General features: G+C 32.7%; 9 protein-coding genes and 1 non-coding gene across 15 annotated transcripts; 3 read left to right on the forward strand and 7 right to left on the reverse strand.

Annotated features, from left to right (window-relative positions):
* Nucleotides 1-5,212: 5,212 nt before the first annotated feature.
* Nucleotides 5,213-24,805, reverse strand: LOC113867080 (ubiquitin carboxyl-terminal hydrolase MINDY-3-like). Of its 2 annotated transcripts, none has more exons than XM_027502053.1 (7): nucleotides 23,908-24,805; nucleotides 22,235-22,313; nucleotides 13,435-13,583; nucleotides 9,454-9,577; nucleotides 9,121-9,306; nucleotides 6,526-6,597; nucleotides 5,213-6,402 (listed from the first exon to the last, which is right to left on the reverse strand). In XM_027502053.1, exons 1-7 carry the CDS (start codon nucleotides 24,294-24,296, stop codon nucleotides 5,578-5,580), a joined length of 1,824 nt encoding a protein of 607 aa, XP_027357854.1. In that variant the 5' UTR covers nucleotides 24,297-24,805; the 3' UTR covers nucleotides 5,213-5,577. The 2 variants fall into 2 exon arrangements, with proteins under 2 accessions (XP_027357854.1, XP_027357855.1); XM_027502054.1 differs by having other exon boundaries at nucleotides 5,286-6,402; nucleotides 9,121-9,293; nucleotides 9,450-9,577; nucleotides 23,908-24,790.
* Nucleotides 24,806-35,830: 11,025 nt separating this feature from the next.
* LOC113868163 (fructose-1,6-bisphosphatase, cytosolic-like) lies at nucleotides 35,831-40,036 on the forward strand. Of its 4 annotated transcripts, XM_027503746.1 has the most exons (12): nucleotides 35,841-36,072; nucleotides 36,178-36,225; nucleotides 36,338-36,412; nucleotides 36,621-36,682; nucleotides 36,946-37,012; nucleotides 37,417-37,530; nucleotides 37,861-37,947; nucleotides 38,533-38,603; nucleotides 38,693-38,758; nucleotides 39,233-39,319; nucleotides 39,449-39,524; nucleotides 39,632-40,036. In XM_027503746.1, the coding sequence occupies exons 1-12, from the start codon at nucleotides 35,914-35,916 to the stop codon at nucleotides 39,743-39,745; spliced, it is 1,026 nt and encodes a 341-aa protein (XP_027359547.1). In that variant the 5' UTR covers nucleotides 35,841-35,913; the 3' UTR covers nucleotides 39,746-40,036. The 4 variants fall into 4 exon arrangements, with proteins under 4 accessions (XP_027359546.1, XP_027359549.1, XP_027359548.1 ...); XM_027503745.1 differs by having other exon boundaries at nucleotides 35,831-36,225; nucleotides 39,632-39,959; XM_027503748.1 differs by lacking the exon at nucleotides 37,861-37,947 and having other exon boundaries at nucleotides 35,832-36,072; nucleotides 39,632-39,772.
* A 9,469-nt stretch (nucleotides 40,037-49,505) lies between these two features.
* Nucleotides 49,506-70,042, reverse strand: LOC113868165 (sm-like protein LSM3A). 2 transcript variants are annotated; one of them, XM_027503750.1, is made up of 4 exons: nucleotides 70,032-70,042; nucleotides 52,479-52,625; nucleotides 50,699-50,794; nucleotides 49,628-50,045 (listed from the first exon to the last, which is right to left on the reverse strand). In XM_027503750.1, the coding sequence occupies exons 2-4, from the start codon at nucleotides 52,593-52,595 to the stop codon at nucleotides 49,965-49,967; spliced, it is 294 nt and encodes a 97-aa protein (XP_027359551.1). In that variant the 5' UTR covers nucleotides 52,596-52,625; nucleotides 70,032-70,042; the 3' UTR covers nucleotides 49,628-49,964. The 2 variants fall into 2 exon arrangements, with proteins under 2 accessions (XP_027359550.1, XP_027359551.1); XM_027503749.1 differs by lacking the exon at nucleotides 70,032-70,042 and having other exon boundaries at nucleotides 49,506-50,045; nucleotides 52,479-52,681.
* Nucleotides 70,043-76,003: 5,961 nt separating this feature from the next.
* LOC113867231 (general transcription and DNA repair factor IIH helicase subunit XPD) lies at nucleotides 76,004-83,917 on the reverse strand. Its single transcript, XM_027502394.1, has 12 exons — nucleotides 83,174-83,917; nucleotides 82,271-82,551; nucleotides 81,931-82,013; nucleotides 81,448-81,851; nucleotides 81,115-81,308; nucleotides 80,800-80,980; nucleotides 80,586-80,710; nucleotides 77,772-77,861; nucleotides 77,586-77,664; nucleotides 77,429-77,505; nucleotides 76,704-76,812; nucleotides 76,004-76,294 (listed from the first exon to the last, which is right to left on the reverse strand). The coding sequence occupies exons 1-12, from the start codon at nucleotides 83,705-83,707 to the stop codon at nucleotides 76,175-76,177; spliced, it is 2,277 nt and encodes a 758-aa protein (XP_027358195.1). The 5' UTR covers nucleotides 83,708-83,917; the 3' UTR covers nucleotides 76,004-76,174.
* A 26,583-nt stretch (nucleotides 83,918-110,500) lies between these two features.
* LOC113866844 lies at nucleotides 110,501-112,635 on the reverse strand. The gene is made up of 2 exons (XM_027501643.1): nucleotides 111,242-112,635; nucleotides 110,501-111,134 (listed from the first exon to the last, which is right to left on the reverse strand). The coding sequence occupies exons 1-2, from the start codon at nucleotides 112,633-112,635 to the stop codon at nucleotides 110,501-110,503; spliced, it is 2,028 nt and encodes a 675-aa protein (XP_027357444.1).
* A 1,064-nt stretch (nucleotides 112,636-113,699) lies between these two features.
* LOC113867803 lies at nucleotides 113,700-117,265 on the forward strand. The gene is made up of 2 exons (XM_027503287.1): nucleotides 113,700-115,689; nucleotides 117,188-117,265. The coding sequence occupies exon 1, from the start codon at nucleotides 114,310-114,312 to the stop codon at nucleotides 115,642-115,644; it is 1,335 nt and encodes a 444-aa protein (XP_027359088.1). The 5' UTR covers nucleotides 113,700-114,309; the 3' UTR covers nucleotides 115,645-115,689; nucleotides 117,188-117,265.
* Nucleotides 117,266-129,513: 12,248 nt separating this feature from the next.
* On the reverse strand, nucleotides 129,514-130,556 carry LOC113866845. Its single transcript, XM_027501644.1, has 2 exons — nucleotides 130,509-130,556; nucleotides 129,514-130,155 (listed from the first exon to the last, which is right to left on the reverse strand). The coding sequence occupies exons 1-2, from the start codon at nucleotides 130,554-130,556 to the stop codon at nucleotides 129,514-129,516; spliced, it is 690 nt and encodes a 229-aa protein (XP_027357445.1).
* A 659-nt stretch (nucleotides 130,557-131,215) lies between these two features.
* On the reverse strand, nucleotides 131,216-132,400 carry LOC113866846. The gene is made up of 3 exons (XM_027501645.1): nucleotides 132,167-132,400; nucleotides 131,940-132,083; nucleotides 131,216-131,476 (listed from the first exon to the last, which is right to left on the reverse strand). The coding sequence occupies exons 1-3, from the start codon at nucleotides 132,398-132,400 to the stop codon at nucleotides 131,216-131,218; spliced, it is 639 nt and encodes a 212-aa protein (XP_027357446.1).
* Nucleotides 132,401-132,412: 12 nt separating this feature from the next.
* LOC113866848 lies at nucleotides 132,413-137,425 on the reverse strand. The gene is made up of 4 exons (XM_027501646.1): nucleotides 137,324-137,425; nucleotides 136,929-137,177; nucleotides 133,537-133,617; nucleotides 132,413-133,135 (listed from the first exon to the last, which is right to left on the reverse strand). Exons 1-4 carry the CDS (start codon nucleotides 137,423-137,425, stop codon nucleotides 132,413-132,415), a joined length of 1,155 nt encoding a protein of 384 aa, XP_027357447.1.
* On the forward strand, nucleotides 136,963-137,069 carry LOC113868250. Its single transcript, XR_003505271.1, has one exon. It is a non-coding gene; the product is annotated as a small nucleolar RNA R71 (small nucleolar RNA).
* Nucleotides 137,426-144,179: the final 6,754 nt, after the last annotated feature.

A 144,179-nucleotide genomic window follows, 5' to 3' on the forward strand; every position in this document is an offset into this window, starting at 1 on the left:
AAGACCCCTTAGGTTTTTGAAAGGGCTATACTCAAGCTCTAATCATTCCCAGTCCAAAAGGACTTCATCACAAGATCTGACTCTTTCAGAGGGCCAATTAAATGCTTCATGTGTGGAGGGCCACACATGTTGAGAGATTGCCCACACCCACGGACTAACTGTGGTAATTGTGGGAAGTTGGGGCACACTGCTAATGTGTGTTACGCTACTAAGAGGAGTGGCAGTGCGAGCATGAATCAACGACCTGAGTTAAGAAGGAGCACGGGGCCGAGTACGGGGCCAAAGCTGAGCATTCCTAGGAGAGCCTTTGCTATGAGTGGAGCAGAGGCTTCCCAATCTGAAGAGTTGATCTAAGGTAAATGTGTAATTAAAGCCATAATTGCTTGATGTGGTTTATTAATATAAATATATGTGGATTGCTATATGTTATTATGTTTGATTTATATGATGATGATGTGAATATGTGTGTAGAAATATATATGGATAATTTCGTGAGTATAAGTGTATATGTTGGTTTGTGATTGAATTGAAATTGTTTATGATTAGAATTAGAGAAGAGAGGGTGGTGGTGACACCAACAGTGAGAGTAGGTGCAACACAGGTCACACACTCTCCTCTTGACTCGGCCTCATACTAACACCTTTGTTTGGAGGCTCAATACCACACACGTATTCGTGGAGTGGGAGCTATCCGGCGACCATCCATGATGTGAAACTGAGTAAGTCCCTGAAGTTGAGGCCATTGGAAATCTGTGATCACAGTGCCACAATGAGCATGGCTACGTACAGTGAGTGCACGTTGTGTAAATTGATTAGAGGTGCAGTGAGCGCACCCGTGTGTAAATAGATGTGATTTACTTCCATGTACAGTGAGCGTACGTGTATGAATGATTGATATATGCTTTGAGGTGCGTGTGATTCCGATAAATGACTTATATTATGTAATGTTTTCAACATGCAAAGTGAGTCTCTGTGCTTGTATGTGATAGTGTAGAGTACTCACCCTTATAATTATTTTCTCAAGTGACCAAGACAATCAGCACCAAGCTCAGTGAAGGGTTGGATGATACTGCGAATATTTATTTTTGGAACTAAAATGTATTAATCATGTCCTATAGCAATGATTGATTCAAATTTGTAATCCATCTTATTTTGAAATACTTTAATGAACTATGTATTAGGAACCGTTTGAATGAAAATTTTTATTATTCCCATTTTACGAAATTTATTTATTTGAAAATTAAATTAAGGTGTTACACTAGGAATGTTTACTACTCCAAGCATGGTTATCCTCCTGCCATCCATGCTGCCCCAGGCACCTATGTTTCACAATTATGACTCCTCTATTAACAATGTTACCCGTGCAGCAACAATTGAAGCACCTCTTGCTTTCATGGAGGGTTCATCCAGCAGTGGACTGGGTTTAAATCTAACCTAGGGCCAATATCAAAGCTTCATGAGTCTTCTCTAACATCAAACCCTTGAAGCTGGTGGAGCAGGTTCTGTCCAGCCCAAACAGGCCAATCTCACTCATGCCACCACAAATGGCCCAACTTAATTTACTGATTTCAATATTAGTACCTTTTTTGCTCTTTGCACCACCTCACACACGACACAAGTCATGATCTTTTTTTTTTCCAACGGCCAATATGCTGCACACAGACACAAAAATGTTCCTTGGATAATTGACTCAAGGGCTATAGACCACATTGCCTCCTCCTTAAATTATTTTCTCAACTATTCTAAAATCAAACTTGTCCCAATAAATTTACCTAATGGTGTCATTGTCTTTCCTTCTTTTTCAGGAACTATCCAACCCCAAATTTCATAATTTATGATGTGCATTATGTGCCTAATTTTAAATTCAATTTACTCTCAATTTTTAAACTCTTATCTTCCCTCAATTATTTTCTCACTTTTTCTGATTTTCATTGTCACATACAGGAAATGAAGTCCTTGAGGATGATTGGTTTGGCCAAATTGAAGCAAGATCTTTATCACTTGGTCTTCAACAAGGATTCTAAAGTCTTCTCCATCTACCTAAAGTCTTCTCCATCAATAATTTCTCCACTTCACCTGTGACCAACACGAACCTTTGACATTTTAGATTAGGACACCTTTCAAAAAATTGTTTAAATGTTCTTAAAATGAATTTTCTTTTTATTTCAAAGCATGTTGATGAGAATTGTGATATTTGCCATTTGGCAAAACAAAGAAAATTGTCTTATACTCCAAGTGTTAGTAAAGCTTCAAGTACTTTTGATTTAATTCATATGGATATTTGGGGACCTTTTTCACATCCTTCAGTTCATGGTCATAAATATTTCCTAACAATTGTTGATAATTTTAGTCGTTATACTTGGTTGTTTTACTTAAATCAAAGGGTGAAGTTAAAGCACATGTTCAAAACTTTGTTAGCCTTAAATCAATTCAACTATACCATTAAATGTATCCATTCTAATAATGGTCCGAAATTTCTTCAAAAAGAATATTTTTCTTCAAAAGATATTTTAATTTGATATATCATTTGTGAATTTTAGATTTCAGTTTTGGAAGTTATAAGCATTTAAAGTTGATGTTGAATTGTTATCAGAAAATGATCACTTTTGGTGCAAAAAGGAAACACTCCAGAGCCTGTTTTGAAGAATGTAGCTGTGCGTGGTCACTCTCAAGACTAATAGTGAGTGTTCTAGAACCATTTTTAGGGAGCAGGATACGTGTTATTACTTTAAGTGTTCATAGTGATAACACACACTACGCATGGCTATTATCTCCATCCATAGTGAACACTCCAAACAGGAACACTACAGGAGGTTCTTTACGTTGTCACTTTCACCACTCATAGTGACAACATCAGGAAAGCGTTAAATTTATTATAAATAGACCTCCAATTAGAAAGAAGGGACCTTTTTTCCATTTACTTGTACTTTTTCATTTCTAAGCTTTTACAAGATTAGGGTAGGAGTTCTGGGGTGGCTCCCAAGAACTCAACTTTAGGGTTTTATTTCTTTCCCTTTTCTCACTCTATTTGTTTGGTTTTCTAAACATTGATTGTTTGTAATGTTGGATTCCATCTTTATAGAAGGCTAAATTTTGAGAATAAATTTGTAGTATAGTTCATCTATTGACGCTGACATAGAGCACTCGCTTCTACTCTTTGTGAGCTCCAATAGCTCTCTTTTTTGCTCAAAGACTTAAGGATTCATTGCTCTAACCATGTTGTTCTCTATTGTGATAGCCAAAGCACTCTATATATAGACACAAATCCTATTTTTCATGAATAGATGAAACACTTAGAAATTGATTGTCATATCGTTTGGGAAAAGTTATTGACTAGCCTTATGCATCTATTGCCAGTTTCTTCTTCACATCAACTCACAGACATCTTCACCAAAGCACTCCCTCCAAGATTGTTCAACTCTAATTTATCCAAGCTAGAGCTTCTTGACATCTTTGAACCTCCAGCTTATGGAGGGCTAAAAGAAGAAGAATCTAACTTTGCATGAAGCCCATATTGCTCAGCCCAATTTGTGTAGACAATATAGCCTATTTGTATAGAATTGTTTCTTTTTTTTTTTTCTTGCATTGCAAGTTGTATATAATTAGTAAACTCTAGAACATTCTAGAAGAGGTTGAGTTGTATTCTCTAAGGTGTAATTTTCTGTTATTCTTTGTTCTTATCCTTTTAGGTCATTGTCAATACATACATTGTATTCATGGATTTCATCAATACCAATCATCATTTCAATCATTTATCTCAAAGCCCCTCTTGTCATTCTTTTCTTTTATCTTCCTCATCAAATTCATAATCCTTAGGATACAATGAACAATAAAACAAAAAAAAACAATCTTTGAAACAACTTGTGGTCAAGCTTCTTTCCTAGGATCAAGTTGACAACTTCAGGTGAAGCTAGCTTGTTGAAAACAACATCGATGAAGCAGAAAGGAATGCCCACCCACTACTGTTGCTGCCATGATCTTAAGAGTAAGTGATCAATGCAAGTAATGAATTGGTTACACTACAAAGGGTTGGTTCTAGATCAAGTGAACTTATGAGATTCTAAAGAAGGAATGGTAAGAATATGACTTGTGCTCTTCACTTTTCCTAGATCTGCATAACATGACGTAGTGATGGTATTTGGTTGAATGCTTTTTTATTAAAAAAAAAGTGTTATATGTTTGTTTTTCTTTTTAAAAACACTTTTTTCATTTTAAAAATAAAATATAATATAAAAAGAAAAACAAACATACTTTTAGCTTCTTAATTCTTCTTTCTTTCTATATTTTAATGATAAGTTCACACTTCATATAGAAGATGCGGCAAAAAATATTAGGAAGATCTAGTTGTCTATAGACACTCCATGCAAGTGCATAGTTGTATATGCTTTTATATATATATATTAAAAAATTGCATGCTAGTTTCACTATTTTTGGTTATGTGGACTTATGATTGACCTCCCCTCTTCACACGACATCCCACACATTAATAAAACTTAACAAATTATTAATAATTAAATCAACTAAATATTATTTTATTTTGTATTATTTAAAAAGAGTTTTGATATATTCTCCTAATAATCTTTCTAATATTTTATAAAATAAGTATTAAATAAAAATATTCATTTATTATTATATTAAAAATATAAACAGAAGTTGATCCAAGTAGCAAGCGACTCAGTGTCACTTAAGTAAAATTTTATGTTGGAGTCTTTACGTATGTAAAGAATCTTCAGTAATAATTTTACCCATTACACCCACGTACGCGACTTAAGTCTAATTCAAATTAAATTAGATGGGAAACCAAAAAAAAAAAAAAACATAAAACATATTAAATACTTTTTTCATTTAGTAATTAGGAGAATTTATAAGAATAAAGAGTAGGAGTTTAGAATTATAATGTTGAGTATTAAAAGTTAATTATAATAACAGTAAAACAGATGTTTAGGTTTAATTGTCCATATTAAAACATATATCAAAGCATTGTGCTTTGCCGAGCCACTCTTTTAAGCCTTTATCTTAATCTATTTGTTGGTTCTTTGCAACTTTATTCAGGTGTTCACCGTAGTCTTGATTCATTGACCATCAATGGTGAATTCTATCAATGATTGTCAAGTCCTTACTACATTCTTCCAAATGAAAATATTGGTGACACTTGTTTCGGCTCAACTCAAGCTAAAGCAGTTTGATTTTCGAAAGAAATAAAGTAAGCAATGGCTAGAACTGGAAATTATTAACATTGCTGCATAAATTTCAGTATTTTTTGTCTTACGACAATCATACAAGTTCACTATTAGTACATTGAAGTGGATTTTACAAGTTCGTTTGACGTCAAGGTATAACATCCCTCTTCTTCGTAATCTTTTGAAAAACATGACAAAATCGAAGAGAATGTTGAAAGATACATTACCCCATACTATAAAACGGCTATGCACATATTGGAGAAAATTTGGATATTTGAACCCCATTTATGTGCCCTGAAGAACATCAAAGTAAAACATGATAACTTCACTTTTTTCTTCCTTTTGGCAATGCTGAATTACACCCACAGAACCACAACAAATGACTCCCCATAAATATCTCAGACTATACTAGGAGGATCCCCTGACCAGCTGCAGACAGCACGGGGCCAGCGTGTCCTTATGCAATCTACTAAAGGAGCATGCTGAGAAGGCTCAGGTTTAATTACTGCATTGTCCTTCCCTGTAGATTCATTTGCACTAGATGCCGAGGAAACTGTCACATCTGCCATAAATTCCTCAGGCGTCCACCTTGGGGGGACGGAAACAGTCAATTTTGTGAGCCTAGGTCTTTGTAATGGAGTTTCACCCCTAGAGTTTACTTGACTGCCATTCAGATCTGATTTAGCAATCCCATTAAAATGGTAAAGATCAAAGATTTTTTTACCCATCAAACCTGATGAATCCTTCAAACCTCCTGAGCTCTTGTCCAGATCCAAAATGACCTGCCAAAACTCACTCCATACAATGAAACCTGTACTGCAAAGGTGCTCAAGCTTCTCTTGTGGAAGTTTGATATTTGTTTCTCTAAGAACTTGATGGAATCCATCCACACTAATGAAACCACCACCTCCACTCTGATCTTGTGCATCAAAAGCTTTGCGAATCTGTGATTCCCTCTCTTCCAGTTCATTCTCATTTTGAACACTAGTGTCAAGGGCAAACAGTACTGTGTAATGGGATTCACTGCCAACAACCCATATAGGCCACTTTGGGCATTTCAAAAACTGACCAACCTTACAAAAATTCAGAGACTCTAGCAACGTGAGAAATCCAACTTCCACATATTGGGATATACCTTTCAGAAACATTCCTCCACCTAAATCCATCCTCCCATCAAAGACATTAGGGACAGCTTGCCCACAGAGCAGTAAATTTACAATTTCCTGCAACATCATTCAGAAAAAAAAAAAAAAAAAAAAAAAAAACTTCTAATATGCTCTGATAGATTTTAAAATGTGTGGCAGTGAAAAGGACATCAGCATTTTAAATTACGCTAGTATATATACCTGAGAGGCATGCCCAAAAGGAGCAGTAACCAAAGGTAGGCTGGGATCATCCCTGTCATTTTGAACCGCGTCCTAAATGAAAGCAAGGAATTGCATGCATTAACATGATCCCATTTCATAAGAAATAACAACCAATCCAAATCAACAGTTACATGTTTGCATTGATGACACTTAACTGGCTATTGCATTAGGAAGTGAAGACTCGGTTCTTATTTAAGTCAAAAAAATAGAACACAACAATTTATTAAAGCATAAAGACAAAATTTAAACTTCCTCACTTTACACATCTTTGAACAAACAAAGCCATTCTCACAACATTAGCTCAAAATTTAAGAGGTCGTCATCTGGACACAAATTCTGGATTTATTCTCACTTTGAAGCTCACAAGCTAAATAGGGAGTGCAAGTAGCAGGAAAAGCCCCCTAAATTGAGCTTGTTTCTAAAGTGAATAAGGATGTATTCACCTTTAATTTAATTTAATCTACAATGTAGCATTACCTTAATCCATTAAATGGTTTTAGAGTGGATACAGCGACAGTGGCTCACTTACAGACAAGTTCACTTCAGAGGATCCTTTTACAAAAGACTGACTGCCTTTCAACTTGAAAAAAATACAAATTTAAGCTAACTCAGTAAGGAAATAAATAATAACTGAAAACAATAAGAAATGTTGTCGGCAATCTCAATCTTAGTCACCAACTCATATTTTGTGAGATCAACTGGGATTGTCACGCTTTATGGCAGGGTGTCTGGGATCAAAGAATCCCAACATGCTTGCTGAACCACCATTGACTCTGGAATATTAACTCATCTGAGAGAAAAAGAAAAGGGAGAAAAGTAAAAACTGACACACCACAAGTCCCGTTAACATAAAATCAGTAATTCCCACTTCAATCGTGTTGCTGTTTGACCTGTGCACTTTGAACTGGTTGTTGCTCCCCCACCCTGGTTGCTGATGGCTGGGTGACAGGGTGCTTCATCAGGTCCATTAGCCTAGCAGCTAGGTGTTTGCTTTTTCATCAAATGTTTCCCCAGGTGTTATAAGTGGTCACAGAAGAAAGGTGATACATTATATGCAAGTATTATATGTTTGAATATGATTTTTTTGGTTTAGGCAGGATCTTACAATCTTATAATTCATGATTCTAATCCTATGGGTAGGATCTCATTCTTGACAACGTTGACGTCAAATAACAAAAAGGCAACATCCCTCATCAGCATAAGCCAAGTGTTTCCTAAAACAAAAGATTGCAATAGGGACTCCCTGTTCAGACAGATCACAATCCCTCACTATAACCCTTTATTTTCTATTGTTTGGGTTGCTGTTATCAAACAACTTTCACATATGTTACAAAACTAATGCAGGACCCAAGAGGAGAACAAATAAAATGTGAGCTATAAGAGAAAGGAAACCCTGTCTTCCAGTTTATTTTTCTTTTCAAATTCCATAGATACACTGGCATTTTTCCCCGAGATACTGTTACTAACCCGGGAAAGAAAATCTATTTAATCAACAAAAAATAGGTGGAAGATTTCTGCTCCAAGGGTTTCCCCTTTCATACAAGCTTTCTAGTTCTCTGAATGAATCCTTCCAACCTTAGTGCTCATTTATCTAATTGAACCCCTATAACCAACTAACTGCTCTAACTGCCCCTAACTACTTTTCATTTCCCTTCAGTCCAAACAGATACTAGTGAGAGGTTGTAAATAGACATAGATTTTAGGTTTTCTTAAATCATCTAAGGTGTTTTGTTGGATTATGAATCTTGACATTATAGGGATGATCTAAATTCTTAAAAAATTTAAAAGAATCCTTATAAAATAAGTAGCTTAATGGTATCATGATCAGCCATGTCATGGCTTAAAGCCTGCAGGTAAGAAATACAAGCTATTATTTTGTTTAAATTTCCAAAGAATCTTCATAGAATAAGTAGCATAATGGTTTGGTAAACATATCATGACAGCCAGGTCATGGCTTAAGGCCTAAAGGTAAAAATGAAATACAAGCATTTATTTTGTTTAAATAATTGCCTATTCTTAAAAAGGACATTTACTTATCTTTTACAGATATACTCTTCCAGGAGAAATTAGAATTTGGCTCCTCTAAATGAATCTTCACTTTAGAGATAAAAATTAGAAAACTCAACCATTCATGAGAAAATCAATGCAGGGTTTATATTACATTTCATTCATAGTAATTCATGGATTTGTGAAATCTACTCCCTTGATTTTCTCATTCAGATGCCTCATTTTTTCATGTGAAGTAAATTACCCACTTTAAAGTAGCCAAATCCAAGCAATTATATGGTAGAAAAGTAAGAACACTTGATAATCCAGTTAGCCAAGTCATCTGGTTAGATTATTTTTCTCTTTTTGGCACAAAACATCTAGCTACATTCTAACATTGAGCAAAATAACATTCAAATTTCAAACCAATGCATATTGTGTCACAAACTCATACTTTGAAGGTAGAATGCCTACCATATTTTCAGAAAATAGGAAAGAAATATAGAAAAAAGAAAGACGCCACGCATCCCATACTTTAAAAAGGCACAGCAAACTCTTAAGACTGGCATTTGCAGTTAAAGAACATACCAGTCCTCGAGAAAGTAAAGCAGAGATCAGGAAAAGTAATGCCCCCATACGACTTTGGAATAAGGGAATCACTGCTTCAAGTCTTTTCAATGCACTTGGTTGCGATGTGTATGTTTCAACTCTAAGAACCTTTTGCAGATCCAAGGCTGATTCAATGGCAAGACCTTCAAGTGCTTTTGTAATAACCTATTCATTGGACAAGACTTGATTCAGGTAAATAAGAAAATCAATACAGAACCAGAGACTTTAATAACAAGATAAAAATTTCAATTCCATCTACTGCCAACAAGATGTCACAGAAATCACTAGTATCACTATCAATAAAACACTTACCTCATCCTTTGAAACTTCTTCAGAATGCTGAATGTCATCCACAAGAATGTTCAAGGTTGCAATCACAGCCCTTTCATTATTTCCACACATAAATAATATTTCACCCATGCTTTTTACAAGGGCACTGCCAAAAAATTATAAAAATATTAATAAACATAAGTCATAACAAAAGCATATGTGCAACTGGGAAAGAATATCCCTGCCAATATTAAAGTGCTACAAAGCATGAAGAACATTTGATATGCAAGACCAAAGTCAATCATCATAGTTAACAGATGAAAATGAACTAGACATATTAAGATGTCCCTGGCTAGGAATAGAGTCAAAATACTCTATATAAAGGTTAGGATAGTCCTTATCCTATGAGCTAATGTTTGGAAGAGAGTTAGGCCCAAGTTTCTTAACATGATATCAGAACCTATCTAGTTTCTTAATGTGACTGCTGTTAAATATTTTTATTTTTTTTTACCTATCACTTCTCACCTGCTTCTGAAGATAAACAGTGTTTCGTTCTTTTACGGTTTTACCTACTCTGTTTTCTGAACAAACAACAGAGCAATATTACAGTCCATTTAGTTCTTCTTATCTGTCTCTTATCTCCAACAACTATTGTTGCCTCCAGCAAGTCTCCTGTAAGTATTTCTGATTCTTGCTCTTCTCTCTTCCCTCAGATCAGCACATCTATTTTTTAATACAAAAACAGAGTATAACAGTGCCATCTATTTCACACCCCTATGCAATGCTCTTCCTCTAACAATCAGCTGTAGCAACCAATACTGACCCCAACAAGTCCCCAGCGTGCACTGTTGTCTTCGGCGAGTCTCCAGCGAGTACAGTAGACAACAACCACTGCTGCAGTTTTCTCCTTTTTTATTTTTCGTAGTATGGCAAGTGAAGAATCTTCAAATCCTTCAAGAGTTGGTGCTAAGATTGACCCCGGATGGAAATATTGTCATCCAGCCCAAGGAAATGACACCAATAGTTGTGTTTGCAATTTTTGTGGTAAGGTCAAAAAAGAAGGAATTATCAGAGTCAAAGAACACTTGATGGGAAAAAAAGGTAATGTTGCAGCTTGCACCAAATGTCCAAAGGAGGTCAGAGAAGAATTATGGGGATATTTGAAAGATAAGAAGAAGCAAGATAGTGAAGCATTTCAAAGGATGTGCAATGATCTTGATGAATTTGGTGATAGTGATGAAAAACGTGCTCTTGATGAAGGGTTTAGAGAAATAGTGTCTAATAATACTATTGGAAAGAAGAGTGCTTCTAAGGGCCCTATTGATCTTTATTTCAAAAGGCCTAAAACTGCAATTGAGAAAAAGAAGGATAAATTAAGGCAAGCAAGCATAAAGGAAGCATGTGACAAGGAGACTACTACAAGAGTTCATCAATACATTGCTCGATTTTGGTATCAAGCTGGCTTATCCTTCAACATGATTAAGTTGCAAAGTTTTCATGACATGCTTACAGCTATTGGAAGCTTTGGGCCAAATTTAAAGCCTCTTTCTTACCATGATATAAGAGTTCCACTCCTCAATAAAGAGTTGGCATACACTGAAGATTTGTTGAAAGGTCAAAAGGAGCAATGGAAAAAATTTGGGTGCTCTATCATGTCTGATGCATGGACAGATAGAAAACAGAGATCTTTAATAAACTTCTTAGTGAATTGTCCTTCAGGCACTATGTTCATTAAATCTATTGATGCGTGAGACATTGTGAAGACTGGTCAGAAAATATGACTTACTTGACTCTATTATTGAAGAAATTGGAGAAGAAAAGATTGTCCAAGTAATAACAGACAATGGAAGCAATTATGTTCTTGCTGGTAAGTTACTAGAAGAAAAAAGACCTCATTTATACTGGACTCCTTGTGCAGCCCATTGTATAGATTTGATGTTAGAAGACATTGGAAAGTTACCTATGATAAAGAAGACAATTCAAAAGGCGATATTTCTGGTTGGCTTCATCTATAGTCATATAAGTACCTTAAGCTTGTTGAGGTACTTTACCAATAAAAAAGAATTGGTGAGACATACAATTACTAGATTCGTTACATCTTTCCTCACATTAGAAAGGATTCATAAGGAGAAAGCAAATCTTAGAAAAATGTTTGTATCGGATGATTGGACAAATAACAAATTTTCCAAGGAGGCCAAAGGAAGAGAAGTAACAAAAATTGTACTCATGCCTACTTTTTGGAATAATGTTGTGTACACACTTAAGGTCATGGCTCCTCTTGTGCATGTGCTTCGCCTTGTTGATAGTGAGAAAAAACCAGCCATGGGTTATATTTATGAGACATTAGAAATGGCTAAAGAAACTATTATAAGATCTTTTGAGAATAATGAAAGCAAATATAAGGAGGTTTTTGAAATTATTGATAAGAGGTAGAGTTGCCAACTTTATCGCCCATTACATGCGGCTAGTTACTTCCTAAATCTAGAATTCTTCTACCACAATCCCTCAATTGAATTTGATTTTGAGGTGACAAATGGGTTGTATGCATGCATTGAAAGGTTTGGGCCTACTTTGGAAGTGAAACAAAAGATTTTTGAGGAGCTACTGGTTTACAAAGCTGCTGGTGGTATGTTTGAAAATAAACTTACAATTTCACAAAGAAACACAATTGCACCAGGTGAGAAACTTTATAAAGTTTTCTCTATTCTTCTAAATTGTAACCTTTATTACGTGCATTATTGCAAAATATTTATTTGGATTTGTAGCACAATGGTGGCGAATGTACGGACTATCAATTCCAAATTTACAGCAATTGGCTATAAAGATCTTGAGCTTGACATGTAGTGCATCAGGATGTGAACGCAGATGGAGTATGTTTGAGCAAGTAATTTACTAATTAACAATTTTCTTAGTAGATAATAGTTTCTATACTTAGTCACTTGGAGAATTTTGTTAATTTTTATTGAACTTATTGTTGCAGATACATTCTATGAAAAGGAATAGGCTTGAGCATAAAAGACTACATGACTTAGTGTATGTCAAATATAATCAAGCATTGCTTAGAAGATACAATTTTAGGGATGAGATTGACCCAATCTCACTCAATGATATAGATGAGTGTAATGAATGATTAGTTGGGAAGATGGATGGTGGTGAAGCTGATGCTAGGAATGAGAGGGTCTTTGAGGATGACAATGATAATGCCCTTATTTGAAAAGATGTTTATAGAGCTTCAGGAGTTGTTGGGGCTGCATCTAAGACAAAGAAAGGTTTGGCAAATGCATCTTCATCCAAAAATGGAAAAGAGTTTATTGTTGAAGTTGAAGATACTGCAGTCTTGGAAGAATCAGAAAAAGAATTAGAAGACAATCAAGATATTGATTTTGAAGATTTAGAAGAAGTTGAAGGATATGTCTCACTATCTGACAATGAGAATGATGATTATATAAGGGCAAAAAGGGATGAGAATGACTGAATGAATGAATTTGTTTTATCTTTGTTTAGTGTTTTCAGTATTTATTTTGAAGTTTGAACAATTGAACTTTTGACTTGAATCAATCCTATGTCACCTTTTTTGTTTACCATCTTTTAAATTTTATGTAGCTTATTTATTCATATATTGCATTACTACTTAATTTTTTATATTTCAACCGCTATGTAACTTCCACTATTTGTCCGCAACGCTATCCACTATATGTCATTGCAGTTTTTTGTTTTTTCGTAATTTTCTGCAATCCGCTATTGATAACACTGGTGGTCATCCCGCTATCCAGTATTGCGTTTTTGGGCCAGCCACTCCACGCTGCTATTTGGGATTGACTTCTATGTTCACGTAGACAGAAAGGGCATCTAGTTTAATCCATAGCAAACAAAAGGGCAATCAATATTCAAGTTCATGATTCACAGGAAAGAAGTTATAATGTTGAAGTGGGGAGAAAATGACATGATTAAGCACAAGAACTGGAACTCTAAGAACATAGTTACCCATCTAAACAGATGACTGATCAGGAAAAAGTTAATCACCTTACTTTTACACCTTCAGTGAGTGAAGAAAAATTATTTGATGGAAAAGATTGACTATTGAACAATGTGCTCGGTCCCTGGTTTAGTGGCAGGCTTAATACATCTTTCACCTCATCTCGAAAGAAAAGAATGTATTTGAGCACAAATGCCTGCAAAATTAAAGTAACAGCAACATAAACCCAAAATATGTTTGTAGAACTAATACTGAGTATCAGTAGAAGAAATAAATGAACAGAAAGGAAAACAAGAACAAATGTTTACATCTTAATACATGCTCATACACAAACAAGCATTCTACAAAATAATATTATTTCATTCATTGAAATAAAATCATATCCATCATTACTAGAGCCAAAAAGTTCAAAACAATGAATGAGTTAAGCGTCATAATTGAAGCCATCTGACTTCAGCTACAATATATACAAGGAAAAACCTGAAAAGAAGACATAAAATGCCAACAGAAAATATTTTATACTCTACGTCACAAATTTTAAATTATCAAGTTATCAACAGATCCCGACCCCCAACTGTTGACAGGAGGAAAGGAGGTTGAATGGGATTAAAGACATGTTTACAGACACAAACTGCAACATATATTTGCAATAAATAAACTGCCTGTGACCCTACAAATATAATGGTGGGAGCATTGCAAACTCTGCTTCAGAGACAACAGACCACTTATTTTTGTACAGCATTTTATTTTTAAATATCTTTTCAGGATTATCCAAGAGCACCAGGTCTATCTCCCTATTACAGTGAAATTCAGCTCTACCAATGTAAAGATCTTAGTAAAAACATGAAGATTAAGATTTTGAGGCAGTATGCACTATGCATTTTAGGCAGTTCTTGGTAGCATATGGTTAGAGGGAAAGGCCTACTGAAATGCACCAATTCTCACTTTCTTTCATCTTGCAGCCCCACCCTTATTTCTTCTCTACACTGACACAAGCCCCTCCCCTACTCAATTCATATCAATTCCATCAATGCAAACCGCTCTCTTCACACTTCCAACTCTCTCAATCCAGTTATTCTTACTTTCTCTCATTCTCCCATATGAGCATCCATTTTCTTGCTTTTATTTATCCTTTTCAGATTTTGCAAAGATCCTTGTGACCCATTTATTTTTCTCTTTGATATAGATAGTTTTGTGTGAAATTTTGAAGAGAGGGATAGCACTCTAAGGAGAATGAAGTGTCACCCATTGATAGAAGATGAGAACGTCAACTTCATCAACTACTACATACTGCAGGTCATTTCTTAAACCCCAAATTTTACTATTCCAATCTAAGTATTGAGTTTGATCCTAAAGTGACATATGGACTATACAAGTGCATTAAGAGATTGAATAGCTCTGAAGAAAAGGCGGATGGAATCTTTGGTTTGAATGCAGTTATAAGAAAAAGGCATACTTTGGCTCCTGGTTAGTTTAAATCAAAAGGTTGATTTCCTTTTAATGTTATTTGTTGTTTTTTAAATTAAATAATGTCAATTATTTTAATTGCATTACAGCTGAATGATGGAGGAATTATGGAAATCAAATTCCAAACTTGCAAAAGTTGGCCATTAAGGTGTTGAGCTTGACTTGTAGCCCATCGGTTTGTGAGAGAAATTGGAGTATTTTTTAACATATAAGTAACTAAATTCTAATTAATAGTTTTTTAAAAAATTTATATTAATTAGATTCACTCTAAGAAGAGAAACAAATTAGAGAGCCAAAAGTTGCAAGATTTTGTTTATATCAAGTATAACTATAAATAAAATTTGCTAGATCATTATAACAGTCATGATGTGATTAATCCAATTGTTGTGAATGATATTGACGATTGCAATGAGTGGTTGATTGAAGAAATGAGAAAAGAAGAAAATACGAAACCTGCTAAAAATGAGTTGGTCTTTGATGATAATAATTTAACTTGGGGAGTTGTTACTGAAGCTAATAGGGTTGATGAGCCTACTACTTAAACTAGACAATAAATAATATTGAAGAAGAAAGTTGCTACTACCTCTAGCTCTAGGAAAGGGAAGGATATTATGCAAGATGAAAAGCAAGAAATGAAAGTAGATGAAGAAATTGATGAAAAAGAAGAAGAACTCATCTACAAAAGTAGTAGTGCAACGAGTGACAATGAAAGGGAGGATTTTCTATCAAAGACAGAATCTAATTAGATAAGATTAGGGTTAAGGACGAATCACTTTTAAACTTTATCATATGAAAACATTTTTTGTTTAACAATACGCATGTTGTAGTGTTTTGCACTTTTACTTGAAATGATGCTCATGTGATTAATTTTAAAAATTTATGGTGCATTTATACAAAAATTGTGTACATAATATATTATATATGCATATTACAAATTTTTAAATAGTAGTCATCCTGCTATACGCTATTCCACTATAGCATTTTAGGGGTCAGCCACTATTTGCCGCCTTCCAAGATTAACTACTATGCTTAAAATTATGTGCTATGAGTAATTTTATAATTGTAAACTACTCGTGCATCATTTATTTTCATTTCTTATTCATTATAGTCATGTCTTCATTATAGACCTTTTGATTAACTAGATTTCTAAAAATTTGGTTATTAACCGAGCTCAATGTTGTTATGTAATCCATGTAGCTGACCGAACCTAATGAGATAAGGCTCGGTTATTGTTGTTGTTGTATAGTTATGTCTTCATTGAGTGTTATATGACTCACCCCCTATTATTTACTTACTATTTTCATATCATTAGATAGTAAAGTTGCATGCTAATTGGAACATCAACTCATTTCAGTAAAATATCCATCGGTAACCTCTCATTGTTTGGTGGCTTTATTTCTTTTGCTTTGGCTATATTTTGGATTTTTTGCAACTTCTAAGGAGGTAGGCATTAACTTGGTTATGTAATAGATGTTTTATTATTGATATTATAAAAATCTATAATTCTATCAGTCGTAGTTGAATTATAGATTGATTTTGACAGTTTATCATATTTTGAGATGATGAAAATTCAAAAGAAACTCTACCGAAATTTTGACAAATTTTTCATATTATTATTGGAAAAGTTTATTGTTTCATATGTTTGCTTCTTAAAAGGCTTCTTAGGTTTAAAAATGTTTTTAGATAACTTAATGTGTGCATCAATCACAGACCCAATTCCTAGACATGACACCTACATCTTTCTTTGCTATGAATTTGATCTGGGATAGTCACTTTTCAAAGTAGTGTTCTACTCATGGTGCTATAAGGATTTTTCTATCTCATATTTTTTCAGAGATCATGCATACTTAGTCATCTACCCTGCTTTTCTTGTGTTTTCTATTGAATGTAATATATTCGATCACTATAACATTCTAGGGTTCCAAAACACCCCAAAAATAAATAGACTCAAAAATTAAGCAATAGCAATGTTGTATCATTCTCAAACTTCATTGATGTTTAGAATGACAAATGTTGCATACTTGATAGATACTTGTTGATGCCAATGCCATCATAAAAATATCATAAAAAATGTTAGCAATACATTCTATAACATAATCTTTATTATTAGGTGAAATTCACAAAGGACTCGCTAAATAGAGTGAGACCCAAATCTACAACCAAAGCCAAACTAGTTTTAAAATCCAGATTTTTAATAAAACCAGATACGTAGGCCCACTTTATTTTTTGTCCATATTCGTTTTGAAATCCATTTAGATACTGGTCTCTTCTCTTCTTTGTCAGTTCAGGTGCAGTTGGACAGTAGGAAACCCATCATACTCATACCATTGTTCTGTTAACTGCTCCTGCTCCCTCTGCACTGCACCTTCAGTTCATTGCTAATAAACCCAGCAAGTCTAGGATCTACCATACTTAATATTTCAGAAAACTATTTTATTTTATTTTTAAAAAAACTTATTTGCTATCATTTTGATTATTTTAAATATATTAAAACAAGTTAAGCTCACCAAGTGGATTGATATGCACCCGTAATCCTAATATTGCATTTTGATATTGGTATGGCAGTAAGGGGAATCTGGAGTCTTTATAACACATGCAGCTCAATCTGGTGTGTTGTGGACCACATGATAAAATGCCACACTGGGTACATATTCATTTCTCTAAATTCTCTATACTATTATAGAACATGCATGTTTTATTCAATTTGTTCATATTCTGTAAATTAAATTCTGCTGAACTTGAGATTGCAAAATAGGATGCTATAAACATACTGCAGTATCAGAAGTAATGGAGTGATAAATTCTTTTGTAGGAGAGAAAACCGGTATTCTTTATGCTTATGTACAATTTGTATTTCTTTCTCCTTTCTCTAAGATGCAGGTTTTGCCTTAAAAAACCACATTGAAAACTAGAATTCAATTTGGTTTTGCCCTAAAAACTGGATTTAAAACTAGTTTTATTGGATTTAAAACTGGTTACAATCAAAACCATATTTAAAACAGTTTGAAGCAAAACTGGATTAAAAACTGGTTTTAAACCAAATCCAAATTTTTTAAACTAGTTTTGAAAAAAATAAAATGGATTGGTTTAAAATTCAGTCCATATAATTGGATTTAAAGTGGATTTGGATTGGTTTTATGTCAATTCAATCCATGGACAGCCCTATCCAAATCAATGGGTCCAACACAAATTTCACCTAATTGTAAAGAGGGTGTTAAAGAGAGTAAGTTGCCAACATTCTTCATGTTATATATTCTTACTACAAGAAATAAAAGACTGGTCTTTAATGAGGCTGACTACTGCACACAAACTAAAGCACTACTTCTTTAAACTTCTGAAACTATATTAGATACAACAACAACAATCAAGCTTTTTTTCATTGAATAGGGCTAGTTACATAGATCAAACCAGTGTTGTCAAATGGCCGTTATGGCGGCGCCATGGCGGTATGGCGTGGCGGAAATGACGGACGCCGTTACGAAGATGGCGTGGCGTGGCGGCGCCATGGCAGCCGTTACGAGCATGGCGGTAACGGCCGGCCATGGCAGAAATCGTGATAAATGGCGTTTTTTAAAAAAAAAATTGGATTTTCTGCACTTTTGGGCCAGATCCGACCCGACCCAGCTCAGAATCCAACTGCCTAAATCCAGGTTTTTTCTCTCTCTTCTCCTTACGATCTCACTCTCCCTCTCTTTGCAATCGCACTCTCTGCGATCTCACTCTCCACTCTGCTCATCTCTTTGAGCTCCCTCCATCTCTCTCTCTCTCTCTCTACGACCACTTCTCTCTCTCTCTCTCTGCGACCACTTCTCTCTCTCTCTCTGCGACTGCTTTCTCTGAGATCTCGTTGCTGAGATCTCATTTTCTTGGGCTCTTTGTGTTTCTGTTTTGGTGCATTTCGGTCTATATTTTCGGCGACTGCAGCTGCATCTCCGGCGACTGCACCATCTCCGGTGACTCCAACCTCCATTTCCGGCGACTGCACTTCCATCTCCGGCGACTCCATTTTTCTGGTAGCTATTTTTTTTCATTTTTCCTCTCAGTTTTTTCTTTATTTCCCCCATTTAAATTTTACCCTTTCCATCTTTCAATTTTTACCTCTCCCACATTTCTGTTTTTTCTCTGTTTTTTCTCTGATTTTCCTCAAAAAAAAATTCTATTTATTTCAGCTACTCTTAACATGGCTCAACATGAGTCTTCATCAAATTGTTCAAGAACTTCTAATCGTTCTGACCCGGGATGGAAATATGCTCATTCGGTGAAAGATGGAGATACAAACAACATTGTATGTAATTTTTGTGGAAAAGTTGAGTGCGGGAATCACTAGAGTGAAACAACATTTAATTGGAAAGAAGGGTAACGTGAAAGCTTGTCCCAAGTGTCCGAAAGAAGTTAGAAAAGAGATTGAGACATATCAAAAGGAAAAAAAGAATCAAAATAATTTTGAGATGCCAAATGTGAGAAGCTTTGAAGGTATAAGCTATGATGTAAGTGAGGATGAAGAGGATACCCAAACCCGTAGCGTTGCTATTGGAAATCAGAAAGGGCCAATGGACTTGTTCTGTAGAAAGCCTGAAAGTGCAATTGAGAAAAGAAAAAAGGAAAAATTGAGACAAACAAATATAAGAGAACGATGTGACAAAGAAGCCAAGGCAAGGGTCCATCAATACATAGCTCGATTTTGGTATCAAGCTGGCCTTTCCTTTAACCTCATTAAAATGAAGAGCTTTCAAGAAATGCTTACAGCTGTTGGTGCTTTCAGTCCAAATTTACCAGCTCCAAGTTATCATGATATTCGAGTTCCACTTCTAAAGAAAGAGCTAGAATATACCGATTCCCTCATGAAAGATCATAAAGAGCAATGGAGCAAACATGACTGTTCCATAATGTCAGATGCATGGACCGATCGAAAGCAAAGATGCTTGATTAATTTTTTGGTCAACTCTCCTGCTGGTACTATGTTTGTGAGGTCTATTGATGGATCTAATTTTGTGAAGACCGGTGAAAAATTATTTGAGATGCTTGATGCTCTTGTGGAAGAGATTGGAGAAGATAAAGTTGTGCAAGTGATAACGGATAATGGAAGCAATTATGTCTTGGCTGGTAAGATGTTAGAAGCGAAAAGACCACATCTTTATTGGACTCCTTGTGCAGCTCATTGCATAGATCTTATGCTTGAAGATATTGGAAAGCTTCCTTTGATAAAGAAGACAATTCAAAGGGGAATATCGGTTGTTGGCTTTATCTACAGTCATTCAAGTACCTTGAGTTTGTTGAGAAATTTTACAAACAAGAGGGAATTGGTAAGACATGCAGTTACTCGATTTGCAACTTCTTTTCTATCATTAGAAAGACTTCACCAAGAAAAAGCAAATCTTAGAAAGATGTTTACTTCTGAGGAATGGTGTAAAAACAAGTTATCAAAGGAAGCTAAAGGGAAGCAAGCAACAAAAATTCTATTAAATCCTGTATTTTGGAATAATGTGGTGTATACTTTGAAAATCATGGCTCCTCTTGTCCGGGTGTTACGTTTGTTTGATGGAGAAAGAAGACCAGCTATGGGGTATATTTATGAAGCAATGGAGAAAAGTAAAGAAGCTATCATGAAGTCATTCAAAAATAATGAAAGTAAATACAAAGATGTGTTTGCAATCATTGATAACAGATGGACTTGTCAGCTTCACCGTCCATTACATGCAGCTGGTCACATTTTAAACCCAGAATTTTACTATGACAACCCTCAAATTGAATTTGATTTGGAAGTTACAAATGGGTTGTATGATTGTATCAAGAGGTTGGTGCCAAGTCGGGATGTGCAACAAAGTATACTACTTGAATTACCAATTTACAAGAGTGGTGGTGGTCTCTTTGGATCCGACTTTGCAAAATCACAAAGAAAAAGCATTGCTCCCGGTAATTCATCAAATTCTTCAATATTTTAATTTTAAGGTTATACTTCATCTTCAGAGTTATAATTTGTCTTTCATTTTATAACTCAATGGTGGAGAATGTATGGACATTCAACTCCACATTTGCAGCAACTAGCTATCAAAATTTTGAGCTTGACATGTAGTGCATCCGGATGTGAACGCAACTGGAGTGTTTTTGAGCAAGTAATTTTTTATCTCTCGAGCCTACTATTTTCTTTTATAAATTAGAGAGAAACTGATTAATATTCTTATAATTAAACTCACGTTGCAGATTCATTCAAAGAAGAGAAATAGGCTTGATCACAAAAAATTACATGACTTGGTTTATGTGAAATACAACCAACAACTCAAAGAACGTTACAATCTTAAAGATGTAATTGATCCAATTACACTCAATGATATTGATGAGTGTAATGAGTGGTTGGTTGGAGAAATAGATGATGATGCTCTAGATGAGGATGCTGGAAATGACTTAGTTTTTTATGGTGATAACACTTTAAATTGGGCAACTGTTTATGAAGCTTCTGGAATTGGAGAGCCTACAACATATACTAGGCGTCATTCTAAGAAAAGAAAGAATCCATCAAGTGGTATCACTATCAAAGCTGCAAAAGTTTCCAAGATTAAGGCATGTTCAACAACAAAAGGAAAAGAGAAAATGGTTCTTGAAGATGATGATGAAGAATTAGAAGATGAAGAAATGTCGGAAGAAACAGAAGATGAATTAGAATTTAATCTTCCACAATCTGAAGGAGAAGAAGAGGAGGGATATGCTTTGGTGGATGAGAAAGAGGATGATTATGTTGGAGTTGAAGAAGAAGACTAAATTGATAATCTTTATTTTTATTGTTAACTTGACATTTGATAATTACATATTTTGTATTTAATTATACTTTAGATTGAAGGTTATGTTACATATATTTTTAGTTAATTATTTTCTATTATTTTCTGTGACCTATAGTATTTTTTTATATATTTTATTACATTCGCCATAAATCTGCCAAAACCTGCCATGGCGGCTGCCATAACTTTATGGCAGTTTTTTGAGTTTCCGCCATGAACCGCCATCCGCCATTAATAACATCGGATCAAACGGCACCATAATGTCATAAATCATGTCTACAAACAAACTATTCAATTCTACCCTTCTTAATTGTTTCACCAGTAGTTTTTCTCAGTCTCCCTCTGCTCTGATGACTATGCTACCCTTCAGTAATTTACTCTCGTATTGGGGCTTCTACAGGTCTTTCTCCACACATGCTCAAACCAACTAAGGCAAGATTCTAAAACTGGATTTCAAAATAAAATTTTAAATTCGTAACACTAGAAATTAAATAAAAGATTCAGCTTTCAATAAATAAAACATTGGATGTCAAAATATAAATATAATTCAAGATTGACAAACAGCTTCTACAAGTTAAAAAAGCACAGCTTTAAAATGGGACCATTACTTGTATAGCCGCCAAAACGCCACATGGTCCACCCTCATGCTGCACTAGGCCCAAGGATGTTTCTGGATCAGAGCTAAACCTATAGGAAAATTTTCATAACATTAGCAACTAAAAAGAACTAAATAAACGTATTAGAATTTAGAACAATCAAATAATTCAAAACCCTTACACAAAGGATAACAAGTGCAAAAGCATAACTTTCAGATGTGTACAAATGATTTCAAGAGTATTAATTAGTTCTATTATATAAACATTACTGCACGGGAAGCGCATGTCTGACCTTTTCCAGACCCCATAATGGTGGGAGTCCTGTGCCTTAGGCTGCTCCTTTTATTTTATAATAATACACTATCCTTCAAAAGATGCACACAACATTGGTTGCAAAGAAAGAAAGTTGGATAGCGAGTCTTGGATAAGATACAAGTTTACGCTAACCAATATTATCAGCTGCCTGCCATGACAGGGCTAGCACCTCAAATTGCCAGAGACACCTCAAAATGGAATAAGTGGCTTTGACCTCAAGAAAATTTTCCAAGAAATGACTCTAAATGCTCATTTAATCACTCTTTACCACCAAATGGGTATAAAAAAGGAAGACAAATAAACCCAGTGGTGTGTCTGTGGGGCGTGAGGACAGACAGCTGTCCATGAGTTTCAAAAGGTTGAATGTCTGATTCTTCTAGACAAAAGACAATAGCAATAGAAAACTCAACATCAACCGTTCATTACAACTACATGCACCAAGAGATTCAATCTCAACATATCAAAATGTCAAAACATCAAGCTTTCCTCACCCAAGTGTTATGACTTAAGCACATGAAAGGAGCCCAACCCAAAAGACTAGTCCAATAGGTGGGAAATTTCAAGGCTAGTACCATATTGAGCATCTTACTCTACTCAATGTGGGACTCATAACACCAAGCTCCTTAGAAACATAGCTCACTCAATGTAGATTCAAATTATGTGTATGATCAAGTCATTCAATTATTCAAACTCATCTCCTATTAGTTCTAACCAAAGATACCAAAGGAGCAAGCAACTTGAAATAAGTTTGACTACTTCATGTAAGGACATAATCATGACAAGATTTAAATTTTAAAATCACTGACTAACAGCCTGCTTAGAATCAATTGGACTCGGATTCCCTACAGTAATGGCAGCCTGCAGTTAGGCCATTTTTGCATTTTCACTTATGCGATAAATTTTAGCTTAAGCAAAAATGTAAAAAATGGCCTAAGGCAGCAGTTGGCACCAAAAAATAAGGGAATCCAGGTTCGAATCAATTCCTTCCAATGTTCACCCATTCCTTTGTAAAATCTATAGCTAAATTAATTTGAACACACAACTCAACAATTCAAAATCAATTCTATCCACTAGAAAACAAAAGAACACTAAATTGCTAGGTAAACCGCGTAACTTCCACATTGGATTTTTTTCACAGTTCATCGTTTACACCCACTTTGCAGCCTTTTATCCTTCTTTTTGTATCACATCACCGATCACTCGTATCTCTTTCTCTCTCTCTACTTTCCATCTCTCTTGGCCCAAAGGGTGTAAACTTCATTAGCATATGAAACTGAAAACATCATTTTTTGTGACAAAATAGCGACAGCTAAAACTACTAATAATCAAAAAATAACCAGAGAAACAAATAACAACAAAATGGAAAATACCTTATTCCCTGATTGCTCCACTGTGCTAGAATCCCCTTTGAGACCTCACTGCCAAACACCACCCCAAACAACTCATTCACTTCTTGCAGAGAAAGCTCCTTACTCATCCAGCTCCCACCATCGAAACGCTCCTCCTCCTTCATCTCTCTCCTCCCAACCTCTCCGCCACCTTTACCCGCCGACACTGCCGCCATCCGCTTCTCAGCAGCAGCAGCCATGAGCTCCCGCTGCAACCGCCGGGACTTCGCCTCCGGCGACTCCTCCGCTGACCCCGAAACGACACCGCCGGTAACGGAGTCCCTCGGTTTGCTCCGCTTCGGCTCCGGCATCGAGTGCTGCATGCTCATCCGAATCGCCATTTGCAAATCCTCGTCTTCACGATCCGCCATTGCAACACCAACGAAACTTCAAAATCCCCAAACGAACGAGAAACCCTAACTATCGAAACCGAAGGGCTTCGTTTTCCGTCGTAAGTGGAAAATCGGGGTTGCGCTTCGGTGGTGTGAATCAGAATTTATAGCCCCGGAGAGGGGCAATTATGGAAAACGATTTATGCGGGAGCTTAATGGAAAGTGGCGGTGCTCGGCTGCGCCGGTCGCCGGTGGCGGGTAGAGAGTGAGCGAAACGGTGTCGTGTAAGTGAGAATCCGCGGTTGATCCTTTTGTAGAAGGAAATCGTGGTGAATTGACTATGTGAACCCTGAGTTGAAACTTGAAAGGCGCGGTGTAGTGAGGTAAAGCGAGTGAATTAAGGAAGATGATGAGGGTGTTTTCGGGAATTCAGTGTTGTGTGTTTTGATTGTGCAGATTTTATGTCTGCCGCTACCGGAGATGATGTTTTTCCATCAATACAGAGTATCGTTTCTCTTTTCTGATTATGGAAATTTAAAATATGTTTTCAATTTCTCGTCAAAAATAATAGTTTTATCGCAGGTTTACTTTCCCTTGTGTTAGCGATATTTTAGTTGAAATTTTTCTCTTTCATGTATTTAATTTATTAACATGAGAATCAAAATAATTGTAAATCAAAATATTTAAAACATAGAATATGTTTAATTTTTTTTTTTTAAATAATTTTTAGTTTTTAAAAATAAAATATAATATAAAGACTAATCCTTCATTTTGATTTTTGACAGAAGTTTGCTTTCATTATTTTAGTCTTTAAAAGATTAAAAATATTACGTTAGTTTTTTATTTTTATTTTTGTTATTCATTTTAGTTTTTTTATTTTTATTTTTGTTATTCATTTTAGTTCTTAAACACAGACACTCAAATAGAAATAAAAAGTTGAGTTTAATTAACATTTATTTTGAAGGATTTCTTCTTTCTTCTATTATTGGTATTTTTTTTTTTCATTGTTAGGGTTCTTTCTTTTCTTCTACTAAGTCAACACACCAACTAGAACAAAAGTAGTGGTTCAATCTTTGTTGCAAGACAACATAAGATATCTACTATTCTTATAAACTTATGATAAAAATACAAAGTAACACAATGAAAACAAAAATAGAAAGAAATAAAATACTAACCCTTTGGAGGTAAAAGAGATAGACGTACATAATGTAACTCAACATGCATTGCTTTGACAGTAAATTGATGAGAAAAACAAGAAAGCCAACCTTTTAAAACTCTAGGCTCTCACATGTCACCTAAAGCCATTAACCAAACGATCGTGGTTACCCATGTATCATCTATAACTGCATTCTAAATCTTGACAACCCAGATCCTCAACCTAACCTAGATTCTAACCTATCCATGCTCACCTTCTAAACCTTACTCTCCCACATATTCGAATTTATATACCTAAAATCTTGTAACTTTGGCTTGCACATTTATCCTCACCCATTACCTTCTTCATACCCACCAAACCTTGGATTCTACCAAAGAAAACCTCTTTTCTTCAAAGGGTATCTCCAAGATCTGAGCTTGGTCAAAACAGTGTTGGATCAAACGAATAACACTCAAGAAACCACCATTTGCCAATGTCAAATCATAAATAGAATTGGAGAATTAAAACAAAAAGGGTCCTTTGGCGAGGGATGCAAAATGATATGTTGGACAATTAGGGCACTTTCAAATTTCTTAGAATGATATCCTGCCAATTAGGACCGATTTGCCGCGTACACTTCTTCAACCTTGCAAAAGGATATAGGTTGTGTCAATTGAACTTTTGACATGACGCTTAACGTGACATATCAACTTTATGTTACTATTAACAGAGTCTTCGTTTAAGGATTAAAATGAACGACAAATATGAAAGTTAACTAATGTGACATTTTTAATTTTTTAGGAAATAAAATGTCAGACACAAATTCTCTCTGGTACCAAAATGAGAGTTTAGCCGTAATACAAATTTGTATTACATTTTATTTTTAAAAATTAAAAATTAATTTTTAAAAAAATGTTTGATTTTATTTTTAAAATAATTTTTAGTTTTTAAAAATAAAATGTTGTACAAAAACTACTTTTAAAAATGAAATACTCTTATTTTTATTTATTTTTTGCTAAATTTAACAACTTACTTTGTAAGTTATAATTTTATATTTATTAATGAATAAATATTATTTGATTCAATTAAGGTAAGTATTAATTATTTTTTAAATAAAATATATTTATTAAAATATTATTTTTTATAATTTTTATAAAAAATATAATTTTATGAGCAAATTATATTCCTCTCATTTAAAATATACTTAAATTAGAATACTTTTTGTCTTTTTAATTTCATCTCTCCACCAAAAAAGTTAGAGTACTTTTCTATTCTTTCATTTTAAATTTAAATTTTTATCTCATAAAGAATAAATATAATATATATTACACTTTAATTTTTGTTAAAAATAAATCTATTTTACAGATATAATATTCTATCTTAATGTTCGTTTAACTTTCATTAATGGTTATTTTTGAATTTATTTACAAAATATTTTTATGTTATGACATAAAAATTTAAAATAAAGTTTGAATTTGATATTTAAAAGTTCATTATATAAATTCCTAAATTCAAAAAACATGTTAAAACTAGCTAAGTTACTACAAAAGTTGTTAAGAAAAAAGTTGTCAATAAAAGGTTCATATACAGTTGTTTATCTATGTAAATAAGTGCATTTAAATTAAAATTAATTATAATATAGTATATTTATGTCATGGAATAAGAGAATGTAATTTTCAAAATTATAAGTGAAAAAATTACAACTTAATCATTGTATATATTAACAAAGAATATAATTTATTTATTTTTTTTATAAAATATTAAAACGTTTCTAAACAAATTAATAAAAAAATATATTAGACTTAAGATAATTGAGAAAGGATTATAACTGCTAATATTTTTAAATCATTTTAATGATCAACATTTTATGTCTTAATTGAAACTATTAAGTGTGTTGTATTCACGTTTAAAATAAATAGTATTTAATAGTCTAATTGCTAAATACTCAAACTTATGCGAAAATACAAAATTTTTGTATTAAAAGTTTATTCAATCCTAGAAGTATACTAGTCAAAAGTCTCTTAAACATGGAAAAATTTGTTAATTCAAGAATTTGTTGTTGTAGTAAAATTATTCGGTATAAGTGAAATATCTTGTTAAGAGATCAAGAGTTAAAGATAATCAAAAGTTACAGGTAAACTAAGATAAACTTTGTGTGTTGATTTCCTATTTTTTAACTCTAATTACCAATAGATTCTTTAAATTGTGCAAATATATATATATCCCTCTTAAAAAGTTTTGTTTTCAAAATTTTGAACGATATTTTTTATTAATTTTTGAAGTTATGTGTAAAATTAAAAATCTTATTCTTATGTAAACAGTATTAACGAAGTTTAAACAAATATTCTAACAAGATACTCTTACAACATTTAAAACACAGTTCAACCTTAATTCTTTTTTTTTTTTCTTATCACTTTTTATATATTTCTAAAATTTATTTATCTAATAAAAAATATGATTCTAAAACTATTCTAATCATATTTTTTTTCTTTTTCAACTTTAACTTCTAAATGCAATGAAAAGAAATGTTAAATTCACAACATTCAAATCTATAAAAGAATTAATTAAGGAAACATATAATTATATAGAAAAAAAAAGTTATATAATGTTTATTACTTTTTTTAACTTGTACTAGAAAAATTGTCACATAATTTTAATTTTTAATTTTTTTCACAAATTGTTGAAAAATATTTTGTTAGAGTAACATTTTATAAATTGATTGAGATACATCTTTAAAGTAGTCTTGATGTAAATTGAAATTTAAATTAATAACAATTGGTAGGTTAATCTTGATTAATTATCAATAACTTACTAATAAAAATTAAAATAAGAACTTTTTAATTTGAATATTTTTATTTCAGAAAAAGCATGATCTTGAAATAAAAAATTAATTTGTTGAATATTTTGAATAATAATTTTTCTTTTAAGTAATAAGGGTATAAATTTGCAAGATCTCATTAACAAAATATGTCCAACTTCTCATGAGAAACTTTAGCTTTAAGAAAGCTTTAGAACTTAGTTTTGACATTATATAATCTTGTAATCAATGTATATTGTTAGATGTTATCGGTCAAGTGAATCATATCATAGTAAATAACAAAAATAAAAATAGTGTATCATTTTCATAGGAAGTAACAATGGTCACACATTCCTAATTCATATTTTTAAGTACTTAGTGAATTGAGTCACTTATTTAACTTAGGAGAATTTTATCAATTTTTCAATTATGAGAAACCTTTTATATCATGCATTTTAACAATGAAGCACTAAGCAAAAAAATACATAATAAAATTGAATCATGAAATCTAAACTAAGATTGAGTAAAATAAGGTTACTCAAGATTCAAATCAAGATTCAATCTTATTATAACCTAATAAATTTAGCAAAACATAGTAAATAAAGAAGAAAAGAGATAGAGAAAAAGATAAAAATGAAAGAAATTTTCATCAAGGCTTTAATCTCTACTTTTACATATTCTTGACCTCTAACTCAAAGAAAAATAAGAAAAAATAAAATCTCAAAATGAGAAAATAAAAAAAAATTGATAAAAGATTTCTAAAATTCAAACTAAGTATTCATTTTTGCAGACTTGATGTAAGGACACAAACAGTTGCATATCCCAACTGCATTCTTCTAGAATATCCACGAGGATTAATATAGGGATTCATATTTGAATATCCTAACTCGGGTCCTCTATGGTGCTTGAGAACTGGAATGTTTGGACATTAGAAATTGTATGTCCTATCTCGCATTTTTTTTAAGTTTTAAAGCAAAAAATTAGAGATATTAAAAACTGAATGTCCTGACGCACTATGTTAGAAATCAATTCTTCTTTTCTACTCTATCAATTTGCAACATCGTCTTTTTCACTTATTTGTTGTCATCTCTGCACTTGAAAACACATAATGAATCATGTATTATGTTGTTAAATATATAATTTTTCATCTTTTGCTTTCAAAAAGATTTTATGCAAAAACAAAAACAAAAAAAAAACAATTTTTGTTTATCTTAATGCATTTATCTTCTTAACCATTTCAAATTTCTGCACAATTAGTTATATAAATTCACTTAGAATGTGGATTTAACATATATACTAAGAAATATTATACTAAGAAATATTATACTTAAAACATGTAATTTACACGATAATTTTTTATTTAATTAAATGAGATATTTTAAATTATTATTTCTCATTGTATATATATGACATTATTATAATAGTAAATTTAACTTTATATAACATTAAGCAAATGAGTTAATCAAGATATTTAATTTAGTATCATTATTAAAATCTTTAGTCAAGTACTATTATTAGAATAATATATAACGACTAGACTAGTATACGAGTAAATTGATAATCAAATATATTAATTCATCGACATGAGATATTATGTCTTTAATAATTGCATATTAAGATTAATAATATATTAAAATTTTCAATCATAAAATAATATTACATATAACGATAATTTGTTAAAAGAAAAGAGATTGAGAAACCTACAGTAAAATTTGTGTGTTTAGTATATAACGAAATTATTTATTTATAATAATAAAGTAATGATTATAAAATATTTTATTATTTATTTATTATATTCTTCATATAGAAAATCTTTGCTTAAGGCTCCCTTAATGTATTTCACAAATGCAAACAACTACATCTCAATGTTCTTTACATAAAAAGTTAAGAATCTGACTTATTACAAATGATATATTAAGTCAAGTAATAGTGAGATGATTTAATTTACTAACCAATTGTTCAGTGGGTAAGCTTACCTATCGAAAAGTAATAAAAGATTTTAAAATAAGTCATAAAATTATCATATTGTTTTTCAATTATTAAGAATTTTCTGATTCAATTGTTTGAGCTTCAAAGGTATGAGAGTAAAACAAGAATTTATAAAATCAATTATAAAACCAAAAACAAGGAATACAATGCACGTCTTAGTTAAACTTATCGGAAAGAAACTTAGGACATATGAGTTTTCTCATTTAATTCTTTATGTTATTTTCTGTTTATTCTTAATTTGATTTCCTTGTGATTACTAATCATTCATACAATTACTATTAATACTCAATAGTCATGTAATATTAATATTCTTTTCTCTAAATTAACATCTCCAATGGTCATACAAGACATCAATTAGAGAAAACATAAAGCACCTATGAACTTGTTAATTTAATAACAATAATAATTAGAAGAGAAAAATTAGTTTGGTTCATCGAATCCTTTGTCTCATTTTATCCTATAGATCCATTAATTAACTGAGGTACGGTCGTCTGACGATATAATTATTTAGATTATTAAAGAAATACAATAGGATAAAAACTAATCACGAATGGAACCCAAATTTAAATTCAAATATCAAAATATCATAAACTCATAAACAAGTATTCTCATAACTTTAGTTATGAATTTAGTTACCCATGTTAAAGAAATGAACTGAAATAATAAAAAACAAAGACATAATCAAAAGAAATAGTAAATTAGAGATAAGATGAGTTCTCGATTTTCAAGTACAGTCACTCAAAGCTCTAAGTTCCACCAATAATATGCTAGGAGAAATCCAAAGCAAAGTGTAAAAACAAGGTGTAAAGTGTAAAATAGGATGATTAATTGCTGCCCCCAAGGTTCATTTAAATAGGTTTTGAAAACTCAAAAATTGTTTCATAGTTGGGTTTCTTACAGGTGAGCATGCTTAAATCTAATACATGGGTGTGTTGGTTAATATGCACGACTGTGTATGTATTCGAAGCACTCTAGTGCTTGATTACATGGTCTAGGCCAACTGACTGTTGCAAAGCTCTATTTTGCAACCAATTTGGATCCAAAACACATCTTAATCCCAGTTGTGGTTTTTTTATGCTAAACTGCACAACATACAAATAAATGCCAAACGTCAATATATAGTTTGTAAAAGATGGCCTAATTACAAACTTATCACCAATCATCTATATCTTTCTATATTTTCAAAGGACTTTCCCTAATTAGTTATAAGCTTAGTATTAGGATCCATAGAAGTATCAACAAACTTTGCATTCATCAATCATGTCTCTTCCAAAATGTCCATTGCATAACTCTTTTGAGAAATAAAATGTCATGTTTAGATAATGTCATCTCAATCTCCACAAAATATTTAAGTATGCTAAGATCCTTCTCTAAAAATGTTAATAAAGGTGTTGCTTCACTTGTGTGACTCCATAATGATCACTATATGAACTAACAATGTTATCTACATAAACAAATAAATGCTTTTGATGTAGGACTGACAATAGAAAAAAAAATGATCTAGTTTACTTTGACTCATACCAAATTATTGAATAATCGTACTAAATCTACTAAACTGTATGGGGAGATTATTTTATACCATATAAAATATTTTGTAGGCAAAAGACAAGTTTAGAACATTCCCCCTAAACAACTAAACTAAGAGGTTGCTCTTTGTAGAATTCTTTCAAGATTATTATGATGAAAATATTTTGGATGTTTAACTAAAAGAAGGGTTATAGTGAATGACAATCATGGACATGAGCAATTGTACAAAAGTCACCTTAGTGACAAGAGAAAATATTTTGCTAATATCAAAGTCATAGATTTGAGTATAACCTTCAACCATAAGGCAAGCTTTAAAGTGATCAACTAAGTTACCTAGATCAACCTTAATGGTAAAAACCTACCGATAGCTAATAATAGATTTTCCAAGAGAAAGAGAAACCATATCCCAAGTAATATTCTACTCTAATGTACACATTTCGTCAAACAATATTTGTCTCTAATCCGGATAAGTAAGAGCAACTCCTACCTTCTTAGGACTAGAAATAGAAGACAAAAAAGAGAAGAAATAATAATGAGAAGAAGATAAGTGATAATAACTTAATGTAACATAATGAGGAGAGGAATTTCAAGTACATAGAATACTTTTTTGAAGCAATAGAAATATCGCTAGTATAAGGTAGGGTTAGAGAAGATGACCAAGATGAAACTAATGGTGAGTTGAAAGTAGTTATAGTATTGGTTGGTGGAAGTAGAGATGATGATGTTGATCCTACTAAATCTGCAAAGGATGACCAAAGAGAAAATAAGGATGTTATAGTATTGGTTGGTGGAACGAATGATGTTGATCCTACTAAGTCTGAAGAAGAAGTAAATAAAGATTTAGATAAAAAAGAAAGGATCTAACTAAAAAATATAACATTAGAAGAAATAATATATTGATGAAGAGCAAGAGAGTAACATTTATACCTTTTTAAAATATAAAGATAACTAAGAAAGACACACTTGAAAGAATGGGCAAAGAGCTTGTCTAATCTTGGAATAAGATTATGAACAAAGTATGTAAACCCAATGACTTCAAGAGGAATAAGAAAAAAGAGAATTGGTAATAGAGAATTTGGTAAAGAGACTAGTTGTGTAAAATATAAGTTAACATCCTGATCACTTAAAAAATAATGAGAAACATGTGAGTGAATGAAGAGTATGAAGACACAAAGTTTGATGAAAAATGTCATAAGAGACCACCAAGGTAGGTCATTATGCATATAAGTATTCATATGCATTGTCATTTTGTAACTTACAAATTAAAATTTTAAATTGAGTCTTTATTTCATTAAATAAAGATTAGAAGCAAATAATATTAATTAGCAACCAAATTTAGCAGCTAAAAAATAATAAGTCACTAATTTGTGACGATGGATAATTATTATAACAATTATTAGTGATTGAATTAGTAACCCAATTTTTTTATCACAAAAATAAAATATGATTTAGTCACTAAATTGTAACAAGTTATTTAGTGACCAAATTAGTAATTAATTTTTTCAATTACAAAATAAAGTGTGAATGAGAACACTAATTTTATCGCTAAATAAATTTTGCAAAATTGAGACCCTTTGTTAGCTTAATATAATTGATTACAGTGAGTTTAAGTGATAGAAGTAGATTTTTCCTTCCATTTGATGACCGTACTCTCTTTCTCCTTAATGCTTCTTTCTTTCTCTCTCTCTCTAACTTCTCTTTTTGATCTTTCTCCTCTCTCTCAACCAAATAACATCCAAATTTTTCATCTCTTTTTTTTTTCTACGAATTTAACGAAATAGGTTTCAATGGAAATTCCTCCAAATGGCAAAACCATCTTAGACAACTTTGAAGTGCAAGAAACTAGTGACCATCGCTGCTGCATCACTAGTTGGAACTAGTTATATTACTACCTCTATACCTCACCTCTTGACCTGAAGCCACTGTTGTGCAACCATTGTCACTATAGTAAAGGCCTATGTTCAAGTTGTGGCTTTAGATCTTCTTTTCTCTTCGTCATGAATTTTTTCATGTTTCTCAAATTGGCTCAATAAGACACGTATCTTGCATTGTTTCAAAAGTTGTTTAAATATGAAAATTTTGACTACTTTCAAGTTTTCAAAAGTTATAATTTGTTGGAGTTCATGACCCAAAAAAAAAACAACATTATCTGAATTTGAGTTTATTCATTTTGAAATAAAGAAGACTCCTATTGAATTATAGAATACTTATAATCAATTACCATGTTTTTCATGTAGGTAGAATTTAAATGAGGCCCAATGTAATTGGTTATTGTAATTGTAATTGTAATTGATTACTAATAATTAGCCATCAAATAATCCACTCATCAATTTAAAAATTTAGCAACTAATTAAATATTTAGTCATTAAGATGCTTTATAACTAGTTTTATAGCAACCACTTCACTTAAGACGCTAATTAATTTAGCGACCAAATTTTAACTTATATTTACCAATTTTTTTATTTGCTAATTCACTTTTTTCTGGTTGTGACACAATATTTGTTACTATTACTGCTACTAACATTATTACATTGTTGTTGTCATTTTTGTTCATCCATCATAACTACTATTATTAATTAACATCTTTGTTTTTCTTTGTTTACTTTGACAATTTATAATTATCATTGTTACTATTACTACTACTAACATTATTGCATTATTGTTATCATTTTTGTTACATTCACCATGACTACCACCATTGATTAACATCTTTGTTTCTTCTTTGTTTACTTTGACAATTTATGATCATCATTGTCACTATTACTATTGAAACTATTGTTATTATCGTTGATATTACTTTTATTGTGACTATTATTCTTACTATTGTCACTATCAAAATTATCACCATTATAAATTATTACTATTATAGCCATTCACCACTATTATTGTTTTAATCATCATTGTTACTATTATTGTTAATCATTTTATTTCAAACAAACAAATCTAAATATGTAATGAGTGATTTGTAATTTTGAATTTAAAAATTAACATTAAAATTTTAAAGCTAAAGATTATAAAAAAAATTTAAACCAAAACTGTAACATTATTTTTAGATTTTAAAATTAAAAATTATTTCAAATGACCCCTAAATTATAAATTTCTAAAAAAATTACTAAACATATTTTTTTATTTTTTTTAATTTACTCCCTTTAATCTTATTTATAAGAAACAACTACCAATTTTTTTCTTATCTACACTATTTTTAAATAAGATTTAAATTAATAAAATATTCACCTATTGTCCATGTAAGTATATATTCATTTATTCAATACATAAGATATAAATTGATCCATTTTATCTTATAAATATTTTTAAAATAAAATATAAATTTATGACATACATTTTTTTTATCAATATTAATAAAATAAAAATTTATTTCTTATAAAATCAAAATTATTTATTTTTCAACTTATGTTAATATATCATATACTTTATAAAATAAAATATATTAAACAATTACTTATTAAATAATGAGACACTTAATAACTTTTATAAAATAAGATATTAATCAATTTAACTATTAAATTATTTTATATTATTTTTATAGTTATGTATATTAATTTTTATATAATTTAAATATTTATGTATTAACATCTAAATTGTAATATTTATTTAAAATTTTAAATATATTACACGTTAAATTAACTTAGTATGGAGAAATTAATATTAAGTGGTATAATATCTAAATTTAATCTTATATTTCAATGAATCTAAATCTTAAATTAATATACAAACACATCATATAACAAAACTTTTTAAAAAAATATATATTATTATCGGAAGAATAGCGGAAACCCATGACCGTCTTCCATGGCTCGAGAATCGAAATCGAAATGCATCGCATAGTCGCATACAGTATTGAGTAACGTAAAATGAGAGAAAGACGAAAATCGTTATCCGCCGCAACAGTTACGAAATGGGTATTTGATTCTCTAATCGCCACGTGTCACAATTGCCAGAAGATAGATCCATCCCTTTCCGCTTCTTCCCCGTCACCCAAACCTCGAACCCCTCACCCTCTTTCCTAGTGGACTGCACTGGTCCCCTCTCACCCATAACACCCACTATTTATATTATTATTATGATTATTATTATTATTATTGTTATTATTTTAATCAAACTAATTAATCAATTAATATCTCACTCCACCCATGTACTTTCTTAATTGGGTGCGGCTTGTTCGGTTCAGGTGAACAAGACTCGAAATAATGGACCACAGCGCGGAGGCACTACGCACGGACTTGATGACCATAACACGGTTCGTGTTGAACGAGCAATCCAAGCACCCTGAGTCACGCGGCGATTTCACCATCTTGCTCAATCACATTGTTCTCGGTTGCAAATTCGTTTGTTCTTCTGTTAACAAGGTTCGTTCGCTTCGTCATCTTTCACTCTCTCTCTCTCTCTCTCTCTCTCTCCACAGGTATTACTGCAAAATCGATATCAAAGTAATGAAACCTTTGTGCTTAAAGGCCGGTCTTGCTAAGCTTATTGGACTCGCTGGAGAGACCAATGTTCAGGCAAGTGCTTCCTGATGAATAAATCGATGTGTTTTTGTTATTATTGTTTGGTGTGGTTTTTATTTATTTGCTTTTCTTTTTCTGTTTCGTTTGTTTGTTGTTTGGAATGAAGGGCGAGGAACAGAAGAAACTTGATGTCCTTTCCAATGAGGTCTTCATGAAGGCTCTGATAAGCAGTGGCCGAACCGTAAGTGATCGAATATCTGATTGTTAACCTAAACTTTTAGAAATAAGTTTAAACGTACAAAAGTTTTATCAGAAAAAAATATATTTATTATATTTTTGTATGATTGTATCTCTATGGTAATAAATACTTTACAAAATCGTTTATTTATTTTGGCTGTGTCTTGAAGAACTGAAGCTGAGGGTTTGGTGATTTTATGATCTTTGAACAGTGCATTTTGGTTTCTGAAGAAGACGAGGATGCAATATTTGTGGAGCCTTCATTGCGTGGAAAGTTGTTCACTCTCTCTGTGGCTTAGTAATTTGTTCTGTACAGAAAGGTTTTAAATTGCAGCTGCGGCTATCAAGAGTAATTAAGGCAATTTTGACTTGAACAATTTGCGATCACAACCTGATTCCGTTGCCATGGCCATTGAGCCACCAAGATGTTGTGATTGTATCACGTGATGCTATCTGCAATTTAAAATCTTACAGACAAAGTTTTGGTTTTATTTATTGATTCTGATCAATCCAGTATGGATTTGTTTTATGATGCAGGTACTGTGTTGTTTTTGACCCGTTGGATGGCTCGTCTAACATTGATTGTGGGGTGTCCATTGGCACAGTATGATGCCTCCTCCTTCTTTCTTGCAAACTATGTTTATTATTGTTATTATTATTAGTTTTTCTAATATGTAGTGAAAACTTAAATATAATAAGTGATTAGGTTTTTATTAAAATCACACGATGTAATATACAATTTAAACATTACGCAGAATTACTTGTAGAAAAAGAAAATAAAAAATAAAATAACTAATATCCCTTTTTTATAATTTAAAATTAATTTATGCAGCTTATGTTTTGAAAAAGATAATTGAAAAAACTCATTTAAAATAGTAGAAGAACATAAGTTCATTTTAACTTATAGGAAAAATTTGATTTATTTTACTGTTTGATTTTTGTCTCCAATGAATACTTCTTGAGAAGTTAATCCAAACTTAACCATTGTCTGTGATAATTGTGTTGTAGATTTTTGGTATTTATGCGTTGAAAGATGCCCATGAACCAACCATAGAAGATGTCCTGCAACCTGGGAAGAACATGGTGGCAGCTGGTTATTGTATGTATGGAAGCTCTTGCACGGTATAATAAATCTACACTTTTTAAAATTGATTGGAATTTAGATGCCTGTATTTCTTGGGTGCACCTGTGTACCTTTTTGTCTTCATTTTCTCTTATATTTTCTTCGTCTTTAGGCGAAGTTTCATTCTGATTGCTGATCAATTTTAGTATATTAGTATAAATTAAATTGTCAATGTGAATTTTTGTTTTCACATATTTGGGTGGAAGAAGAAAACAATTTGATTCCTTTTTTTTCTGGTATATCTGGGGACTCAGACTTTCCTCTGTCTTCATTCTAAAATTACAATGCTTAATTTCTGTGTTACAATTTGAGATCTAATGGTTTTGCAGCTTGTGTTAAGCACTGGAGCTGGTGTTAATGGTTTCACCCTTGACCCATCTCTTGGTGAGTTCATCCTAACTCACCCTGACATTAAGGTATTTCTCAGCCCACTTACAGGTAACTGTTATAATTTACAAATTATCTCTCTCTCTGCAAATGCTAGTCTGGCTGCTCAGCTCTTATGAAAGTCAGCAAGTTTTTGATTTTTTATTTGTTCAAACTGTATCTGGTGCAAGCTACTTCTCTTGACCTTGAAATATGCCCATAGAAAAGATATTGGGTTAAAGTCGTAGCATTTTCGAATTATTAGATGGATGAGGCTTTACTAGGCCATACAAACTTCCAGTACTTATTCCAATCCTAGTTAAGATGACAGTTCAATCACTTCCCTTCTTTCGAAACAAATGTTTCATAATATTTATCAACTATTTAGATGATTGACCTGTTATGTTCTTCAATAATCTCTCTGTAGGAACACATTAATTTCTTTTTCTGATAAGATTTCGCTATTTAAAACTCTTTGGGATTAGGAAGACATTAGTTTCTGCGTTCTTTAATGGTATTTACCAGTGCGGAGAAAGTTAGTGTATCAATTCATAGAATATAAGGACATTTGTGCCCTTGCCATCTGTAGCATACTTGAAGCATATGTTAATCGTTTTATGAGTGGTTCTGCACAGATCCCCGAGAAAGGCAACATTTATTCAGTGAATGAAGGAAATGCCAAAAACTGGGACGGCCCTACTGCTACGTATGCATGAATTCAGTAGTTTATAATGTTTTCAGGAACTTCAGTGCAAATTTTGACAATCTTGTAATTCATTTTTTACTTCTGTTCAGTTACGTGGACAGATGCAAGTTTCCAAAAGATGGTTCATCACCAAAGTCTCTAAGATACATTGGAAGGTATCATAGATTCTCAACCTTGTTTTAGTCCTCCACAGAGTTGGTTAATTACCACCCTGAACCTTATTTTATTTTTAACTTCTTATTTTCTCACAGTTAATGCAAACAGCGATTTAATTATTGGCCAGACCATTAGACGCTATACAATCCATAGTTGCAATAGTTACATTGATATTTCAGTTAGTTTGTTCACACTCCAAAAAGATGATAATTCGGGTGTTCGGAAGAATGTGATGGATCAATAGTCTTTTATGTTCAGAACTGCATAGTATGTTATCATTGCACTGGAAGTAATCAACTAACAGAATTTGTAAATGGTTATTTTAGTAAGTTTAACTCAACAAACTTTCACATTATCCTCATCAACTACTGCACTTGACTGTAGCCACAGAATGAGAGTTTTATGTTCGCCTTTTCAAAAAAGTTGTTTCAATTATTTCTTTTCAACTTATAAACACTTCTATTCATTAACAGCATGGTAGCTGATGTCCATCGTACATTGCTTTATGGAGGAATCTTTTTGTACCCTGCAGATAAAAAAAGTCCAAATGGAAAGCTTCGGTATGCCATGTTCAACCTCTGCATTTATTCTTTTACTTGTGGCCCTCAGGAGCATATTCAAGCTTGATAAGACTTTCCCGTGTCAGAATCTTTTAAAATTTGACGACTTAATTTACTTTTCTTGTGCAGTGTCCTGTATGAAGTCTTCCCAATGTCATTCTTGATGGAACAAGCAGGAGGACAGGCTTTCACTGGCAAGCAACGGGTAATCTACATTTTCTTTACTGACCTTCCAATTTTTTGTTCTATTTTTTCCCTGTTTTACAGGGATCATTATTTGCCAATGAATTGATAAATCTTCTATGTCATCAGGCACTTGATTTAGTTCCAGAGAAGTTGCATGAGCGATCTCCCATATTCCTTGGTAGCTATGATGATGTTGAAGAAATCAAAGCTCTTTATGAGGCTGAGGGTGAAGAAGAATGAACCTGGACAGAATCCTTTATCTTTTGCTACTCACAGGCACTTGTTGTCCAATGTTTCTTGCTGGTGCTCGTAGCAAAACTTGTTATCTGGTCATGTATATGTTAATAAAACTGGTTAATATGCCTCTCATGGTTATAGAATTTATTTATGGATAAACAATATTTAGATTAAACAATTTAACATGTCCTGAAGATTGAAGAAGGATAACTGCTTGCTTTCCATCGAGATGCACACGTTGAACTCCATAGACATATTAGTTATTATAATGTCATTTATTTACAATTTTTATTCCATTATTTTCATTTTAAATAACAACATCGATGAGAACGACACACAAGCATAAACACTTCTAGGGATTTTTTATGTAAATAAAATAAATTTAAAAATTAATTACATAAATGTCCTTTTTTAGAAAAGTTTACAAATTTGTCCTAAAAATGTAATAGTTGAAGTTGATTAAAATCGACTTTAGTTAAAATTTGAAATTATTTTGAATCAGAAGTCAATATTAACTGATTTTCAATAATTTAAGATATACTAAGAAGTCAACTTTAATTGACTTATATGGATTTGGGTTAGGCCTAGTATAGAAGTCGATTTAAATCGACTTTCAATATGCGCAGAAGTTAATTTTAATATATTTCTCTTTAACATAGAGGTCGATTTTAATAGATTTTTCTTTTACCTAGAAGATTTTAATAGATTTCTCTTTTATACAGAAGTCAATTTTAATATATTTTTCTTTAACACAAAAGTCGATTTTAATGGATTTCTCTTCAACGTAGAAGTTGATTTTAATAGATTTCTCTTTTACATAGAAATCGATTTTAATAGATTTTAGTATTGACAACTGCTTTCAATTACCATTCCATTTGTTTTCGCTTATAAATAAACACAGCTTGCATCAAATTATTCAAAAAATCAACCAATTGAGTGCATTTTTAGTAAAATGGGAGAGAATGATATTCATGTGCTTATATATTATAATGGTAAGATTGTAAACACAATAGAGGGAGAGAAGTTTCGTAGCGACTATTAGACTTGGTTAGTTTTTTGTCCGTTCCCCAATTACTTTGTTACAATTGGAGAGCCGAATACTGGAGAAGTATGAGGAAAACAATATACAAGTTTCAAAGGTTTTCTACAGGATGTCAGTTGATATTAGGCCAACTGGTATTCGATATAAAAGGTGACGAATACGGAAAGATGAGCACATCGATCACATATTTAGTTATTTTAACTCATTTGCTAAAGCTCGTACAATAGAGCTTTTTTCTGAATTACAAGGTGATCATTTTAGCTCTAAAGGCTCAGTCTCAGATCCATCACCTTCTGTATCAAATGCAGGTCCATTAGTTGAGATGTCCCACCACATGCACAATTCACATGATAAGGTAGGTTCTCCAAGTTTTGAGCACTTTGTTAGAGACATTGAAAATCCATTATCTCTTAATCCACAGGAAATGAGACAAGGTAGCTTGGTTAGAGATTTTGATTTTGTTGTGGTACAACAGAATATTGAGAATGATGAAGAAGAGGACATTGACGATGATGAAGATGAACAGTTGTGTGATGTACAAAATTTGGATGAACATTTGATATTGCCATCTCAATTCCAATCCCAATCTCAAGCTTGACATCATCCTAGTCACTATTCAACAATTAGCTGTAATGCATTATAATGTGAATGAGTCTAGTTCAAGTTCGAGTATAGGGCGAGATAGTGATGTGTTAGTTAGTCAAGTATTTCACTATAAAAATAAAGTGATGTTTGCTGTTAAAAATTACAGCATCCGAAGAGGTGTTCAGTATAAAGTTTATGAATCTGATCACATAAAATTTTATTGCAAGTGTGTCAAGTTTGACATTAACTGTAATTGGAGTATACGTGTCACTTTCCGTAAAAAATTACAGTTATGGGAAGTGCGAAAATTGACAGGACCACACACGTGTCTTTCCAGAGTCTATGAATCAACATGCTCAAATGGATTATAATATTATTTGTGCCTATATATACCCTATGATCCAAGCAGATCCGACGATAAAAATCAAAGCCTTACAAGCATCAGTCGAGTCAGAGTTGAGGTTGAAGACAACATATAGAAAAGTGTGGCTCGCCAAACAAAAAGCTATTGCTACGATATATGGAGATTGGGAAGAATTGTATGATGAACTTCCAAGATGGTTGGGTGGCTTGCAGTCTTATATGCCATGTACTATTGTCCAAATGCAAACTGGACCATACTATATTGGTGATGTTGTAGATTATGGTTGCTTTATATTTCATCGTCTTTTCTGGACTTATCCACCATGCATAGAGGCATTCAAATATTGCAAAAAATTTATTTCAATTGATGGGACACACTTGTATGGCAAGTATAGTGGAACATTGTTGATGACAATTGCCCAAGATGACAACTCAAATATCTTGCCAGTAGCATTTGCAGTGGTGGAGAGGGAGACAAAAGAAACATGGTTTTTTTTTTCCTGAGAAATGTTCGTCAGCATGTGACACTACAAGAGGGCATACTTGTCATATTTGATAAGCATTATGCTATCAAAGCAACTCTAGAAGCAACAAATAATGAGTGACATCTTCCTTCAGCCTATCATGAATACTGTTTGCTACACATTGTATCAAATTTTGTAGTAAAGTTCAAGAACAAAGATACAAAGCGATTGTTGTTGAATGCAGCATATGCAAAGACTAAACAAGTTTTCTTGTACTGGTTTAGAGCATTGGGTGATGTAGATCCTGCGATATGTGCATGGAATAACAACATACCGCGTGCAAAGTGGGCTCAATATGTTGATGAGGGTCGTCGCTTTGGGCACATGACTACTAATCTATTAGAGTGTATGAATGCGGTCATGAAAGGTACTCGTAATCTTCCTATTATACCCATAGTTAAGTTAACATATTATCGTCTTATTGAATTGTTCATAAAAAAAGGAACAGAGGCAAAGATGCAACTTGCTAGTGGCAAAAAATTTTCACAGACATTGTTAAATGCAATTGAGGAGCATAGGAAACACTTTGGGAATATGAGTACCACTCGAGTGACCCGAGATGCGTTAGAATACTTGGTGTTTGAAAGAGATAACATGGGAAGCCGTGGTCAACGAAAACTCAGGGTACATTTAATAGAGCGATGGTGTGACTGTAGATAATTTTAAAAGTTACATTATCCGTGTCGTCATGCACTCGCTGCATGCTCTGACGCTCGAAGAGATTAGACTTCTTTTGTTCATGATGTTTACACCATTGAGTCCGTGTTCAATGTGTATAAAACACAATTCTCTTCAATTCCTAATGAAGATATCTGGCCACCATACAGTGACCTTTCTATGCGACTAAATCCTACACTTAAGCAAAGTAGTGAGGGTCGACCGCTTTCACAATGAAATTGATGAAAATGATTTGAGCCAGGGAAAGCGATGTGGATTGTGTAGAGGTACTAGTCACACTAGACGGACATGCTCACATGCTCCATCCTCTAGCCAAAATAATTGATTTATTGTGTTATGTTGTAAAAGAATTCTTGGTGTTAAGTTTAATGTGTTGCAATATATCTGTTGTTTATCGCCTTTTTTCCTAACGAATATATTTTTTTTATGGGCTTATTGTCTACCACAAATTGATTTATTTAACCAAGCTAAACTAATCATATATAAAAATGATAAATTTCAAACTACATTAAAACTTAAAGTAAGTTAAACATAAATGTCTTACACCACCATGCTTGAATAATAATAATAAAAAAAGACAAAGTGCATAATTAAAACGATACATATTGATCTGAAACACTATAAGCCATGCCTATTGCGTCTAGGGCCAGCAATGTGACTCCCTATTACACAGCGATGATATACAATCTATCGCACTGGTCTATGATGTACGATTTCTTCCTCCTGTGGCTCATCTTGGTCATCTGCTTCTTCTTCCAGGTCATCAAGCTCATCCTCTTCCTCCTGATACATTGGCGATGGTCGATAGAAATGATCCGGTGGTTGAATATCTTGAACTGGTGCACGTGTCTCAGATGAATGTAGCCATGTCGTAACCTCAACATCTGAAATGAAAGGTGGACTGAAAGATATATGTCATGCAATATCATCCTGGGTTAGACTTGTGACAAAATGCTGCGTAGGACTTAGAGTAAGAAAAGAATCAGACATGAACTAATGACTAAGACCTCTCATAAACTGCTGGCTGGGAGTCATATATGGTTGGCTAGGGCCCAGCATGAACTGGTGTTGAAAAGGGCCAGACATGTATTGTTGTTGGCTAGATCCTGACATGAAGTGCTGGCTGGAGTATATGGGTGTCGGGTGGTATATGTGGTGTAATGTAGGTTGTACAGTGGGATATGCATCAAGTTGTACATCATGTGCTGGGGGTTTGGCTGGTATATGCGCCTCATTGGGGTATTGACATCTACTAGTACGTGTACCTGCACGCAAACGACAGCTAAAAGAGCATCTATCTGGAACGTCATCAGGGTGTGTGATGTCAGGTACTAGGGGAGCATGTAGTGCTACACCATCAGGCAAGTCCCTAAGCTCTAATTTTTATGGGACTCCATCCAATGATAAAAATCTATTAGTGACTGACAAATACCACTAGAAATACTCGACAGAGGGACGATCATCATCAGTTAGAGGATATTGAACTTGTCGCTTCCTGTGCCTCCTATGTAGCGTGTCATGTTTAGTGATAATCAGGTCACCATACATCTAGGTCACCCCTCCCATCCTTAGCATTCAGGCTGATTGATATGTGTTGTGCTCCACCAAATTGTTGAACCGTGCGATCAATATGGTGCCACTCAATCATAGTAAACTGTATAAGAGCAGTCACAAATGCCCAAACATCAGCCTCATCATACACAAAAGGAGGTGTAATCATACTAATCTTATTGTTGTTGTAGGGCATTCACCTAAACTGAAATAATCAAAAACAAATATTAGACCCAAAATTAAAATTAAAAGTCAACAAAAGTTAGTAGCATACATCCTCTTTGAACTTACTCCATCAATGACAATTGAATCAATGATCCTCCTATATTGCAATAACTTATTTGTATCTAATCTCGTCGATGACCTAAAACTTTTCCACCTGAAATGAGCATAATTAGTTTTTAGGGTGCAAATTTAACATATATAAATAACAAAAATTAACATATTCAATAATAAATGTACCTCAATGTTAGTGGAAAAGTGAGAGGATGATGGTGCCTAGGGGCTAACTGAGGTATTCTGTACCATGTCCAAGACTGTAGAAGAGGTAAATAACCTGCAATTTCGGTGACATTGTATTTCACTGCACGACAAAGCTCACACGATAAAGGAATGCTAGAACAGCAGAATCTCAACTATAGTTTGAAATCTCAGTAAAATCAGATAAAAGAGGTAGTCACTTCATATGCACCCTAAATCCTTATTTATCTAGAAACAATACCCTACCAAATATAACCATTATGTACGCTCTAGTGTAACAAATAATAGTTTGTCCATCAGCATTATGAGGTAATGCTCCAAATATATCTATAAACTATTGTAAATTTATAGAAAATCCTTTTATATTTCTCTCATCAGGAACTACTCTAAGTAAATCTTCACATAATGCCCATATATTTTGATCATAAAAATTTTTCCACGCTCCAATGCAACCACTCACAGGGATTGCATTCACATGTAAGCCTAGCTGAAACACAACATCCTCCAAAGTGATCGTATATTCTCCATATGGAAAGTGAAATGTATGTGTCTCAGGCCTCTAACGTTCTACAAGTGCACTTATGAGTGTCATATCATAATCAAATACTAGAACCATCTATGCAACATGCCAAAAACCAGTCTGCCTAAGAAATGGTTCCATTCTTGAATCTGGAGGAACCATCATATTATAACGCATACTTTTTAAAATTCGAGCTTTCTGTAACAAAATAATATATACAAGATTTAAATAAAAATATTATATCAAAATTATTATAATTATAAATTACTATAATACAAAACTAAATTATCATAATAATTATAAATATATAATAAAATTTTATTTACATTCCTCAATATAATAATTGTAACAAACAATTATAATTAATTTAAAAGATAATAAGTATTAACATTTGCACATATTTCTACATATAATTACAGAATTAATAATACATTAAATTAAATACAAAAATAACTAATTATAAAATTAAATATATTTAAAAATTAATTTACCTGTGTTAACATCTTGCTTGCAATATGATCAACAAAATTAAGTCGATATAAATTGTTATCCATCTTTCGTCATCTCTGGTGTCTTCACTATCTCCACTATTCTCTGATTACTCTTTCTGGCCTCCTTTCTTTCTCTAGTCTCAGTTCTCTCTCTATTCAATTCACTCTCTTCTTGCTTCTTTCTGGTCTCGGGATATATGGTAGTCGTTTAAAATCGTCTCCAATAATGTCAAGAGAAGTCGATTTTAGCTGTTTTTATTGCAGTATGAAAGTCAATTACAGTTGATTTGTTTGGATCCAATTCAAAGTTGATTAAAATCGACTTCTTTGAAGAATGGAAGTCGATTGAATTTGACTTCTTCAAAGGCAAAATGGAATGTAAAAGTCGTATGTAATCGACTTCTGTACATATGTTTCTAGACATTTATGTAAAGGAAAAAAAAAGGGACACATGCATAATTTAACGTTAAAAAAGCTGCAAGCATGTAAAAAAGCCACACTTCTAGCTTTATTTGCTTAATTTGCGTAATAATTATTACAATTGTTTTAATGTGCTTAATGAAACTTAATAAAAACTTATATATAATAATTTCTTATGGAAAATCATAGAACACCACAAAATCTAATGCATTGATATCATTAAACTATACAACTTTTAATAAAATTTTATTATTTATTAATTTATTACTGTATACCATTAGCCAGATGTTATAAAGTTGTAACAAAGATACAGATATACCCTCTTATAACTGATCAATTATTAACCTACACTTTTTTTTCTATGTATTTTATTTTAAATTTTATTAGGCACTAATGTTTATGAACTTAAATTTTTCAGTCAAACTTAAGCCCATTTGAAATGGTTACAAGTTTTTAATTTATTTTTATATATAAAGTTAGAATCAAGAATTTTGTTTAAAATAGAGTTGAATTAGTTTTTTAACTAAATTTTAAGACAAACTTAATTCAATCTACAAAAGAATATCATTTTAATTTATAATTATAGAAATAGTTTATTCAATTTTTTCACTTTTCACAACCGATATACTTATAATTGTCACTATCATTATTATCACTATCATTGTTGACCACCACCCTATAGTTACTATGATTGTCACTATTAAAGAGCATTTTCTTGGTTACTGTCACTCTGTTACCACTATGTGTGTTGATCACTACTACCATCACAATCATTACTATTAGGACTACCTACCATCACAATCATCACAATCATTTCATTAATATCCTTTTATCACCCTCAATTATCTATCATTATCATTGTTGTTATTATCATTTTTATCAAAGTCGTCACCATCTATCATTGTCACTATGACCATCCACCAAAACTACTATTGCACTATTATTAATGCAGTTAACACCCCACTATTATTACTACCATAATTACCATTACAATTGATGACAATTGTAATTATAATTTTACTATCATGCCATTATTTTCATTATTAGTTCTCATTCACTCTAAACACCTACCACAATAGTTGTTATTACAATTATCATCTCTGAATAAAATTAAAATCATAAAATAAAAACTAATTTTTTTTAAGTTAAAGTCCAAACAACCATTAAATTGTAAATTTAGACAAAATTTTAACTTGATTTAGAAAGATTAGGAAGTCGACCTATAACTCATTTCTTATTATTTTAAGACAACTTACTGTATTTAGAAAAAAGCTTGTTGAGTTTGTAAAACAATTTGATAAATTGGAAAAAAAAAAAAGCTTGTAGTCTTGAAAAGATTTATCTGTGTTTAACTTTTTAAACTAAATACTATTATTATTATTATTATTATTATTATTATTATTATTATACTCTTCATTTAAAAAATAATTTACATTTCACACAATAAAATCTTTACATGTATATGTTAGTCTAATTTTATTTTTCTTTTTTTCATATTTTTTTTAACTTGCTCCATTGTCTCTTTTATCTAATGAAGTGAAATTTAATTTTTTGTATAATTATTTAATTAATCATAAATAAAATAAATGGTATCAAATTTTAATACTATATTAATATAATATTATAAATCTTTTTAAATCATTTATACAAATTAATTATTTTTACAACACTTTAATTCAATAAACTATTTATACAATTATAAACTTTTAACGATAAATTCATGATTTTCAACTAGCTTTATACTTAAAACTACAAATTTACAAATTTCTACAATTTTATCAAACAAAGCCTTAATATTATGTTATGTTTGTATTATGACTCCTGTATCCTTCAAAGACATGGATGGTGGTTTCTTTTTTTTATATTTTTTAATTTTTTGTAAAAAATAATTTCTTAAAATAATATTTTTAAAACATATTTTTTATCTAGAGATTTTTTTGCCACGTCAACACTTGTTTCGGCTATCATATAGACAAAATTAATTTATTTTAATTTTTTTATTTTGTTTCGTCTTTAGCAAAGATAAAATTATGCAAATGTATCATGTGTAACAAGTTTTGTCTACTACATGAACAAAACTCACATAATTTTATCACGTGTCATGCTGATCCAATTTTCAAAACTTAATTGAGAAGAGAGAGAATAAGTGCATATGAAAAATATAAGTATGATTAATTTTTTTCTTCTCTCCTTATCACCAATAACATTCATTTTTTTTATTAATACTGCTCTGGTAACTTATATGATTAGATTTAATTTTTCATAATTAAACTTAAAAACACGTCAAACAAAGCAAAATAGGTACATATGAAAAATGAATAAAAAATATTAATTATTTTTAAACAAATAAATTACTTTAATAATCTTAAATGCAGAAACGACTATTATTAATTAACATTAATTAAGATTTCCACATGCGTTCATTCTCTCTTTTAAATTAAGTTTTTAATGTTGAATTAGTATGACACATAATGCAATTTTATAAGTTTTATCTATATATAATAGACAAAACTTACACCTAACACAATTGTGTAATTTTATCTTTATTGAAGACAAAATTTAGTTAAAAAAGTTTAAAAAAATTAATTTTATTTATATGGTAGATAAAATAATTGCTGACGTAAAAAAAATGACCCAAACAAGAAACATATTTTTTAAAAAATATTATTTTAAAAAATTGTTTTTAAAAAACATTAAAAAAATAAAAAAAAAGCCCATGGATGGCAGATCGTGACAATGTCCTAATGTAGATAAACTTCTAAAAATTTCTTATAAGAAAAATATAAAAAATAAATAAAATTTATTTTATAAATTAAAAATAACTTATATTAATCTATTTAAAAAAATAAAAAATTCTCATTTTACTTCTTTAAAATTTGATAAGGTAAATTATTTTTAACTTAAAAAAATTTATTCATGTTTTAATTAATAATTTTTTGACTTCTGAGTTTACTCAATACACCAATGTTTTATTTCAAAGACAAAAATAAAGTTCTTTATTAATAGAAAAAAATGTTTATAAATTTTTATAATAATTATATAACATGTTTTCATGATTTTCACAAAAATTTTGTGCAAAATGATATTATAAATAAAATTAGATTTAATCAAATCTCAACCATTTTCATTTTCAATCCATGGGACTAAAACTTAACTCACTTTTCCCCTAAAGTGAATGTATTACTTTCTGCAATCGCCTCTTGGTAAAACGGCAAGATTAAAGCGACTACACCAAACTTACAAATCATCCCTCCTATTGTAACTAAAAGTAAACAAACACAACGAAAAGACACCGAATCAGGAATCATGGCCTACTCTTATGGAGTCACTTATATGTAAGTGGCTCATAAGTGGCTCCACACTTGCAGCCAAAATCGGTGTTCATGAGCAAGCCATGATTTTGTCATATGCTATAAAGATGATTGAAAACTGTCTGTCAAACAGAAATTTCTAGCACACATGCCAATTAAGGAACTAATCTAATCATAAGCAACGATACTCATGAAGGTGTAACATCTCATCAACAGACAATTGTCATTAAAATGATCACATAATTTGTAGGTCCATGTCATGCAGTCCTTAACGGTGGGGAAACCAATATCACCCCATCTCCCCTAACAAACAGGAAAGGAACTGTACGCCTTGTAGTCTGCAATCAGAAGAAAAACCAAAGATCATCCAAGGAAAAGCAAACTTAAAATAAATGTAGGATGCATTTTCCTTCTGTTAGACAACCAATTCAATGGTTGAAGCAGATTGAAGATTGTAACTATGCATTTGACACACCCTAGACATGAGCAAATTTCCAAAGGTGCTCCTCCCTTATCTGTGATACATAACTGTTAAAGAAAGACAACTTTTACTTTACTCCAACAGAAAGTCAGTCAAGCAAATGGCCCTATACAGATTTGTTAGCATCCAAATTCTGCAATAACAAGGCCAATAGTGGGAAAAAGCAGAAGGCCCATGGTTGCATTAAAAAATATCTGAAAATGTCTAGCTTTTTACTCTACATTACTCACTGATAAGCAGTTTATTTGGCCATAGTTATTTTCAAGTGACGTTCACACAACCAAACTTCATTAAACGATGTTTCTCCTTAACCTTTTAAGTTTTTAACTTCTAAGTATAACTGTCTCTTCCTAAACAGGAGCAGGTAATCATGGATGCTGCCACTCAACATGCTATTAACATAAATAAGCTTAAGTTATTATAATCCTCCAGCAACTATTCACAGTCCTATGACTTATTAGCCGAAAAAGAATACAAATGTAATTTTCTTTTCTGTTGATTATAACTTACCCTCACAATTTCTTCATAAGTCTCATCATCAATTTCCACAGTAGTAACAATTTCTTCAACATCACCAAGGATCATATTAAGATGCTGATCATAAGCCTGCAATTTCAAATTGAAATTGAAAACCCAGTACAAAATGAGAAAATGAAAAAAAACATATCAAGCCAATGAAACCTTAAAGATCAAAATAAACACCAAGGGACTGCATGAGAAGGGGAAAGAAAGGAAATGGAAGGAAGCAGATACAAAAATTCTAAGCAAATTCTCCCTCTACAAAATTTTACTTATGTAGCCTAAATATCAAGAAATGCATATTTTCTATATCATCCCATTTTAATTGGAAATAAAAGTTTATTTCCAAGAAGAATAATTTGATAAAATAGACTTGTATCAAATAGATGGCATTCCCCAGTTATGATGACAAATTATAAGCTATGTGGTAGATAAATAGTTGAGGGAAGAGAGAAAAGTCTTGCCCATGTAACAAATATGAATCCGTAAACCAATTTTTGGGGAAGGATATGCTGAGTGCTAATCAGATCCAAATTTAATTCATTTAAGGTCCTTTTTCTTCAAATAAAAATCCTACTCAGAGACTCCAAAATACTTAAACACAGAGTCTTATTTTAGCTGAAGTACAATGTTTTGACACATTTGATCCATCAGGTATCTCAGTACTTCCCAATCAAAGAATGCCTTTACACTTTGCACAGGAGATGGGAGAAGCAAAAAACCTTTAAGGTTCAGATCTGAAAGTTTAAAAGTTAAAAACTCACAAAGTTTAATAGTTTTTTAGTCATTAAATAGTTAAGTAAATTATACCATTTGTTAGATTATAAATAACAGTAGGCAACCAGTTGCAAGTCAGACAAATGAATTGCACTGGAGAGATGTAGAGGTTGCTTCCAGTTCAGCTATTTTGACATGGTGAAACAGATTATTTGACTGAAATTATTGCACATCGCGATCTCATCATTCATCACCCACTTTCATAACAAACTGAAATCTTAAACCTCTGCAGTTAAGATATTTTTCATAGTGAAATTTCTGTCAATCGAACAGGATCAATGACTGACATGTAACTTGTAAAAATCGTTCTGAACTCTGATTAGTTTCAAATAGGACCCTTCAGTAAACCAAACTACAAGCTCATTACAGTCTTATAGAAATGCAGGACCAATAAATAAACACATGCATTAAAAGCACCAACTCACCCTCGCAAAATGCACCAGATCATTGTCTTAGTTGAAAACATTAGTTATAGCCCTAAAAGAACCTTTACAAAAACACAATCATTTCAATACGTTACTCTCAGCTAACCATTCAAATTCCACTTAGTATAAACAATTTCGAAACCCCAAAAGTTCAAGTTACATCAATTGTCCGCATAAAGTTCTTCACCTACCCAAAACTAACAACTCATAGATATCATTTTTCGTTCCCAATCTTTCTTCTCTTTTTCAATTTTAGTTCAAAACACTGTCAATTTTTCCTTCTGTAACAAACAATTCCCTCCAAACACCAAATGTTGGAACCACAAAGATTCAATCCCTACAGGCAAGCAGTAACCAACCCATTATTCGTACAAACGGTATATGATTATGGCACTCAGAAAGGTACAAACTTTCCAACAACTATACAGAGCCCATATTTCAATTATCTTAAAACCAGGTGAGAAAAAGCATCCAAACCGCAATTACAAACCCTAAGCGTTAATGGGTAGTCACAAAAAGAGCGTAGAAGCTGAAAGAAACAGAGTAAAGGAGAATGAGTGAAAAAGTACATGAAGCTTGCCACGAAGCTCTCTGTCAGAACGAAGCTTGACATAGATACGCTCGTCAAGGCTGAGCCTAATGAGATCCAAAGGCTCCTTCACTGCGCTTTCTTCCTCTAGTGCCATCAATCACTTCACTTCTTAGCCCTTTTCTTTCTTTACCCTTTCCCTCTCTCTTATTTCAGTTCTTGGAGTCTGATTCTTGTTAACCCTCTTTTATTTTGTTCGATTTTTGCTTTGGGTCAACGTGGGAAGAAAAGAAGGGCCAACAAGGCCCGAGCCCGCAGAAATGGAGCTACTCAGGCATTGCTATTTTTTTTATTTGCATCATTTTTTAATATTTGAAAATTATTTTTTGAGAGTATATTTAATATATTTTGAAATTAAATTTTGAAAATCATTTATAAATTATATTTGAAAATTAATTTTTAAATACAATTTTATATCTTCTATAAAATAAATTTTAAAAATAATTTATAAATGTTTTTAAATTTTAAATTTTAATTATATTAAACTAAACACGTGTACCATAAATAAATTTAAAAAAAAAATAACAAGTAGGTAATAAAACTAATAATAAAAGATGATATGAAAAACTAAAATCCTCGATAAGTATGAAAAAACATAAATGAGTACATATCCAAACATGAAAAAATGTTTGAACTTTACAATAAAAAAGAAAAAATTATGATAATAAAACAAAGAAGAAAAAATAAAAAATAATCCAATACAATCATTTTATTATGGATATGCGCTTGATGTGGTATCTATATACTTAAGAAGAGATATAATACCTTCTTTAGATTTTAGATTGTGATTTGTCTAATATAAAGATAAGAGAGTATTAACATCTTTTTTTAACTAAATTACTAACTTTATTATTTATCAATATAAAATTAATGATCAATATTGTTTTACGTATAAAAAAGGTATCAAATCATCTCAATTACAAGATATACGGTAGATTTTACCTTACAAATATAAATAATATAATAATACTTGTTACAACACTCTTAAATTTGAGGAACATTGAATAATTGCTCTAGATTGATAGTTGTAATTATTTAAATATCTTTGAAATTAAAGAATATTTATGATTTTTTAAAATAAATTAATGACTCTACCATCTATTAATATAAAATTAACAATCATAATTACTTTATGTGTGAGAAAACATAGAATACCCTCTCATTTTACTTAGTACCATAGAATTTACCATAATGTAATTCCAATTTTCATTCAATTAAATGTAATCTAATTAGATAATTTTATACATAGTAAATTTCCTTGCAATCCTTTATAAACATTTGTTCTCCATTGATAATATAATATAAGAAAATCAATTATTTTTTTATTCATTTTTTGCTACAATTTTGATTGGAAAAATTTTTCTTACTTCCGTATCTCATGCAAGTTTCTTCATTCTTATCAATTTTTTTTTTGTTTCTTAGAGATTGTTCCTCCTCTTTTTGTTACGACAGAAGATCTTACTATTCCATTATTCTTGCATCATTTTGATGGTTTTGGTATTGTTCTTATTTCACAACATTTCACAGGTTCTAACTATAACACTTGAAGTTGTTCGTGTTGGTTGCCTTATTTGACAAGAACAAGCTCAGTTCGATGATGTTTCTATTCCTAAGCCTGATCCATCTTATAGTGCTTGGGTTCGCAACAACAATATTGTTGTCTCTTAGATTTTTAACTCTGTTAACAAAGAAATTGTTGCAAGCATCATTCTTCTTTTGTGTTCAGAGCGAGAAATCCTATAAGATGAGACATGAAAACCTAGTTAGAAACTAACACATAAGACAAAAAATCTTTTCAATCAAGTAATAGGATGAATTTGCCAAAATTTTAGCAAAGTTTCATTTATATTTTCTTTATCCCAAAATATAATAACCTGTCAAGATTGATTTATAACTCAACCAAAACCAATCAAACTCCAATATATTATAATATCAAAACTAAAATATCTAATACGAATAACAATAACATAATGTCTAAAACTTAACAAAATAAATTGAAAAGTGTGAATGCCACTGAAACAATGGAGATTCTACTAAAATGGACTAATGTTCCAGTAACCTGCAATTTCGTTACTTGATGATTTATAAATATTATATAAATAGGAGGTAAGACATAAACTCAATGAGGGTATGATAACCACAATGACAATAAATAGAAATAAATATCCCACGAATAGTTTGCAATCATAGAACTTACTTAAACATACCATTTTTAAAAGAAATTTATTCTAGTCACTCCATTAAGAGTCTAATCATGCTCAAAATCTTACAAATTTTTATACTGTTAAGAAAATATCATTTCAAACAAGAGTACTATAATACAGTATAGATATACTAGAATTAAATCATCTTAGTTTTCTAAAACATCATCAAAGTAGGCATCAATACAATGTTATAAGAATCACTCATGAGAGAACCAAAGTCTAAAGTAGTTCTACCTCATTGATAGCTCTCTCGTCCTAAGGGCAGCCTCTCCCTTAAGGGTACTCTTCTAGCATACATAATCTTGTAATCAATCTTGATAGGGGCAACTTCATCTTGTTGATAGCCCTCTCTATGCATTGGTAGCTCCATCTAACATGTAGTCATTTCCTCCCAAAGTATAATTAGGTGCACATAGGTCATTATTCTCAATAATAAAAGTCTCAATACATATGTCATAATTAAATATCATCAAATAAAATTAAAACAATAACTTCTTTCACACTTTTCTAAATAAAATCATATAATTAAACAAAATACACATCCTAATAAACTTTCACATTATCAAGAAATAAATTTAAGACTTTTTTCATCAAGTTAATAATTTTATAGCAATAATAACATAATAAATAATTAGAATAATAATTAAAAATAAGTCACTATGATCATTATTTACTCACAAACAATGAAGACTAATTAACTCGATTCATAGGATTACTTTGGAACTATGAGAAAAATGCAAGCCTACAATTTTGAATACCAATAATATTTAACAGGGATTCAAAAGTAACTTCAATGATAAAATTCTTAGATCTATACATAGAGCTCTAAAATATATATTCCTTAATAATAAGAACTTGTCAAGATCTAACATTCTTATGTATTCGAGTTATAAGCATACCTTAGAAAACCAAATAGAAAATTTCTCTCAAATGAGTAACACCCCACCAAATTGAGGGCAACAAAAAATTGGCAATGGACATCGTGAACAGTGAATAAATTGAAGGGGATAAGGAGGGGATACAACAACTACTTAATAGAGAAAAGAAGAGGGGTACTACCCATTCCCTTTTTTATTCATGCAACCCTTTCTTCATCTATTTTTTAACCTTTAATGAAATAGTTCACTTTACAATAACTACTTCTTCATCAATTGATTGCCAAATGGCTTTTGTTGTCCAAAGAACACAATATTTTGGGACTAATCACAAAGGAAAGAATCAAAAGAAAAATATACCAACTTGTGCTTATTGTAGAATTCAAGGTCACACGATTGGTAAGTGTTTCAGATTACCTAATTTGCCCCCAAATTATAAGACACACTCTAAGTCTTCTCAGTTGCCAATGATTGTGAACCAAGTCTCCAACATTGGTCCTACTCAAAATATAAAGCTTACATAAGTATAGTGCAAGCAACTACTAACTTTTTGGACCACTCAATCTTAAGCATCCTCTGAAGCACGGGTATGCTTCTTTCCTTGGAGTATCAATACGAGGTATGTATCAAGTACGGTACGTACTCAAAAAAATTGCAAAAAAAAACTTGGGTACAAAAAATGGGTATGTGAGTACATTGTGGGTTGTGGGTACAGGAAGGAAGATTTTTGGAAAAAAAATAATTAGAGTTTTAGGTTTTCTTTTGGGCTCAAAAGTTTGACTCAATTCTTTTTTTCCCCACATATCGACGTGTAGCTTCATCTTTGCTTTCCATCTTAGCTCAAAGATAAGTTTAGATCTAAGATGAATTGTGTGTGGGATGAGGATGTGGTTCTGTGACGTATATAAACATTTAGATTTTATCCATAAAGCATGTTTTCTGATCTGCTCCAAATATTTGTACATTTTAGGAACACTAAACTTGATTTGAATTTTAAAATAAATTAGTAATTCAAGTTTATTAATTTATTTTATAACAGATGTAATCACAACAGTCTAGTAGTGATTTTGGGACATCTTTGCGCAAAATATTTGCCATAGGATCAATTAAAGGTGAAAATCTTCTCTAGGGTTTTGTAAATTTACTACAAAGTAAAGAAGATGGCATAGAAAATGCAAGTTAGTATTGCAACTTTTGTCAAGGAACCTACAAGGGTTCTTATTTTAGAGTGAAATCTCATTTATTGAAAGGAAGAGGACATGAGATAGCTACTTGTTTATATGTGTTAAATGAATATTTGTAAGAGATTAAATAACTTGAAAGAGAGACTAGTGAAAAATTGAAGTTTGTGCAAGTTCTTTTGCCCACTAAAACTACAAGTTCAAACCCCCTATAACTGATGTATCTGTTGATGGGAGCAAGAAAAGAAGAAGAATTGAAGGGCCATTGAGAAAGATATTTAATAACGAGGTAAGAGACCATTTATCATGTAAAATAGCCAAAATGTTTTATTATGCGGGTTTGTCATTCAATATTGCAAGAAATCCTTATTTTATTAGTGCATTTACATATATTACAAACACTTCTATTTCGAGATTTCTTCTACCTTCTCATAATGCAATAAGGATTAGTATGTCACAAAGAAAAAAGTCTGACATTCTAAGGTGACTTCAGCTTATAAAAGATACTTGGCCAAAAAATAGTGTAAGTGTAGTAACTAATAGTTGAATTGATGAGGTTGGATCACAAAATGTGGTTCAAGTTACTACTAATAATGCTTGTGTTTGCAAGGCAGCTAGATCAATTGTTGAATCTATTCATCCTCATATTTTTTGGACACCATGTGTTGTATACGCATTAAATCTTGCTCTAAAAAAGATTTATGCACCAAAAAATATATCAACTAATGAGGTTGTTTATGGTGAGTGTAATTAGATTTGTAATGTTGCTAATGATGCTTATTTCATTAGAAATTTTATCATAAATCATTCTACAAGGCTAATCATGTTTAATCAATTTATGTGTAACATTCCTATTTTTATATTAATTAAAATTGTATTGTTATGATAAATATAAATGTGAGGGGATGTTAGGAGAGTTTTGAAGTGTTAGAACTATAAGATTCTCGTTGTAGCTAGAATGTGTCACTATAGCAAGATAATTTTCGTTATAACGAGAATAAGGCGGTGAAATTAGAACATTCTAGAACTATCTCACTATAGCAAGAGAAGTGGATAAGATTGTCTCAGTTGCAGTGAGAAGTCCCGCTAAAGCGGAAGAGTCTCACTGTAGCAAAAAGTACAAAAAGCAGAGTGAAATTTTGTTTGATATTTTCGCTGTAGCAACAGTCTCTTGCTATAGTGAGAATGTCGCAATTCTGAGGGTATTTAAGAGTTTTCATGTATGGAAAACTCATTTCTCAATCTATTTCATGTCCCACCTTCCTTTTCTCTAAACTCTCCTTACATTTTCTCAAATAAAACTTCTTCAAACACCAATTATTCTCCAAATATGTTTGTTCTAGGCAATCCTAAGTAGAAGTGCTATTTTAGGACGTTTTTTATCATCAATCTCCGTTTAGATCTTCATTATAAGATAAGGAGAACTCTATTTTATCATTGTATGATGTAAGTTATATGTTAAGTTCGTGAAAGTATGTTTATATAGCAATTCTGATGAGATATGTATGAGCAATAAGTATTAACGAAGAAAGATTGTTAATAAGCATATGTTTGATGTTTGGTTAACTGATTATACTGTGTAAAAATGAAATATATGATGAAAAAGTATAATATTATAGTTAAACAAGTTTGATGAATGTACTGGATGTGATATGACCTTATTGCTGAGATATGTATGAAAATGATGAATATGTCATCGACAATTTGTTGAATGATGTGATAATTGAGATCATAAGCAAGTGATGAGCAATATGGAATTAGTTTGAAAGTGCTAATAAGCACGATTTATGATTGGATTGTGGAATGAATATTGAGCCAAGAATGGATTGGTGTAAATAGTTACAAAGATATACTAAGGTATAAAGTCCTGAGACGATAAGGAAATCTCGAGAAAACGTAGGGTGGTGAACGACATTCGCGATTGTGCACATATTATTGTTGAGTGTGAATGCGCCACATGACCTCACACTCGTTTCTCGACTAGACTCCTAACAATGCCTTTGCACAGAGGCTCGTGATTGCATGTGTTGTATCCATATTGCATGAGCTAACTGACAACTATTTATATGATTGAGTACGACCTCGAAAACTGCTGGAGGCATCGAATGACTGTAATTACAATGCACTTAAAGTGCGAATTTGGGAATGGAAGTGTCAATAAGGTTGTGTGAATGTGTGTGATGAATGAGATATATAAGTGTGGTAATGTGGTATAAATTGTTATCTAATTGTATAATCATGATATTGTTATGATAAATGTTATGATATTTTGGTGTTGTATTGTAAAAATAGAATAGACGCTCACCCTTATACCACTCTGCAAGTAGTAAAGATGACAACACATCTCGTGCAAATTGATATAGTATGTGTTTATGTTAGTAGTAGATTAAATTATGTATTTAGGAAACATAGGAAACATAGACGATGAGGAGTACACATTAGAAGTAATATATAATTATGCAGTTCCTTTTAAGTTCTCAACCAATGGTCAACATCATTAGTCTCTTAGTTTTTTATCTGTACTATGGAATAGAAAGGCCTTCTCAGATTATGAATAATGTAATTACTTATTATGATCATGATTTGCTAGGAAGATCTAATAGCTATACATTTGAAAGATATATATAGAAATGGTGGCGGACTCTGGTGACACCTATCTTGGAGAGGATGATGAATTAACCGTTGAGGACTTAGTGAAGATTGAGGGCTGACATGATATACATGAATAGTTTCAGGTCCTCAATACGTGGGGATGAGTATGAATTGTAAATTTTGATATGTTATGAATAATGATATATAAATATTAATTTGTAATTTATTTCATACAATTATTTTCTTAAGTTTGTTTGGTATATGAATTTACTGTTATAAAAAACTTTATCTTTAGAAATTTTGACTAATTGTTATAAGGAAAAGTTAATTATTCTTTCTAAAATCTTATAAAATTAATATATTTAAGATAAAGAAATGTAGGGTGTTACATTGTGCATTTAAAGCTACTTATAATTGTTGACACTAAATTTACCTCAACCATTATTATGTTTAAAAGATTGAGAATTATGGTCTTCAATTTATGATTATTAGTGAAGAATGGTTTCACTATAAGGAGGAGGATGTTTAGAAGATTACGTTTGTGAAATAAACAATTTTAAATGATAGCAAGTGGGATAAAATTGATTATATTTTAAGCTTTACAAAGCTCATGTATGATATGTTTCGTTCTTTTGATACTTATAAGTCAAGTCTTCACTTAATTTATGAAAAATAAGATTTTATGATTGAGCAAGTGAAATTAGCAATATAGCAACAAGAGGGCAATGAGTTGAATCGACATTCATCCTTCTATGATGTGGTTTATGACATCTTAATTGATAGATGAACTAGAAGTTACATACCTCTTAATTGTTTGGCTCATTCACTCAATTCTTAGTAAAATTTAATTAATTTACTTCTTGTATTTATTTATCCTTTCTTTCAAGTTCCAATTGGCTTATTTATATATTTTATAATTTGCATAATAGGTATTATTGTAGATAGTGACTTGAGGAAGCTCCAAATCGAGTTTCACCGCATAAGGATAATGAGGTTTTCATAGAAAAAAATAAGTGTCTAAGAAGTTACTTTCCAGATAAAGGAAAGGTTAAAGGCAACTATTAAGTTTATTAAATTCTCAAGTGCTTCTATAGAGCTTGGCTAATTTATTTTTTTGCAAGATAGGTGGAACTTGAAACCAAAGGAACGGTGGGTTATGTATGGAGCTATAATTTCTAATCTTCAGTCCATTACCTTGAAGTTTCTTTCACAATCATGCTCTTTTTTTTATTGTGAAAGAAATTGGAGCACCTATTGTAACACCTTATTTTCAATATTCATTAAATAATAATTTTGCAAATTCGGCATAATAAAAGTTCCATTTCAAATAAAGTTCTCAACCCATGGTTTCATCAAATATTTCAAAATAAGAAAAAGGGTTTACAATCTTCATCAAGCACTACTATAGGACCCTTTTAAATACATTATTTTCAAATTTATATCCTAGTCCTATAGCAATTCCATCCATCCCTTTCATTGAGTCCGGTGCTGATCGTCTTGGTTACTTAAAAAATGAATATAAGGGTGAGTACTCTATACTACCAAAACACACAACTGGGCATAGAGTCTCACCTCCAAATCAAATTCAATACATTTATGCAAAAACAAACATAGACAACAATATCATTCAATATCAATGCACTCACGACACCAACAACATTTCACATTCAAAAATACAATTAACAATAATCCCATGCGCACGCACGCCAACCACATCCACTATGGCACTATATCATAGATTTTCACTATGAATGGTTGCTGGTTACCCCCGCCTTACGGATACCACGTGGGTAGTCACGGGTTACTCAGCAAAGATAGTGGTCAGAGGTCTAGTCAGGAAGATAATGTGTGGCCCATGATGCACCCGTTCCATAGTCGATGTCACTACCACTCTCTCCTCCCCAAGGTATTTCTGCCGTCCTCATATTCCACACCCCCAGTGTATCGCTAAATCATTCATAGCATATTACAACGGTGCTCACGCCCCATTCACATACATTTCAATCACACACGCAATATTCATGCTTGCACACGACACACAGCCTATATTCAATTCACAGTACTCGGCACATAGCCCACATTTTATCCACAATATACGGCACATAGCCTTCATTTATTCACAATAACATTAATTTACCAATCAATGGCATTCTATCACACACAATCACCCCCACAGGGCCTAACTATTCTAGCACACATCACATTACACACCAATTTTCATCAAACACGCAATTCCTACTTTCTATCTCAGTCACATTGCATTAATTAACAAAACACACAAGAATTATATTACATTTGAGATAAGTAGAGTCCCCCCTTATCTAAGATTGAAGACTCGCACTCGGATTCGACCACAGACGTGTTCCCTATACAGATTACAGCCTAAACACATGGAAGAAATCCATGAGAACCCAAGGAAACCACAAAAACATAGAATAGGGTTGAAAAACGGAAACCCTAATCATTAAAACTCACCTCCAAGCGTTCCTCACACGAATTTAACCTTTAATCAATCTTCCGAACAGCTTTGGAGGCAATATAATCGGTAGAAAAGGGTTTGAGAATAAGAGGATCGAAGGGAATTTGAAGGGAGAGGGAGAAATAACCCTCCCCAAACCCTAATCCTCTTTAAATCATTTTCTGATCGCGACACTCTCGCTACAACGACACACCCTTATGCTGCAGCGATAATATCAGATGAAACTGTACCCTGATTTCTGTAGAATCTCGCTACAGCGAGACTGCACCCCAAACTGTCGCTTTCTCACTACATCGAGACGTCTCTCGCTACAGTGAGAAGGTGACAGTTTCAATCCTTCCTCCCAGGGCTCTCTTGCTACAGCTAGAATCCTCTCGCTGCAGCGAGAACAGCCCAATATTACACCCTGCACTTAGGCAGTTAGCCTATTTATAGCCTATCCAATCATGTATACATATATATATATATATATATATATATATATATATACACACATCCACAACATATATCCAAAATACACACACACACACATATATATATATATATATATAGATTTATATAAATAACAATAAATTAATATTACAAAATTAGGGGCGTTACACCTATTCCTTTATCCACCCTTTGAAAAGAAATAGGCTTAATCCTAAAAGAGCTAAAGATTTAGTATTTGTACACATAAATCTTCATCTTTTCTCAAGGAAAAGTAAAAATTATAGTAAGGGTGAGACTAAAATGTGAGATATTGGTTAAGATGAAAGAGATCCACTTGAAGTTGCTAGTCTTTCTCTTGATGAATTGGATTTGGAGGCAGTTATTTTCACTGATGATAGGATAGAAAATAATGAGATTGACAATGTTAGAATTTAATTTTCTTAATTATGTTTTAATATTGTTATGTTATGTTGAACAGCTTAAGTATTGTAATTTCGTATTTGTAAGATGTTTTATTATCTTTATGGAATAATGTATGACTCTTTTATGTTACATAATGTATAATATACTAAATTTTGTGTGCTTTTATTTTATATATAATTTTTTAATAGACGTACTTGTACCCTACTTTTTTTAAAAAAAATTTCATATCTCATACTTATACCCAGTATCGTACCCATATAGTAAGCATCACAATTATATTTTAATCAACCTAATTCATCTTTCAATGATGTTCACCTCCATTCCTTTTCACATTCACCCCACTCTTGAATATTAGATTTAAGAGCAATGTCTCATACATGTTATGTTCAAAATTTATTCTATACATTTCAACCATTACAAAATTCTTTTGTTTCAGTTCTGAATTCCGCAAAGGTATCTGTGATGATATTGGTAGCATTGAACTATTACCTAATTTGTTAATTCATAATGTACTTTACATACCTATTTAAAATTTAATAAGTTATCTCTAATTTTTTTTTAAATTCTTATGATTGCAATATTGTTTTCCATACTAAGTATTTTTTTTTCATTCAGGACACCAAGTGTTTGAAGACGATTGGCAAGGATGTTGTTCAAGATTAACTTTATATATTTTTCATAATTCACATCATGATTGACATGTTTGATATTTTTCTAGTACTTGTAATTTGGTTATAAATGAAAATTCCCATTATACTTGGAATTCTCATTTTGGTAATGCATCTTCAAAAGTTTTCGACATAATGAATAGAAAAAACAATTTTGTTTCATCTAAAATTCTTCTTTTCATTGTTCCATCTATCCTTTAGCAAAACAAAACAAATTATCTTTCAATGCACATAATAAATTTGTTGCTTATTTATTTGATTTGATACATGCTAACATATGGGGACTATTTCAACTACTACATATAATGGACAAAGTTATTTTCTAACTTGAGTTGATGACCATAGTAGGTTTACATGAATTTTCCTTCTTAAACACAAATTTAAGGTTGTCACTACATATAATTTTTTTTTTGCATGTTGAAATACAATTTTATACCAATATCAAAAGCTTTAGGTCTGATAATGCTTAAGAATTTTACATGATTGATTTCTTTGCTGCAAGTGGTGTCATTCATCAGTACTCATGTATGGAGAGGCCTCAATAGAATTTCATTATTGATATAAAACACCAATATTGTTTAAAGGTTGCTAGATCCTTAGCTTTTCAATCACACATTCCTTTATCTTTTTAGGGGTGATTGTGTTTGTTGTTGCATATATCATTAATAAATTACCCTATCTGATATTGCATTATAAATTGTAACATCCTTAATTTTTAATTACCATGATAAGGGTATAAATTCGGAATAAAATGGAAAATAAGTTAAATTATATTAATGGTTAAATATGATAATGTATTAATTGTATATTCTGTTCAATTGTTTCTAAACAATTACAAGAGCTTAAGTAATAAAATCATAATAATTAAACTAATTTAAGAAAAATATCAAAATATCATGGTTCTTCAGTGTTCTCATAATATACAGAAATATATCAATAATTACAAATATTTATAAAAGTTACCAAAATACATTAGGACTATCTATTCAAAATAATATAGGTCCTAATGAGCAGTCTGTCCATCACATGACCAAGTGACACTAGTCATCCCTGTGCCAACCCTCTATCATTGTTATGTCTTCCGCATCCAGATCGTCATTTGAGTCAAGATATAAATCACCCGGATCTACAGTGACCTGGGTACCCGTAATCCGCTCGAATGTCCATCGCGATGGTCTCCCAAAGTGATCATAGTCGTGATATGTGACCAGATAAGTCATTGTTGCTGAAGTCCTCATAGTACCAGGGAAGATATATATACAAAGAGTATGATGGATTCTATGTACAAGAAAATCAAAAGGAACACTAAAGGCTAGTTTCATTTCTATCATAACCATCTCACTAGATACCTCACTATCATATACAATAATTCTAAAGAAACTAAGTCTCTAGTACTCGTTAAATATATAATTCATCCTATTTGTTACAAAAATATCTACTAATTTAATGTTGTCGAGTGATGCTGTCATCTGGATTCCCTGAAAGGTTTACGTAAGGATGAGTCTCTATTCATATTGCTAAGTATACATTCACAATTTGTCACATTGTAAAACAAAGATCATACAATAATCAATCATGTTACAAAATCATACTCATGTACTCGCAAAAATCTTTAAGTGTTCAACTTATTATTTTTCATCTCTCTCTTAATACTCAGGGTTCTCATTTCACTTTCACTGCCCCTGAGATCCTTTGAGGTCTTCCTTAGCATAGATAGTCACTGGATAGCCGCAGCTACACGGATACAACGTGTGCCGACCCGACCCCTTTTAGCAAAAGCATGGTCAGGAGTATTAGTCAGGAAATGAGTGTGAGGTCTGTGGTGCTCCTACTCTTATTTGTGTTGCGTAATTCAAGAGGAGCATCCACCACCCTCATTTCCCCAAGACTTCTCAGTCTTCTTCCTCTTCCACACTTTCAGTGTACCTCTGAACTATCTATAATCGTCCTTATCATATTCTTTTCTTATTTCATTTCCTTTTATCTGTATTTTCCCATTTTATCTCTATATTTTCCATTCTCTGTTTACTAATATATTATTCACACTTTTATCTCTCTATTTTACTCTAGTTTCATTATTATATCATACATCATCCAATTATTATCGAGAGTTAGTCCCCTCAAACTCAGTCCACCACATACATGCATATACACTCAAATCAATTATCATACACTTCATTAAACACTACAAAACATGCTTCAAACATAACAAAAACACGTTCTCATCCAAAATACATTCAAAATCATGCATTTCATCATAACATTTTCATGAATACAAACATAACACTTTATTGATAGTAAAATAGAGCTCTCCTTACTTTGAAATGGAGGTTTAGTAAAGGGTTTTTGAGGGTTCTTGTTCAAAATGTTAGGTTCTTCCTAAATATCACAAGAGACCTCATTTAGAGAAGGAGAATCAAGAAAATAACCAAAGGAATGGAGAACCAAGCTTCAAAAACTTACCAAAGAGCAAGGGAAGTGATCTTCGAGACTTTGATCGGAGAAAAGTTGGGGTTTTCCAAGGATTTGCTGAGAAAATGAGGAGAGAAGTCAGAGATAACGTATAGGAGTCGTGACTTGGATTATAATCTAAATTTCTTAACTTGGAAACCCTTAAATACCCTCAACTTATGATATTCTCGCTATAGCGAGCCAATTGTCGCTACAACGAAAAAACCAGACAAAATTGCACTTTGTTGTCTGTCATTCTAGCTACAGCAAGAGTTCCTCGCTATAGCGAAAGCATCCTCACTACAGTGAGAAGATTCTAGCTACAGTGAGAGAGCACTAGAATGTCTATTTTTAGATGTTGATTTCTCGCTACAGCGAAAAATCCTGCAACTCGCACATCTAAAACTCTCCTAATTTCAAGTAACATGCATTAACAACTCACATCAAGTATAAAATTAATAATTAATAAAATAAGGGTGTTACATAAATCACCATTTTTTCCTTTTGAACAAAAAAAGAGCTAGACTATTCCATATTTCAGTCTTTAAATGTTTGTGTTATGCATCAACCTTGCTATCTGCAAGACACAATTTTTCTCCTTGAGGCATAGTAGTTGTCTTCATTGGTTATCATCAAGATCACAAAAAGGATACAATTTATAAGATCTTTCTAAGAACACCATCTTTGTATCAAGAGATGTTGAACCTATTGACTTGTTTCCCGAAGTTATACTTCCATTTCTTGTTCATGACGAGTCAAATATAGCCAACATCCTACAACTTGCACCTACTTCTCAAATCATGCCGTCTTCATCTACGTCCAATGATTTGGTACGAAGAAGATCAACAAGGACTCACAACAGACCTACCTATCTAAGGGATTTTCACTGCTATCATTTGAAACAATCATCCTCGACTAAATTTCCTATCTCTGATTACCTTGACTATAGTAAACTTTCTATGCTTAGGGTATTAAATCTCTATGGTGAAAATATGCTATGAAGGAAAATCTAAATGCTATGGAAAACAACACCACTTGGAGTGTTGTTCCACTCCCACCAAACAAGTATACGTTGGTTGTCATTAAGTATACAAGATAAAACATATTGTAGATGGTATTATATACATATACAAAGCCCATTTGGTAGCAAAGGGTTTGACTCAACAAATTGGGGCTTGATGTCTTGGAGACATTCTCTTGCTCAAGTGTTTCTATCCTTAGCAACCATAAAAAATTGGCATCTTGCTTAATTGGACATCAATAATGCTTTCTTGCATGGTAATTTAGTTGAAGATATCTACATGGATCTTCCCCCAAGCTATCAGGTTCCTTATAATCTTCCTAGTAAAGAGGAAAAGTTGGCCTGCAAATTACATAAATCTATTAATAGTTTGTGTCAATCTTCATGACAATGGTTTACTAAATTGACAACTACTTTAGAACAATGTGGATTTAAACAATCTCGTAGTGTTTACTCTCTGTTTACCAAGGGACATGATAATTCTTTTATTACATTACTAGTTTATGTAGATAATATCATCTTGACTAGCCCTAACTCATTCTTGATTTTTTGAAATCAAATCCAATCTCCAGAATCATTTTAAGTTGAAGGATCTTAACAAATTACAATTATTTTTGGGTCTTGAAATTACTTAGTCAAAACGTGGCATTTTTCTATCACAGAGGAAGTATACACTCCATTAGAGGATATTAGTTTATTGGGTAATAAAACCAAATTTGAAACACAAATTACTAGATGGAACCCCTCTATTAGACCCAGGGATCTATAGACGATTGATTGGTTGCCTATTATATTTGATCATATTTAAGACCATATACATGTTTTGTTGTTTAGAGACATAGTAAATATCTTTCAAACCTTCATAGTGGTCACCTTGATGCAACTCATCAACTATTGCAATAAATTAAAACCACACTTGGTCAATGGATATTTTTTTAAAACTAATTCTGACATTCATTTATAAGCCTATATTGATTCAAATTCAGCAACATGTCCTAACACTAAAAGGTCCACAACCAACTACTGTGTTTAATATTCATGGAAATCTAAAAAGCAAACAACCATATGCAGATCATTTGCCAAAGCAGAATACCAATCTCTAACAATTGTTACAAGTGAAATTACATGTTATCTCACTTTCTTATTAATTTTGACATTGTTCCTAAAGCAATTCATGTTTATTGTGATAATAAAGCTGAGATATATATTGCCAACAACCTTACATTTCATGAACGTATCAAGTACATATAGATCAATTGTCACTTTGTATGATAAGAAGTGAATGATGGAACCTTTCAACTACTTTATGTTCGTTCTTGACATCAGTTGTCAGATCTCTTAACTAAACATTTGTCCAAGTCCTCATTTAATATTCTATTGTCTAAGATGGGAATAAATAATATTTTTCTGCCATCTTGGGGTGAGTATTATGGATATAAATAATATAATTATAATTATTATTCAATTAAATTTGTTGTAATTTAGTTAGGTAGTTTTATTTGCAGTTAACTTCCTTGCATTCTTTTATAAATACTTGTTCTTATCGATACTATAATATAAGAAAAGCAATTATTCTTATATTCATTTTTTGCTACAATTTTTATACTTCTTTCTTACTTACAAAATCAAATCATTATAGATACTAGAATAATAAAAAAAACACCAATATTTTCTTACTCTTTCCTTGAAAATATGGACATTGTCTCTCCCTTAACCTAATAGAATTGCTTTTTTTAGTGTTCCATCCTCAATACTTTAATGAAAATGGAACTAACCAAGCCAAGTATTTAAAGCTTAAAATTAATTTATAAAAGAAAATAAATGTTTAACTTTGACTCATTTATTTGAATGAGTCAAATGTAAAGCTTGATCTTAACTTGATTAACAATTTTAAAGCTTGAGCTTAACTTATTTACTTGTTTATAATTTATTTTATAAGTTTTGAATACTTTTTTTAATTATTATTGAATGAATATTTTTATGCTAAAAAATAAAGTAAAATGATAATAAAATATAATATTATCTACATAAATATGATTAAGTTAAAAATTGAAAAAAAAGATATAATTAGTTTTTTCGTCCCTTAATTTAAGGATAAAATTCAGTTTTATTCTCTAAGTTTTTTTTATTCAATTTTGTTCTTGAAGTATTGTTTTTTTTCCTACGTTAGTTCTTTTCGTTAGTTCGGTTACATAACCTAATAATGATGTCTTATGTTATATTATGGGTCATCTCCTTCCATACGAGTTAGGGTTCTATATCTTTTTGAATCAACAAAGCCGATGGTGGAGCTTTCATGGACTAATAATCTTCGACGATGTCTGCTCGCAGATGGGTTGGTCATCCATTTTGTTCTTGTAGTGTGAAGAGCATTTATTGCATAGCAATAACAACAACAAATATAGGAAATAGTTTTTGAGGATGTAGAAAAAGATTGAAGAGTTGTGGATTTTTCAAGTGGAAAGAAGACGATGAAGTTGAAGATAATGAAATTGTTGTATCGAGGTAAAGGAGAAGAATTTTGCATCTCCAGAACTCACTCAAAATTAGCAAGAAAAAGATTAATATTTTAAGTTGTATTTTAAGTATTAGTGTGGTTATTAATATATTAGTAATGTGTTGTTGTTATTTACATTGTTTAGCAGAAAATCAATGTTTTTTAGGGATAAAATTTCTGTAAATATACTATGAAAGAGTGCTTTGATTAAGTTATGGTCCTTCTGTTATGTTATTGCTTTATATGGGTTGTTTTATTTTTAATGAAATAATATTTTTAGCATATGTATTTATCTTGGAATATGGATGTCAAAATAAGAAAGTACAATGAGAATAAAAATATTGATTAAACTATATTGTTATAATAATAACAAAACAATAGAGATAAAATAGAAGTCCTACAGAAAATGTCATCCAACCACAAACACAAAACGTAGAGAAAAATAATGCATTGTCTCCACATAATACATTTAACTAAGTTGATGCCTTCGAGTACACATCTTCCTCCTTGTTTGACTACCAATTGGAACTTGAGAAGTGCTTGAACTTTGAGCCTAAGTTGTTGGTGCCTCTGTTCTAGCAGGTTGTGTAACCTTGCAAATAACTTTGTTATGGCCAGTTACTCTACATTTGCTACATTTAATTGTTATTCCTTTCCTACTCAATTTGTTCCCTTCAACAACCTTCTGAGCTGCATCTTTATTCCTTGACTTTTTTACCCTCCCAGGTTGTTTTTTTATTGGTGGGGGTAAGATGTCAGGGTACTCAGTGGATTCCCACAAATTGGGTCCATTTGCTAGATGTATGACAGATTGGTAAACAACTACATAATGTTATTTCCTATAATAAATAGAAATATAATTTGCAGGATTGAGATTAACATGATTCATGCAAACAATAGAATGACAATAAGGTATTCTAGTAATCATCCATATTCTACAGGAACATTCTTTTGCTTCAAGATTCACCACAAATTTATCTTCCTTAAATTTGATATGTCGAACATCAAACATATGTTTTCCAAACCATCTTACAAACAGAAAAATAAGAGTAAGTTGTAATTTGAGATTATATTAAAGGACTATTATACTTTATTTTAAAATACTTAAAGGACTAAAACGAACTATATTAAAAAAAATTAGAGGACTATAATGAACTAATTTTAAAACTTAGAGTACTAAAATGAACCATATTAAAAAGTCAAAGTATGATAAAAGTTATATCTTAGCAACCATCATCTTAATTTTGCTTTATTTTTTGTAACATTTTCTGTATATTTGACAGTATATCTCCAGTCAACAATGTGGCCTTGTTTCTATACTCAACCTACCTTTTCATTAAATACACCTTTATGTCTTCCATTATAGTAACAATTTTTTCTAGGTCCCATAATAACACTATTAAATATTTCAAACATGTTTACAACCACATCAGTCTTAGATTAGAAGGAAAACATTGACTTACTCCAATATTTTGGGGGAATTTTTAGGAGGTGCTTGAATGTCTCTTTATTAATGTTCTTCATTTCTTTCATATTTTTCTCCCACCCTTGTGGATAAGTTGCTTTTACTATCTTCCACATAAGCTCTTTTAATTGTTTACCTGAAATTATTATACACGTGCCTAATACAGAACTTTTTGTCAACTCCAAGCAATAAATCTTCAATGGCTGGCAATAATCCTTGAAATTAGAAATATTCAATGTCCTACACATAAGTTAACCAAGATAAAATGAAATGATTAAATGAAACACAAGGTGCAAGGGTTATACCTTCCGTTGACCAGACATAAAAGTAAATGACTTGCACACTCCCACACTCCTTAAATAAAAAAACAAGTAGCTGCAAAAACCATTGCCATAAGTCTTAATTTTCACCTTTCATAACTGCAATTGCTAATGGCAACATTTGCTCATTGGGATCCCTCCCTATAGTAGCCAAAATTTTCTCACCATAATATCTTTTCAAAAAATAGTCATCTAATCACATGATGGATCTGCATTTTAAAATACTCTCCTTGTAAACACGAAAATAAACATATAATCTGTGAAAAGTGGAAAAAAATTTGTCTTGGGAGATTTTCACCTTCCTCAATTGCATGACTAAGTTGCTCAATTGTCAACTTTATAGTTAAACCAAGATTTAACCTTAACATCTCATGACAATAATCATACAACCTTTTATATTGCTCTTTAAAACTTTCATCAACAAGGTCTATTGCTTTTCTTCTAACTCTTTGTGCTTTTGACTTACTTATTCTAATATTCCACTTCTTTTGTACTTTTTCTTTAATGTCATTAACCTTTAACCTTTATGTTGGAATTTTCTCTTACACCATCTTGTAGTTTTTTACTCAACCAAGTTGAACTTCACAACTTCACCCTATACTCTTTGCTACATGTGTGCTCATCAATAATTTTTCTTAATTGTCCAGTGTCTTCTCTCGGTAACTTAGCACAAAATGTCATCCATTTGCATTTATCTTTATACACCACTCACTCTTTCATTATCATTCTTTTGAATCTTTAAGTCCATAACAGAGTGAATAGCATATGTCTTCACAGCCTCTTTAAAATCTTCTCTAGATTTATATAGTGTTCCTAACTCTCATTTGTAATCATTCATTTTTTATAACATCTTAAATAAATTAAAGTTGTTTCTATTTTTCTCCTCATCAGAATCTACCTTAGTCTTTAATCCTTCACTATCTGTAATCTTCATCAAAATCACAAGAATTCTTATTTGTAGCAAATGTCTTTGGATTAACAAAATTAGAACCAACCTTAAATTGAGATTCAACTTCAAAATTTTCAATAGAACTAGAATCAATATGAAAATCAATGGGAGTTTCAACTTTCCTTCTTTTTTTTTATTGGTTCTTGATGTTTTGGTTGTTTTTTTATCACTGGTTCTTGTTGTTTAGGTTGTTATTTTTCACTTGTTCTTGTTATTTTGATTGCTTTTTTCTTACTTGTTCTTGCTATTTTGGTTGCTTTTTTTCACTTGTTCTTGTTATTTATTTTTATTTTTTTCTCACTTGTTGTTAATGTTTTGGTTGACTTCTTCTCTGTTTTTTTTTTCCTTTTTCTCAAGCTTTTTCTTTTTCACTTTTTGTAGAAGATTTTTTCTCTGCCTGACTGCCATCAACATTCTTTGGTTCATCCTTATCTCCCTATTCCACTTCAACCTCATCATCCATTTCAATATGTTGTTGTGCTACTTCTCCTTCAGCACCGATCTACTCAACTTGCTTCCATCAACATTCATGAGATATTCAAGTAATAGAACATTGTACATATTTCAACTTGTGAAATAGTATGTACTATATACAACTCTATTTTTTCATAACACTTGGACATTATGGTCATTTCTATAACTTTTTTTATCATCTTTTAGTTCCTTTAATCCAACATCAAGACATTTTTCACCTATTTTGTACCACATACTATTAACTATATCATATTTCAATTCACGTACCCTATCCAAACACTCAAAATAATTCCAGAAATCTTTTTCATAATCTCATATGATAATTTCACCTACAACATACTTAGTCTTTCGTGACTTTTCAAACTTGTCACCATGGTGAACTTCTATGTAGAATTTATCTATCATTTATGACCCAAAAAAGTTAATAACAAAAAAACCTAAATTTTAAAAAGTGAAATCTTTCAAATATTCAACAATGTCGTTGCTCTTAATACCCCACAAAACATAAATAAAATAATATACTCAACACATGCAGAGAATAAATTTCAGTAATACAAACATACCTTATAACCTTGATGTTTGATTTTACTTCAAATTTCCAACCTTTTACCAAAAAAAACCCCTTATACCACGAAGATATTTGCTTTACAAACAGGTTTTTTTATTTTAATCTCTCCAATTCCCTCTGAAACATTGTGACCCGTTAAGTGTGTTAGTAACTACCATCTCCACGTGATAATGACTTCCAATTCAAGGCTTCCATTTCTAGGGTTCATATAGGATTAAATAAATGGTGTTAAGTCATTTCAGCGCCATATATGACGTTTCTGTTACGTTATGTAATAGAGATAACGAAAATGACTAATATGGAAAAAAAAATACTTCAAGGATGAAATAGAATAAAAAAATAGTTAGAGAACTAAAACAAATTTTACTTTTAAGTTAAGGAACGAAAAAACTAATTTTGTCAAATAATTATTATTAAAAAAGTATATATTTTTAAAACATATAAATTAAATACATAATACACACATGATGATGATAATAAAAGAATATAAATTCAAATAAATATTATAAATATAATTTTAATATCTTATTATGCTTATCTATGCAAATTATTCACGAGCTATTAATGTCAAGTTTGTAAAGTATTAACTTTAAGCTTGAACTTATTTATTTAATTAAATAAACAAGCTTTGTTTTTTTTTTCCTTCATTTTCTTGTAATCTCTGTTTTTTTTTTTTTTTTTGTTACTTTTCTTTCTTGTAATTAAACTTTAAAGTTTCTCTTTCACCACCCTGTTATACACACCAAATCATTCAAGTGGTTTCTCTAGTTGTTAATTTTAGTTTTGCTTATCTAGCTTATTTGAGATCATGTTAATTTGGAAGGGAAAAAAAGAAATAAAAGAAAACTTTCACATAATTCAAGTTGCTTCATTATTTTTTAATTTTTGGCTTATATATCAAATCTATTTTTTGACTTGTACTTATTTAGAAGGAGAAAAGAAAAAAGAAATAAAGAAAAAACCATTTTATTTTTTATGAGTCTTTTAGGGTTCTCAGTAAAGGAAATTGTGAGTTTAATTATTAATTTTATTGAATTTTAAAGTTTTTAATACTGCTAAAAAATATTGCATGTATGTTTATTTTTTATATATTTATTATGCATTATTGTAACAATCTTTTTGTATAGCATTCTAAATTTTAAGTGTTATCAAACATCTTATCTATAAACTTTTTACTTATAAAAAAGAGCACCAACTTATATGCATTGAAATTGTAATAAAATGTTATAAAAAATACATATAAAGCACCTAACTTTTCGAGTTACTTGTATAAGACGTGTAAATAACATTTAACAAATTTATCAACCACATCAAAGTCCAAAAAGGAACTCTTCTGTAGTCCCGAGGATAAACCGTTTTTTATTTGCTATCTTTTAGAAGTTTTCTTTTATTTTTTATGTTAAGAAGTTTTTATAGAAATTTTATTTTGCTAAGACTTTTAATTTATAGGATCATATAAAATTTTATCATCTTTTGGATAATGAAATAACTATACAATGAATTTGATAAACTATTTTTAAATCTTTGTTTTCATATATAATAACAAAAGTGCTATTTTAATTTTATTTTTCCTTATTTTCTTATACTTTCATAAAATAGTGAATTTTTTGTTGTTTTATTATTTTTTGTATAAATATTTTTAAAAATGTAATAATTCTTTAATTTTTTGTTAAAATAAAAATCGAAACAAAATATTTACTTAGTCTCATTTAAGTCTTTAACTTTACAAAAATCTTCAATTTAATTATTAACTTTACAAAATGCCATTTATTTTTATTATTCTCACTTTCGATTTGTATAAAGTCAAAATCTAAAATAATGAATTATTACAATTTCAAGGAGTAGAATAAAATTTTATCCATTTTTTTAAACTAACATAATAAACATAGCTAACCAAACCATATTTATGAACCAGAGAAGGATAAGATTACAAACAAAACATTGCATCACCAGACCTGCTAACTTGTGAAGCTACTTTACTGATTTTGTTTTTCTAGAGCTTTGGTTTTGATTATATTGCAATGAATATTTGATTTTTGCAAGCGCAAGATAGTTTTTTATTCCAATTATTTGAATTGAAAACATCTTTAAATCAGCTTTTCAGCCTAATAAACTCAAGTTTAAAGATGTAAATATAATTTGGAATCTCTGCCAACATGTTTAGCAAATTTATATAACAGTTAATTTTACCTCTTCAGTTTAAGACAACCTAATAAATTATAACTTTTAAATTGAGTTAAAATATTTATACTAAATTTCACCCCAAAATTAAGTTAAAAATTACTTAACATAAATCACAATTTTAAATTCACTTTTAATAAAGTTTATTTTATAATATCAAGTATATTCAAACTTAAGTTTGCAAATGTTCATTAAAACACTTAAATGTATTCGTTTGAGTGACGTTCTTCTTCTACCCTCTCGACATGGTTTGATGTTTGATTGCGAATTGCGGCTCTTTTCCTACTACTAATTTATCCTAGGATCCTAACCGGGTACCAAATCAACTTGTTCGTTGTTAGACTTGTTTGGCCCAAAACACAAAGTTACAATAATGAACCGATGGGACAATATCTTTTTTAATCCAAGGTCGATCAAAATGAACAGTATAATTTTTTCCCTTTCCAAGCACAAACCAATCCGGTCCGTAAACAATCTTCACTACATGTAAGCAACTAATTTTGTTCACAAATTTAAAAGTACGAATAATGTCTATCATGAATCATTATCAACTTAATTTATAAACAAACTAAAATGAAAAGTCAAATAAAGGAACCCACGTAAGCATGCAAAATTACTCACCTAAATTGGATAAACCCCACTGCAAGCTTAACAACATAATTTAGTCAAGTATTACAAAATATTTTAAGATTTTGGAAGTTCAATTACTCGACTAGATTCCTATGCCACGTAAGGAAAGTGTCTTCCTCGTCATTATGGATTGCTTCCATGACACCATTCACATCAAAATGACACCTCCTTTATATCTGGCATAAGAAAACTGCATATGGAATTAATAACCAGATAAAAGCCATCCCAGTTCTACTAAAAAATTTGTACACATGCACAGGGGAGCCTCAATACAACATATCATTCGTGCTGCCCTCAACCATCTTCTCTATGTCTTCCTGGGACAACAGGGTTTTCCTGCCAGTGCTGCCAGTTTTATCATATGGCTGGGCCATCTTCCTGAGGAACTGCATTCATCAGATAAGACAAGTGCCATTATTAAATCATTGTATCAGATATTTGTATCACTAACATGCAACAACAACAACGTCACAACAATTTTCCTAACCTTGTTCCAAGGTCAACTAGGAGACATATATACCCCATACATGCATATACATATATACACATACATATATACACAATTTTCCTAGCCTTGGGTCTTAATTGCTACTCCCGAATTCCAACTTTTGGCAATTTAGGACTACTTCGGATAAATAGCAGTATAATCTATCTGACAGTAAGTGACCAACAGAAAGAGGATAGGAAACTCAACATTAACAAAAAACAAGATGGCGTATATAACAGCCATGAGATTCCATTTACAAAAAATCCAAGTGTCTACACAAGCTTCAAACCAGAGTTATAAGGACACACCTCACGTGCTATATGCAAAGCCATGTCAGTGCTCAAATTCAGGTGGGCATCATGTAAATGAGAGAGTATCCAACCAGGTAATTTCGAACGTTTGTCATGACGACTATACCTGCAGAGTGGAGACAGTTATAATCAAATGTGCTTGCTTCCAAAACTATGTCAAAGAGACAAGTAAAATATAATTGCAGGTATTCTACTTACATCTATCACATCATAAATTCAGTGGAAATGGGGATGTGCTACAAAAAGAGAGAGATCTATTTGGTATTCTATGCAGGCAAAGTGAAGCAGAATAAGCCACTAACTTATGCAGATTTTCAATGTTTAAATAGCTTATTTACTATAATATATAGAATTTGTAACTCATTATTTTTACAATATCATACACTGATACACCTGTTGGCTACGTTGGTTTTTAAAATTAAACTTTCACAGTCCAGAACAAAACATTCTTCTTCCTTTGCTCAATAAACTGGATTCTAAAGCTTGTGAAGATTTTTTTTGTTTATCATTCATGAGAAGCACAATAACTTTCAATCCACTTCAGGACAAATTTCAAGTAAGAAAGAGAATGCTTTGTGTTAATCAAAACTAGATACTAGCACTTCAAAAACTTTCAGAGGCTCAATTGCATTAAAGCAAATGCAAAAACAATTTAGAAATCCAGAAGCAACCATCAGATTTTCCCAAAATTTGCTCATGTTCATGGATGTAAGGATACTAACCTTTTGTCTGCAAAAATCATCATCCCATAATCGGCCTTTGAGCGGATTACGCGGCCCACACACTGAGCAGCTTGTCTCTGCTTAATCAGAAATAGTTTTCAACAATTTTAGGAATCAGATTATCAGATTATCAGCATTAATCATGAGGGAGTCATACCAAGGCATCAAAAGTCAGAAAATCTCCCTCCTTAATTTGAAAAGTATCCCGCAGATATTCTAGGCGTGCAAGCAAAATCCTGAAAATTATTTACTCTAATAAGTTCAGCAACCAGCAATTTGACCTCCACGATTTTGATAAATAAATAGTTAACCTTATTCTGAAATTTAATTAAAAGAACCTCACTTGCTTAATGTGTATTGAAAAGGAACACCAAACATGATTACTAGTCGGCCATAATGTCGATCAAAATCTATTCCTTCAGCAACCTTTCCCCTGCATAGAAGTACATATATTCTTAAGCTCTAATGAACATGATTGATTGATAAGTAAAGTAGTAAACAATTACAGCACCTGATACTTCAATTTGTATTTTGTAAATGAGGAAGAAATTTCCTCTTTTATATAAACAATTGAAATGATGGAAATGAAGGGAGATGTAAATTATAGGATTCAAGCTAGGGGTGAATCAAATGGCCAAATGCTTAATGTTATTTGTGATCAAAAGGTGCCACTCAAGAAGAAACATTTTACAGCACAGCTGTAAGACCATCCATTCTTTATGCACTTAATTTTGGGCGGTGAGGTGCCAACAAGAGAGAAAATAATAATAGCACATACTAAAGCATAAAACATAGCATAGTGTTGGGTCTAAACCATGGTCGTCAAAATCGCGTGCCGGATCGTAAAATCACACGATTTTACGATCTCCAACTCCCTCTCCGTGCTAGCTCGGTGCCAGAATCGTGATTTAGCCAGATCGGGTGGGATCGCTGTGCCAGAACGTAAAACCGGTAAGCACGGACAATCCCGCGTGTTTTCTAACCCAATAACCCGCGACCCAGTTTGCTTGAAACCCTAAAATTGATTTTGTTCTGCAATCCCTAAACCGTTCCTTTGATCTGCTATTTCGTTCCTATGCTCTGCGATTCCTATAGCTTACACTCCAGTGACAAAATCTGCTCTCGCGACTCTGCTCTGCGTGGGCGACCCTGCTTTGCGCAGGCGACCCTGTCTACACAGGTGACTCTACTCTGCACCGGCAACCTGTCACAGCGGAACGTTTTACTGTGGTTTGCAGCCATCTACAGTGCTGCTGGAGCAAAGGTCGACTTTTCCTTTCTATCCCCAGAATGAGACAGATTTTAGGGTTTCCTTTTAAAAACAATTTAATTTTCCCTTTTTGCCCTTAAAATGATTCTGTTTTAAATTTTTTTAAGGATAAAATAGTTTTTCCATCATATTACATTACCTAATCTATTTTTTTTTCTCTTCTTTGTCTCTGTTTTTAATGGGTATCTGTCCCTAATTTTGTTTTGAGTAAAGGGTGATTTCCTTCCCTCATTTTTCTTTGTTTATCTTCCTTTATTTTTATATATTATACTATTTTATATACATTTATCTAATTTTGTAAGATCTTACGATCCGTGTTACGATTCTACGAGTTACGATCTTATACCCCTCCTCCGATCCTACGTAGAATCTCGATTTTGACTACTATGGTCTAAACCAATGGGACCCCCATTAAAAACATACCATAGAAAGAGGGGCAGAATAGGGAAGTCAATTCAGAAAACCATTAGGCAAGATGCTAACAATCTAACAGATGAGCGGACGTGGCAAAGGGAGGAAGGGAGAGATTGTGTGGAGTGAGAGGGAATATATGGGGGTCGCACAATTGAGAGAGGGGGGATTTTTATCTGGGTGGTTATTGGAAGAATAGCTGAGGCTATAGGAGTTCGCATTCTGTTTTTGTATTGCTGTTTGTTCTTGTAATTCCAGGGTCTTCCCTGTGTTTTGTTCTTTTATTTCAATATAAATCTCAGTTCCTATCACATAGACAATCATGTCTATGATGGTCTGGCTCTGTCAATAGTTAGAGGTCATGAGTTGATCTGATGAAGGACAAATCATAGTTGTCGGCCATCACTGCTGCCACGTTGCAGGGCATTTGTCACATTGCAGTGGTTGTGGGTGGTTCGCGGCCAGAAAAGGGAGGAGAAGTCGTGGGTGCTATTGCACGATTTAGGAGAGAGGAAGAAACCCTTTTCTTTTTTTTCTAAAACACACTGTTTTGATTATTTTTAAAGGTAGAAAGGTCATTTACCCTTGATAAAACATATATATCAAAAATTGATTTCATCTTCATCCACACTCTTCCTCTCTGCACAACAAGTTGAGACCTCAACATAGAAGTTTCTCCCCTCCTCACTAACTTACCCATTCCATTTTGCCAGAAAAACAGCTAGTCCGGAGGCTCATCCTCTCCATTTTGCCGGAGAAATCATCTTTTTCCAGCGTCTCCTCGGCTTTTCTATTCATCGGAAAAACTGATTTTTCTTAAGGCTCACTTCATTTCGCCGGAGCAATCAGCTTTTCCGGCATATGTTCTGCTTCTCTATTTGAGCTCTATTTCATTATTCACTAATCATTCTTGGTTTGCTGTTCAAGATCTGTTCTGTTGTTCATCCTCTATTTTGCTGTTCAAGCTCTGTTTAGCATTTTTTGTTTAATATAACACCCATGCTTTAGTGTTTCACACTTTTACATTATTACTTAAAATGATGATTATGTAATCTTGAGAATTTCTTGAGCATTTATATTAAAATTATGTGTACATAACATATTAAATATATGCATATTATAAATTTTTAAATAGCAGTTATCCCACTATATGCTATTTTGCTATAGCGCTTTAGGGGTCAACCGCTATTTGCCACTATCTGAGATTAACAACTATGGGACAAATACAAAAACTCTCTAATCCACTTCTCTTATCAGATAATGAAATAGGAAGCAGAAATTGTGTTAATGGTATTTTCCACATTTGTCAACAGAATATTCTGCACCTATATTATGTAATAGGCTAGCTGGTGCTATGTATGCCATTTAATATGTTATCATTGAAAGTACATATTTCCCTTTTAGTTATAAAGAGAGTGTGGTTTGATTAAGCTTATCATGTAAAAAACCAGGGAGGATATGTTTCTGTTATCTTACCTAGCAACAGAAAAAAAGATAGCACCTCTTCCACAATCACAAGCCTTGCGGTAGTTGTCAAGAGCCAATGTAGTTTCTACCACATCCTGAGTCTCAATGAAGACAAGTTTATGCTGCATTATTTCCTGCAAAAGATATGCATTTAGCACCCTGTAAATTACATAATAGACTAGCGAAAGGACTGAAAATCAAAGAATTTAACTAGTCCCCTCACCTTTAAAATTCCATTTTCATTCCAGGTATTGACTATCCCATCCATATATGAGTAACTGACAAAGAAACATACAATCCCATCCGGAACAACTGAAGCCATCTCCAATAAGAGCCTTCCATAGTTCCTTACTACACCCAGATCACTTCTCATATCAAATTTTGTACTGACTGGGAGCTGATCACTGAAAGAAGAAACCATTAAACATTAAAATGACAACAAAAAGGGAAGTGAAAGAGGCCTTCTTCAGGAAATCAGAGATGGAAAATCTATAACAAGATCCTTTTCAAAACAGGGAGGAGCAAATAATTGGCATACCTGCCACGGGTAAGTACCATAGGGCATATGCAATCTCTTGTTAAGGACATTGTAAAACTTCGACTGACAACAGGATTGAAATTCAGAAGACGAGGGTACAGATCTATTGGGCTTAGGGTACCAGATGTAATCACAACTGACTGAAATCGCTCAAAAACTGGCTTGATGGCAAGAGAAGCATCATGGCAACAAAGCTGAAGTATGATTGATAAGAAAGAATGAGAAAAAGAAAAAAGCATGAGATACACACAGGAACAAATAAATCTCACATAACATGTCAAATTTTAAGGTTAAAACAGTTATGAAGTAAATAAAAATTAAAACAATGCTAACCTGTAATACAGGATCAGGAATATGTGGCATTCGCTCGTCAAAAGGTTCAATTATAATGGAAAAACCACGTCCATATGTGCCCACAAGTGTGGCAAAGTCACATATTGTTTGGATATGAAGGAACTCATCTGTGTCTGTAATTTCCAGTGTCATCATCAATGAATGAAGGCGGTCATAACAAAACTTTAGTGTTTTTTGGTCAATTCCAGCATGGTTAAGAATAGAAGCAACAAAACCAACAGGGCTCTCCTTCTCCACGTTTTCAGTGTCCAAGCGCCCTTCAAGGTATTGAACTAATCTACGTAAAACATGAATAAAATGCTCAGCCCGGCGAATATTTCCAGGCACAGCCTCCTTTAGTATATCATCAGGCAAGGCTGGGTTTGCAAGCCAGGCATCCGTAGCTATGTAAAGAAAAATTTTAATTAGTTATGAACAAAAATAAAACTAAGACATCAATAACAAAACTTCCATCCTACATACCTGACAAATCTCCTCTTAGTGCCAAACCTTCCACAAGCCTATTGTATTCAGCACGGAGTCTACCTGCATCAGTGGCCTTGAACCTTCCTACCAGTTCAAATTCAAATAGTTAAGAGAATTTGAATCAAATTTCAGCTATTATAATGCACAATGTAGAAGTAGAAAAAAATTGCATAGTAAATAAGTTGCCAAATTCATCAGAACACTTATTTTTTCAAAATTTATCCTCTTCCTCCTCCCCCCACCCCCCCAAAAAAAAAAACTCCCTCCTTCCCCATCAAAGTTGTCATGGTGAAAAGTTGGCACCACACAGAAGGAGAAAGCTAGAAACAGCACATACTTGTCAATTTCTTGACGGATCCTACTAAGGTTCCTTCTAGCACCTTCAATAGTCTGCCTCCTCACACTCACACTAAGTGCTTCAATACAGACATTATCAATATTATGAGCTTCATCAAACACAACAACAGACTCTTTCTGCATTTCCTTAGATATTATGCTAGCCACCTTTGGATCAAGCAAATACTGATAACTATACACCACCACATTGGCAAACTGTACCATATGCCGTGCCAAAAAGTAAGGACACCACCCCTTCTCCTTCCCAAATGCTCTCAAGTCCTACAATCAGACACATTCAGAATTGACATTTCAGAAATTCTGTAAAAATCCAAAAGCACAAACATACAGAATATCTAAAATTAAAAAGATCAAAACTCAGTCAACCACACTCAGACCTTCAACATTTTAAAATTAGTGAAGGTCCAAACCTATCAAAATCAATTTTTTCAGTCAATCAGAGAATTCGAACACTCCAAAATCAGAGAACATCCGGAATTAACAAAAATTAATTTTTTTTTTCTAATCAACTGTGTTAAGAATATCAAACATGTTTGAATCAAGGAACATCCAAAACCAATCAAAATCAAAATTTTCAGACAACCATTCTTTTTTACTAATCAATCGTGTTAAGAATATTAAATATTCCAAAACCAGGGAACAACCTAAAACGATCAAAGAAAAGAAATTCAGTCAATCACACTTTCATTTGAATAATTCCAAAAACATATCAAAATCAAACCCTCCATGTCAAACACTCTTAAAATCTAAACATTCCAAAATCAGTAAACATCCAAAACCAAACACTTCACTCACTCATTCACTCACTCACACACTCACTCAAACATACGTCAAAATCCAACATCAATCCATCCATAACCAATCAAAAACAAAACTCCCCAACCTGCAACGTGTAGACTCCAGGAGGCAAAACCGCAGACGACCCAGCGCGCTCATACTGCTCAAAAAACTCACAAGTAGGAACCCCAGAATTCTCCGCAGCAAGAGCTCTCACCCAACTGGCCGTCAATTTCCGACACCCAGCATCAACAGAATCGCGATTCTCCGCGGCAAGAACACGCTGATTAACGCAGAGGTTCTTCCGAGACGACAATCCGAGGGCAAGGATTTTAGCAGCAGGGCCAAGGTGACGAAGCTGGTAATCGTGGAGAAGACGAAGCTCGGCAAGAGTTTTCTCCATCTCGTGGACGGTGCGAGTGCAATAGAGGAGTTTGAGAGGTGAATGGGGTTTGGAGAGAACGTAGCTTGTGATTAGGGAAAGGAGTGCGATGGTTTTGCCTGTGCCAGTCGGCATTTCGAGGAGACAGTGACCCTTGGCGTCTAGGGCACGCTTGAGTTCAACCATGTATGCGTATTGTTCTGGGTAGATGTTGTCGTAGGGGAAGTACACTGTTATGTCTTCGATTTCGAACTTCATTGTTATTTTGGGATGTATGAGATGTTTTTTTGGAATGAGAGAGAAAGAGAGAGACTTTAGTGTGATGGTGTTATTTTAACACGGACGAAGCCTTTAGGGTTTACGGAGTGGAGGTTCTCCCGAGTGAACCAGTCCTCTCCTTGTTACCCGAGTTTGCAAGGCAATGGGTTGTGAGAAAATGGAGGCTCGGTGCGTCAGATCTTGGCAATGTTTGTTTGGTAATTAAACGCGAGGCATTTTTCAAAATGAAAATGAACAAATATTTTTCTCAAAATGAATAATTCTGTAGTGTGCTTCGAATAATGAAATTGGAATAGAATAATAATCCTTAAGCTATATAACATACACGAGAAGCCAACTAGTTGGGTAGTTAATTTTAAATTATATAACAAGATTTTTTTAATTATTTTAATTATCATATAAATTTAATATTATATATATGTATATATATATTAAATGAAAGTTAAATAAAAGGTTTGAATTTATATTAACGTAGAAAATCTTTTCCTATATAATTATAATCAATTTTTGTATATATTTTATTCATGCTAAAAATCTAAATTTAATTAAATTTCTACTACATGTTTTTTCTTTTAGTCAGTTTAAAAGCAATTTCATATTAAAATTATTAAAAGTGATTGTTGATAATGATAAATAACATTTTAATATAATTAGAGTTTTTTTTCTCTAAAATTTAACTATACATACAAATAACATATTATATAATATAATTTTTTCATCTTAAATTTTTATTCTCTTTAGCTATGTAAAAAAGTAATGTGCTATGAATGGTTCAGCGATACACTGGGATGTGGGAGATGAGGGCGGTAGAAATACCTTGGGGAAGAGGAAGTGGTGATGACACCGACTGCGGAATGGGTGCACCACGAGCCACACACTCTCTTCCTAACTAGACCTCTGACCGCTATCTTTGCTGAGCGACCCGTGACTGCCCACATGGTATCCATAAGGCGGGGGTAACCAGCGACCTTTCATGGTGTAAATCTGTGATCAAAGTACTATAATGAATGTGATTGGTATGCGTATGCATGGATTTGTGTTTTGTACTTATGGATGTGAAATGCTGCTTGTAATTATGTTTGTTTAATGTATTGGAATGTTCTGGAGGTGAGACTCTATGTTTATTGTGTGTTTTGGGTAGTGTAGAGTACTCACCCTTACATTCATTTTTTAGGTAACCAAGACGATCAGCACTGGACTCAGTGAAAGGACGGATGGACTGTTATAGGACTTAGAATTTATTTTGAAAACGTTGTAATTGAACTAGTCTTGTAGCAGTTATTTGATATTAAGTTGTAACCATTCACTTATTTTGAAATCTTTTATAAAAATTTAGTTATCCGATTTGTGAAATTATTATTTAATTGAAATTAAATATAAGGTGTTACAAAAAACGCACCTCCCGCACAAATATGGGGTAAGACAGAGAGGAAATAACATCAATTTTTGCTTTATCAACTTGTATTCCCCTCTCAGAAATAAGATGCCCTAAAAATACACCTTCTTTTACCATAAAGTGACATTTCTCATAATTAAGCACAAGATTAGTTTTAACACATCTTTCCAAAAACTCTGGTCAAGCAATGCAAACATGAATCAAATGAGGAACCGTAAACAGTAAAATCATTCATAAACACCTCCGTGCAATTTTCAATTAAATCAGAGAATACACCTCTGAAAAGTAGCAGGTGCATTGCATAGGCCGAATGACATCCTTTTATAAGCAAAAGTGCCGAAAGGACAGGTGAAAGTGGTCTTGTGTTGGTCCTCATTAGCAATATGAATATGCATGTAACCAGAAAAACCATCTAGGAAGCAATAATGGGATTTACCTGCTAACCTCTCTATAACCTGATTGATGAATGAGAGAGGAAAGTGGTCCTTTCTAGTAGCCTGGTTGAGTCGCCTATAATCAATACATACTCTTCATTTGTTGGCAACTTTGGTGGGAACCATCTCATTCTCTTGGTTCTGCACAACAGTAATCCCAGACTTCTTGGGTAGATGATCCCAGCCATCAGTAGCTTGGTCACCTCCTTCTTTACTACATCAAGAATGGCATGATTGAGTCTTCTTTGGGCCTGTCTCATTGGTCTAGACTCATCCTCCAAGTGAATCATGTGTATACATATAGCTGGACTGATTCCAAGAATGTCAGTCAAGGTCCAACCAATGGCTTTCCTGTGCACCTTTAAGACATGCAAGAGCTTCTCCTCTTGGTCTTCCAGAAGGCTGCTGAAAATAATCACTGGAAACCTCTGCTCTGCATCCAGATAGGCATATTTAAGATGGTTTGGCAGAGGACTCAACTCTAATGAGGGCAACTACTAAACAATTGATAATGGAGGCTGTGGGGCTGCAGCAGCCATGGATATAATAGAATCTAGACCTGTACCTGTAATGGAAGGTAAAACATTAGAAGATATGGCAGTATCAATCTCAGCACAAATGGAACATATGCCACTATCACAGGTGCAACCTGGTAAAGCATCAAAGTCTAAATTTGAAAACTGAGAAAAATCAAAGTCTGAATCCAAATCTACATCTACATCTACAGCAATATCAGAACCTATAACATCAATATCAACTAGAAAAACAGAATGGTCAGAAATCATAGAATGGCTCTCAGCTGGATGTCTCATGGCATAAAAAATATTGAAATGAACTATGTCATCTCTAAACTCCATAGACAATGTGCCTGTATGAACATCAATCTTGGTCTTTGCAGTCATTAAAAATGGCCTCCCCAGAATCAATGTAGAATTCTCATCCTGCATATCAAGAATATAGAAGTCAGCTGAAAAAATTAACTGGTTGACTTTTACCAACACATCTTCAAGCACTCCTAAAGGCTGAGCTGTGCTATGGTTTGCCAATTGAATAATCACATTGGTTGGCTTTAAGTCTCCCAAATGTAGCATTTTATACACTGCTAATGGCATGACATTAATGGAAGCTCCCAAGTGCAGCAAGACATTAGTAAAGGTTACTTCTCCAATAGTGCAGGGTATGGAGAATGTGCCTGGATAATCACATTTCTTTGGAAGACTGGACTAAGACAGGGATGAAACTGTTTGGATTGCTCTTTTCTTCAAATTCCTCTTGTATGTACATAGCTCCTTCAAAAATTTTGCATACCTAGGAATATGTTTAAATGACATCCAACAGTGGTATATTTATCTCCACCTTTTTGAAAGTATCCAGCAGCTCTTGATCAGACTCCACTCTCTTTGATGTAGAAGCTATGGATAGAAATGGAAGAGGGATTTGTTACTGTTGCACAAACTTCTCGGTGACATCTGCACTAGACTGAGCTAGTTTGGCTTGCACTAGGCTGTTATCCAGCTCTTTGCCGCTTCTCAAAGTGATAGCACTGACATTATCTTTAGGATTCACCACAAGTTGAGAAGGTAACGCTCTAGACCCTTAATGCTGCTGATTGTTCATTGAGGTAGTTAATTGCCCAATCTAGGTCTACAAATCCTGTATAATGGCTGAAACATTCTGCTGGAACTGCAGACTCTGTGTAGCCATCTGGTTCATCAATTCTTCCAGAGTAGGGCCAGAATTAGGTTGCAGCACAGGTGGCTGCTGTGGAGCTTGCTGTCTGAGTGAAGGAGGAGTATATTTCAGCTGTGGCTGTGCTGGCTAGTGGACTGGATGCTACACAAGCTATGGCTGTTAGTAATTATACCTCTGCTAATGTTGTGTTAGGCCTGGACCATATCGCAGGTTAGGATGATTCCTCCAGCCTGGATTACATGTAGGTGCAAATGGATTATACTGTTGCTGCTGGTATGGAGGATGTATACCTGCCACCACATGGGATGGTGCATTGGATGTCTCTTGCAGCTGAGGACAAGCATCCATGTAATGATCACCTGAACATATACCACATGTCTGTGGCGCTGCCTCTCCCATTGCTAGTTGCCTCACCAATGAAGGTAAACTCCATAAGCTTATTTTCCAGCCTCTGATTATCGACCGCAGCCACAATGGTAGCTGTTGTTTCATGCACACCTTTGGTCACACTCCTAGAACTGAACTGTTGTGAATTATCTGCCATATTGGAAATCAAATACCTTGCAACTGCAGGGGTCTTGTTCATCAAAGCTCCTCCACTAGCTGCATCAATCATGCTCCTCTCCATAGGAAGTAAACCTTCATAAAAATATTGGATCAACAACTGCTCATTAATTTAGTGATTCAGACGAGTTGCACAAAGTCTGTTAAACCTCTCTCAATACTCATACAAAGTCTCTCCTTGCAGTTGCCTAATCCCACTTATTTCTTTTCTGATTGCTACAGTTTTGGAGGCAGGCAAGAATTCTAAGAATCTTCTCTTCATGTCATTCCAGCTAGTGATTAGTGTTGGCTGCAAGTAAAGCCAGTCCTTGGCCACGCACACAGTGAGAATGGAAATACCTTCATCTTCACAAAGTCTTCAAGCACGTCTATTGGTCGCATGGTAGAACAGACTATATGGAACTCCATCAAGTGTTTGTGCAGATCCTTTCCTGCTAGTCCATGAAATTTGGGCAGCAAATGTATCAAACCAAACTTCAATTCATAGGTGGCTACGCCTTCTTGTAACTGAGGCACTTGGATGTAAAGTGGCTGGTGGCCAACATCAGGGGTAGCTAGCTCCTTCAAGGTTCTCTCTTGGTGGTTGTTTGCAGCCATCTATCTTGTACTACACTCTCTTTGTGATTTTTGTAATCTCTGAAGCCTTGACCGAGTCCTCTCAATCTCAGGATCTAATGGATGCAGCGTACCTGGTCTAGACCTGGTCATGCACGGTTAGAATCACCAAAAACATCCTGCACTTAATAAACACTCACAAAGTGAATAGTGTCAGTTTACAAAGCAAGTATTGTAAAAATATGAGATATGGATGAATTGAGGCCTTGAGAAATCTCTTTTTGGTATAAGAAAACACTACAAAAAATTTTAGAATTTTTTTAAATGCACAACTATGTAAACTGGATGCCTAAAAAGCAGGAAAATAGGTAAATAAATAGCAGAAAATAAAAAAATTTCAGAAAGCAGGCAATTTTTGAAAATCTAGGCAACGACAACTGGCACAACGGGTTGGATTGAATAGGAAATTTTTTTTCTACTCCAAATGCATATGCAATAATGTCAATTCTAAGTTTCCTAGCCAAAGTTATGCCCGTTTTAAGATTTCATAATTTTTTCTTTGCCACTTACTTGTATATTTTTCTCTATTACTCTTTTTGCAAATCCAACAACTCCACTATCCAAGAGACACTAAAAGAAATGTGGACACAAAAATTCAACTCAATTCAATCTCTAACTATTTTATTTGATTTTTCTAATATCGAGTGAATAGTAACCTACACTAGCGACGCAACACAAACGAAAACGAAGCAAACGCAAAGACGCCAAGACTCAAAGATGCAAACGAACAACGTAGGAAATTAAATAGAGCTGTTAGCGCATGCAATAAAATTAAAACAAAATGACTTGTATCTTTGACAACGACGCCATTTTGACAACCACGTCGTAATGATTTCAAACAAAACTAGATTCCTCAAACAAGCATGCAATATAAGGAGTAAACCTCGGTCATCTCACAAGGACACAAATTCATTCTATTTCTAATTTTTAAACATGCAACGGTGATTAATTTGGGAATTTGTGATTTAACGATAAATTAAAAATGAAAGTAATTCAAATGAAAGCGGATCAAGACAATGAAAACAAATCTAAAAATAAATTTGAATTTAAAATTTGAAAACAAATCCAAAAATAAATCTGAAAACGAATTTGAATTTAAAATTTGAAAACTAAAAAAATAAATCTGGAACCGAATTTAAATTTAAAATTTGAAAACAAATCTAAAAATAAATCTGAAAATGAATTTGAATTTAAAATTTAAAAACAAATCTAAAAAAAATAAATGAGAACAAAAATTGAAAAATAAAAATTGAAAACAAAAATTAAAAATGAAAATTAAAAACAAAAATTGAAACAAGAACAATTAAAACTAACATAAATTAAACCCACAAATCTTAGACGCAAACTAGGATTACTATCCAAATTTATCCAAAACTCAAATGCAATAGAAAACAATCGATCGATATTACATTCAAGAACAAAAATCAAATTCAATCAAATTATGCACAAATCTTAATCAAGAATTGCGAGAAGGTAAAAAGACAAACTTGGAGCACTTAATCGATCTAGCAATCCACGCTTGAGACGAGATGATTCGTGACACTAAATAATTAAGAACACAACAGGATTCGAAGAGACGCAAGCGCATGAAACGAAATAAATTTACTCTCAAAATAGGGAAAATGTCTTTACAGAAAAATGAAATTATTAAAAGGAAAAGAAGAAGGGTTCAAAATCAACCTTTTGAACCCTATATGTACTAGTCTTAAATGGAAACAAAAATAAATGGGCCAAGGCCTATGCAAAAAATAAAATAAAAGCCCTAAGTAGAAACCCTAAATATAAAAGGTAAATTTTAATTCTGAACTTCAAAAATTAATATAAAATAGCTCTGAACTCCAAATAGCATGATCCATATGTTCAAATTCAAGCCCAAAAAGTCAGGAATCTATTGCAAAAAGAATCATCCAAAAAGGAGGTCTGCAAAAAAAGTTATGACCGAAATAGTGGACAAAGGTCATAATAGAAAAAAAAAATACGAAATATAAAGTAAAGATGACAAGTATTTATGAAAACTCTAATTTAATGCAAGAAATGCAAAAACATGCTAAATACAATAATTAAAGAGAGAAAAGGTATTTTGGAAGATGTCATAAGGCTATAAATGTGAGTATAAAATACGAATTATCAAATAGAAATAATGCAAGGTTGGGTTTTTAGCTAGTAGTTTGCAAGAAAGAAATGATGTGTCTATTATGTTAATGCAAACATATAGAAATATAGTTTCAAAAAGGCTCAAGGCAAGTTCTAGTGTTATACAACCATGAGTGCAATCACACAATGAAAGAAAGTAAAATCACATTATGTCATCTATATCAATGGCTAAAAACCTCACAGGGTACATATTCTATCACAAATAATCCAACACACAAGATTTTTCAAAGTCCAACTATCAAATCGAAGAATGATTCAATCAATCTATCAAAGCTATGAAATAATCACTTAATTAGACTATATAAACCAAAAACATAATACTCCTTCCCCCGTTTCTCACTTGAAATTAACATTGTCCTCAACGGAAACACAATAAGCACAAGGACAATTCAAGCAATCCAATAAATGAGAGAGTTAAGAAAAACTCCCTATGAATCGAGGCAGGTGCCTAATCCAAAAGTGGCCTCCTCTTATGCATGTTCCTGCAAATCCTCATGAAAAGCTTTGAGCCAATGCCCATTAACCTTGAAGCTCCTTTGAGATCCTATATCCTGTAGTTCAATAACACCATAAGGAAAAACATTACCAACAAGAAAGGGACCATCCTATCTAGATCTCAATTTTTCAGGCATAAACTTAAGTCTAGAATTATATAATAGGACTTTTTGACCAATGTGGAACTCCTTATGTCCTATTAGCCTATCATGAAAAGTCTTGGTGCGCTTCTTATAGATGTCAGAGTTCTCATATGTTTCTCTGCGAATTTTCTCCAACTCTTGTAATTGAAGCTTCCTATGTGAGCCAACTGCCTCCATATCTAGATTACATTGCTTAATCGCCTAGAATGCCTTATGTTGCATTTCCATTAATAGATGACATCCTTGCCAAAAATAACCCGATAAGGAGACATTCTTATAGGTGTCTTGTAGGCAGTCTTGTAAGACCAAAGAGCTTCTTTCAAATACATACTCTAATCCTTCATATTGAGTTAGACAGACTTCTTTAGGATTTGCTTTATTTTTTAATTGAAAATCTTCGCTTGTCTGTTAGTTTGGGAGTGGTATGGTATGAAAACTCTATGCATAACCCCAAACATCTGAAGTAAGGCATCTATTGGTAGGATGGTCCATAAGTATGAGTCATCACAAATATAATATTTGTAATCATTCTTTAGCTTGGTAGCTTGAGCATTGGAAAAGTATGTAGGAATCTCCTTGGTAGCTAAATAATTTACTAAGTCTGCATACCAAGGATCATGCCCTTTAATGTGGTAAAGCTACTTATCTGGAAAGGTATCTCGAATGGGTGAGATCCTCAAGTGGCTGTTGAATTCTGCTCAAATAATCTACCACTAAGTTTTCTACACCACTTCTATCCCTAATCTCAATGCCAAATTCTTACAAAAGAAGCATCCAGCTAATTAGTCTCGCTTCAGAATCTAACTTCTTAAGCAAATACCTCAAAGCTACATGATTAGAGAAAATAATTACTTTAGAGCCTAGTAAATATGAACGAAATTTATCTAAAGTAAAAATAATGGCTAAATGCTCATTTTTTGTGTGGCGTAGTTTGCTTGTGCTTTATCCAAGGTGCAAGAAGCATAGGCTATGACATGGGGTTGCTTCTCTACTTTCTGGCTAAGGACAGCACCAACTGCAAAGTTCAAAGCATCACACATAAGCTTAAATGGAATTTCTCAATTTAGAGGCTGAATGATAGGAGTAGAAGTGAGGTGCTTCTTCAGCTCATCAAAAGCATCCTTGCAAGTTTGATCAAAGATGAAATTTGAATCCATTTATAAGAGGCTGGATAATGGTGACACAATTTTGCTGAAATCCTTGATAAAACGTCTATAGAAACCTGCATGATCAAAAAAAGAGCACATTTCCTTCACAGAAGTGGGGTAAGGTAAAGAAACAATTACATCAATCTTTGTTCTATCAGTCTCAATACCCCTACTTGACACTACATGCTGCAATACAGTCCCCTCATTCACCATAAAATGACATTTCTCACAATTCAGAACCAAATTGAACTATATGCACCTATCCAATACTCTAGACAAACTATCTAAACATGTATCAAATGAAGACCCATAAATAATAAATTCATCCATGAATACTTCAAGTGAGGTCTCTAGAAAGTCTGCAAAGTTGCTTATCATACACCTCTGAAAAGTGTCAGGTGCCTTACACAGTTTGAATGACATATATCTGTAAGCAAAGGTACCAAAAGGACAAGTGAAGGTGGTTTTATGCTGATCCTTTGGAGCTATGTGTATTTGAAAGTAACCAGAAAATCCATCTAGAAAAAAGTAATGGGATTTTCCTGCTATCCGTTCTAGGACTTGATCAATAAAAGGCAGGGAAAGTGATCTTTGCGAGTGGCCTAATTCAACTTCCTATAATCAATACAAACTCGCCACCCATTCTAAATTTTGGTCAGAATCAACTCATCAAACTAGTTTTTTGTTACTATTATGTCAGTCTTCTTGGGTATAACATGTATCAAACTCACTCACTCAAGTATATTATGCTAGCAGCTAACAGTTTGCTCATTTCTTTCTTTACCACCTTTAGGAGGGTGAGATTTAGTCTTCATTGGGGTTGTCTCACTGGTTTTGCATCTTCATCCAGCAAAATTTTGTGCATACAAGTGGAGGGACAAATCCTTGGAATATTTGCCAAGGTCCACCCAATTGCTTGCTTGTGGGCTACTAAAATTTGCAACAACTTTTCCTCTTGTGTAACATCTAAATCTGCTAAAATGATCACTGACAACTTGTTATCAGCCTCTAAAAATGCATATTTCAAGTACTTAGTCAGAGGCTTCAGTTCGAGTGTAGGTGACTACATAATAGTAGGAAGTGTCTTAGTGGAGGATTCTAATTTTGCAGCACGTATTTGGGCAGGTTTAGAGGTATGTGTACTTGTTGTAATCAAGTTAGAGCCTCCCAAACCTGTTGTTGCATCACATGAAGCATCATTATCTATTAAATATGCATATATTTCAGCACAAACTTAACACAAATCTCCTACACTTCATGTACAACTAGAAATATTAGAAAAATCAGTACAAAACTCTTCAATTAAAACATCAATAATATCTATATGAAATGCACTATGCAACTCTGATGAATGCTTTATGGCCTCAGTTATTGAACTGCACAACATCGTCTCCAAACTTCATGGATAGAATTCTTAAGTGTACATCAATTTTGTCCTTGCTGTTTTCAAGAAAGATCTACCAAGGATGAGCATAGGAATGTTAGACTCTTCGGCCATGTCCAGAATGTAGAAATTAGCAAAGGAATATTAGCTTATCCACTCCACTAGCACATCTTCTACTACTCCAGCAGGGAATGCATTGCTCATGTTTGCCAATTGAATGACTACACCAGTTTCCTTCAGAGGACCGAGGTTTAGAGACCTGTAGATTGATGTAGGCATCACATTTATGGAAGCACAAAGATCAAGTAATGTATTGTTGAAAGTGGAATTTTCAATAGTATAAAGGACAATAAAAGTGCTAGAATCTTTGCACTTCTGTGGCAGATTGAGCTGTATGAGGGATTACATATTTCTCCCCATGTTGACTTTCTCGTCCCCTTTTAGTCTCCTTTTATTAGTGCATAATTTTTTAAGGAACTTTGCATCTTTTAAAATCTATTTTATCGCATCCAACAGTGGAATGTTCACTTCTACCCTCTTAAATGTCTCAAAAAGCTCCTTATCAAAGTCTGTCGTTAACTTTGGCTTAACCACTATGTTTGGAAAAAAGAGAGGTGGTTTCTACATAATTTCTGAACTACTAGGGCCAGTTTGTTGCTCTGTGTTTTGCTACTTCTCTGCCTCTTCATCATTTTGCACCTCATTATTTTTTCGATTGTTCGACAGCTCCTTCCCACTCCTCAATATTACGGAACTCACATTTTTAGGGTTAACCTTTGATTGAGAAGGAAGTTGTCCAGAACCTTGAGACTTGAACATTACAGTGGTGGCAAGTTGGCCAATTTATGTCTGCAGATCTTGGATGGAAGCATTTACATTGTGTTAGAACTGCGGATTGCTCTTGGCCATTTCTTTGACCAAATCCTCCAACGAAGGCTCAGAATTTTGATGTGTTCGTTGTTGCCTCATTGGGAGTGATCTGTAACTGTTACTTGCTTGGCCAGTTTGTTGCTGTTGTTGCTCAAAGGCACCGTATCTCATAGTTGGATGTTCATTGAAGGTAGGAACAAGAGACTGGTACTGGAACTAATATGGTTGTTGTTGCTGTCTCTATGGTTGCTAGAAATTCGAAGCTCTATACTACTCTTGTCTTCCACTAAAAACTCCATGGACAGAAGCTTGTTGGCTATCATCCTATAACAAAGAACAACAATCTGAGATATGCTCTATGGAGGAAGAAATATGACAGTCTTTGGTCATCCCTCCTTGCAGAGCAATTTGTTGCGCAACAACTAGTTGCCTCACAAATGTAGTGAGCTCCTCAATTTTACTCTCAAGTCTGCTAAAGTCTGCTACCATATGGTTTGGTTAATACACATTGTGCACTTCACTCACTGGTGTCATGGCTCTTGTATTAAACTGCTGAAAGCTCTAGTAGCAGATGATGTCTTGTCTATGAAAGTTCCACTGCTTGCTGCATCGAGCATACTCCTCTTCATTAGAGCAAGGCCTTCATAGAAGTACTGGATTAGCAATTGGTCACTGATATGATGGTGTAGACAAGTTACACACAGTTTCTTAAATCTCTCCCAATACTTAGAGGCTTTCTTGGCTGAACTGTTTGATGCCACTGATCTCTTTTCTAATTGTCGCTACTCTAGATGCAGAGAAGAACTTCTCCAGTAACATCCTTTTTAGGTCTATCCAGCAAGTGACTAAACCTAGCTACAGGTAGTATAGCCAGTCTTTCGCTGTACCATCCAAGGAGAATGGAAAGGCCTTCAGCTTGATGTGATCTTCTAGAACTCCTTGAGGCCTCATTGTTGAACAAACTATATAGAACTTTTTCAAATACTTGTGAGGGTCCTCACTTGCACTACCATTAAACTTAGGCAACAAATGGATTAGACTAGATTTTTACTCAAAGGGAGCATCTACATCAAGATACTAGATGCTAAAAGGTTGGTATGTAACATCTGGTCCAACTAATTCCTTAAGAGTTCTTTCATGTTGATTATTAGTCATGGTTTCAAAATCCACACTTACACTGTCAAAATCACTATCTCTATCACTATGCACACTACCTTCCAATCTGTTTAATTTATTTAATCTATTCCAAGTTCTTTCTATTTCAAGATCAAATGCATGCAATTGCCCAAGATTAGTTCTAGTCATGCACCAAGGGGCAAAAATAAAAATAAAAAAAATCAAAGTCAACATGAATACCTTAATTTCTATTTTTAAGTTTTTTTAAAAAAAATTGTGATTTTTTTAAGATATCAAAATTCAAATAAAATAAAATAAAAAAGATAAAATAAAAATAAAATTAGAAAAGTATTTTAAAAGGTAGAATTTGAGATTTTGAGTAGCACTACGCGTAAAATGAATAAAATGAATAATTTTCACAAGTCATAAAATAATATAAAAATAAAATTGTAGTGTGGTAATAGAAGAAAATATACTTCCATAGTATTCTATCATTTTCACCTTGGGTAGTTTGTAAGCTTAAGGATAAAAGGTCACTAAGTCAAAATTCATTCCGTAAGTCATTCTCAATTAGTAAACTTATATAGATAAGATAAACTCTAGCTGAAGTTCACATGATAGACAAATAGTACAAACATCTAAATTACAATCACTACACAATTCCTCTAAATCTAAAGTTTATTCATATCTGAGTATAAGACTTCACTCGTGTTATGCATGATTAGTGATGTGTGAGGAAACAAACAAACCTTATACAAATCAAATAATGAAAATGTGTAAAGGAGAAAAAAATAAAATAAAAATTAACCAAATAAATTACAATAAGAAGTGCGATAAAAAGAAAATAAAATAATAGGACTTGAAATTATCTTAATTTAATTTTTTAATTTTTTTAAAAATATTTATTAATTTTTTTCAAAAAAGATTTTTTTTTTAAATTTGAAGTTTAAATTTAAATTAGCAAATTAGTTAAATAAAGTTTTTTTTTCAAAATTTAAATTCAAAACTAATCCTATCTTTAAAACTAAAACAAACTAAATCCAATCTAATCAAATCTTAATTATAATTTAAAATTTAAATTTGAATATATTAAATTTATTTTTTTCAAAATCTAATCTAAATTAAATCCAAGGAATCCTTATTCACTGCTTCTCAATCTTTGCGAAATCTCTACAAGTTACACAATTTTGCAACAATCCTATTAATCCAATAATCTAAAAATTCAAAATTTAAAATTCAAAAACTGCAAAATTCATAATTTCATATTCAAAATTAAATGCATTAAAATAGCAAAATTCAACAAAACATAAATAGACGACAGAAATAACTTACAGAATTTAACAAGTAATAGAATGCAAAAAATTTCTTTTTATTATTTAACCATATTAATGACTAAAATTAAACACATCTAAACAAACAAAGTATTTGATGACGAAGATATTTTTGCAAAAAATTAATAAAATTTTCAAGTTATCTTTTAATTGAAAATAAAATTATATTTGCCAAATAAAATTGTATTCAATGAACAAAGATATTTTTTAAAAAATCTAATAAAGTTCTCAAATTACCATTTATTTGAAAATAACATTGTATCTTTTCTTTAATTTCTATTCAAATTTGAGAGATATTGATTTAAATTATTTTATTAATTAATTTAATATATTATATATTTAAATATATACTTCTAACCTTAAAATATAGTTTAAACTAATAAGACAACAACACTTACATGGTAAAAAATTTATAAAAAAATTATTGTCAAAAATGTTGAAAATAGAAAAAAGAAAAATTTAATAAATTTTTTGAGTTACATTTTAAATTAAAAAAAATTGTATCTATGCTTTAAGTTATATTTAAATTTGAATAGTATTAATTTAAATTATTTTATTAATTATTTTAATATAATCTATATTTTAATATGTATTTTAAATTCTAAAATATAATTTTAATTATTAAAAAAAATACTTACACGATAAAAAACTTTAGAAAAAAAATATTGTCAAATGTTAAAAATAGAAAAAAATCTAATAAATTTTTTGAGTTACCTTTTAACTGAAAAAAGTATATATTTACTTTAAGTTATATTTAAATTTGAATAGTATTAATTTAAAATAATTTATTAATTAGTTTGATATAATCTATATTTCAATATTTAAATTGTAATACATACAAAAATATTATATATAAATTTAAAATTTATTTAAATTAATTATAATATTTTGCATAACTTAAGAATTGAAATTATAATTGATTCATATATATTATCTTTGAATTGTATTTAAGAAAAATTTATTAGAATTAATAGTAATATATTATTAAAAATTGAAAGTAATAAAACTGTTATGAATGATATTTAATAAAAAATTATTAAATTTTATTATAAATAAAAAATTTTGAAAAAATTCAATGTCAAATGTTAAAAATAGGAAAAATAATATTGAATAAAATACAAAAATATGCAAAAATATGATGAAATTTTATTTAATATTATTGATTTAAATTATTTTACTATATTTTATATTTAAATATATACTTCAAACACTAAAATATACTTTGAATTAAAAAAATTTCATTTACAAAATTATTATTTTATATTATATATTATTCAATTAAATTTTCAATGAAAAGACAAGTAAATTGTAATAAAGAATTATTATACAATATAGATTTTTTATTTTTATTTTTTTACTTTTGATGGATCTGTAAGACTTCATCTCCACTTATATAAGTCATGTTTATATAACTTTTAAAAATATTCTTTATATTATTTTCCTTTCTCTTTGTATTAGATTTTTGCAATCATATCAACTATTAAGAATTATCAATCCATATAAGTACATGTATTTTTTATGTTGATATTTTTTTTATTTTGTTTTAGTAATTTGTGTTCATATATTTTGTTTTAAATTTTTGAGTAAACATAAAATTGTATTACTTTTAAATGATATCATGTATTAAATTTTATTTTTAACTTATTAATTTATATTAAATCTATCATTATTTTCTTAACTAATTCAACTTACAATAGTATAAATTTATATTATCTAAAATTATGTCATATAGTTGACGTATTATATAAGTTTATATTTTAAAGTTTATAAATAATTTTTTTTATAAATATACATTTATCCCACTCATAATATATTTTAATTAAAATATCTAAACTAATTTATTTTTTTTACCAATGCAAATTGATATATTCATATGTAAATTCAATTTATATTCATTACAAATAACTATTTGTTTTTATGTTCTCCATGCTTTTATAGGAGAATAACAATTTTCAATAAAAATAAATAGACTTTTTTGGATGGTTTCTGGATTCAACAATAGATGATTAAAAAAAAAAGTGAATATCACAATTATGGAATACTCTAAATATATATTTTAAAAAAGATTTAATTAGTATTGATATAGTACTAATTGATGAACATGTATTAATATTGTATTTTTTTATAAAAAATTTATTATTTGTAATAAATTATAATTATGTTATTTTTTACATGAATTTCTTGATTTATTTTTAAATTTATTAAAAAAAATTTATAGAGCAATTACATACAAGTTTCAATAGGATGAAGTATTGCTTATAGGTTCAAGGGTATATTAAAAGAAAGAAAAATATATTTCATAAAAAAAAATTAGTGACAAAAAATAAAGATAGATTTGAAATTGTAAGCAAATATTTTAAAATTTAACTTATTGAAAAATTTATTCAAATAATTGATTATATAAATAAAATATATTAAAATAAATAACTATTTTTATGTGATAATTTTTGTTAGAATGATAGTGAATGATTGAATTTGTCTCCACAACTTTTATATATTATAGGCACTTCACATATCTTTAAAAAAAATGAGTGCTTAATTTGAAAGTCGTAAAAGATAAAGTTTCACAGCAAATAAAATTTTGAAGCCGATAGTAAAAGTAATATAAAAGATTAAAATTTTATTATATTATTGTATGAATACTTTTAAAATTTTGTAAAATTTAAAAAGTAGAATGTCACCAAATATTTCTATTTTTTATAAAAAAAATTTGTTATCTTATTATATATCTCTCTCTTACTTTATTATTATTATTATTATTATATATATATATATATATATATATTATGTATTGATTTTATTCTTATATTAACATTTGTCTATATCTTATATGTGACTCATAAATTTTATATTATATCAACATGTCTAATTTTAATTGATATAAGGATTAACTTTTGTATTCAATAAAATCATTCTTCTCTTTTAGTTTCTATTTAAATTTTAATTAAAATTTTTTAATACTCTTTTTTTCTCTTCTTCTATCATTTTAATTTTTTAAAAAATAATTTAATAAGAATTGATATATCATAATTATATATAACTATTAAAGTAGATAATATTTTATTTATATTTATATTATAATTATGATGTTAAATTAAAAAATTTTAAATTAAAAAATTTATAGTGTTTATATTTAATGATTTTGTTGCTATTTTTTTTGTTACAGAATGTTATAATGATGATAATAAATTTAAAATTCTTAAATTAAAACCCAATTAATTACAATAATTAAAATAAATTAAATATTATTAAATATCATAATAATAAAAATTATTATTCATCAGAAAATGAATATGATTTGATATTTAAATAAGTAACCATTTGATTTACATATTTAATAATTTTATATCATAATAAATGAATAAGTATAAAAAAATAATAATGTTTTAACTTTGAATTCAATTTGACTGTTATATTTAATTTTTATATATATCATCTGTTTAAAAAGTTAATTAGAGTTTTTTTTACCCCTTTAATCTTTTCTTTACATTCAAATATTTTTTTTATGTATTTTTAAAATTTTATGAGTATGAAGTTTAAATCTTTCACAACTACAGAAGGATTTATAATATGAGAAAAATAAATGTTAGTGTTTAAAATGTTATAAAAAATTTTCTATATTAAGATATTAAATTATATTTATTTATTAGCATTTCATATTCTTACTATATGATTATTCAAAATTTTCAGACTGAAAAAGAAGTTTTAATGTTTTTGAAATTTTTTTGAAAGCATTCAATTACAAACACAGATAACAGTGCTTCTTACTAAAAAAAATTCGGTCATTTTATAGACTTACAATTGATTCCCAACAAGATATAAATCAAAATATAAGTATTATATGTAAAAAAAATTAAATGAATACACATATTTATATTTTATTAATATAATTATTTATTATGTTATTCTTAAAATTATATAATTTTTAATTTAAAAAATAATATTTAAATAAGATTCACTAATTATTGACTATTTTTTGTGTGTGTAAAACTAAGTAACGTATTAAATATTATATTTTAGAGACAAACACAAATGTTACACAAAAATTATATCTGAAAACAATTATCAAATTTCAAATATGCCCATAAATTTGCATCAAAATGTAAAAAGTATATCTATTTTTGTATGATGGTATAATATTTTAATATGTTTATATTAAAATTATATTTATATATTTTTAAAAATAATTATGACCCTAACAATAATATACATTTTTCTTCTTATATTTTTATTTAATCTACATGTTTCCTATTATTTAACATTTTAAATTTATTTTCTAAATTTTATTTAAATTAATACTTTTTTATTTTTTAAAAATATTATTGTATCATTAATAAATTATACTAATTATTTTGAAAATTAAAAATAAATGCATAAAAAATTAATAAATTTATTATTTTAATTTTATGACTACATAACATAACTTTATTATACTTAATTAGTTATTCAATAAAATTAATTTTTTATAATATTAATCAATATTAATTTTATTAAGTTTTCAAGTAATATAGAATAATTTAATCACTTTAAAAAAAATTTAATTCTATATTTTTTATTTTTATCAACAACTAAACTTTTAAATTAAGAATATATATTACATTATTATTAGTTTTTATTTACAATATTTTTATATATAATTTTATTTATGTAACAAAAGAATTATATATTTTTATTTTTAGGTATTAATATATAGTTATATATATATTTGTATTGAAATCATATTTTTAAAATTCCATACATTAAGTAAATAAATATAATTATTTATTTTAAAATTTTATAATAATTAATAATTATATGATATCATGAAACAATATAAATTTTATTTTTAGATTTTAAAAATAAAAATTCTATAGTACTTATATTTAATTTTATAATTTTATCATAAATATTTTTTTTTAATTTCATAATTTTATCACAAATACTTTTTTTTAAATCTATCAAATATTCTAAATTAACATAATTAACTCTAATTATACATATTTTAATTTTTCATTACTGTTCTAATATTATGATATTTTTTGTAAATAAATTTGTTTATATAATAATAAAAAAAATATATTATAATTTATATACATTATCATATAATTCTTTTATATACTTATGCTGAAATTATTATTATTATTATTATTATTATAATTTTTTAATAAAATTATGACAATAATAAATTTTTTTCTTTATTTATACTTTACTTACTCAACATTTGCCTTTTAGACTAATATTTTATTTTATTTATTATTATTTATTAATAAATAACTACAATTAAAAAATATTAAAAATATGTATTATATTATTATTATTAATTTATTTCTTATAATAATAAAAAAATATACTTTTTAAGTAGTAAATGAAATATTTGTTAATGTCATCATTAATTTTTTTTTAAAAATTTAGAAAATGTTTAAGTATGTTGATGTTTATTTATTTATTTATCTTTTAAAATTTATTATAATTATTATCATGTGAAATTTATTTATTATATTTTATTTTAAAATAACTAAAAATATATTTATCACAATATATATATAATTCAATTATTTATTTATTATTATTTTAAGTTTCAATATATTTAATATAATAATTTTTTTACTATATTTATATACATTTTATATTTAAATTATATATTTTTTTATTTTAAAATAAATTTATTTAATAAAAATAAAACAAACTCATGCATTATACGGATATATTTACTAATTTACGTATTAAAATGTATAACTTATCCGAATTTATAATCAAATTAATTTTATATTAAAGTTCAATGTTGTGTTGTACTCAGATAAATTCATTTACTAAGTTAAATAAGAAGATTCTAAAAATATTTAGAGTTAATAGTTTGCATATTTAAATATTTACATACTTACAATTAAAGTTCTGAAGAAAAAACGAATATCTTACATTGACCAGTCATAATTGTTCTTTCTTGAGAAACGACTGTCTTCAACCTTTGCTCTGGTGTCCTTCTAACAATTGCTGATGTAGAAGGGTACCTGCAAAAGGCACTCCGATGTTGAAGTTAGGATTCGGCTCAAAGCAATAAATGATATTCAATGATAAAGAGTTAACCCTTTACCTGCCCTTTCTACCTTTCTTTTATAGACACTGTAATGGGCTAATGGGCCTGTGTCAACTCTGACTTTTGGCCCTTTTCATGGTTTGGATAAAGTTCTAATTATTATTTATCTTTGAATCTTAGAGGTACTGATTTAGACTAGCCGAATAGGTATTCAGTTTCTTTTCTTCTATATGTAGGGTCCATCAATTTCCCTATCCCGTACACTAGTCCCCCAAGCCCGAAGAGGTACGATTTGAGGGCTTTAAATTAGGGGTACGGTCGGACGAGGACGGATTTTCTCATAGTGGACAACGTTGAGGATGGTATTCGGTTTGATCGGTAATCAAGAATACCTGGGGGGTATTCGGTTCGATTAGTGATTAAGAATACCCAGGGGGTATTCGGTTTAATCAGGGATCAAGAATACCTAGGGGGTATTCGGTTTGATCAGGGATCAAGAATACCCAGGGGGTATTCGGTTTGATCAGTGATCAAGAATACCTAGGGGGTATTCGGTTCAATCAGTGATCAAGAATACTTAGAGGGTATTCGGTTCAATCAGTGATCAAGAATACATTACCTGGGGGGTATTCGGTTCAATCAGTGATCAAGAATACCTAGGGGGTATTCGGTTTAATCAGTGATGAATACCTAAGGAGGGTATTCGGTTTTTTAATAAAGTCAATGTAATCCGAAGAATTTAATAAATGAATAATAATAACTGTTCATATAATAAAAAATGGAAACGGATTCTTCTAGAATGTCAAGTACTTTTTAGGGTTTCCTCGATATGCGTGCGTGAAACGAAAGGGTAGTCGATCCTCACCGCTCGATCTAGGACAAATCTGTCGGTTGGAGAGGGATGTGACCTTTCGTATATCCAAGGGCCCTCTATAAATATGTGGTGGTCCAGGTGCTTTGTTCTCTACTTTGTCTCTATACTGAGAAGTATATGCTATTGCTCCAAACCGAAGGGTATTCAATCTTTCTTTTTCAAACCGACTTCTGTGAGGTACGCTTCATTCTTTCCCTTTTTTATCATGGCCGGATCCTTAGAATGGGAAGACTCGTTGTCTGAGTCGTCCACGCCGGGTAGTGTTGATAGTCAACATGCTGGGAAAACCGGAGGGGGGGTAAAAGCACTTGGTTCAGGACCTAGTAGGGATGATGAAGGCGTAGAAATTTGCGTTAGGGAGTGCAATGACGAAGCTGAATCGTCAGAGTCCACCAATTCTGATTCTTCTGAACCCCTACCGAGCATGAGCCCCTTAGGGAGAGACCAGTACTTCCCCCTTGTACTATTCCTGGATACGAGTGGGTGCACGGTGAGGTAGCTGCCTACTTTTCTCGGTATAGGAGAAATAAAGATCTCCAATCTTTTGTTGACCATGTGGACATTTCATTGTGGGAGCCGTCCGATCCCTACCCTATATTCATTAATCCTTGTCGCGGGGATGAAACTGAAGACCCTGAGTTTGTTTTTCGAGGGGGTGCCGGTATGACCGACACCTTCTTCATGTACGAGTATATGTTTAGGGAGCTGAGTATAAAATTGCCTTTTAATGATTTTCAACTGGGGGTGTTGCGAGTTTTAAATGTAGCGCCGACACAACTCCACCCGAATGGGTGGGCGGCTATCCAAGCTTTTAGAGTACTTTGTAAATTTCATTATATTGAACCTAGCGTAGGATTGTTTCTTCATTTTTTTTGTACTCGTCCATCGGACCTTGCCAGATGGGTATCGTTAATAAGGCAACCAGATTTGCCTTTGTTCAAGCCTTATGCCTCGTCTTTTAAGGGTTTTAAAACTGGTTTCTTCAAAGTAACCGTCCATCTTGTAGGTAGAAATTTTTTCTTTGATAGTGAAAATAATCCTCTTTTTCCTTTCTATTGGACCCGGGTGCCTCGCCGGTATGACTGGATTCCCGAGGATATGTTGTTGGCTAGGGAGTTAGCGGCATTGGAATATTTAAAGTCTCTTCCCCGAGACCTTCCTACCCAACATATACTTTTAGTATTAAAATCTCCTCAACCTCGCCTGGACATGGATGGTATGTTACGTGATTGTGTTTTTTATTTTTGGGTTAAACGATATTAACTTGACTGGCTACTTTTTATTGTAGGTTTAATGGCTCAACGGGGGGTTCATGTGCCGACACATCGGAAAACTTTGAAAGCTAGGGCCCCTGAGAACACGCCCACCGAAGAGCACCGACATCCTCAACTGGACCAGATTTCTGTTGCGACCGAGCCGCAACCTCCTCCCCGAGACCTTGTTATTGCCGAAAACCAACCGAAAAAATGAAAAGACAAGGGGAAGGAGAAAGAGAAGGGCAAAGAGGCGGATAGAGAGAAGAAAAGAAAGCACTCTCATTCAGGAAGGCCGAGTGGCTCGGATGGTAGCCGTCATCAGGGTCGGGGTGAGCTGGCCTCCGGCGCTGCCAGTTCCTCTAATAGCGTCTTCCCTTCTTTCTTTCTGACCGACGCCTTCTTCAACCATGGTGTTCATGTTGGCCGAGCAGTTGCACCTGACCTGTTGTCGGATGCAGGAAAGGAGGCGGTTAGCAATCTTGAGATCGAGTCCGTGTGGAAATACTTCTCGGAGTTTCAAATCCGAGCTATGATGATGCTCCGACGATTGGCTCTGGAGCCCACACGGGAGATGAGAAAGGTTCAAAACGAGTATGCTGCCGCTCAACAAACCCTTGCAGAAAATGAGGAGATTCGGCAAAATCTGGCCGAAACCAATAAAGCTTTGGAAGCTGAGGTTATTCAATATAAAGAACATTATCATATAGTGGAAAACCGGCTCCAAGCTACTGAACAAGCATTGAAGGCGAGGGAAGAGGAGATGGAGGCTTGGAGGGTAAAGTCTGTAGGGTTGGAGGAGTCCTTGAGGGCCAAATCTGCTGAAATGGAGGAGGCCGTGGCTGCTGAGAGGCACAGGGCGGATGATGAAATGAAAGCTTTTGCCGACAAGTGTTCAGCTCAAGTGGCTATTGAACACGAGTCGGGTTTTAATCATGCCGTTCGCCAGTGCTATGGTTTTTGCCAAGTGCCTCCTGACTTCCAGTTCGATCTTACTAGAGATTTTTTCGGCGGTCGGTTCCTAGCATATAATGACGTGGATGAAGATTTAGAGCCTGATGCCGAAGCCCCTCCACGAAGAAATATAAGCGTCGATTCTACAGCCCCTGATGTAGAGGCGGCCGGTCCTGATACCTCTCGCCCAGAGAATTAGTTTAATTTCTGTTCTATTCATGGGCCGAAGTGCCCCATTTTTTGTAATCTTTTTGACAGAAATAGAAATTCTCACTGGTGTTCACTTTTTGCTAAAGCAGTTGACCATTTTTCCTTTTACATAACGGTATTTATTCTAAATAGCTTCTTCGTTAAACCGAGTAGGGGTAGATAAATAAATTTAATCGACTAGGTGCCATTTAAAATATCATTAAAGTTCCATTCTTATTCGAGTAAGGGTAATTGGTCCGGGAAAGTTCAACCTTGAATGGAAATATAATTGATTCACCTTAACCGAGTGGAGGTAGTTGGGAGGAAAAAATTCATTTTTTAACCGAGTGCGGTATTCGGGATGTAGGATAATCAATTCATCGTTAACCGAGTGGGGTACTCGGGAGGGAAGTAGTTGATTCGTCCTTAACCGAGTGGGGGTACTCGGGAGGGAAATAATTCATCCTTAGCCAAGTCATACTTGGGAGGGAAATAGTTGATTCGTCCTTAACCGAGTGGGGGTACTCGGGAGGGAAATAATTAATTCATCCCTAGCCAAGTCATACTTGGGAGGGAAATAATTGATTCGTCCTTAACCGAGTGGGGGTACTCGGGAGGGAAATAATTAATTCATCCTTAGCCAAGTCATACTTGGGAGGGAAATAATTGATTCGTCCTTAACCGAGTGGGGGTACTCGGGAGGGAAATAATTAATTCATCCTTAACCGAGTCATACTTGGGAGGGAAATAATTAATTCATCCTTAACCGAGTGGGGGTACTCGGGAGGGAAATAATTCGACCTTAGCGCTTGAAAGATGTTTAGTGCATAAAAAACCGTATAGGTAAAAAAAGAAGAATTTTATTGATTAGGTGCCTCGTTAAAAACCTTCTCAAGAAAACCCCTTTCACTTTCTTTTTTGAGAGGATAAAACCTGGGATAGGAAAAGAGTACACCTGTGCACGTATTACAAGGTTTTAACTATAGTAATGCTTCAAATGAGTGACATTCCAGGTTCTAGGTATTAGCTTTCCTGCCAACGTTTCCAACTTGTATGCTCCGTTATTTAATCTTGCAGTTACCCGAAAGGGGCCTTCCCAGTTAGCTGCCAACTTCCCTTCTCGCCAATCTTTGCGTGCGTCCCGGATTATTCGCCATACCAGGTCATTTTTATAGAATTGTCGTGGACTGATTTTGGAGTTGAATTTTCTAGCCATTATTCTTTTGCTAGCCTCGGTCATAATGGCAGCGTGGTCACGTATTTCATCTATTAAGTCCAGGTTGACGGCCAGAGCCTCTTCATTAGCCGATTCCTCAAAATTCTCCCTTCTGAATGATGGCTCTCCAATTTCTACTGGCACCATGGCATCAGTACCATAGGTAAGTCGAAAGGGGGTTTCTTTTGTTGTGGTCTGCGGCGTGCACCGATAAGCCCATAATATCTCAGGCAGCTTCTCTGCCCACTCTCCCTTTGCCGAACCCAACCTCCTTTTTAATTCATGTAAGATCACTTTGTTTGCGGCCTCGGCTTGGCCATTCGTCTGGGGGTGTTCAACAGATGTAACTCGGTGTTTGATATGGAGGCCTTCCAGGAACTTGTTGAACCGACGATTCGCAAACTGAAGCCCATTATCGGTAATTAGCGCATGAGGGAGGCCGAACCGAGTAATGATGTTTTTCCACGTGAATTTTTGTACGTTGTTGGCAGTAATAGTGGCTAAGGGTTCGGCCTCTATCCATTTGGTGAAATAGTCTACGGCGACGAGGAGAAATTTACATTGCTCTTTTGCTAAAGGAAAAGGACCGAGGAGGTCCATTCCCCAAATAGCAAAGGGCCAGGGAGAACTAATGTGGCGAAGAGTATCGGCGTGTTGGCGCAGGTGAGGGCCGTGTTGTTGACAGGGAATGCATCTTTTAACAAACAAATGACAATCTTGAGTTATTGTTGGCCAGTAGTATCCGGCTCTGAGCACTTTCGCTGCCATAGTTCGTCCGCCCGAATGGGTTCCGCAAATTCCTTCATGGATCTCTCTCATGATGTAGCTTGCTTGATCGTCATCTAGGCATTTAAGCATGGGGGTGGATATTCCTCTTCGGTACAATTCTTTGCCGAGAAGAAGGTATTTGGCTGCATGTGCTCTTATTTTCTTAGCTGCAGCTGTATCCTGTGGGAGGCTGCCATCAGTGAGGTATCGGGTGAGAGGGGTCATCCAGTTATTAGATGGATTTTCTATGTCTATGCATTCTTGTTTGGTGACACTAGGTTGGGGGATTTGTTGGTGAACCACGCTCTGCAGCTGCCCTGGTTTTCGTTGGCTAGCCAACTTAGCTAGCCTGTCGGCTCGTGCGTTCATGTTCCTTGGTGTGTACCGAATACATACCTCCTCAAACTCGGCTTTTACTTTCTTGACCTCCTGGTAATATTTAAGCATGACCGAGTCTCTGATCTGATAAGTATCGTTAACTTGTTCGGTTACAATTTTTGAATCACTCCAAGCAGTAACGCGTTTAACCCCCATCTCCTTTGCTAGCCTGAGACCGGCGAGTAAAGCTTCATATTCGGCTTGATTGTTGGATGCCTTAAATCCGAACCGGATAGACTGTTCAATGGCGAATGCATTCGGTCCTTCAAGAATGACCCCCGCTCCACTACCTAATTGATTTGATGATCCATCAACATGCACATTCCACATGTCTGAAATGGTATCATGTTGTGTAGTGAACTCATTGATGAAGTCGGCTAACACTTGGGCTTTAAGGGAGCGTCAGTTCTCGAAATGGATATCAAACTGAGATAATTCAATTGTCCATGCCACCAACCGACCAGCCAATTCTGGTTTCCTCAATATTTTGGCCATCGGACAATCTATACGTACCACCATCCGATGGCTCTGAAAGTAGTGTCTTAACCGATGAGCTGTATGGACTAGGGCAAGTACCACTTTCTCCATTAACTGGTACCGAGATTCAGGACCTTGGAGTGTCCTGCTAACAAAATATACGGGGTTCGGTTCAGGTGTTTCTTAAAGTAGAACCGAACTGACGTCGTGATCGGATACAGCCAAATAAACAATCATTTCCTGATTTGGTGTTGGTTTAATCAACACAGGTGGTGCCGCCAGCACATGCTTGTATTGTACAAAGGTGTCCTCACACTCTTTGGACCAAGCAAATTTTTAAGATTTTTTCAACAATTCGATGAAAGGCTGAGACCTTTCTGCCATTACTGGCATGAATCTAGCAAGGGCTGTGATCCGCCCGGTCAGTCGTTGCACGTCCCTGACATTGCGAGGACTGGCCATGTCAATGATGGCTCTACATTTGTCGGGGTTTGCCTCAATCCCCCTTTCTGGCAACATGAAGCCCAAAATTTTACCGCCACCTACACCAAACGTACATTTTTCAGGATTGAACCTCATACCATGTTTTCTGGCTTCTCCTAATACCTCATCTAAGTGGTCAAGATGTTGCTTCAATGCGAGGGATTTAATTACCATGTCGTCTACATACACCTCCATGCATTTACCCACTTGTTTTTCAAAAATTTTGTTCATGAGTCGCTGGTATGTTGCTCCTGCATTCTTCAGACCAAACGGGATCACTCGATAACAAAAATTTGTTGAATTTGTGATGAATGCTGTTTTTTCCTCATCCGGGGGGTACATTCGTATTTGATTGTACCCAGAATAAGCATCCAAAAAGCTCAGTATTTTGTGACCGGCTGCACCATCGACCAAGGTATCAATGTTTGGTAGTGGGTATGCGTCCTTTGGGCATGCTTTATTGAGGTCCGTGAAGTCCGTGCATATTCGCCATTTGCCGCTAGCTTTTTTAACCATGACAATGTTGGCTAACCATGTTGAATACCTGACCTCTCGGATAAAGCCAGCTTGTATCAGTTTGCTGGTTTCTTCTTTTACTGCCTTTGCTCTATCACCACCAATTTTTCTCCTCTTTTGAGCTACCGGCTTGGCTCCTTTATAGACCGATAAGTGGTGACAAAGAAATGCTGGATCAATGCCAAGCATATCCGAGGCTATCCAAGCAAACAAATCGGCGTTATTTACCAGCATCTTTTGGAGGACGGCTTTTTCTTGTTCGTTCAAACCGATCCCTAAATACGCAACTTGTTCTGGCTTTGCTCCTAGTTAGAAGGATTGTTTGTTTTCATTGGGCTCGACACGATATTCCGCATCCATTCTAGGATCAAGTTCAACATCCAACTCTTCTTCCAACCAAGGGGATACAATATTGACATCACGGTTATTCCCATGAAATGGTTTAAGGCGTAAACTTGCAAAGTAACATTCCCTGGCTGTTTTTTGATCAGCATGGACGGTAACAATTCGGCCTCTTTCAGACAGAAATTTCATGTCCAAGTGCGGAGTGGACACTATGGCCTTCAATTTGTTCAGGGATGGTCTGCCGAGTAGTATATTATAAGATGTGTTTGTGTGTACTACAAGATAAGTGACTCTTATGCTTTTGCCCTCATGTTCTGATCCAAACGTGGTATACAAGTCAATACATCCCTTGGTCTCTACTCGTTCCCCGGAAAACCCAACCAATGGTTCATGGTATTCTTTGAGCTCTTGTTCTGCGATGCCTAATTGCTTGAATGTATTCCTGTATAGGATATCGGCCGAGCTCCCTTGGTCAATTAGTGTTTTTCGAACAGTGCAGTTAAGAATGTCTACACTAATTACCATGGGATCATCCTGCACCGGATCGACTTCCTGAAAGTCATCGTCAGTGAACGTAATAGGCGGGATCCGAATTCTGCTGCCCAATGAAACATTATTGACCGAACGGACATGCCGAAGATGCCTTTTTCTAGCTGAATGGGTAGGTCCTCCACCAGCGAACCCTCCGGCTATGGTGTTAATGACCCTTTTCGGGTACTTTTCTTCAAATCTTCTAGCTGGGGGCTTTCTGGACCTGCTCCTGTGGTCCTGTGTCGTTCAATTTTTTTGTGGTCGAATCTCTTTGGTGAATCAGGGTGACGATCTCTTCCTCTGTTAGATTGCTTTGTGGGATCTGTCTGTACAAAATCTTTTAGGTATCCACCTTTAATCAATTCTTCAATTTTGTCTCTCAGTGCCGTACACTCTTCAGTAGTGTGACCCCTGTTCTGATGGTATCGGCAAGACTTGCTTTTATCTGCCCGAGGGGGAGTGTTAGCGCGTCTAGGCATTCTCAATATTTCTGTGGCCAACGCTTGATCAAGTATTCTGGCCTGATTAGTGTTGAGCGTCGTGTAGGACGGATACTTCGGTCGCCGAGGTGGTCGCTCAAGTTCATTTCCTCTGTCGTTCCCCCGCCTTGCTTTAAAGGCCTCCTTTCCTTCTATATCTTTTGAGTTAGATCCTTGGTCCATCCGTACCTGGCTCCGATATTCGGATAATTCTTCCATTTGCATGTACTTCGCAGCCCGACTCCTTAACTCGTCTAGGTTAATCGGGGGCTTTTTGCAGAGGCTATTAACAAAGGGTCCCGGCTTTAACGCTGTTGTGAGGTGGTGCATAACTACTGCTAGTTCCAAGTTATGAATTGAGAGAGTCACTTTGCCAAAGCGTTCCATGAACGCTCTAAGTGATTCTCCTTTCTCTTGGCGAATATTGACTAGGGCCAAGGATGTTAGGGGATGGGGTCGGCTTGTGGCAAACTGCAAGTTGAAACGTCTTGTGAGAGTTGTAAACGAGTCGATGGAGAGAGGGGGGAGTCGGGTGAACCAACTGAGTGCAGGTCCTTGGAGTGAAGTAGGAAAAATTCTGCACCATAAGGCATCGCTTTCTGTGTACAGACCGACCTGCGTTGTAAAGATATCCACGTGTTCTCCGGGGTCGGATGTGCCATCGTATTTGTCTATTGCCAACCCTCTCCAATTATCGGGCAGCTTGGCTTCCAGAATGCGGTGAATGAACGGGCTCCGGTTCACAAGGTCGTCCCGGTCATCTTTGGTTGCCGATTGATAGACTTGCCTTGATTTGTCTTGCAGTGCTGAGGATTCCCCTTGATCTTGGATGAAAGGCGTCGTTTGGGAAGGGATGTGTGTCCTTATTTCTTCCCTTAAGCCAGCATTTTCCCTCCTTAGGGCCGAGAGTTCCAGTGCATCTCTTTCGCGTTCCTTCTTCATCTCCATCATTTCTGCCTTAAGCTGCCTCAGTGCAGCTAGAATGCTTTCCTCCGTTCCTCCCTGCATCACCACTTCAGGTACTGGTTCCTCTGGCGTGATGCCCTCCATTTGTTGCCGAGAGGTTCCTTCTTGCTGGCTTCTCGTCATTACCATGCTTAATCCTGAAGAATGAAGTCAATTCTGCCCCACGGTGGGCGCCAAAATGTTTCTTCTTGAGAAACGACTGTCTTCAACCTTTGCTCTGGTGTCCTTCTGACAATTGCTGATGTAGGAGGGTACCTGCAAAAGGCACTCCGATGTTGAAGGTAGGATTCGGCTCAGAGCAATAAATGATATTCAATGATAAAGAGTCAACCCTTTACCTGCCCTTTCTACCTTTCTTTTATAGACACTGTAATGGGCTAATGGGCCTGTGTCAACTCTGACTTTTGGCCCTTTTCATGGTTTGGATAAAGTTCTAATTATTATTTATCTTTGAATCTTAGAGGTACTGATTTAGACTAACCGAATAAGTATTCAGTTTCCTTTCTTCTATATGTAGGGTCCATCAATTTTCCTATCCCGTACAATAATATTTAAAATTATATAAAAGTAAGACTTAAAAATACATTTGAAGCCCAAGGCAATTGTCTTAATTGCCTAAGAATATGTCCTGCTAAAACCTAAAAACACTTTTTAAATTGGCTTGCACAATAATATACAATCATTTATTTAATTAGCTTGATATGTATTATAGCTTTGTATTGATAAAAGTTATATTTTTCATTGTACTAATATAAAAATTGAAAAATAGTTAGGAAATTAATTAGGAAAAAAAGTTAAAAAATTAAAATGAAAGAATTAAAAATATTCAAGAAATATCCTAGTAAAAAATTATACAATAATAATGATGAAGTACTTATTACTATCCCTTATTATCGTAAATGAAGTTGAAATTTATAATTTTAGAAGAATAATATCTTTTAATTGGGTGGATTCGGAATTTTAGATTACACTTAAATGAAATTCATTTTTTCAGATGCACCGATAAGTAGCAGGGGTACTTTAAGATATGAAATTAATATGATCATTTAAGGAAAGATTCAATATTTTAAAATGCTCCTTCCTTTATTGTGAAAGAAACAATAAAATACTTGTATTGGCCCACACTATTTTTTCGTACATTGAACCAGTTAAGGTTCTTCCCTTGTTGTCCAAAGTATCTTGTGTGTGCCTATAGCGTAGTCACATAGCAACTTGTTGACACCCAAACCAACCCTTGTCTTTAGTGCTTCACTCGTTTTCATCTTTTTCTCCCTTATTTTTGTTGCGGAGCTTTTTTCACTCGTCAGTTTAAGTGTGTGTGTGTGTGTGTTTTCTCTTGATATTTGTTTTTTGATTTTCGGTTTGATTTCGAGGAAAAGGTTCAATCTTGGCATCTGGGGATTTGAGATTCTGCAGATTTTCATCAGATAAGTTGCTAAGCTTCCTCAGTGATGAGACTCTAAAAGGTTTTAAGCTTTTGTTTATGTGAATCTTTGTTGAACATTTGTTTGCTGCTGGGTGATTTTAGCACTTTGGTTGGTCCCTCTGTTGTGTTGTGGAATTTTTGCCTGTGGGTTTGGAATATTGGTGTTTGAATTGGTGATTTGGGGCTGTTTTCATTTGAAGTTCTAGATGGTGATAGGTGGGTTTGAAAACGTGTTGGAAGATTGAATAAAGATGAGTTTGTGTGATTTGAATGGGTAGGTTTTATGACGAGCACTTAGATATGTGTGTGAATTAGGATTTATGGTAGAATTGGTTAATTGGTGTGATCTATTTTGTTGTTTGTGAGAAGCAATGGAAGGGAATTTGTCACAGGGAGGTATGATTCAAGGTGGAGGTTCTTTTGGTGGTTTTGAAATGCCTGGATCAATGCGGGTTCATAGGCAAGCGCAGCATTCACATGCCATGAACCAGCATCAAACACATCCTTGTCAAGGGTCTTCAGTGCATTCCTCAGTTCATGACGGTTTTCCACTTACAATGGGAACCATGCAGAGCTGTGATCAGACTGTGTCAATGACTGAGTTTAGTCAAGGAGATAGAAACAAAAACTCACCAAGTGAGGAAGATGAGCCAAGCTTTGCTGAGGAAGGTGTTGATGGTCATCATGAAGCAGGTAGAGGGAGAAAGGGGTCGCCGTGGCAGCGAGTGAAGTGGACTGATAAGATGGTGAGGCTTCTGATAACGGCTGTTTCTTACATAGGTGAGGATGGAACTTCTGATGGTGGCAGTGGGAGAAGAAAATTTGCAGTGCTACAGAAAAAGGGGAAGTGGAAATCTGTTTCCAAGGTCATGGCTGAAAGGGGTTATCATGTTTCACCTCAGCAGTGTGAGGATAAATTCAATGATCTTAATAAAAGGTACAAAAAGCTTAATGATATGCTTGGAAGGGGAACTTCTTGTCAGGTTGTTGAAAATCCTGCTCTGTTGGATGTAATAGATTATCTTTCTGAGAAAGAAAAGGATGATGTTAGAAAAATATTGAGCTCAAAACACCTCTTCTATGAAGAGATGTGTTCTTACCATAATGGTAATAGATTGCATTTGCCCCATGATCCTGCTTTGCAACGGTCGCTGCAGTTAGCTCTACGAAATAGAGATGATCACGATGATGATATCAGAAGGTCCTATCACGATGATCATGATGAAGATGATCAAGATATGGAAACTGATGATCATGATGACTTTGAAGAGAATTATGCTTCCCATGGAGAGAATAGAGGAATCTTTGGTACATCAGGGGGATCTATGAAGAGATTAAAACACGGGCAAGGCCAAGAAGATACTATTACGTTTGGGAGTGCTTTAAACAGTCAAGAGTACAACAAAAGTTCATATCCTCAAATGGTACAATCTGATGTAAATCAAGCGTTACCTGAAAACATGAAAGCAGCTTGGGTACAGAAGCAATGGTTTGAATCTCGTTCGCTTCAATTAGAAGAACAGAAGTTACAAATTCAGGTTGAGTTGTTGGAACTAGAGAAACAAAAGTTCAAGTGGCAAAAGTTTAGTAAGAAAAAAGACCGGGAGTTGGAAAAGTTAAAGCTGGAGAATGAAAGAATGAAGGTAGAAAATGAACGTATTGCATTAGAACTAAAGCGAAAGGAAATGGGCACTGGCTTTAACTAGGTTGATTGTCTTGCAAGCTTTTCTGGCAGTCTCATTACATGCATGGTGCTCCCTTTTTTTGACAGTCTTTGGTAAGCTGTAGTTTATTTAGTTCAAAAGTATACATTTTTTATGGGGAAACTTAGGAAAGAATGAAACCCCCCTATTGCTGTTTTAATTTGGGAATTTGAAAAATCCAGTGGGTGGTGCTCAGAGATTACTGATTAGGCTTTACTGTAGCTTTGTTGCCTAATTTTAAATACTGGGTAGCTGGAATCCCTTTAATATTTTGTTTGGACTATTAAATTTCTCATATTATATGTTGTCTGTTCTGTCCTGATCTTTATCTAGCTGCTGTATGATTTTGATATTCCTTATATTTATTATTATTATTTCTTTGTAAAAGGAATTTGTTTAGACTAAGAAAAAGAATAGGAAAGGAAAGGGGGATAAAAGAGACAAGAAATAAGTAAAACAATAGACATCCTAGGTCTGTGTTGACAGCACAGAGGATGTCAATGTCCATAGTGTTTTCACTATACAGACACCAACTTGATGGCTCCTTCCCTTTTAGCAGTTTCACTACCCTATTAGTATTTGGTACATTGCACCTTAATCCAACCCATAGATAACACTTTTTGTAGCCCAACTCTCAATGAAAGCACCAGTAGATCCGAAAGCATGGAAGGCCCATAATCAAACTAGGGTAAAACAAAGCAAGGAGGAACTGATGAACAAATCTAGATGTTAGCATATATATGAGGAAAAGATCATGTGCTTTACAGCATATGGAAACCAAACTCTTAATCTTATGCCAAAGCAGGTGCTTATCTGAAGAGATGTCCTAAAAATTGCCACAGTTATGCTCTACCCTGAAATTATGGCAAATGTTGCTCATTGCTGCAGTAGTTTGGCTTCTTTATTTCTGTCAAATTCAAAACCGGTAAAACTAGTCATCCAAATTCGTTTTTTCTTCAGAACTTTAATTGTAAGTATGTAAATATTTAAATATGCACGACTATTAATTCTAAATATTTTTAGAATCTTCTTATTTAACTTAGTAAATGAATGAATATGGTTATCATGAGTTTTGAGTATACAACACAATAATGAACTTTAATATAAAATTAATTTGATTATAAATTTGGATAAGTTGTATATTTTAATACGTGAACTAGTAAATATGCCCCTGCATTGCATAGGTTTTTTTTATTTTTATTAAATAAATTTAAATAGGAAGAGATTCTTTCTTGAAATGCTCCTTTGGAAGTCTAAACTTCCTTCTATGCTACTTCTTTTGTTACAAAGATTCAGTGATTTATAATAATGATATATTGCATATTTATAGACCTAAAATTGCTTTATCTGCTACAAGTTATATTCTAATACAGAAAAGTGTATAGTTCGTTTTACATGCTCAGTGGTCAGTTAGATTTGGAGTAGGAGTTCTTCACTGTGTCTTGTGGGTCCTTCTTGGATTATGGCAAATTATTCTAGATGTAAAGGTTTTGATAAGGACTAAGGAGTTGGATGACTAAGTTTTGTGCATTCTGCATTGTAACAGCTCTTTGGGGTCTCTGTTTGGAGGGAAATGTTCAGATTTTATGGGGAAAGTTCCATGCTAGGACATGTTATGGTGAAAGCTGTTTCCATGGCTTATTCTTTGGTAGCCTGGTGTTTAGTTTTCAAGAGGATTATTTATCCTCCAATCCATGTACTTTATAAATGGAAGTGAACACGTAATTTGGTCTTGCATGGAATCAATCATGCATTTGTTCTAAGAATTTTTTGTGATGAGGTTATTATTGTGATGAAAATTGAAATTTTGAGAACTTCAGTGTGCTGCTCATAGAAGAGTCACTATCAATCCATGTCTTTGATGTATTGAACTTTGGGGGTTCATGAACTTCACTAGATTGTTGTCTAGATTCTATGAGGATTACTGTTTGCACCACCTTTTTTTGTTATTCACACCACTTATTTTATTATGACTTTTGCAATTTAATTTTCGGAATGTATAAAATCACTTAAAGAAACTAACTTCCGGAAGTGCTACACAAATGTCTCCTGAAACTCTCGGAAGTTCTAAAATCATTTCTGTGATTTAATTTCTGAAAAGAATTTATAAATGACTTTTGGAATGTAGTTTTTAGAAGGTATTAAACAGACTTTAAAAATATCAATTTTGAAATACCAATAAAATGGCTGGCGAAAATAGTAATATAATAATCTCTAGAATTTCGATCAAAGAAATTTCTAAGCCCAAATAACTTTGTCCACTTCAGTATGGTCCTTTTGTGTAGTTAGCCTATGATTTGAGTGAGCAAGCATACCCTACTATTTGGTTTTCCGTCTACCAGGAAAGAAATATTTTGTTTTCTTGCTCAAGTATTTTCCATCCTAGATATCTTTGTCCGTTTTAGTGCTTCTTTGGATACATATTTTGAGCCCTTATTCTCCATCGTTTGTGATTTTGCTAGTGTTTGGGTAAAAAAATCACAACACACTTCCGTTGCGCAGGGAGAATGTCATTGCTCCACTTAATTTTGATATGAGAAATATTATTAAGGTACTCTTTATTATTAGTTAAAATTTTATTAAAAACTAAAAATGTATGAGAGAAATATTAAATTAAGAGTGCGATTTATTAAATTTTTGTAGGTTTTAATAAATTTTAATAAGAGTGTATTACAAGGTCTTTTAGATAGTGTATTGTTAGAATTACTCTTTTGATATTGGACTAAGCAAAACATGAGAGGGCTAATTACACTTTCAAATTTTATATTTATTTTCATAATTTTATCTTTCAAATTGACTTAATTTATCTCAAAATTAATTTTTTTGAACTTTTAAAATATCTTATCCAAATACAAATTAATTTTATCAAACTTAATTTTAATAAAATTAATTTTATTTAACTTTAAATTAAACGGATTGTTAATCCTTGGAATTTTTTCCAGCTGTACTGAATTGTTAGAATATTAAATATTGCCTTTTATACTGCAATGTCTAGCCAACCATAATTATGTTGATTAGCTAGTGATTAGGATACAATTAGCGAGTGATTGTTAGGCATTAGCTTCTAATTAATTCCTAATTATCCCCTTATTACCTCATAGATTGATTGTAATATATTTCTATATACAAATTGAGTCATTATCTTTAAACTAGAATGTTTTCATGAACTATTTTAAATGATAGTGTTTTAGAGACTAGAAAAAATTAGAAGCAAAAGAAAATAGTGATTTTGGGAGTTAATTCTCTTTCTTATTATTCAAAATTTTAATTTTTTCATAACTTATTTGTTAATTTCAAAATTTTATTTCCTTAATTTTGTCTTATTTAAAATATAAAATAATAATTATTAATAATTAAATATTGATTTTTTAAAAATTATTAAATTTAAAATAATTATACAATATATCTTTAATTTTTATTTTTAAAAATATTTTAATTTGACGATACTCATGCAGTATACAGAAAACTCTAGTTGAGGTATGGATAAGAGATCAAGTGTGTAGGCTATACACAACTTTTTCAATAATTCTATCTTATACTAAAATTTCACTTTTATTTAGAATAATGCTGGGCGTGAGTAGAGTTATCAAATTGGGCCATTTGGGCTCACTTGGAATAAACTATCATAGGTTGGATTCAACAGTGAATCAATCTAACCCCATTTATCTTTTAAAAATATGCTAATTCAATTTAATCCATTAATATGATAACGCTCATGACTTACTCCACTAAATTTAAAGGAAAATAAAATGTATTAAAAAATCTTAAAATTTTGTAACATAATATAAAATATTCAAAAACTAAAATAAAAATATGTGCATAAAGCCCTAACAATAAGTCAATCTTAACATATAAGTTATTGGAGCGGTGACTAAGATTTTGATAATAATGTTTTTTTTTATCCTGTTTAATTCGAATTTGACCTGGGTCACGTACTTGGATGTGGTAAGTGAGTCTACCACTGAATATTTTTTCCATATATAAAAATTCGAATTTAAAACTTTGCTTAAACGATATCAAGTCACTTGTCACTCGAACCAACCTCCGTTGTTGAAAATACATGTCTTTGAAATACAATAAATTTTAAGTCTTTGGATTCCACCAAATTTTGAATCTAGCTGATGACGAGACATAACACACAGAATGGTGTCTCGCTTGTGCTGGACGCGAACATGCAAAACCACGACGCTTGGTTTAACGGGTATTAATTATCTTTATTGAAGGCTTCATGCTAGAAAAAAAGTGTCACAATGAAATGGACATGAATATGCTTTGTCCAGCGTAAAGACTATTGAAACATGAGTATACTAAAATGAAATGATATAAAGAAAATTACTTTGATCAAACAAAACAAAAATAAAATAAAATAAAATTAATGACTCATTCAAGTTTCGTTTCAACAAATTTGAAGAAAGAAAAATAGAAAAATATTATAAATATGAAATTTTATCTTGTATTTACATACAACGATAATAACGATAATATTAGTCCTTTGAGTGTATTGGATGTTTATATGATTGTGTTATGAGAGAATTTTATAATTTTGTTTGTTTAAAGAGCTTAATTGAGTATATTTATAATTTTATAAGATAAAAAAAATATAAAATGATAAATTTATGTTGATAATTTATAGGTTTTGAATTACGTTAAAGTTATATGTTATTTTTTTTCTTTTATTATCTCCTTTTCATGTGAATGCTTCTAGGGATAAGGTATGCATAAGGGCTCCTTCCTCTAATTTTTACCCAATAGTTGTATTAGAGTCAAACCTTAGGGTTTTAGATTAGATGCATTATCTAACTCTACTTCTATGGTTTGTTCATGACCTATTAATAAAAATTTTCTTAGTGTCTTAAACCCCTTTATTTATCCTAATAGTGGTACTAGAACCATTGGTTCATTCAAGTAATCATCATATCAAATATAATTGTTAGTTGTTCGTGAGTAAGTGTATCTATCAAAAAGTAATAAAGAGTTCTAAAATAAGTTCTCAAAATATCATCCCACGAAGATAGTTTTCAAATACTAAGAATATTTTAAAATAATTATTTAAACTTAAAGGATGCATAATGAAATAAAATAAAAAAGGATTCAAATATGAGTAATTCAAATGAAATAAAATGACACAACCTATGACAATAAACTATTTAAGATGAATTCTAGTGCATGAGTTTTTTGTTACATTTGTTTATATTCACTTTTAGATTAATTCTAATTTCAATTTTCTAATACTACCAATCACTCATACTAAATCTATCAACAATTAATGGTCATACAATATTAATAGTTTTTTTCCTAAGTTATTACCCTCAATGGTCATGCAAGACAAAAGGAATAGAAAACATAAAAATCTTATGAACTTGTTAATTTAATAACGATTGAAAGAGAAAAACTAAGCTTGAGCTACTTAATTTTTAACTTATTTTTTATCCTATAAATCCATTAACTATATATGGTATTGACACTTATGATATAATTAATTATGATATGTTTAAGAGTTATCAATTTTAAATATAAAAATTATAATGTAATAGGATAAACAGAAATAAAAAAAGGAAACTAAAATTATGATTAATAACAAAATTTACATAAAGTCATTTTAGCTAAACATAATGTAATAGAAAACTAAAATAATAATAAATCAATTTATAGTCATCCGAGAAATAAACATATACTATAAGAGTCCACATTGGAGAAAAGATAAAAATAATTCTTAATCCTAAGACATACTCCTAAAACTCTCAAAATTCTTCCACGGCTTGTCAAAACTAAGATGTCTAAGTCGTAACTTTCATAGTTCTTTAAATAGGGCTTTAAACCTTACTATTTCTCTTAATTTGATTCTCTTGATAATGAGTATGGCTGTGCACATCAATATGCATGACATGCATATGGTTTGAAGCATAGACATGCTGGTTGCTAAAGCATGGGCCTGCTTGCCATAGTTTTTACTAATTTGAGCCTAAAATACTTTAATAATATATCACGACTCTTAACATGCAAAATGTGATGATTAGTGGAATAATCAGTGCAAAACCTATTCAAATAAAAATCAAGTATATAAAAATAGGCTATTAAAGCATGTTAAAATACAAACTTATTAATCGCTCATACTTGAAATTTGTTTGCCCTCAAACAAAGTCCTAATTAAGAAAAATGAAATAACTTAAATAATATAATCATAACAAGGAACCCAAGACATAGAAGATCAAAAGAACAAAAAGAATAATATCACCGAGTATAGGTAATCGAAAGGTTTCTCAAGTCAAATCTTATATTCCCCAATTCAAATCTCATGAGATCTTTTTCAGGTTGAAATGTCATCAAAAGGTTCTAATAATCAAAGGTGAGATAGATAAAAAGAAATAATATACAGAGGGGTAATAAATTTAAAAATTAATAAACAATCCCTATGTTTATAAATGAAACTCTTAATTTTTATATTTCTTATATGATCAATTTCTTACTCCTTCTTTCATTCACTTGTAACCATTTTTCTTTTCTTTTTGCTATTTTTTTGTAGTTACGCATACTCTCTTTTTTTTTATGCATAAGAGAAGAAGTATAGGAGAATTTATATAATAAAAATGTGCTACTTCTTAAAAAATTTAACCTAATTGCTCTATTCATAAACTTCAGGTCATCAAATTATTTTACATAATTTAATGTAAGAGACCAAAAGAAAATTAATTAAGTTGAAAGGGAGCAACTAGTTGTATCTCAAACATACTGAAGGCCAAGAAAAATAATCCTAATATGCCTCAATCATATTAAAACATGCAATAAAAAAAAGTAGTATCAAGTGGGTTACAAGTCAAGTTCTACAACATAAATTCTAGGGGATAATCATATAAAATAATGAGGAAAGAAGCATTATTAATTAAATTAGGATAAAAATTTTCATAAAGGTTAAAAACTCGCATTATCACAACTCCTTTTTATAAGGAATCGAGAACATTATTTTTACACCACTTACTTATTTAAGATAGATAAATAATGGAGAATATAAGTATAAAATTTACTTCTCATTCAAAATAAAATAAAGTTCCTTACAACAAATATCCAATAGAACAACATAATATTACATTTAGTTCATAATACTCAAAATACACAAAATTATACTACATAGCTCCCTTTATATGAGGTCTCAAAATATAAGGAAAAAGAACTTTAATGCAAAATTACTCGACTCCAGCTTCTAACATATCTACACTGGCCCTTCAGCATGTGAAGTAGATGCAACACCTGTTATATCTGCTCATATACCACCATACGATCATCACAGTACACACACAACAGCATAGACAGAAATGCAAGGATGAGTTTACAAAATAAAATAATATCATATATATAGAGCAAAATATTAATCACAACAATAGTCTCATGCATTCTCAACCCATCTAATGTACAATATGAAAATGATTCCAACTGGTTTCACAGCCTAAGTAATCTAGAAGGAACTGAGCCGGTCTGGGAGCAATCCATACCGAATTCAGATAGCACAGTTCAGCATGTTTTATCACACGTCTACCCACCTAAACGTGTAACTCGACTCTATAATGATGTAAAACTTATATCTCAGCATGATGCAGCATGGCTAAAATCATTTCAACAGCTCAACTAAAAGTTTATAATAAATCAGCCAAATCTCAGTGTTATTAAATCATTTATCAGTATAGAAAAATAACTTTCAAGTATTAAATCCTTTATATCTTAGCTTTTATCAAAGAGATATAACAAAACCAACTCAAACCTTTCTTTAATAGCATATAAAACCATTCAAAACATAGTTCATAGGCTAAAGTAAGCTTCCTTTACTTTAGAATGATGATTCACACTAGATCTACTGAATATTACTAGTTTTAACGCAAGATTCACTGAAGATTTGGCTTTAGAACGGAGTCTCTCCTAAGAACACCATGAACTTCTATGAGAAATAGAAGAAGAAGAGAAACAAACGGTGAATCTAACTTCAAACTTAGAGAAACTTACTTCAAATCTCTTAGAATGGATGTAGAATCACAAATCTGGAGAGAAATCTAAGTTTAGGAAGGTTTAGTATGAGAGAAAATGGTGATATATGGCCTTGGAATCATTGAGAACCTTTGAGAAGTGTGAAGAAGTGAAAATTTTGTGCAAGGACCCCTATTTATAGAAAATTTTTTTGGTACTGTTCACAACGGCTCACTGTTCACACATTTGTACTGTTCGCAGACATTGTTCATGCTTTTTGCATTGTTCACGTGCATTGTTCACCGACATTGTTCACTTTTTTTTTAAAAATAATTTTAATCTCCATCTAAATCTATTTGAATACTAAATAATCCTTCAATTAACATTTAAGAAGTACAAAATATTATAGATTACTCAATAATAAATTACAGGCCTGGCACACATATATTAGCTAAGTTTAACGTAGAGTATAAAAATAGAAAACTTGGCTAATTATCAGTTTCCTAATGAATCCTTAATTTAGTAATATCACTCAACTTGCTTTTATGTCCAAAAAAAATTGAGTTATGATAAGTTTATGTTTTGACATATTTTTATGCGTGACAATTATTTTATTAGGTTTTTACAGTAGTTTCTTTATAATTGTGCAATTTAACATTATAAGGTAATAATTGGGTTTGGAACATATTTTATGCCTAAATTAGATGAAAAATAAGACTTTGTTGCAACAAGCATGCCCATAACATAGCAACCTAGCAGGCAACACAGGGGGTGCTTTGGGCAATATGCACGACCGTGCTTATGGCCTTCCATGGCCGTGCTTGCCTTTGAGAGAACCAACTTTGAAGAAATATTAGGGTTTTAAAACTCTATTTAAAGAATCTCATGGGCAACGACTTAATCATCTTGAATCTTGTTTTGGCCAACTGTTGACAACTTTTAGAACTTTGGGAGCACGTCTTGGGATCATGAACTCTATTTCTTCTCCATTGGGGACTTCTTTTAAATGACTATGAATTAGATTATTATTTTTTTAATTTTCTATAACAATATGTCTAGTTAAACCAATAGTTAGGGCTATGGTGGATCCTTTGCATGATTTTATGTGAACTTTATGCTTAATAATAATTTTAGTTTTCTTTCTTGATTTAGTTTATCCTATTGCGCTATATTGTACAAAATTGACAATTCTTAAACATACCATAATTAATTATATTATTGGTGACTGTACTACATATAGTTAATGGATCTATAGGATAAAATGAGACAAAGAATTAGGTGGACCAAACTTAGTTCTTCTCTTTCAATAGTTATTAAATTAATAGTTCATAGGCTTTTTATGCTTTCTCTTCGTCTTACCTTACATGACATTGGGGAGTAATAGTATAGGGAAAAGACTATTAGCATTACATAACCATTGAATGTTAATAGATTTTGTACATGTAGTTGTCAATCATAAGAAAATCAGATTAGATTTAATTTAAAAGTGAACTTAAAGAAGTGTGAGGGTGAAACTAAAGTCCTAGAATTCATCTCGACTAGTTTATTCTCATAATTTGTGTTGTTTTAATTCCATTTAATTACTTTTATATTTGAATCCTTGTTTTATTTAGTTTTTCATCCTTTAAGTTCAAACAATTGAATTAAGATATTCTAGATACTTAAAAACAATTCTTGTGGGACAATATTTTAGAAACTTATTTTAGAACATCTTTATAACTTATTAGTGAAAGGGAATGTCTTAACAATAAGATATGTTTCTTTAGTCTCTTTAGGAGTGGATTGGAAAGTAATACCTTCTCTATTAAGATTCTTCTTCTAATTTAGTGGCTTTCTATGAAGCTTCCAACAATTCTCTCTTGTATGCCAAGGTCTTTTACAATGATCACCATGGATTTTTATCTTATCTCCCTCAAATCAAAGACTTTTGTGACAAGGGCTAATCTTTTGCTTGTTGTGTCACAAAAATTTATAGATTCTAAAGTATTATTCTCTTTCTTGCTTCCTCGTGCCTAGCATAAGAGAAAACCTCCTAAATGGAAGGTTGAGGATTTTGGGCTAAGATTCTCCCCCAAACTTCATCCTTGGGATTTTTCCAGTCATTTTGCTTTAGGGTTATAGCTTCAATCTAAGCTAGTAAGAAATGTGTAAATTGTATCATTTTCTTCCCTTTTCTTGAACTACGCTGCATCCTTGGAATTTTCCCAATCAAATTTATAACACTGTTCTCACTCTTACCACAAGGTTACATAATATTATAATAGATGGTAGCATTTTGATCACCTTGCTTGAATTGTCATGATCGAGTTTTCAAATCATAGATATGAGAGTAGTTCTCCAAATCTAAGTAACATTCCACAAACAATCTCCTAATGTCCTTATCTAATGGTAAGAACAAGTAGGATTTCCCAACAGTTGGTTCCATGAAATTAATCAACCATGCCATTATAAGAGAATTTTTTACCTTCCACTTTGTCCATAAAAGGTCATCATTCTTTGATTTTAGTTTCTTCAATAAGATATCCCATCTTTACTCTCCCTTTTATCGCCAATTTCACATACTAGGCCAACTTAAGATAATTCTTCCCATCAAGCTTGTGTACAATGAGTTAGAGATTTAAATTGTGAGAAGAAGTTTCTGCTAATGTCACTCCATCCTGACTCTTACTGGTTGGTAGAGGAGGAGTTGCCATTTCATCCATGGTAGTTGTACCATTCATTGACATTTGGAGAAGATAAGGTTCAAAGTCTGAGCTCTAATAGCATACTCGAAAGGAAAGAGAATAATTTGTATACCAAAAAGAAAAAAATGAATAATTATTTCTCTTATTATTTTATTTGAGATATAACTCAGTGATTTATAAGCAAAATTGGTTTTTAAACAAGGAAACTAGTATGCTATAAAAGTAAGTAAGAGGTAAATACAAATATAAAATCTCCTATGATTTGATCAAAATTAGATTTTAAATTAATTTAATTTTTATACAAAAAATATATCAGTTCCAATTTTAGAAATAACTCATGGCTATATATATATATATAACATAATTTTGAGGTTGTATTACATCCTTACTTTTTTATTATAATGTTTGTTAATTTGACATAAGTTTAAAATCTATATAATTAAATTCAAGATAATTAAATTAGTGTATATTAACATGTTCATTAAAAAGTTAGTTATTTTTAAGTGTGATTAGTTTGATAATACTCTTAATTAACGAATAAAAGTTGATAACCAGTATGAAATATTTCAATTTAAACAATTATAGAGATATAAGGTGTATAACTCATTTATTTTTGCATTACGAGTTGAACAAGTTTATTGCACATCATATTCACAAGGACACAATGATTGACTAGTTGTTATTAAGATAACGACATGCAATGTATTAAATACTAACTTGTTATGAAATAAACGTAAAATTATAAAGAGTAAATGAGAAAATAGAGACAACAATATAAAGAGGAAGAGAAAATCTCAATTTCATTTCACATACCCTCGATACAAATGAGACAATTATTTATAGGCCTAAATCTATAATTGAAGAATCTCATCTCTTTAAATGAGAATTAAACAAAATTGTTACAAAATTGTAAGTTACAAAGAATATGAGGAGTTATGAATATGGACATTCACTCATATAATAATTCATAACACTCACCCTTAAATGTCCATTATTTGAGAATATGTTTCATAACATCTGTCACGACCCCATTTTATAAAGAATCAATGACATCCTGCATTACCTTTGTTAATTCACTTAGTCGTTTATTAGATATTACATGTACGAGTCCAAGAATATAAATTTATTGCAAATTGGAATTTGACATTTACATCAATAAAATAACAAAGCTTCTTGGATATTTTCATGTAACACCAAACTTTACAAAAGAAAATTTATATATTTACAACATAGTGATTCAGTGAGGATTTCAAAATACAAGGGTTCAAAATGTAGTTACATTCCTTGGCAAATTAATAATTCAACAGTTTAGACTTAATGCTTAAAATCTAGTCTAACAAAATGATTAACTTCGTGATCTTCCAAAAAGCTAACTCCAATGTCTCTCAGCCAGACCTTCTAACTTGAGAAGTGGATGCATTTCCAGTAACTTCTGCTTACGTACCATCGTACAATCATTGTAGCACACACTTACCAACACAACAAAATATAAGGGTGAACTTATAAAATTGACAACCTTAATAATGAAACATGAATGAATATAGATAAAATTAATTAAACAGCTCATAACAATCAGCACACATCATTACACAACTTCAACAAAATAATACAACATGTTCAGCCCATTCCAGCCCATCTAATGCAAATGCAGTGGTTCAGTTTTCATCTGGTTTCATAGCTTAAGTAATCCAGAAGAACTATTTTTCGGTTTGGGAGCGACCCATCCCAGTATCTGGATCTAGACACAGCATAGCTCAGCATCGTAAGCAACTTTAAAATGATGATAATGAATGTGATACATCACACTGAGATCAATATAATAAAGCACAATTAAATCTACATTCAATCTCAGCAATTCAGCAATCCATATAATTTCAGCCAGCTTCAACATCACAGGCACATACATATATTCACAGCCTCAGCAATACAGCTTTGTACATTTACACATTAAAATCAAGTAGCTCATAGCTGTAAACAAGTATTTTTGACTAATTAAATAGCAAACAACTTTAATAAAACTTTTCAACATATTTTGACAGTCTCAGCACATATATCACCATATTTTAACATATCGTGTCTTCTTTAAATCATTCTAAGTATTCACTAGGCAATGGAGAAATCTACTCAGCTATACTATTTTGAGTGTTATTCTAGAATCTGAAGACTAAACAACTTATTTCTCAGCTATGTCAGAATTAAGTTCATAAATAGCTCCATATCTATTATACAAATAAACCAGCTCACATAAGCTCCCCTTACCTTAAACAAGTTCCAAGATAGTACTCCTAGTGAGTTCCACAGAGATAGTTCAACTGTTTGGGTATGAAGTACAACTTGAATGGCTCAGATCTACTCAGGACAACATGATATAAATCTCTAGAGAAAGAGAAAAAGGAAATAAAGTAAAGACTGAAAACTGAGCTCTAAGAACTCACCTAGATCTCGATGAGATAGAAGATCTCACTTTGATCGAGGAGAAATAGAGAAAACACAAAGAGAATGAGAGAGAGAAGTTGTCTGGTGAGAAAATGAAGTTTCTGGGCGCTGAGGCCCCCTTAAATACCCCTCCACCCTGCGTACTCTCGCTCAAGCGAGCTAACTCTCGCTTAAACGAGATCTGCTCTCGTCTGGTCGAGCTCACCCTTTCCTGAGTAAGAAAACTAAAGAGTGGAACCTCTCAGGTTTCTGTTATTCTCAGTTGAGTGAGCTACATCTCGCTTGGGCGAGCAACATTTTCGCTTAGGCGAGATTACGTCCAGAGACCTACCTATTACTCCTGCGACTCATTGCTTGAGCGTGCATCTCTCGCTTGAGTGATGTCACCTCTCACCTGAGCGAGATTGCTTCTCGCTTAAGCGATGTTACAACTGAGACAATCCTATCTGATCTCGCTTGAGCAAGTACCCTGCACCTAGACTTCAAATTTCTCTCCCAAGTTAAATACTACCAACTCTTAACCATGCTTTCTAAATTATCCAGACACTCAGCACACTTAATAATCATTCTCTAGCTCACACTTTACTTCGCATTCAATCAACATCATCATTATACAGCACAACAACCGTACTACTCCTTATTCGGCAATTACATAACCTTTATATTCCATATTCTAACATATAAACAATTCACCTAGTTTAAATCTACACAACCTTAATCAATAGGCATAATAATAAATACATATGATTACACCAATCTTACAATTCTCCCCCTGAAATAAATTTTCGTCCTCGAAAATTCACTCATCATAAAAGAGATGAGGATATTGCTCCCTTTTCTGATCCTCCAACTCCCACATGGCATCACCAGTAACTGGATCCCAAACAATTTTTACTAGTTGAATTGACTTGCCTCTGAGCTCCTTAACTTTAGTGTCTTCAATATGTGCAGCTGGAAGCTCAATCAACAAATCGTCTCGTTTTTGCACAACATCTGGTTCAATCACATGAGTTGGATCTGGAATGTAGTTCCTTAACTGATGCATATGAAAGACATTATGCAGTTCTGCTAACTGAGGCGGTAGTGCCAATTCATAGGCTATGGGTCTTCTGCGATGCAATATCTGATACGACCCAATAAACTTAGGCGTCAGCTTCTTGGCCTTCAGAGCTCGTCGTACACCCGTAGTTCTTGATACTATCAAGAACACGTGATCACCCACCTTAAACTCCAAAGGTCTTCGACGCCGATTAGCATATGATTTCTGATGGCTTTGAGCTGCTTTCAACCTTTTTTGTATAAGCCTAACTTGCTCCTTAGTTTTCTGAAGCATTTCTAGCCCAACCATTAAATGTACTCCATCTTGAAACCAATAGACTGAAGTTTGGCATCTCTTGCCGTACAAGGCTTCAAAAGGTGCATGCCGAAGCTTGAATGATAGCTATTATTGTAGGTAAATTCCACAAGAGGAAGCATGTCTTCCCAATCACCCTTCTGATCAATAATATAAGCACATAACAAATCTTCTAATGTTTGAATAGTTTGCTCTAACTGACCATGAATTTAAGTGTGATAGGCTGAGCTCAGCCTCAGCTAGGTACCCAAAGCTTCTTAAAAACTCTACTAGAATTAAGAAGTGAAGTGAGGGTCCCTATCAAAGATGATGCTAGAAGGTATTCCATGCAACTTAACAATCTCTCTGATATACAGCTTAGCAAGTCTTTCCATGGTATAGGTCATGTTAACTGGGAAAAAGTGAGTACATTTAGTCATTCTATCAACTATGACCCATACATTATCATGATTCCTAACAGTCTTCTGCAAATGGGAGACACAGTCCATGGTCATAGAGTCCCACTTCTACTCAAGGATCTCCATGGTTTGCAATTCTCCAGGCAGACAATGATGCTCTGGTTTTGCTTTTTGACAAGTCCAAAGTTGGCTATTTCACCTCTCATGCCCGGCCAACAAAACATCTGCTTCAGATCTTGATACATTTTTGTTACTTTAGGGTGGAGATTTAAGCTACCCTTATGTCCTTTCTCTAGAATCTTCCTCCTCAACTCAGCGCCTCTAGGAATATAGATTTGGTCATGGTATCGAAGAATACCATCAGCACCTCGATTGAAACCTACCGTGCGATTTGTGCCCAAAAGAAATACAAGTTGGCATAATCTAGGATCCCACAACTGTTTATCCTTAACTTGTGGGAATTCACTAGTCACCACAATCCTTCCATAACTGATCGTCCCAAGTAATATAATCATGTGCAAGTTCAAATTTCTAAATTGCTCTATCAAAAGAGACTCACTAACTTTCAGTGAAAAAGTCTGAACTACACTTTGAGCATCTGGTACAACATTAGCCTTGCCTGGATGGTACTGAAGTTGAAACTCATAATCTTTAAAAAATTTCATCCAGCGCCTCTGCCTCATATTCAACTCCTACTGATCAAACAAATATTTAAGGTTTTTGTGATCACTATATACATCAAATTGCGATCAGTAAAGATTGTCCTGCCAAATCTTTAAAGCAAAAACCACTGCAGCTAATTCCAGGTCGTGCGTGGGATAATTCCGCTCATGAGTTCTTAACTGGCATGATGCATACGCCACCACTCTCTTGTCTTGCATCAATACACATCCTAGCCCTTGATGCGATGCGTCATAGTACACCTCAAAAGGTCGACTAATATCAGGAAGAATCAACATCAGAGAGGATATTAACCTCTGCTTCAACTCATTAAAACTCCATTCACAGTCCTTTGTCCAAATGAAGGGTTAATCTAAGCAAGTTAATCGCATTAAAGGTGAGGCAATCTTTGTGAATCCCTCTATAAACCTCCGATAATAACCTGCCAAGCCCACAAAGCTATGAAACTCAGTGACTATTTTTGGTCTTTCCCAAGTGTTCACACAGACAATTTGGCATATAATTGCTTTTCTCTTAAAATCTCCAAAATAATCCTCAAATGTTCAGCATATTCATCCTTTGAATTGGAATAGATAAAAATATCATCGATGAACACCACCACAAATCGATCTACGAATGGTCTAAAGATACGATTCATGTAGTCTATAAATATTGCTGGACATTAGTAACTCCAAAAGGCATCACCACATACTCATAATGCCCATACCGAGTACAGAAAACAGTCTTTGGAATGTCCTAATCCTTTACTCGAATTTGATGATATCCAGACTTTAAATCAATCTTTGAGAATACCTTAGCACCTTTCAGTTGGTCTATCAGATCATCAATCCGCAGCAATGGATATTTATTCTTAATAGTTAGCTTGTTCAGCCGACGATAATTTACACAAAGTCTAGAACTTCCATTTTTCTTTTTCATCAGAAGGACCAATGCTCCCTAAGGTGACACACTTGGCCTCATCATCTTTTCTACATTAGATCCTCAATATGATCTTTCAGCTCCATCAATTCTCTCAGCACCATCTGGTAAGGTGCTATAGATACTGGCTCAGCTCCAAGTACTAAGTCTATGCCAAACTCGATCTCCCTGGGTGGAGGTATTCCAGGAACATCATTAGGAAAGATTTCTAAAAAATCTCTTACAACCGGTATTGACTGAAGTTCCTGCTCCTGCTCTATATTCATAACAACTAAAAGAACAAAGGATAAAGCTCCATCGCCAAGAGCTACCTTCACTTGGCGTGTAGGAATCATTTCCAATAAATCTTACTGCTCAGGGAAAATTAAACGTCCCTGGGCACAATCAATCACAACATGATTGGCAGTCAGCCAATTCATGCCTAGAATTACATCCAAACTCAACATAGGGATATTAATAAGATTAACCCTATACTCCTGTCCCTCAACTACTATAGGATATCCAATACAAACTGTTGAAGTTGTTATCGAATTCAAAGTGGACGTCGCCACTACCAAATTACATCTCAAATCACTTACAGGAAATCCTAAGTTTTTCAGACAGACATCCGCAATGAAGGAGTGCATGGCTCTAAAATCAAAAAGCACGGAAAGGGGTGTACCTGCCACCACTCCTGTCCCTTGTACAAGATCTATAGCTTGAGCAGCTTCTATCCCAGAAGTAGTAAATACACGGGCCTCAGCTCTAGGCCTAGTCACTTGTGTAGCCCTAACTGCTCTTGGTCTCACGACATGTAAAGCACTAGCAGTGGACGATGCTGCTCCAATTTGAGAAGTAGGGCAATCCTTAGCAAGATGCCCCGACTGTCGGCACAAAAAATAGACTCTAGTGTCAGCCTGTTGACATTGATTCAGATAGTGTGGTCCTCCACACCTGAAGCATCTCACTATAGTAGGGGCTGAAACTCTAAAAGATGGTGTACTTGCTCCCTTCGGTTGAAGAGCAGAGGTGGCAGTACCCACTGGTCTAGGAGCTGATAATGTCGCTCCTTTAGACTGGGAAGGTCGAAACTGCTACTGGCGATATGGAAAGAATTTTCCCAAGAAGCTATTGTTAAATACTTCCTATGTAATAACTTTTCCTTGAGCCTTTAACATAGTACAGGCTCCCTGCCACCACATCTCCGCATCTCTTAACAACATATATGCGTCATAAACGACTTTTTTATTCTCAGCACACCCCATGGTGAGAAATATTTTCTCAATCTCTCGGATTCAGAGCTCAACTGCGTCTAGTTCGTCAATTTCAGTGAACTGAGGGGGTTAACTCTTCCTAAACTCAGATAGCCCCTAATACTCATGTGATGGTACTGCTGCAGCAGAAGCTATTACTGCTACCTGAGCTGCACGGCTGGTTTACTTGCAACTTGTTGCTGTTGGACCACTTCTAAACTCTATCTTATGGCGGCTACCATGGCCCCTATAGCGTGAGCCATCTGGTTCACATCAGGTGGAGGAGGATTTGAAACAGGTCTCCTAGATGGCCTTGCCATCTTAACATAAAACAAAACCAACTTAGAATATTTACAACAAACCACATCTCAATTTAACTATTCATCTACTCAGCTAATCTACTTCAATAAACACCTTTGCAACAAAATGTACTTCATTACATATCAACACAACACATGCACAAGCTCAACATATAACAACATATGAAAGCAGACTTATAACACATTTTAACTTATCCAGTATAGCATCATGTTATCATTTACAGTTTAATGCAGACAATAAAACACAACATCTTTGACCATTTCTCACAGCTCAGCTTAGCAACATCTTACTCAGCCACCCAACCCGCCTACAACTCACCCAAGTCTCATTTGCCAAAATTTCTTATATCTATCATGTTGGAGAACAAAGGTGATCAAGCTCGTTCCCCTACATAATCAGCCGATTAAAATACCTTGGCTTATCACTCACAGCTAAAACTCCCTACTCATAGTACACAATCAAAGCCTAATAATCTCACCCCGTAGGTTTACTAAGACCGTTGCTCTGATACCACTAAAATGTCATGACTCCTTTTTATATAGAATCAATGACATTTCACATTACCTTTCTTAATTCACTTAGTCATTTATTAGATATTACATGTACGAGTCTAAGAATATAAATTTATCGCAAATTGGAGTTTGACATTTACATCAATAAAATAACAAAGCTTCTTGGATATTTTCATGTAACACCAAACTTTACAAAAGAAAATTTATATATTTACAACATAGTGATTCAGTGAGGATTTCAAAATACAAGGGTTCAAAATGTAGATACATTTCTTTGCAAATTAATAACTCAACATTCTAGACTTAATGCTTAAAATCTAGTCCAATAAAATGATTAACTCTGTGATCTTCCAAAAAGTGAACTCCAATGTCTCTCAGCCAGACCTTCAACCTTGAGAAGTAGATGCATTCCCTATAACTTTTGCTCACGTACCATCGTACGATTATTGTAGCACACACATACCAACACAATAAAATGTAAGGGTGAGTTTATAAAATTAACAACCTTAATAATGAAATATGAATGAATATAGATAAAATTAATTAAACAGCTCATAACAATCAACACACAACATTACACAGCTTCAATAAAATAATGTAGCATGTCTAGCCCATTCCCAACCCATCTAATGCAAATGCAGCAATTTAGTTTCCATCTGGTTTCGCAGCCTAAGTAATCTAGAGGAACTATTTTTAGGTTTGGGAGCGACCCATCCCGGTATCTGAATCCAGACAAGTCATAGCTCAACATCGTAATCAACTCTAAAATGATGATAATGAATGTGATGCATCACAACGAGATCAATATAATAAGGCACAATTAAATCTACATTCAATCTTAGCAATTCAGCAATACATATAATTTCAGCTAGCTTCAACATCATAGTGACATAAATATATTCACAGCTTTAGCAATACAACTTTGTGCATTTACACATTAAAATCAAGCAGCTCATAACATTAATTAAGTATTTTCAACTAATTAAACAATGAACAACTTTAATAAAAATTTTCAACATATTTCGACAATCTCAGCACATATATCACCATATTTCAACATATCGTGTCTTCTTTAAAGCATTCTAAGTATTCACTAGGCAATGGAGAAATCTACTCAGCTATACTACTTTGGGTGTTATTCTAGAATCTGACCACTAAACAAATTATTTCTCAACTATGTCAGAATTAAGTTCATAAATAGCTTTATATCTACTATACAAATAAACCAGCTCACATAAGATCCCCTCACCTGGAACAAGTTCCAAGATAGTACTCCTAGTGAGTTCCACAGAGATAGTTGAACCGTTTGGGTATGAAGTACAACTTGAATGACTCAGATCTACTTAGGACAACATGATATAAATCTCTAGAGAAAGAGAAAGAAGGAACAAAGTAAAGACTGAAAACTGAGCTCCAATAACTCACCTAGATCTCAATGAGATAAAAGTTCTCACTTTGATTGGGGTGAAATTCAGCTTAGAGAAGGTTTTCTCTAAGGGTAATAGGAGAGAGAATAGAGAGAGAATGAGAGAGAAGCTGTCTGGTGAGAAAATGAAGTTTTTGGGCGTTGAGGCCTCCTTAAATACCCTTCCAACCTACACGCTCTCGCTTAAGCGAGCTAACCCTCGCGTGAGTGAGATCGGCCCTCGCATGGGCGAGAAAACCAGACAGTGAAATCTCTCAGATTTCTGCTATTCTCACTTAATCGAACAACACATCACTTGAACGAGCTACATCTCACCTGGGCGAGCAGAATTCCTGCTTAGGCGAGATTGCGTCCATAGAGCTACCTATTATTCCTACGACTACTTGCTTGAGCGAGCACCTTTCGCTTGAGCAAGGTCACCTCTCGCCTGAGCGAGATTCCTTCTCGCCTGGGCGAGGTTACAACTGAGGCAATCCTATATGCTCTCACTTAAGCGAGATTGATCTCGCTTAAGCGAGACACCTTGCACCTAGACTTCAAATTTCTCTCCCGAGTTAAATACTACCAACTCTTAACTGTACTTTCTAAATTATTTAGACACTTAGCACACTTAATAATCATTCTCCAGCTCACACTGTACTTCGCATTTAATCAACATCATCATCATATAGCACAACAACCACACTACTCCTTATTCAGGAATTACATAACCTTTATATTCCATATTCCAACATATAAACAATTCATATAGTTCAAGTCTACACAACCCTAATCAATAGGCATAATAATAAATACATATGATTACACCAATCTTACAACATATAACTAGGAAAAACCCAATGAGATAAAAACCTAGTGAAAAGAAAAATATATTATTATTTAATACGCTATTACATACTGCCTCATTAAAAATCTTGCCAGGGAAACCCGATGAGAAAAAACCATAGCTAAGGAAAAAGAGTGGAGAGCATATTTAAATTCTCCCCCTCATGTGGACAATCATTTCTAAGACGACAAAGTCCATTCTTGTGAACTAGTTGTTCAAAAGTTTTACTTGGAAGTTACTTTGTAAAAATATCTGCCAGATTTTCACATGAACGAACTTGTTGAATATTTATGTCACCATTTTTTTAAAGATCATGCGTAAAAAAGAATTTTGGAGAAATATGCTTTGTTTTATCTCCTTTAATGAATCATTCTTTCAATTGAGTAATACGTGCAACATTATCTTCACATATAATTCTTAGGGTCATGTTTCCTAAAGATAAACCATAAGCTTCTTGCACATGTTGAATCATAGATCTCAAGCAGACACATTCTCGACTTGTCTCATGTAATGTTAAAATTTCTGCATAAATGGCTGGGTTCAAACCATTGTAGAAGGTTTGCACTTGAAGCAGTCCGGAATCCCATGATGTGGACACTTCCGCAGCAATTCCTTAAACCTCTCCCACGTATTGTATAAAGTCTCTGACTCCAATTGGTAGAAGGAAGAGATATCATTCCTTATCTTGGCAGATTCGCGGGAGGAAAATATTTTGCCAAGAATTTTTCTGTCATAGCCTCCCATGAAGTGATAGATCCTCGTGGGAGAGAGTTCAACCACTGTTTTGCTCTGTTCCTGAGAGAAAATAGAAACAACCTCAAGCAGATTGCATCATCAGTAGCTCCATTGATCTTAGAAGTATCACAAATTTCTAGAAAATTTGCAATGTGACCATTGGGGTCTTCATCTTGCAACCTATCAAATTGGACAAACTGCTAAACCATCTGAATAACATTGGACTTTATTTCCAAATTCTCCTGCACATCCGGACGGACAATGTTAGACTCTGTTCCCGTTAATGATGGGCGAGCATAATCGGACATGGTCCTTGGTTGCTCTTAATTGTTTACCATTCCTTTCATATGGGTTTGTGCGTTTTCTCTTTCTACTAGCAGTCGCCTCTCTTTCTGAATTTTTTGCAAAGTTCTTTCTATCTCTGGGTCAAATTCAAATTGTTCTTCAAACAATGCAGCAAAACGGGTTCTAATCATACACCAGAAAAATCAGCTCCTAAAAAGAATGAGAACAAAATAGAAAAATTAATTCAAGACTAAAGAAATAAAGAAAATTAGTAAATACGTAATCAAGGGAATCCTAATTAATCAGTCCCCAGCAACGGCGCCAAAAAAACTTGGTATGTAAAAATTGATTACTAGGCAAATGTACCCGTTGTCAGAGTAATATTATGAAAAAAATAGAGTACCAAGTGTCGTATCCACAGGGACTATTATTAAGAATTACTTCCTTAATTGCGAAACTGTTACTGAATATGAGAAATACATTTTGTTGATAAAATTGCTAAAGATAGAAGAATAATAAATTAAAAGGAACAAATTTCTTATGAAAATAAATTATAGAAAAGTATGACTAAAGGTATTCAAAGGAAATAGGCAAGCATTTAGACTGTAAATCCTCCTAAGTGTGCAAATAACTAAAATTCTTCTTCAACTACTTAGTTCCAAACCCTTATCGTTGCAGGAAATTCTGAATTAAGTCAATTCCTTTCTCAAGGATAATGATTCCTAACCATCGGTTGATCAATCAGAATCTCTTCCTTAATTAATATCCCTAGGTTGCATTAAGTTCATTATGAATTCTATGATTAGGGTTAATCCTAATACAAAAAACTTACGTCTTTGTATCTCCAGAAATACATTTGAGTCCTTTTAATTGAGCAATGTTAATTTCATGTAGGAATTTTACTCAAATTCAAACAAGAAAACAAGATGGAAGACAATTGATACTACTTAATTAAACCCAAGAGAAAAGAACATGAAATAGCATTAGAAGAATTCCAAAAAATTTGGTCAATTAGGATTCATTACGTCTAGATACTCAAAGGAAAATTAGAACCTAAACATCTTGAAACTAAAATTACAAAAGAGATAAATAAAAGTGCTTGATCCCATCCTCCAGCCGTCTCAGAGTCTTTCTTCTCCTAAAAAAAAAAATCGTCCTCTAGGTTTTTGTGCCAAGTTCTCTTTTATATGAGTGGCCCAAGGGCTCATCTTTTCACAGAAATTTAAATTCTGACGCACGTTAAAAGTACACGCCCATGTACACGGCCATGTACATCTCTAGTCTCTAAAAATTGCACTTCACAACTTTCTTGAAAACTACACAGCCATGTACTTTGACCGTGTACATCTCTGGTTTTGATGATACACTTCAATTGACGCGACTAGTGAGATGCACGCTCATATACACAGGCATGTACTTGCCCGTGTATATCTCCGGCTTCATTGTGTTCTTGATTCATACAACCAGTGAGATACACACTCATATACACGGGCGTGTACTTTCCCGTGTATATCTCTGGTTCTTCGTGTGGTTTAATTCCCAATATCTTTTAAAGCTTTCACTTCTTGATCGTTTTTCCTGAAATATGAATAAAATGAAATTAATAATAGTAAATTTTCTCAATGAATAGCTTAAAACTCTTAATTATCATTCATGAATTACAATGTAAGATCAAGTATAGAAAGCATTTATCAGTAGCCGTTATAGTTTATTTCATAGTTCGTTATAAAATGACTGTACCACCACATGTAAGCAAATAACCTGTTTGTGATCTACCATTATGTGGGTCGGAAAAAAAACCCGCATCTACATAACCAATCAACTCAGATGTAGATTTATTTGAGTAAAATAAACTGATATCCATTGTACCTTCAAGGTAACGAAATATATGTTTAACTCTATTTCAATGTCTTCTTGTAGGTGAGGAACTATACCTTGCTAATAAATTAATAGCAAATGATATATCAGGTCTTATATGACAATCAAGATATATTAGTGCCCCAATTACACTAAGATAAGGTACTTCAGGAACTAGTAGTTCTTCATCCTTCTCCTGAGGTTTGAAAGGATCTTTGTTTACATCTAGTGACCTTACAACCTTTCGAGTACACAATATATGTGATTTATTCATATAAAATTATTTTAATACCTTTGTGATATAAATTTCTTGATGCATAAAAATTCCATTCTTTACATATTTAAGTTATAATCCAAGACAAAACTTTATCCTTCTAAGGTCCTTCATTTCAAATTCTCTCTTTAAGCAATTTATTGTTTTTGAAATCTCTTCAAGAGTTCCAATGATATTTAAATCATCAACATAAACAACAATTATTACAAATCCATTATAAGATCTTTTTATCAAAATGCATGGACAAATATGGTCATTTTTATGTCCTTTCTTCAACAAATGTTTACTAAGGTAATTATACCACGTGCGTCCAGATTGTTTAAATCCATAAAGTGATTTATTCAACTTGATTGAATAACTTTCTTTAGAATTTAAATTGTAGGCATCTAAAAAAATAAAACCTTTAGGTAGTTTCATATAAATGTCATTATCAATTGAGTCATACAAATAGGCTGTAACAATATCTATTAATCACAAATCAAGTCCTTTATCTACTGCTAAACTAACCAAGTATCAAAAAGTATTTGCATCCGCTATAGGTGAATATATTTCTTCAAAATCAATGCCACGTCTTTGGAAAAAACCTTGAGCAACAAGTCATACTTTATATCTTACAATTTCACCTTTCTCATTTCGTTTTTGCAAAAAAGCCCATTTATATCTAATAGGCTTTACATCTTCAGGTGTACAAAGTATAGGTCCAAGAACTTGATGTTTTGTGAGCGACTTTAATTCCACTCAATTGCATCTTTCCATTTTTCTCAATCACTTTGTCTACACTTGTTGACTAATTTTGGTTCATGATCCTCTATATCAGTTATCACATCTAATACTATGTTAAATGAAAAAACATCATCAACATTGACTTCATTTAAGTTCCATTATATTCTATTCATGACATAATTTATTAAGATCTCCTTATTTTCATCATTTTTAGGTACCTATGCTTCTTCAGGAATTAAAATATTATGTCTGATGACTCTTCTAGAGTCTTTATATCCTTATTTTGGTCACCTTGATTATTAGTTCCTTTTCTTTATCGAAGATTTTTATCTTTGGAACCAAAAGGTCTACCACGCTTCATATGTGATTCAAATTGATTTGCAACATTAGATTATATAATTGGAACATTGATTTTGATTAAAGCATTAGCACCTGGCACATATGATTGATAAATGCTTTCTATTCCTGGTCCTACATTGTAATTCATGAATGATAATTGAGATTTTTGAGCTATTCATTGAGAAAATTTATTATTAAGTCTATTTTATTCATATTTCAGGAAAAAGGATCAAGAAGTGAGAGCTTAAAGGATATTGAGAATTGAAGCAAGAAAAGAACCAGAGATATACACGGGCAAGTATATGGTCGTGTACATGAACATGTATCTCACTGATTGCATAAATCAAGCACATAATCAAAATAGAGATATACACAAGCAAGTACACGCCCGTGTATATGAGCATATATCTAACTGGTCGAGTCAATTAAAGTGCATCATCAAAACCAGAGATGTACATGGCCATGTACATGGCTGTGTACTTCTTAGAAATACTGTGAAGGGTAATTCCTAGAGGCCAGAGATGTACACGATCAAAGTACATGGCCTTGTACTTTTCAAGAAAGCTATAAAGGGAAATTGTTAGATACCAGAGATGTACACGGCCAAAGTACATGGCACATACGATTGATAAATGCTTTCTATACCTGGTCCTACATTATAATTCATGAATGATAATTGAGATTTTTGAGCTATTCATTGAGAAAATTTATTATTAAGTTTATTTTATTCATATTTCAGGAAAAAGGATCAAGAAGTGAGAGGTTAAAGGATATTGAGAATTGAAGCAAGAAAAGAACCAGAGATATACACGGGCAAGTATATAGTCGTGTACATGAACGTGTATCTCACTGATTGCATAAATTAAGCACATAATCAAAACAGAGATATACACAAGCAAGTACACACCCGTGTATATGAGCGTGTATCTAACCAGTCGCATCAATTGAAGTGCATCATCAAAACCAGAGATGTACACAGTTAAAGTACATGGCCGTGTACATGGGTGTGTACTTTTCAAGGAAGCTATGAAGGGAAATTGTTAGATACCAGAGATGTACACGACCAAAGTACATGGGCATGTACTTTGAACGTGCGTCAGAATTTAAACTTCTGCGAGAAGATGAGCCCTTGGATGACTCATATAAAAGGAAACTTGGCACAGAAACCTAAAAGAGGTAGTACTGGGGAAAGATGAAGTCAGTGACGGATGAAGAACGGAATCAAGTCTTTAATTCATCTCTTTTGTAATTTTAGTTTCAAGATGTTTAGGTTCTAATTTTCCTTTGAGTATCTAGACGTAATGAATCCTATGTGACCAAACCTTCTAGAATTCTTCTAATGCTATTTCATGTTCTTTTCTCTTGGGTTTAATTGAGCAGTATCAATTGTCTTCGATCTTGTTTTCTTGCTTGAATTTGAGTAAAATTCCTGCATGAAATTAACATTGCTCAATTAAAAGGACTTGAATGTATTTCTAGAGATAGAAAGACATAAGTTTTATGTATTAGGAGTAACCCTAATTATGGAATTCATAATGAATTTAATGCAACCTAGGGGTATTAATTAAGGAAGAGATTCCAATTGATCAACCGAGGGTTAGGAATCATTATCCCTGAGAAAGGTATTGGTTTAATTCAAAATTTTCTGCAGCGATAAAGGTTTGGAATTAAGTAGTTGAAGAAGAATTTTAGTTATTTGGACACTTAGGAGGATTTACAATCTAGATACTCGCCTATTTCCCTTGAATACCTTTAGTCATACTTTTTTATAATTTATTTTTATAAAAAATATGTTCCTTTTAATTTATTATTCTTCTATATTTAGCAAATTTTATCAACAAAATCTATTTCTCATATTCAGTAATAGTTGCGCAATTAAGGAAGTAATTCTTATTAACAGTCCCTGTGGATATGACACTTGGTACTCTATTTTTCATAATATTACTTTGACAACAGATACACTTGCCCAATAATCAATTTCTACACATTAATGATTTGGTCACTGTTTTTGGATCCATAAACACATTTGCTAGTTGGTTGGCTAAACTTTGTGTCAGATCAGTGTATTTATTGTTTAAGTAGAGTTGTGTATGTCTGAATTGTATGAATTATTCATATATTATAACGTAAATACAAAAGTTGTATGAATTGTTAGATAAGAAGCAATATATTCACAAGTGTTGTGTGATGACATTGTTAAATATGATGTGCAGAGTGAGTCAGAGATTGATTGTTAAGTGTGTTGTGCCTATGGTAATCTAGGGAATATGGTCGAGAGCTGGTATTATCTCATCCGCGAGAGAGATTAGGAGTTTTAGGTGCAGGGTGTCTCGCTTAGGCGAGGTAATTCTCGCTCAAGCGAGATTGGGTCGCACTAAATCATGTATTCTGGAGCGTTCTTGCTCAAGCGAAATCAGTCTCGCCTAAGCGAGATCTATAACACCTTATATTTCTTTTCTCAATATATGATAAATTTTCATAAAAACTTAAATGATAAAGTAAATTTCTTCCCAAAAAAAAAAAAAACTCTCTAATGAGAAAGAACAATAAAATGATATAAGGTTCATAGAGTAAAATTTCATTAATTCATAAGTACTTTAGAAAAACAAAGATTCTAAAATTTTCATCTGCAACAAAAGGAAATAGTAGTTTTACAACTGTTCCAAAAGAATGCTATAGAACTGAAAATATCCATTACATAACTCAAAATAACTAAGTCCTATAGCAGTTCTCATCCATCCATGCACTGTGAGCCTGATACTACTCGTCCTGGTTTCCTGAAAATGTTGTGTAAGGGTGAGTCTCTACCCTACCACTCATACATAACACATATTCATCATAAAACACATCTTATCACGATTAAAGAAAACATCATGGTATTACATATCACAGTGTCATATAAAGCCAGTTCTCATCTCAACACATAAACACATTATATTCCACAGATTCACAATTTCTTTTTCTTTTACCCGCGCTTATCGTGCCCTGTGGCCACAATTATCCGATGTCTCTATCCCGAGGTCTTACACATCCATGTAAATAGTCGTCAGATGACCCAATGCAATATGGATACAACACAAGTAATAGACAACCACTTAACGAAGGTAATGGTCAGGAGTCAAGTCGAAAAACGAGTGTGCTGCCATGTGGTGTATTCGAACACAATATTCCGTACACAATCTCAAATGTCACTCACCATCTTGCATTTTTCCAAGATATCCCATATCGTCTCCATCTTCCACTCCTCCAGTATATTCACATCATATCCTTTTCCATCTCATATTCTTTCGAGTATATTCACATGTTCACATATGTCATTTCTCATGTTCACACATATTTTTTACTATATTTTCACATAATTTTCATCATATACATCAAACCATGGCATATTCACAATACACATAATTTTTATATGAACCACAATATATTCAAACATGAAGTGATAAATCCATATTTTACTATATTTTTAGCCTAATTTTTGTTAGTAAATAAAGAGTTAAATAGTAAATAAACTTGAAAATACCATAAAAATTGTATTAATATTCATAATTATATAAATAGTTTAGAATCTTAGATTTTTGTTC

The sequence above is a fragment of the Abrus precatorius genome, unplaced genomic scaffold (assembly GCF_003935025.1).
Source record: "Abrus precatorius isolate BTA unplaced genomic scaffold, Abrus_2018 Scaffold5, whole genome shotgun sequence".
Lineage (NCBI taxonomy): Eukaryota > Viridiplantae > Streptophyta > Magnoliopsida > Fabales > Fabaceae > Abrus > Abrus precatorius.

Coding starts and splice junctions, on each gene's coding strand:
- LOC113868163 (XM_027503745.1), top strand. CDS start 35,914: ATGGACCACAGCGCGGAGGCACTACGCACGGACTTGATGACCATAACA. Junction 37,948..38,532: donor TAACTCACCCTGACATTAAG/GTATTTCTCAGC, acceptor GGTTCTGCACAG/ATCCCCGAGAAAGGCAACAT. Junction 38,604..38,692: donor TGGGACGGCCCTACTGCTAC/GTATGCATGAAT, acceptor ACTTCTGTTCAG/TTACGTGGACAGATGCAAGT.
- LOC113866846 (XM_027501645.1), bottom strand. CDS start 132,400: ATGATTCCTACACGCCAAGTGAAGGTAGCTCTTGGCGATGGAGCTTTA. Junction 132,084..132,166: donor CTATAGCACCTTACCAGATG/GTGCTGAGAGAA, acceptor GTGTCACCTTAG/GGAGCATTGGTCCTTCTGAT. Junction 131,477..131,939: donor ACCAACTGAAAGGTGCTAAG/GTATTCTCAAAG, acceptor ATTTGGACAAAG/GACTGTGAATGGAGTTTTAA.
- LOC113867803 (XM_027503287.1), top strand. CDS start 114,310: ATGGAAGGGAATTTGTCACAGGGAGGTATGATTCAAGGTGGAGGTTCT.
- LOC113866848 (XM_027501646.1), bottom strand. CDS start 137,425: ATGTCCGATTATGCTCGCCCATCATTAACGGGAACAGAGTCTAACATT. Junction 137,178..137,323: donor AGTCCAATGTTATTCAGATG/GTTTAGCAGTTT, acceptor ATTTTCTCTCAG/GAACAGAGCAAAACAGTGGT. Junction 133,618..136,928: donor AGTGCAAACCTTCTACAATG/GTTTGAACCCAG, acceptor TTTTATGTTAAG/ATGGCAAGGCCATCTAGGAG.
- LOC113868165 (XM_027503749.1), bottom strand. CDS start 52,595: ATGGCACTAGAGGAAGAAAGCGCAGTGAAGGAGCCTTTGGATCTCATT. Junction 50,795..52,478: donor AGCTTCGTGGCAAGCTTCAT/GTACTTTTTCAC, acceptor TTGAAATTGCAG/GCTTATGATCAGCATCTTAA. Junction 50,046..50,698: donor CTTATGAAGAAATTGTGAGG/GTAAGTTATAAT, acceptor TTCTGATTGCAG/ACTACAAGGCGTACAGTTCC.
- LOC113867080 (XM_027502053.1), bottom strand. CDS start 24,296: ATGGCGGATCGTGAAGACGAGGATTTGCAAATGGCGATTCGGATGAGC. Junction 13,584..22,234: donor GCGTTTTGGCGGCTATACAA/GTAATGGTCCCA, acceptor TTAATTTTGCAG/GCATTTGTGCTCAAATACAT. Junction 9,578..13,434: donor ACTGAAGGTGTAAAAGTAAG/GTGATTAACTTT, acceptor ATTTTTTGGCAG/TGCCCTTGTAAAAAGCATGG.
- LOC113866844 (XM_027501643.1), bottom strand. CDS start 112,635: ATGACGAGAAGCCAGCAAGAAGGAACCTCTCGGCAACAAATGGAGGGC. Junction 111,135..111,241: donor AAGAAAAGTACCCGAAAAGG/GTCATTAACACC, acceptor TTCATTGGGCAG/CAGAATTCGGATCCCGCCTA.
- LOC113866845 (XM_027501644.1), bottom strand. CDS start 130,556: ATGGACTGTGTCTCCCATTTGCAGAAGACTGTTAGGAATCATGATAAT. Junction 130,156..130,508: donor CTGTTAGGAATCATGATAAT/GTATGGGTCATA, acceptor CTACAATAATAG/CTATCATTCAAGCTTCGGCA.
- LOC113867231 (XM_027502394.1), bottom strand. CDS start 83,707: ATGAAGTTCGAAATCGAAGACATAACAGTGTACTTCCCCTACGACAAC. Junction 77,665..77,771: donor TTTCAATACACATTAAGCAA/GTGAGGTTCTTT, acceptor AATAATTTTCAG/GATTTTGCTTGCACGCCTAG. Junction 77,506..77,585: donor TTCTGACTTTTGATGCCTTG/GTATGACTCCCT, acceptor CTGATTAAGCAG/AGACAAGCTGCTCAGTGTGT.